Source organism: Argopecten irradians, chromosome 11 (assembly GCF_041381155.1).
Source record: "Argopecten irradians isolate NY chromosome 11, Ai_NY, whole genome shotgun sequence".
Taxonomy (NCBI): domain Eukaryota; kingdom Metazoa; phylum Mollusca; class Bivalvia; order Pectinida; family Pectinidae; genus Argopecten; species Argopecten irradians.
In genome coordinates, this window is record NC_091144.1 from 13,516,594 (window position 1) to 13,660,772 (window position 144,179).

Consider the following 144,179-nt stretch of genomic DNA (forward strand, 5'->3'; position numbering starts at 1 on the left):
TTACTTGAACTTAGATCAAGAGATTTTTATGCTTCTAGGAACTCTATGTGAACTGCGTTAGCAGTTTCGACTTACGTCAAGAAATGTTTGTCATATTTGTACCGCGGACGGACACATACCATTACGACCAATAAACGCACAATGCCACATGCTTCTTACATTAAACGGACAATATCTACAGCAAACATCACGACTCAACAACAACGAACCTATATACTGGGTATTTAAAGAGAGAATGTAACCGTGCACGTTTGAGGTCTAACGTCTTCTATTTGTAGGTGTAACAGGTTTTCTTTGCAAGAAATATGATCATTTACCTGAACATTATAACCAAGTATTGTTTCATGAAACAAGCGTGTTGTTGCACATTTGGTCTCAAACTTACAAGCTGTAACACATTTTGCGTCAACAATTGTATTACTGACATCTATCCATGATACATGTACATATTTTAAAGTCATTTATGCCATAACTTGACATTTTTTTTACATATTATTTGTTCTTCCGTAATCTATTGAAATTCTATTGAAAGCTGATGAATTAATCTGTGAAAATCTTTCGTATGCGCTGACAAACATGTATAATTTCTTATAACATTATTTACAACACAGACTGAAGTTTTGTACTGTAAAAGTTCTTGTTTTGTTTTATGTATGTTTAAATGAAAACATATCTACAGAAGTCACTTAACAATTACTAGTAACACTATAAAGGTATGAAATCGTAGACCAAACCTTGGTTTCTTAATCTGACCATGTGTTCTCATTTTACAGCACTTTAGACATAAGTAAATAATATCTTTTCTTCATGTTAAGCTTGTATTTGACTTTGTAAAATTAAAACCTATATATTGTAAAGCATTGATAAATTTTGATAATTTTGATAACATTTGGAGTTTAATAACACCAAAAGCTCTACTTGATTCGTGAGTTTGAACAAAGAAATTATATACCGTAATTTCCTGCGTAAAACCCGCACCGGGGTATAGACCGCGGGAACCAAAGCAGGCATTTTCTATGACTTGGTAAACTAAATTTCAGATAACCCTCACCGGCAGATTGCTAGCGGGTTAAACGTCGATATAATTTTTGAAAGTACGTTGCATATGTACATTGTAGTATGTACATGTACTTATAAATAATGCTACATATTATTACGTGATTCTATAATTTATGTTATAGACTTAAAGTGATTTCATTTCAAAGGTGGTATAGGTTCAAAAAAAGACCTGCAAATTTATCAATAGCACATTTTTGCTTTGGAAACAGGTTTTAAAGGTTTCTTTAACTATTTACTACGTGTTGAAATAACTCACAGCGTATAGCCCGCATATTTTTCAAATTTTGTAATAGTTACCACAGATAGTCTTCATCGGCAGATAGCCCGAACAAGGCATCCTCTGATGTAAAAAATCATATAAATTACGGTACAGGCGTTATGTGTGTGGTCACGGGATTTAACAGGTGCTAAGCGCTTAAAGATTTTTTTCGTCAAATTCCCTTTTCCACGTACTTGTTTTATTCCAATTGAACACTATAATCAAAAAAAAAATTTAAAAAAATAAATAAACAAAAAAATGTGAAAGGAAAATTTCATGATCCATAAAACATTTTCCCTTAACAGAGAAAAATACAAATGCCCGTGCTCGCTGTCACTCATTGGAATTAAAGCCACATGTCAAACATTTCAAAATGCATCACATATTCGTCTAAAACGGAATCCGTGGTTTTTTCTGAGAGATGCTTCAAAATTACAGCAGTTTATGTATGGAACATCTATTTATTTCCCTTGAAGTGGCGTTACAAGAATTGATTTGAACGACAGAAAGCAAGCAAAAACTGTATTCAGTTCTTATATATTCAAATTGGAGAATGCAACAGAGATCATAGGCAATGAAAAATTGGAAAATACGGTATTTAGAATACTATTGTGGTTGTAAAATATTGTTTTCTAAAACACATGATAAGACGAACGTTTTTTTTCAAAATTTCTTTTTAGGAGTAGATATTTAATAGTCAATATTCTGAAAGCTAACAAAGCAAACGAAATCATATAATCGATTTCATTTACTCTGTTAACTATGGAGTCTGTGTTAGTAGTGCAGTGTGTATTACAAATAGTTTATTACGGAGACGTTCAGACATGAATATTAAGCATTCCCCACTTTATACAATACGCATGCGTCAAGTCATATTTCATTGGCAATCTGGCCATAGGGAAAGGGTGAAAGACAATAAGTACAATATTTATTATCGAGCATGCGTGTTGAGTCCGTGTATACTGAATAAGTTCCCATTGGTGTGGTGTATTGCGTTCTTTCTCTCGAATATCATCAAAATTGTACCTTGATATTCCGGTTAGACATTTTGTTTAACGGCGCTCCGACAATTCGTACTTAGTGGCAACGGCTTGTAGATTTTTGCGGTACGTATATCAAAATGCATCTTTTAGTGTGCCTAATTATTTGTACACAAATATCATCTTCACTCTTGATAACTCCAACGTGCGTTCAAATGCAATATTCTTGTGCAAGTGACAACAACCTTTACTGCACATGCGACAAAATGTGTCCTTACTACGACAACTGTTGTTTTGATGCAGAAGATCGAATAGGCCATTGGGCAGGGAGAAGAATAGACAATGAAGAATATGTGTCACTTTTACAAAGTTCATCTTGTGAAAGAATCGAATTTAATGTACCCACACCAAAGCGAGCTTTCATGATTTCGTCTTGTCCGGAGTCCTGGACGGGAAGCACTGACGTCATACGCAAGTGCCAACAACAAAAGTCAGACGCCCTCCTGGATCTTTTGCCTGTTTCTGATATTAGAATAGATGCTATATTTAAAAATAGATATTGTGCAATGTGTCATGGTCGGACGAACTATAAACCTTTGCTTTTGGAAATTTCATGTTATCCCGACTACACATATGAACTGTCTACATCTCTTACGATCACTGAAGTCCTAATGCTCAAGGTCCAGAACGAACATTGTAGATATAGGTTCAAGTTACCCGATTATGTCAATGTAACGCTACGGTTCTGTTACGATTTGTTTAACTATAGGATCAAGACGGTTTTTGATGTCATAAACAAGTCATCCTGTGAAAATCGTGTTTTTTCCCCGTTGGTATTCATAAGTACAGAGCCTATTTCGTTGTACCACAATGTGCCATGCTTTCTTGATGTGTACGGCCTCAACATTACGACGCTACTGCCATATTTGGTATGTTTCTTCGTGGGAGATGGATACAGTTCTATGACTGGACATACATTATCTAGCCTTATAGATTTTACATCCTTATTCAACTACCAACAAGACGAAACTAGATGCAAGCAAGATGAAATCATGGTGTCTTACAAGGTAATGTGAAGCTTTTTCTTAATACGGTATTTCTAAAATTTGTATAGTATAAGTAATGTTAAAAATGTGTTAATGAAAATTTCTTCATCATAAGTGTAAACAAAGGAGAACTCTATCTTATATTTCATCTCTTATAAGATAAATAACATATTAATCATTGAAAGAAAACATATCGAAAAAAATATCATGCATAAACACATGTACGTGCAAATGTGTATTGTTATTGTGGATTAAGTAGGCTTTGTTTCTTTGCTATTCCTAAATTTATACAATTTTACAAAAAATAAACTGTTATGGTAGATATGAAATGCCAATGTCATATGCAAATGATTGATTGGTTTAACTTAACGTCCTATTAACAACTAACTCATTTAAGGATGGCCTTTCATATATGCAATCTGTTGCATGAGTAAAAGGCTGTAATATACCCTAAATTCTCGATAATAAGGCCGAACCAAAATGGGCGGCTTGAAAGTGAGCCTTGGATATTTTTACACTCAACAGTATCTTGAAAAAAATGCCTTTTTTGAAAACAGGTCAGACTTGAATACAAGCCTTGGATTCCTTGCAGGAAAATTATGTTGTTAATATGCCGACTGTGTAATCAGCATAACATTGACATACCGTTCTGTAGTTCTGTTGTTATTTTATTATTTACATACGTAAATAATTCTGATTACAAACAAAATCACAATGATATGGATATAACTAACCTGAGAAACAATGGGAAGTGCTTCTAAAATCACATTTGCAAGTTTTGAAGCACATATTTTTGTTTAACTTATATCATATGTACGTATCTGTTTATCAGCCTGTGCCTATTGGACCAATATCATTACGGAAATCTCCTATTAACAGAAAAAAAAAAGAAACGAAGAAAAGAAATATGCTTCATAACAAATAAAAATTAGCACAAAATCACTGAAACAAACCTTTATGAATATTTTCTCATGCAAAATAATTATATGAAAACTTATGTTTCACAGGTGGGTTGTCAGAGACTTCACTGTCCTGCTGGATCAGAACCATCCGGAGAGAAATGTATGGCTTTAGGACTTGAAACACAATACGTTGTTTTGGATCTTCTCTTTTATTTAAGAGATATAGAGACAAAAATCATGGCTAGAAGCAACGTAGCTGATCTATTACATTTGTTGATTCGTTCGATAAATCAAGTCTATCGAGTCAGTATAGATAATGTATATATTCGAAATGGGATAAATCTTATTGAAGGAATACAGAAAAGGACCGGAGATTCTTGTTTTATTGTCAAGGCGAATGTTCCGATACAAGTGGGCGACAGAATGGTTATTAAAGACATAGCGCTGTTCAGAACGTTAGTAAATAACACTATCAGGAACTTCACCGAGGGTTTATCGGAATATGTCTCTTTGGCACCTATAGATGACGTAGAAAACATGCCTTGCGACTGTAACATGACATTGGCGAAGCCTCTTTATGTGGTGGAAGCTTTAACAACTGACATGGGATTACCATGTCCTGCAGTGAGGATCAGATACGATAGCAATGAATCTGTAAGTGACAACTCGGTTAGAAATCAATCAAGTACAACTTCTGGCAACTTCTCATACTTTAATTTTGGCGAAATAATCATAGCACCTTTTGACATCATTAACGTTGACGGTGACAGTTTTGTATGCGTAGATACACTCTTATCTAAAATTCACCCCACTGATAACAAAATAAACAAATACAATACTTTTCACAGATACCGAAGTATTATTAACACGGGTTGTTCATCTGTTTCAATTACTTGCCTTGTCTACTGTTTGGTTCAGTATTGTGCCATTCCATTGCTGCGAGATGGGAAATCGGATTTGTTCATTGTTTTTATAGTATTTCTACTGCTTTCTCAAACTTGTTTTTTGATGTTGGTTAATGTTGACATTACAGCCGACGTGTGTGAATGGCTCGGTATCTACCATCACTTTACATGGCTTGGCAGTTTTGTCTTCATGTTCCTATATCTTTATCGCTTGAATTATGATATCAGGAGTTTACAGACCTACAGCAAGAGAGACAGGTCTTTTTCGACTCTAAAATACATTTTGATTGGGATTTTTATTCCAGTTTCAATAGTTATTTGTACAAAAATCGTAAATCTGATTGCATCGCCAATGAAACAGTGGTATGGTGGGAAACTTTGCTTTCTTTCAGAAGTGCATGCTTCATTTATTGCATTTGTCATCCCGGTTTTCTTAATACTGTGTGGAAATGTCATATTGTTTATCTGTATTCTTCGATACATATCATCTACTTCCGTTTCGAATAATTCAAATAAACCAAAGGTCATTCTCTTCATGAAGATTTCAACGATAATGGGTCTGAGTTGGATCATTGGGCTCGTGGCTGTCTTGTTAGGCTCTGCAGATCTCTCGTTCGCATTTGAAGTTCTATCAAACTTGCAGGGTATGTTCGTTACTTTCAGTTTTACATGTACATCGAGCGTCAGGAAACATTACACGGAATGTTTTAACGCAAAATCGAATAGAACAACAAATGAGTGTATAGATTTGGAAAGAAGATGCAACAATTCCTGAAGTAAAGTTATTTACTATTATTTATAAGAGATATTTTATTATCTAAAATTCAATATGAGTACGAAGTACTAATCCATATCGATACATTCGTATATGGTTAACTCTTTTCTGCAAAACAGAATAATACGTTTCGTCTGTGATGAATATTCACAACAGTGATTTTTGATATTAACTGTTTTATCATTTGAAAAACGTACTTATTACAAATATAATATCCTTTTTTTCATAAATAAAAAAATGAATAAAAAATCATTTTGAATTAAAGTAAAAGTCTGTTATTACGGAAGTGTTTCCTGTATACCACTTGTAGCGGTTGACATTACATAGGTCAACGTTGACATTACATAGGTCAACCTCGATCCCATTTTCTTGTCGGTACTTTGATTGTTGGTTTTAATTGTTTTATTTAATTAATATGATTGTATATGGAAGGACTGTATCAAAATAGTTGCAGGCATAGAATAACAAAAAATTGCAATGATGTAAGTTTTTTTTATTTTATTAGAAGCATTGTCAATTCTTGTTGACACACCGGAAGGTTTTCTATCACTTGAGCACTTTACGGCCGAGCGCGCCACATACGAACACTATGTTGGTCAAACACTCAAAAACAATACATTCTACGAAATTACACTCAAATTTTTTCTACCGATATACAATTGCATGGCAATATGGTCTATGTTACAATCAGTTGACATGTCTTGTACCTCCGGGATCCCCGACTCCTTGGAAACATAGCCCATTTACCGTAGCTAAGATACCTGACAGATTCAGTCAAAGGGCCGATTCTCACGATTATGGGACAGTGTAGATTTATGGGACATATAATAGGATAATATGTACTGTTCTTATCTAGGTATTTTTGTCCGATATTATCTTATATCGGTATGAACTGAATATATTATGATATATATTTTATGTTTATCTTGAACATGTATGATGCAATCTGTTCAGCTCATCATGCATTCAAGTAAACAAAAACGAAATAATTATTATTATAAGACATTTTCATTTCATGGTTGACCAACGTCGTCAGAAGTTGTACAAATTGTTATTTATTGTCACTTCTTTGACACTTTACAGACGGTGGTATTATTAGAGGTTATAAGATATTTGGCATCGCCAATATATCAAGGATTAGTACTATGGTATGGTATGCATTTGTAACCCTTGTCAATATTAGCTTTTAGATACCGGTCGGTTAGAGATAACTTCTCTTTAGATCGATAGGTCCAGTCTCAGACTAGTAATCCAGAGGTCCTGAGTTCGAATCCTGGCAGTGGCATTGATTGAATTAATAAATAAACCTTCACCGGGTTACATTATCGCCCATGTAGGAACTCGGGAATGAAAATCAACGATAAAATAGATAAATTTAAAATTACATCTCTGCTTGATTAATGTAATATTCGCTTTAATTTCACATGTAACATGATTTCATTCTATCTTTCAAACATTTTGTATCTTTGTTGTGATATTTGTTTTATTGTAGTGACAACATAGTATATTTATATATATTTTTGTATAATTATAAACTTCAACTAAATCAATTGATCTGATAAGAAGTATAAACTTTGAGAAACTTCTTGTGGGTAATGAAAAAAATTGAATATTTGAATTCTAGTAATCTATCTTTTCATACACTTTTCTTACTTAACTTGCTTTATTTTGTGGTTTAATAATTGTATTTAAGGAATAAATTTTGAGTTTGTTGAGGTGACGAGGGTATAATGGTAATGGAGCACGCGTAAATTATGTAACCCCGGCGAAGGATAAACAATTATTATTATTACAAGACATTGCCATTTCATGGTTGACCAACGTCGTCAGAAGTTGTACAAATTGTCACTAATTTTCATAACTTTGACACAGACGGTGGTTTTATTAGAAGTTAGAAGATAACATGATTAACATTGCTAACTAATCAAGGATTTTCATTGATATTACTAGGCATTGAACCACTAGGTGGAAAACCGGAAAGTGACTGATAAAATGTGTAACTTAACATGTTTGACTCTAGTTCTAGAATGTTGTCTTGTTATTGTGAATATAGTTTAATAAAAATATGTAAATAAATGTATAATCTGATATACTATAAATGGTGTTGCATTGATAATGGCCATGTTAATTTATTTTGATTTCTTAGTAGAAAATAATTTTTGAACCAATTGTCGATAGTTTGAATATGACATGTATATATAAGAAAACTGAATGTATTTGAAGTTGTTGTCCAGGAGATAGAGTTTGTGTCGAGATATATATGTACAGTATATTACTAATGTTAAGTGCAACTTATTTTATGCGGGGTGTATTTAGTAGATACTTTCCAGAAGAAATAAGAACACAATCTTAATTTTACAAGGGTTTTTTTTTTTTTTTTTTTTTTTTTTACATAATTAATTATTATCCAATTGGCACAAACTATGATATAAAAAAAAAGAAAATAAAAGATCTCAAACATCCAAATTCTCTGATGATTTACAGGAAAAGTAAAATCCCTGTCACTTATGTTTTACGGATAAAGCCGTAATGATAGAAAAAAAATAAAAAAATAAACCTCTCCTTGATGTAATATATTCCTTTTGGTTTTGATAAAATTCAATTCAAGTGTTCAAACATTTTTGTATCTTTGTTGTGATAAGTTTTGTACTGTTGTGAGTATATTGTGTTATACATTTTGTATATTATTGTTTATCATTTTAAACTTCAAAGAAATTAATTATCCGTTAAAAGGTATATACTTTGAAAAAAATATGTTGCAAATAATTGAATATCTGAATACCAATATTAATCTACCTATCCATCAATATGTTTATTCTTATAATATAGGTAACATAGGTTACCAAATTCCGCAATAGTTTTTCTTTCGCCTCTTTAGTTAACCCATGGAAATATATTCTGTACACATTGTAAGATTCATTGATATGGATATATAGACACAATATTTCATAGGAAATTGTGGAATGTAAAATATAGCTTAAGCATTGTATTGATTATTAAATTTTATATTGAATTATCCTTTGGTTGTGCCTTGCGTTTTTGCCATGTTGATCATAATAGAATTATATAATATGAGTCCAATGAAAGACATGGCGACTAACACTGACTTATTTACTCCCAATATAAGCAGTCATTGACGAAACTGTCCATTATTTACTACAAAACCGTTTATATAACTTTTGCAGATTTCATAATAGTTATATTACTATTATATATAGTGTATAAGATCATCTACGCCAGCTGTTGGGCTATTCTTATGTCCTTTCGTCCGTGATTCGTGGCCCGTCCGTCTGAACGTTTGTCAATAATTTAAGAGTTTATCTTGGACTTTAAAAAAAAGAAGTTTTTTGTATTTGAGGCATTAAGTACAACCCTGATTCAATTGTAATGGAGGTTTTCAGATTTTGAAGCTTTATTTGCCGTGATAACCATCTGAAATATGCATTCATTAAGCAAATTTGAAAATTTTGTAATGTATTGGCGATTTATTTGATAGTCTTTGTCTCAGAACCATAAGAGGTCATCACGAACAAGTTTTATGTACATGTATACAGTTGTACTAAGAATTTTATTTCTCTCATACCTACATGTATACATGTAATACTGGCTGGTCTAAGGCAATACACTCATGCCGCCTGAATCTGTATTGCATGGCTAAAAATGCAATAAAGCCTCGTGACGTCACAGCGTCAACAAAATCACTACTTTCACGGTACAATTTTTAACATTTTTTCCAGAAACTATATCTTATTTACTTTAAAAGAAACAAACAATAGAATTTGGGTTGAAAATATCACGCAATTATCATTAATGGAGAAAATATTTGCATTCATGTTTTTTTTTAATTCATTTCAAAATGGCGGAAAGTCGTAGTAGTAAAATTACGTCGAAGTATGAGAGAAAAATACTATTCCATTAAAGAGGATATGAAGGATAGGGATATTCTACCCTCGGGATCACAAAATGTTGTAACGCCCGAGGCTTATTCTGTGACCTTCGGGTAGAATATCCCTATCCTTCATATCCACAATGACAGAGTCTTATAGTGTTTAAGGGGAATATCTAGATATGTTCCCAAATTTTACATGTACCATCAACAGCTGTACATGGGATTCAGTTTGTCCTGTTTTATTATTGCGTAAATGCATACATCATCATCATTTCATTGACGTTTTATGTAATATATATATATATATGATACCGTAGCTTTGGCGACTTTTGAAGAAGGTTCGGCGAACTACATGAAATGGTATATATCATTGACTACTTGTCATTAATGTACTATATAAAAGCAATCGCCAAAACGCCTTCAAATATTGCCGAAGATACAGTATTATATCAATTCCATAAAGTGTCAATGAGGTCATGTCTTACTTCATAGTCGTAAAGGAATTTCCGTGCATTGATCTTATTAAAAGTCCCAATATCCAAAACCATATAAAGCTATTGTCTAAACATCCCTCATTTTACTGTCCAATCTCCAATCAATGTTCAATCTGATTAAAATACAGATTCTTATTATCACTACGTTTCCTCTATTTAACGATGTGGTTAAAAAGATCTTATTTTAATCAGATTGAATCTATGGTGTAAACACCAACAAAACAATGATATTGAAGTCGTCTACTCGTCCACACGGTGTATTAGGAAACGTCAACTTCATTTATCTGATTTTGGCGTTAGTAACAAAGAATGGGATTTGTTACATGGGCAACCAAATGAAATAGGCATCACCCAGCCATGACAGCTGATATTGAAAGAGCACATAGATTGGTGGTAAACTAGCCGTTCCATCTCCCTTATCGGCTTGGTTGTTTGGTCTAACGCCCTATTAAGGATGTACTCCTGTGAGAAGTCAAAGTTTTCTTTCATTTTTTTTCTCATATAGATTTTTGGAAGCAGTAGTCCATACCTTAAAAGAAATGGAAGAAAAAACAGATGTCCGTGTGCTCGTTTTTGAGCTATTGTCACTCAAAAATAACTAGTTGACAAAATATCGGGTTTTGTATGAATTTTGTCGTTTTGACCATATACACAAGTGATGAAAGCCATAATTTCCAAATGAGGTGTTTAATATGTATGGGTGTTTGTAGAATTTAATTCCCAGTGGTCTTCTTTAAAAATATACCAGTTTTGATTAATAAGACTAATATTTTTTCTCAGAATAGCAACATATGCTACCCATACCCCTTAATTTTGAGATACAAAATGCACCATTTTCAAACATTTTGGCAAATTTAACACTTTATAGAAAAAGTTATGGCATTAAACTTTTGTTAATATTTTGCAAATCAATAGGGAAAGGGTTGTTCTTTCAAAAGCACGCAGAAAAATGGGGGGGGGGGGGGGGGGGGTCCGTGTGCTTACTTTTTTGCCCCATTTGAATATTTGTTATTTTTCAATATTTTAGAGTAAGAAATAAAAGTGCTGAAATTACCATTAAATGTAAATATAAAGTGCCAAAAGTGTATCATTTCACACATTAATGCTCAATATTTTTATTAGCACAAACCTAGTAAAGATTTACAGCAAAAATTAGCTCGATGCAGCGAAAAATGCATGTGCAGTGATGATTTAAAGTAAAAACAATTTCAGTAAAAAATGGTAAATGTGTGGCTCTACTCAAAGCGAAACAAAGACACAATTTCGAAATGGCCGCCACATGGGATATTTTTTAAAATCCCCTTATGAAAAAATCTACTAAAAATAGAAATGTAATTTTTTGACAAAATTTGCAACTGGTAACTTGCTATAGTAATTGATAAATTGTATTGAAAATCTCATAACTTCTTTGATCTTTGCCGAAACGAGAGCCAGGTCATGTAAGGGCGTATCAGGTCTAGGGGAAAGTCGAATTACCATGAGAAAAATCACCAACCAGCGGCAACAATCCCAAATGGGTTTCAAACTCGCGACCGAGAGGTATAATGTTTTATAGGGCTCATGGTAATATGTACATCATCCTCGATACTCCAGGGGTTCCGATCACTTACGATCTCTACACCCCTGGACTATCTCATCGTAAAACTGGAGGCAACAGAACAGAACAGGTAATTTAGTCCTTTGATGTACATCAAAAGAACCGTATAACGGTACACTGTGGTTGACTATGTGGCTTTGAAGTTGGGCGTCGCTCTCTCTGTAGTCTTCAAAGGAAATCTTTGCTGGTCTGTGATTGGTCAAATATTTTCAGCTGAGCTGCCTTCAATTTCACTATGAGATAGTCCAGGGGTGTAGAGATCGTAAGTGATCGGAACCCCTGGAGTATCGAGGATGTATGTACATGTATGGACATCTTAAATACTTGGCCACCAAGGGAGAAATTACTCACTTCTGAATTCAGACGACTGGCGTCAGACTATTGAACATTCATAAAAATGATTAGACATGTGTATAATCTTACATTTTTGACAACACGTTGGAATTTAGAACCGGTCATGATGTTTACTGTAGATAATGTCCGTTTAATGTGAGACGCATATTGCGTGGAGTGTTAAATGGTCGTATTAATGGTATACATGTATCAGATGTCCATCTTCTTGACGTCAATCGAGACTGCTTACACGGTTCATATATTATAGAGTTCTCAGAAGAATTAAACGTATTAAGGAGTATTTTGATGTGGAAAGTATCGTACATGTATTATGAAGTGTCAATATAAGATCATACTAAATTAAAATGTAGTTTTTGCAGTGGAGCACCAGAAACATTATGCCGCCCATTCTCTTCATTTGATATCATTATGATATTGTCATAGAAAGGAAATCTGACTTTTTCTATTTCCGGCTTTCCTCCTCCAACAAAAATTTACGTCCTTATTATAATTAAATGACCTTGGCTGCGTTAAATTAATAAAAAAAAAACACCTATACATGTAGATAAGACTAAGCAATATATCATTAAAATTGGTCTGAAAGAATCTACTGGCCTATAATATTGATCACCTAATACGTTAGTTTATGTAGTGATATCAGCAGCTGTACAACATGGAATCCGTATGCATTGCCTATTTGTATCAGATCAGCAACACATGATTTAGATATTTTAAAAATCTTATTTCAGATTGGAATGATGCAAACTGTAGATGATCTATGTGATCTTTGATACTGTGCAATTACCTGGTAGGACTATCTGTGCCAATATTTTACCTCAATATCACCTTGTCAACTTTTTATAGATAATTTGACAAGTACATATGTAGGTATGTCCAGAAACAGATACCATATGTTTCTGGTATATCTAAAGTCTGAAGTGGAATATTATAAATAAATTGCTGTGATATTGTTTTTGTGAAATATAGGTTTAAACTATTTTTTTTTTACTTGTTATATATATAATCGGTTTTAAAAGCCTTAAAGTTACTAAATCATTTGATTTACATAGATTTCTTAGTGTTTTTGACTTCCTACAAACGTTCTTATACCTGAAATTAGAAAGTTTTCAAAATTATAACGTTTTATTTGAAATATTGGCTTTATCAACGTTAAAATATCGCCAAACACAACAAGAAACTGTATCTGTCGGCATTGGTTGTCTTTGAGTGCGAAGTCGGGGTCGCTGAAAATCTCATCCGGCTATACATATACATAGATGTAATAACACCACTAAGAGGCCACTTATATTTGGGAGATTAATTCTTTAATTCAACACACAACCATATATACCTTAAGTAGAATCCTTTGACAGTGGCGTCGCTAAAAGGAAATTTATGAATACGCAAATTGCCTGCGAACGCCGAAGGTGCGATATTTTGGTGTTTGGGGGTCCGAGAGTCTCCAACTAGAAAAAAAACAGTTACGATTTAGAATGGCTGGGATGAGTTCTACGATGTATTTTAATGATTTTAAGCGTTCTTAACATGATACTTTTACCTACATTTTGAACTGATAAGTGTGAATGACGTCATATCATTATATAACTCTGCTCGATCTGAACATACCGGCTTCACGCTATCGGCACATCATTGTGTAACACAAAATAATAATGGATTAATTGTCTTGCTAAGTCATATAAAAAAATGAATTTTTAAGAGATATTTTTAAATAGTACGTTTTTAGTCTAGTCCATGTGTAATGAATTTTTACTGTTAAACGTTTCAACATTATATGCATACATGAACGTTTAATTAAGGAAATGCGCCGCGCAGCGAAAAATTGTCTAAAATAAAGTACAAAAATGTGCAGGAGGACCATTTTTTCTTTCAAATGTGCAATTTTAGAACATCTCATACGGCGAAAATGAAAGGGGGGGGGGGGGGGGGCAAAAAGACATGTTTGCCCCCGTCCTGAGGAACGGGGAGGCAATTGCCGCCCCCCCAACCCCTTCCACCCCGACCCCCACCCCAGCTACCTACGCCCCTGTATATCTACATTGCCAATTAAAACAGCATACGTTCTATGAAGCTTTAGAGTAAAGGTATTTTCACACGTTAATTATGTATATACAATGTGCATTGTGTTATACATGAATACAGGTGTACATGTACATTATTTTAAGCAAACATATACATAAGTCTACAATGTAAGGTATATTTTTGCTTTGAATACATAAAAATACACATAAAATTTAGATATACATATATAGTTAAGCTGATTTTTTAAGTAAATCATATGGAAAAAGGTTATATAACTAGTGACATAGGAGAATGTCCATGAGACGGATAGAGACTATAACTAGGTATGTATAGGGAATGTCAAATATTGATATAATGATAAAAGAAATACACGTACTTACTTAGTCCGCTAAACATACCTATATTATTACCCCCCCCCCCCCATTTTTTCCTTATTATAAACTCTATATATGAGGCCAAAAAAAAAAAAAGAAGAAAAAAAAACCTCATAATATTGGCAGGTTGAGTGGACTTGTACCTAATATCATGACAAATGCTAATAAAATAATGGTAGAAGCAAGTATAAAACCATATGATATAATGAAAACTCTTCTTTATGGCTGCAAAAACCTGTACGGTATAGGATTATTTACACTTAGAAACTCTTCACAAAACTTCTGTATACCGTTCAACGTTTATTAGATTTAACACAGTAATCAGGAACCTGTAGAAGATAAATTTGTGTTTTCAGTCGATATCAGATATGTCCATTAGACAGATGAGATTTCCTTCGATCGGATGTTTTGAATGTTCACGCATCGCGCATGCACATAGGGATTGTTTACACTCGCCGAAAGATAATAATATGAAATAGTGACTAGTTCGTTTCTATTTATTTTCAGTTTTTCCTTTTTGAACAAAATGGTTATACAGACTTTTAAATTTTGTTATTAACACAAAGTACACAACTTTTACAACTATTTTCAGTTCTATAATTCTTTTTATCTTTTATTACATGATTTTTAACGATTTAGTGCCTTTTAAAGGCTTGTGTTGTAATATGTTGTTTACACAAGAAATGTACATGTACATGAAGTGGAGCGGCTAAGGTCAATTTTTCGGCAAAAGTTTGAAGAAAGCATGAAACTTTGCATACGGCTTCTTTAGAACATAAGGTATCAGAAAAAATATTGACCTAAAAAAATCACCACCCCCTGGCGGCCATCTTGAATTTTTAGATTGGCGTTCATTATTGAAATTCCTTTAAGAAACGAAATATTTTGTATCAACCTCTAACACAATATAAATACTGTATTTGCAGGTGATTTATTTGCTTTAATTCGAGAACGATTATAATTAGTATTTATATACACGATATATGAACATGGAAGTTAATTGTGGCGGCCAATCTTGAAAATACAAAATTGCGAGTCTTTCCACATGAAAGTTTACCACTGTCCCCAAAGAATGATCCCCAATATCAATAATCCGAAATATCAAATATGGGTGTAATATATACAAATAGTGAAGTCAAAAAATGATAATTTCCAGTTTATGCCAGGAAATGGGCTTTATTAGACTGTGTAGAAATTAAACCACGTCCGTGCCCCTCGCAAACCGAATAACCTGATAAACCGCCGAATATCGAGAGTCAAAATTTTCTGACCACCCGATAATGCATATAAGCCACGGACTATTATGACGTTACACGTTTTAGAGCTAGAAAATATGATTTTTTGTTCGATCACTTACAGAGTGAAACAACTTTAATATAAACGGCCATCTTGGATTTCAAAATGGCGGTCATTTTGAAATAAAAATAAGAATCAAATTATTTATGTATCAAACATTACAAAAGTATAAATAGTCTCATAGATTTGCAGGTGTTTATTTGCTTAAAGTCAGCTTGGCCAATTAGATGTACATGTATTATATACAGATATAGCTCGCAAATTTGGCGGCCATCTTGAAATTCAAAATGGCGGTCCTTCTACATGAAGTTTAACACTACCAGAATTTTTCGAGGTAACAATAATATGGATGTAGACGCTTAAAGTTTGGGTCTAGCTGGTATAGAACCATCCTCGATACCCCAGCGGTTCCGATCACTTACGATCTCTACACCCCTGGACTATCTCATAGTGAAATTGAAGGCAGCTCAGCTAAAAATGTTTGACCAATCACTGGCTAGCAATCATTTCCTTTCCAGAGAGAGCGCGCGAACGCCTAACATCAAAGCCACACAGTCAACCACAGTGTACCGTTATACGGCTCTTTTGATGTACATCAAAGGACTAAATTACCTGTTCTATTCTGTTGCCTCCAGTTTCACTATGAGATAGTCCAGGGGTGTAGAGATCGTAAGTGATCGAAACCCCTGGAAATATCGAGGATGGTTGTTATGTAATGACACTAAATACATGTAGTTATGAGATAAGGGAGATAACTCCTATAGCTTTTTTTATCAATACATCCTATGAAGGTCATATTATTGATTTAGGTTATAGAACTTTCTAGAATATAATCATGTATAAACAAATATGTTTGTAAACATGTTGAGTTTAAGTAGAGATCTAGAATGTTACTAATAATTTCCAGGAGGCCAATAGTATATGTGAGTCATACTTGTTTCACTGTTTTTAGTGTTCAGATTATTCTGTCTGAAAGTTAGGACTTAAGGTTCTCCAAAAATTCTTGTGAATAGGGCTGACTACAATTATATTTAGCGAGGGCTATAAAACTATCCCCAGCATGTCAAGCGCAAGTGCTAATCTATAACTGTTAAAACATTGAGACCCTGTAATAAGGGGACATATCAAGAGTTACTCGTAGCAATTACGCCATAGTAAGATAATCCATTGGCGGCAAGAGAAGCTATTAGTGGACTTTTTATCTGATGGATTAATACAACACTATTGTGGTTGAATTATTCATATTGTGCACTTTGTGGAACTTTACAAATCATCGCGTGGACATTCAGTTTCCTTGTGGATTGTTGATTATTGTTAATTTGAAACCTGGAAGGACCAAGGATTATACCAGGACATTCGCATACAGATAAGTAACACTTTAAATCATCGTACTACTCTTGTACCACCACCAATTACTTTAGACATTGTAAACCATCTCTGTATAATATTGTATATATAATTAAATTGTGTTTTGAATTTAGCTGCTGGTTTCTCCTTTCTGTTATTCGTTAATGTAACAGAATTGGGGGCTCGTGTCCGAGATCGATATTCAATTTGTGAAATCTAACTTTGAAAAATTAATTAAGAAATTTTCAAAATTTGTGTACAAACTTTGAGTTTACATTTGAAACCAACAGCTAGATAAATATGACTACTATGCAGGTAGAACAGTTTGTTAAAGCGCCATCCCTGGAAGTTCTTTTGCAAGTTAGTAAGAAGGATTTACTGTTATTGGGTAAACATTTAGGCCTTACTATCAAAACTAATTTGAGGAAAGCTGAAATTAGGAATGTAATTATAAGATATTTTGTTGACAATGGCAAATTTGACTCTAGTGCATTAGATAGTATAGAGGAAACAGTCACTTCAGAAATCCAAATTAGACAAATGGAACTTGAACATGAAATGAAAATGAAACAAATAGAGAAAGAAATGAGAGAAAGAGAAATAGAAAAGGAGTTAAGAGAAAAAGAAATAGACAAAGAAAGAGAGTTAAGAGAAAAAGAGAAATTGAGAAAGAATTAAAAGAAAAAGAGAGAGATCAGATGTTAGAGCTAGAGAAGCAAAAAATTCAAGCTGAAACAGAACTTAGAATTAAAGAATTAGAACTAGCTTCTCAAGACAGTTCAAGTAATCCAACTTTTAGGGGTTTACAAGGAAACAGAGGTTTTGATGTCAGTAGAAACATTAGGTTAGTTCCTCCTTTTCAAGAGAAAGAAGTTGACAAGTATTTTCTGCATTTTGAGAAAATAGCTGACAGTATGAAATGGCCTGAAGATAAGCTTACAATGCTTCTTCAGAGTGTCTTGATTGGTAAAGCTAGAGACATTTATTCTTCTTTATCTGTAGATGAGATTTCAAATTACCAAGTAGTCAAGAAAGCTATTTTGAAAGCTTATGAGTTAGTTCCTGAGGCTTACCGCCAGAAATTTCGAAACTCGAGAAAGAGAGATGAACAAACTCATGTAGAATTTGCCAGAGAAAGAGAACAATTGTTTAATAGGTTGTGTGATTCTAAAGAAATTGATGAGGATTTCGGTAAATTGAGGCAATTATTGTTGATAGAGGAGTTTAAACGTTGTGTCCACACAAACATAAAATCTCATTTAGATGAGAGAAAAGTTGAAACACTTAGTGAAGCAGCTACAATGGCTGATGATTACGCTCTCACCCACAAAGGCTCATTTGTTAAAAACAGTTCTCAAGACAAAAACAGTACCACAGGTACTAGTAAATTTGGTCAGCCTAGGAACCCAACCTTTAGTGGCCCTTCCAATGACAAACCTAAATTAGGTGATAAAACTAAGTCTGCTTCTAAAACAGATGATAGGATAGGTGTGGGGTCTCCTTCTGGTCCTGTTTGTAATTACTGCAAGAAAGTAGGGCATGTTATGTCTGAATGTTATTCTCTCCAGCGTAAGGAGCAAAGGCGTAAACAGTCAGTTCCTTCTGTGTTAGCTATGTCAAAGCCTAGTCAGAAACCTTGTAATATTGTGGAAGATTCTAAAGTGTCTGTTGAGATTAAGAGCTCAGAGTCTGATAGTGTCTTGGAGAAGTACTCTCCCTTCATTTCTGAAGGTTTTGTTTCACTTACTAGTGATATTACCAACTTGAAACCTGTGAAGATTTTGCGAGATACTGGGGCTTCTCATTCTTTGATATTAGATGGCGTAGTGCCTTTGTCTGAGGAGACCTCATGTGGTAGTAGTGTTTTGCTTCAAGGTGTAGAGTTAGGTTTTGTTAATGTGCCTCTCCATTCTGTTTATTTAAAGTCAGACTTGGTTACTGGGCCTGTCACCATTGGTGTTAGACCGGAACTTCCCATAGAGGGCGTGTCGCTCATTTTAGGCAATGACTTGGCTGGAGAGAAAGTTAGGGTAGATCCCTTAGTGTCCAGTATTCCAGATAAAACAGATGATGCTGAGACTATTCAACAGGAATTTCCTGGTATTTTCCCTTCTTGTGCTGTAACTCGTTCAATGAGTAAGAAGGTTTCTGATGTTGTAGTAGTTGAGGATCATTATAGTCCAGGGTTAGGTGACACTTTCTTGGCTCATGATATAGAGGATGTCGGGAGCAAGTGTGATCTTTGAGCAATCCTGTAGACTTTGATAGTGATAGAGTTGTTCCTAACAAGGGTACTTCTTTGTCTGACATGATTAGCAAATCATCTTTGTCTAGAGAGGAGCTTATAGTAGAACAGGAGAAAGATCCTGAAATCTCCTTATTGTGTAATCGGGCTTTGAGTGAGGAAGAGGCTGAGAAAGTCCCGGTTTGTTACTTCCGTCAGTCAGGTGTGTTGATGCGCAAGTGGCGCCCCCCCTGATGTGTCTCCCGAGGAAGACTGGAAGGTTGTCAATCAAATAGTTGTCCCACCGAGGTATAGGCAAGATATTCTAAGTTTGTCTCATGACGTACCTATGGCAGGGCATCTAGGTGTGACCAAGACTTATAACAGGATCTTAGATCACTTCTTTTGGCCCAAGTTGAAACGGGATGTGGCTGATTTTTGTAGGTCTTGTCATACTTGTCAGGTGGTAGGGAAACCTAATCAGAAAATCCCTGTTGCACCTTTGCACCCCATTCCAGCATTTGAGGAACCATTTAGTAGAGTCATTATAGACTGTGTAGGTCCTCTACCCAAAACTAAGTCTGGGAATGAGTATCTTTTAACTATTATGTGTGCTTCCACACGCTTTCCTGAAGCCATTCCACTCAGGAATATTAAAGCCCCTAACATAGTCAAGGCTTTGGTTAAATTCTTTACATTGGTTGGTCTTCCAAAAGCTGTCCAATCGGACCAAGGTTCGAATTTCATGTCTGGTATTTTTCAACAAGTCATGTACCAGCTCCAGATCAAGCAGTATAAGTCTAATGCTTATCATCCAGAGTCTCAGGGTGCTTTAGAACGTTTTCATCAGACATTGAAGAATATGATGAGATCTTATTGTTTTGAAAACAAAAGAGATTGGGACGAAGGTATACACATGTTGTTGTTTGGCGTTAGAGAATCTGTACAAGAATCTCTTGGCTTCAGTCCCTTTGAACTTGTGTTTGGACATACTGTACGTGGTCCTTTGAAAATTTTGAAATACAAAATTTTGGACGAAGATTCTAAAGTGAATCTCTTAGAGTGTGTGTCTAACTTTAAGCAAAGGTTGACAAGGGCATGTGAACTGGCAAAAGAAAATTTGGCCGTTACTCAAACCAAAATGAAAACATGGTATGATAAAGATGCCCGTGCAAGAAGTTTTGATCCAGGTGACAAAATTTTGGCTCTATTACCAATACCGGGTCAGCCTTTGCAAGCTAGATATTTTGGACCTTATGTTGTTGAGAAAAAGTTCGATGATGTTAACTACATTGTACAAACTCCAGGGAGGCGCAAGAAAACTCAATTATGTCATGTTAATATGCTTAAGAAATATGTAGATAGAGAAGAGAGCAAGACCTCTCAACCTATTGCTACTTTGGCCTCTGTACCATCACAAAGTGAAAGTACAGCTGATATTTGTAAATTAGACTTAGATGTGGTGTACAAGATGTAGGTTTAGACTGTGGTGTTAAGTTACGGAACTCAGATGTGCTCGCGAACTTGGACAAGAAACTATGTCATCTATCGGAAAAGGAACGCAATGAACTGAAAGATTTGATACTTGAGTTTAAACATTTGTTTCCGGATACACCAGGCAAAACAGATGCTACCTATCACGACGTGGATGTAGGCGATGCGCCACCTGTCAAGCAACATCCTTACCGTGTCAATCCTTTGAAAGAAGAACATTTAAAGAAAGAAATTCAATACATGTTGGACAATGATATTATTGAACCAAGCAAAAGTGAATGGAGCTCTCCATGTGTTCTGGTGCCAAAGCCAGACAAGACATACCGATTCTGTACTGACTTCAGAAAAGTAAACTCTGTCAGTAAAACAGACTCTTATCCAATTCCAAGGATTGACTCGTGTATTGACAAAGTTGGCAAAGCCAAGTATGTTAGCAAGTTTGACCTGTTGAAAGGATATTGGCAGGTGCCATTAACAGAAAGAGCTAAAGAAGTGTCGGCATTTGTAACCTCACAAGGTTTGTACCAGTATAAAGTTATGCCGTTTGGTATGAAGAATGCCCCGGCAACATTTCAACGTCTTCTTAACAGCGTGATATCAGACCTGGAAGGCTGTGATGGATACATCGATGACGTCATCAACTACCATGACACGTGGGAAGACCATCTACGCGGGATTCGTGAATTCTTCGAAAGACTCACTACCATGAAATTGACTGTAAACTTATTGAAATGCGAATTTTGTCATGCAACTGTTGAATTTTTAGGCCATGTTGTAGGACAGGGGCAGGTTAAACCTGTTCAGGCCAAAGTAGAATCAATTATAGATTTTCCAACTCCTGGAAGCAAGAGAGAGCTGATGAGATTTCTTGGTATGGCTGGATACTACAGAAATTTTTGTCAAAATTTCTCTGTTATAGCAGCTCCACTTACTGCTTTGTTAAAGAAAAATGTCAAATTTGTCTGGTCAGACGAATGTAAGTCTGCCTTTGAGAAATTGAAAGCCATACTATCAAACTCACCAGTTCTGACTGCTCCAGATTTTAATAAACAGTTTAAACTGTTTGTTGACGCCAGCGATGTAGGTGTTGGTGCTGTTTTGATGCAAGAAGGTACTGAAAAAATTGACCATCCAATTTGTTATTTCTCGAAAAAGTTTGACAAACACCAGAGAAATTATTCCACCATTGAGAAAGAATGTTTAGCGTTGATTTTGGCCTTGAACCAATTTGATGTATATCTCTGCACTACAGTTGTGCCTGTGTTGGTCTTCACCGACCACAACCCTTTGACATTCATTGGGAAAATGAAAAACAAAAATCAAAGAATTCTCAGGTGGAGTTTGACTTTGCAAGAGTACAATCTTGACATCAAACATATCAAAGGGAAAGACAATATTCTGGCTGATGCTTTATCAAGGATTTAAATATGACTTAATATTTGAAGAAAGTTTCCTTTTCAAGAAAACTTTCTTTTCTTTAAGGAGGGGTGTGTTATGTATGACACTAAATACATGTAGTTATGAGATAAGGGAGATAACTCCTATAGCTTTTTTTATCAATACATCCTATGAAGGTCATATCATTGATTTAGGTTATAGAACTTTCTAGAATATAATCATGTATAAACAAATATGTTTGTAAACATGTTGAGTTTAAGTAGAGATCTAGAATGATCTATTTCCAGAAAGTTATGTGTGTTTACTTGTTTACTGTTTTTAGTTAGATATTTCTAGAAGTAGAAGGTTCTCCAATATTCTTGAATTACGGTTTAGCTATATATACCCCAGCTGTCCAAGGCTAATCAGAACTGTAATGAGACCTGCAATAAGACATACAATGTATCAAGAATTGTACAGCGCCATATAAGATTCTATTGGGAGAGCTATTGTGACTTTATCTGTGGATTATTACAACACTTTGTGTGGATTTATTCATATTGCCTGGAACTTTACAAATCATCGGTGGACATTCAGTTTCCTTGTGGATTGGTGATTATTGTTAATTTGAAACCTGGAAGGACCAAGGATTATACCAGGACATTCGCATACAGATAAGTAACACTTTAAATCATCGTACTACTCTTGTACCACCACCAATTACTTTAGACATTGTAAACCATCTCTGTATAATATTGTATATATAATTAAATTGTGTTTTGAATTTAGCTGCTGGTTTCTCCTTTCTGTTATTCGTTAATGTAACATGGTATAGAACGTGAGATATGGGTCGCAGAAAGTGGTTTTTGACGGCCATTTTGAAAAACAAAATGGCGGCCGCCAGGGGTCGTGATTTTTTGGGGTCCATTTCTTTTCCTGAAACCTTATGTCCTAAAGAAGCCATATGCAAAGTCTCGTGCTTTCTTTTATGCTTAGCGGCTCCACTAATGTACATACTCTAAATGAGTTCGGGGTTTGTCGGTAATTTCCGGAAACACCCGAATCTTAATTAGCGATTATTTTGGACAGGCAGTGAGAGTTAGGTCCCTTGACTAATTTCGACTTCCTTTGTCGGCAACATGGCCAAGTTAAGTGGAAATGAGATGCGAACAGCTGTGAAAGGTTTGTCCTGACTGTATCTAAGACATATGAATTGTGTCATATGCATCATAACTTGAGTTATGGCGTATTTTTCGACTTGGCTACAACAAAAACGTTCTCACGGTTCTGTCTTTTGCAGATATGTTGAAGGGAGCAGACCTCAGTACATTGTCCGCGAAAAAGATTCGACTAAAACTGCAGGAAAAATTCGATACAGATTTGTCCGAAAGGTGATGATTTTGTTTTCAAGTAATTTACCATCCAAAGTTTGAGTATTGCTGGTAATGATAAATCAAATGTAAACTATATTGGTGTTCTTCACAATGTGACAAACCGTTGACAACAAAAACAATGAAAAATAAAAACCCAACAAAAATCATAAACTACAATTATTAGGCCTACCCTCGAAGGACCAATATTCGTCAGGGTAATTAAATCCTCTCGGAAATCAACAAACCAGCAAGAAATAAAATGTTCCAATTTTATCAACACAAATATACATACTATTTTGTCTTACTTGTATAACAAGTTGTCTATCTTTTCTTTATTTATCTATAATACGGAAGATTTCTAACAGCCGGTCGCTGGGTGATGGCCGACCCAAAAGGGACATATTTTCGTCAGGAGGTGGGGGGGGGGGGGGCTGTTTCGCTTGTTACGAAAATTGAGATCATTCCAAAAAAATGATGAGCAGCAGGCGCTTGTGAGATAGTGTTTTAGCTGAAAATTTAGTTACATCGATTTTAAATCTTTAAACCTATTGGTAATTGAAAGTGGAGAACACCTCTGTTTACATAGAATAGAAACTTGAATCGCCAAAATAATTTGTAATAACCCAAAATCTTGGCTATTAATCACATGATCAGACATGTGACTTCTGGTACTTTGTTGACATACTGCTGATCAGTGCACATGGACAGTCAAACGCTGACGGTAGGGTTTTAAAGTTTCATTTAAAATGGACTTAAGAAAACACCTTCGTTTTGGGGTATAATGCTACATCGTTTTTATAAAATCACTTGGGTAAAGCACTGCACACCCTTTTAAGCATAAATCCAAGATGGCTGCCTGGCGGCCATTTTGTTGACCGATTGTTCCCAAAATGCGATATGCACAGCTAGGGCCCTAGGGGAACCTACATAAGAAATTCGAGAAAGATCCCTTCAGTACTTTCTGAGAAATAGCGGTAACAAGAATTGTTAACGGATGAAAGGACGGACGACAGACCATGGACAAAAAGTGATTTGAATAGCCCACCATCATCAGATGGTGGGCTAAAAATGACTGTCGTTTTGATGAACCCACTTAGACTGGTTTTCTTTGACTGACTCAAAAATGTATCTTTGCATTTTAAATAATTTCTGCATATGGTTTTATCAGGAAAAAAGAAATAGATGCTTTAGTAATGGAACTACTAGATGAAGAAGAAGAAGAAGAAGAAGAAGATGACAAAAGTAATGGCAAAGAAGAAGAGAAAGCACAGGAAGAAAGTGAAGAGGAAGAGGAGGAGGAAGAGGTAAAATGTTATGTTTAATTTTGATGGCTCCACTTAAAAGTGTAAAATAAATATTTTATAATGTGATTTTGAATTTTAAAAAGTCATCAATTGCAATAAATTGGTAGAAACCTACAAATCAATACATGTTTATTAAATTCTATATCTATGTAGGCTTGGAGAGGGTTTATTAACAAGATGTTGAAATATGTTTAAGTCAAACCTACAATGTAAAAAAGATCAAAAGCATTCAATATTCATTTTTTGTGACTTCGAAGGAAAAATAGAAACAGATTTAAAGGCTAAGATTTGAAGAGAAGCGGATTCTTTTCAGTGCAATGCTAATTATATATAAGATCTGCAAAATATTAATAAATACATGTTTATGTAGAACCTAGCACATTATAGTTAATCTTAAAACATACAGTCAAACCTTGATGATTTGTCTGGTCTCGAATTTCTTCACTATATAACATTACTAACTAACCCATGTATGAATCGAAGTTCTCGATGTATCAAACTTTTTTCATGGACCATTTGTTATAGAATCATAGGTAATTGACACTCGATGATTCGAAAAAAAAAATTTGCCTGTACAGATCAGGTGTTCGCCGATACCCCGCGGCATGCTATCACACCTAGCTGTCTCGCGATGTCCCTTCGCCGGACAATAGGGATTATGACAGCTTGTGTTGCTAGCTTGATATCATCAAGATAATTAATATCACTAATCAGGCCGATACCCGGTGCTTTGTTTTTACAAGCTGCATTATTAAATCATTAGTACGGCAAAGATACAGTTAGTCGTTTTTGATGTTCGCCGCCGCCATTGGTAGCAGTTTGTAGAATTTACGGAACGGTAAATAGCGAGCCACATTATTAGTAACTCATACTCAAAACTGTTACATTGCACAACTTTGGCATAAATACTGGAGCAAATCGCTCATTCTAAATCGAAGTATTTTGTAGGTGTTGTAGCGCTTTCGGTTCCTCCTTTTTAGTTTCGTTTTTGCAACTTTATATTCATTCCGTAATATTAACCATAGCTTAAATAGTCACCAAACGAACACTTGTACATGGGTTAGGCCTAGTATACGTAAGTCTTGTTTATAATATATGTATGTATTGCTAACGATAGCAATACATGTGATTATTTGCATACTTCGTTTTTATTTTGTTTTGTTGTGGTAAATACAATGATTATAAAGTTTATGGAACGGAGACGACATGTACACGTTCAACTACCATATTTGGTAATGGTAAAAAAACATCGGTCCAATTTCAACCACGAATAATTCGAAGTCTCGATGTTTCAAAGTTTTTCTGATGGTCCCTTGAACTTCGAGACATCAAGGTTTGACTGTAGTTGTGATGTTATCTATTGTTGTTTCTGTACTTTTACTCCCGGATTATAGGACCTTTTCCTGTAACTGTCCTATATGTTACCTTTTACTGCCTTATATATGACTCAAATATATATAAGACAGTCCCTTAAAAGACAGTAAAAGGTAACTTATGGGAGAGTTACACAATGAGGGTGAGTATATGTCTCTGGGCATAATCCCATAATTATGTTAACACACAACCTACCGGAATATTCCATAATTTTTAAATCCAAATTATGAATAAAATCCCACACAATGAATATGAAGAGCATTTAATCCTCTATTGATGCAGAATTAAACACATCCACAGAATTTCTGTATATATCCCTTATCAAGTTTCCCTCCTTATTATGAATTCACCATTTAACACTTGTCTACAGCATTAACTCCAATTTCAGTTTTCTGAAAACCTTGTTTTTTTTTCACCACCTTTGATTTTAAATTTCCAAATCATCTACACTGTAGTTTTACACTTATTTTGATTTTGTTTCAACAATATTTCAGAATTTCACCTCAATCCCATTGGCTTGTTGAATGAAATTGCACATGGTATAAATAAATTCAAGATTGTCCCTAAAGAGGTCCAAATTTTAAATCCTCTGAATTCAATGTAAGTTCTGTGGGAACCAATACTTTTGAACTATAGCCTGGAAAATCACCATTATATGCAATCCTTTTAGCGAAAAAAATACATGAACAGTAAAATAATCATCAGACTTGTGAGTAATTGATCATATTACGATCTAACAAGGTACAATTTAATGTATAATGACATGGAATTAATTGTTTTACAGGAAGAAGAACCTCCGAGAAAAAGACCGAAATCTCAAAGACAGATTGAAAATGAAAGTTTGGGTGAAGTTACTGTAAGTATTATCCGAAAAGCTATATATAGAGATCCTAAGAAATTTTAAGCTAAACATGCAAATATTTTATTCACCTTTAAAGATGCTCCACCTCTGACAAATAGTATTTTTTTACTATAAAAAACAGGAGCAGACGATTAAGTATTTTTTCTTCAGTTATAAAAGTTACTTACTTTACACCATTACCACCATTAAAAAGTTTGAGCTTCTAATTTTACTTCAAGTTAAAAATATGAAAAATAATTTATTGCATCCCGAAAAAAATACGTGGCACTATATCTTATATGGAATGAAATGCTGATTGCACATGCACCAAAAACAAAATAAATCATTTTGAGGTCATCTGATCCAAAGGGTCAGGATGACCTAATCCGAAGGGTCAGGATGACCTAATCCGAAGGGTCAGGATGACCTATTGTCATCATGCACCGTCCGTCGCCGTGCGCCGTCCGCCGTGCGTAAACTTTTCATTCAAACTTCTTCTCAATAACCGAAAGGCCCAATGACCTTGACCTTTATTCAAGGTCACAGAGGTCAAAAAGGCTAAAATCTTTAAACGACTTCTTCTCAAGAACCAGATGGCCCAGGGTACTGATATTGGGCATGTAGCATGCTTGGATGAAGGGCTACCAGGTTTGTTCAAATGAATGACCTTGACCTACATTCAAGGTCACAGGGGTCAAAAAGGGTAAAATCTTCAAATGACTTCTTCTCAAGAACCAAATGGCCCAGGGTATTGATATTGGGCCTCTTGCATGCAGGGATGAAGGGCTTCCAAATTTGTTCAAATGAATGACCTTGACCTTCATTCAAGGTCTCAGGGGCCAAAAAGGCTAAAATCCTTTAAACAACTTCTTGTGAATAACTAAGAGGCTTTAAGACCTGATATTGGGCCCCTGACATGCTGGGATGAAGGGCTTTCAAGTTTGTTCAAATCAATGACCTTGATCTTCATTCAAGGTCACAGGGGTTAAAAATGCTCAAAGCTTTAAATGACTTCTTCTCAAGAACCAAAAGGCTCAGGATACTCATATTGGGCCTGCAGCATGCTGGGATAAAGGGCTACCAAGTTTGTTCAAATGATGACCTTGACCTTCATTTAAGGTCACAGGGGTCAAATTGGCTAAAATCTTTAAAAGAATTCTTAGGCCTAGAGACCGGATATTTGGCCTGTGACCTGCTTCAATGAAGAGCTACCAAGTTTCTTCAAATCAATGACCTTGACCTTCATCCAAGATTACAGGGGTCAAATAGGCTAAAATCTTGAAATAACTTTTTTGTGAATAACTAAGAGGCCTAGAGACCTGATATTGGGCCTGTGACATGCTGGGATGAAGGGCTACCATATTTGTTTTTAAAACAATTACCGTAAAAACTTGTATAATTTGCGCACCAGTGTAATTTGCGCAGGTACTTTTTAGGGCTGAAAATGCTGAAAAAAATCTACTATCAGTATATTTTGCGCATCAATTTTTTGGGGGAAAAACGATGTCCAGGGAGTCCCAAAATCGATGTATGAAGGTGACAATTTCAATGCTAAATATTCCCCAGAAATGCTTGAAAACTTGCACAAAGAAGTGTTGTATTAAGAAGAAATAACATATTAAAACCACATTGTGTTTGTTTTCTTTTATTGGCCACCGTAACCTGAAACTAAAATATCTTGCAGATGTCCAAAACATCGGCGGTCCGGTTCGCCGTACTCCATGCACATGTCAATGTTTTGAGATATTACACATGAATAGTAATCAGGAATATTCAAAAAGATTAGAATTTATTTGTTTAAAATTGTCACAATAAGTAATTAGTGTGTTTGAGATCATTAACAATCAACAGCAATCGGCTAGCGGATACGTTAGCTTGCAACAATCACATTGTGAGTAAACTCACTACCTGTACGGTACCAGATCCAAGCTGATGGCTAATTATATTTATCAATACGATTGAATATGTCACTAACCTTGTAGCTTGTTAATTCTGCAGTAATAAAATTGCAAACCACTTATTGAAAGTCCTAAATATAGGTCAGTTTAGGCATCTTCCCGTATTCTTATAAATCCCACGTGTGTTTTGACTTTTTGCACACGGCCTGCAGTCGGGCCCTACGGAGTTTCATGTGCAAAGCTAAAGGCTAATTATACACACCAAAACTGTTGAAAATGTCACTAATCTTGTAGCTTGTTAATTCTGCAGTAATGCAATTGCAAATCACTTATTGAAAGTCCTAAATATATAGGTCAGTTTAGGCATCTTATAAATCCCACGTGTGTTTTGACTTTTTGCACACGACCTGCAGCCGTGGTAAACATGTTTGTGTATACACACACACACTCTCTACAGACTCTCTCTATAGCCTCTCTACCCTAAAAAAATACAGGTAAACTACATTGACCCGGCCAAAGTCACTGATTGTGGCTGTCCCATTACACTACGAGGTGTACAGGGTATACATCTCTTGCTGTCAGTAGAAGCCATGCTTTCAGTCAGTCGCCATTGAAATTCTCGGGGCAAATGTAAACAAGACATCGTGGTCATAACTTAACACTTTAATTAGACATAGATAATCCACTATAATAGGTGAGGCATTGTTTTTACAATCATTAATACCTTTTATTATATAAAATGGCTACTATACACAGAGCGGTACCTCAACATTCATAGATCGCCAGCCCCTCAGAATGGACAGATTTTTTCCCCGTAATTTTTTTAAAACTACTCTATCAATGTAATTTGCGCACCCCCTACTTCAAATTTTATTTTTGTACAGAAAAAGTGCGCAAATTACACAAGTTTTTACGGTACCTTGATCTTCATTCAAGATCACAGGGGTCAAAATGGCTAAAATCTTTAAATGACTATGTTGTATTGTGCCAATAGTCAGATGACTGTTAAGGCCCATGGGCCTCTTGTTTATTACCTTTGAATCATACATATATATACATGATTAAACACCAAATATTGCTGAAATGATGAATATCATTTATGCTCTATCGGTGAAGCATCTTTAAAAATTGCCAACATTTGGAGATTTACAATGCATAGATTTTTATTTTACAAGTACAAATAAGAGCTAAAAATGATATTTACTGCCAATATAAATCATTATATTGACATCTACATTGCAGTGAAAATACATGTATAATTAGACCATGAATCCAATTTGTGGTCTACAATTTCATTTAATGTTTTACAGTGTTAATATTTGTGATGTGTTTTCTGCAAGGATGTTTCCATCTAAACTTACATGAGGCATAAAAGACAAGAATTTAAATTACAATGTTACCTTCTAGCTTTGTTGCATCTAATGTTTATAAGGCATCATACATGTTGTCTGTCATTTGAATGATGTTCACATCAAACCTTATGGTTTTCAAAAGATTACCGAAGAAAAAATAACATCACATGTCAAAATTTTCGCCCATGACGCATATAACTTTGAGAAGATGTCAACCAAAACTTCAGTAAGAAATATATGTTTTCCCTGTTGAAGTAAATATGAGAATTTAATCTTATTAGTTTCTGAAGTATTAAGCAATTTGTATTTGTTTTACAGGATGGTATGGACGATGAAGAGATAGCCCGCCAGCTACAGGAGGAAGAGACAGGTCCTCGTCGTAGTAGCCGCACACCAAAAAGACCACCTGTAGGTTCAACGTCATCTATTCTGTTCATAATCAGTCATGTTTCTTATTTTATTTGGTTTTTTGTGTGCTCTTGTTCGCTTTTTAGATTTCTTACAGTTTGGCCAAAACACCTGTAACTCGGTAATTTCTGTAGGATTTTTAAGGCAAGTCAACAACACTAATTTTCAAATTTTGTTGAGTCCCATTACAAAGAAATATAGATGTTCTCAGTATTTTGGTGAGACCCACATGATAAGTAACTATAAGTCCTACTCCCAAGACTCCTGTAGGCGAGTCCCCTAAATCAGTGGACTGTAATTTTTACCTTTTATGCCCGCCCTTGTAATGAAAAAGAGAATCATTTAAATCTATAAATCACGTCATTTTATCCACGATCTGTCTGCCCATGCTGCCCCTCCCCATGCACAACCAAGTCTTCCACTTCAACGACGAAGGCTTTGGATTTTGCTTTCAGTCAGAGATAAGGAAAATAAAATCAATTACTAATGATGTCTATTTAATGTATGTTTTCTAAGGTTATGTCATTAATATTTGACTTTTTAGAACAGATAATATAAGTAATTATAATCCCATGTTGACGTATTAGGTAGCAATCTTTTTGATGTGCTGTTTTACTCAGTAATGTAACTAGATAAAGTTCCTTACTTTGACTACATTTAATAGAAACCCAGTAAAAGAAGCAAAGAATCAAAAGGAGATGGTGAAAGAAAAGGTGAGTTAATGACTTTGTATATGAAGCAGTAAAAGAAAAGTCCAATACATGTTTGTTCAATACCAGAAGTACATGTAATATTCAAATAAAAATAGCCATGATTACCAACACTTTTTACCACAAATACGCCAGCTAACCTCAATCCATGCTCATATGGTATCAGATTTATAAGATAAGCTAGAGGGAATACTTTCATGTGTGATTAACTTTTGAGAATTTCGCGATCCAAGTGATTTTGTGAAATTTTATCTCAGCAAATTAATATCTAATGCATTTATGTAGATAGAATTTTCCATTCAATTTTAAATCCGGAAATGCTAATATCGTGAAAATTAGTAGCTGCCAAAGAAAGTTGGTTTACAGTAATCTGATCTGGGCTTAATGTATATTCTGTATTTTTAACTACCTATCTTTAATTTTAGGAAAGGGCTATGGGAAGCCATGCTTATTGTCCCCAGCACTAGCTAACATCATGGGGACGGACCAGGTGAGTTAGCGCCTCTTCCCCTATCAGCATACCTCCCCTTTTCTGGCAAATACGATAAGTTTTGTACCTGTTAGAAACATAACAGCATAATCGTTTTGCTGAATGTATTCTGTCTATGGATATTAAAGAGTTATCTTCCTTTGAGTAGGTATCAATTGTGATGTCATTACTTTGTTTTTCTCAGAAATGTACGATCTTAAACTCATGAAAACATGATGTACATCTGTAACAATCACTACAAACCCGAAAGGTAGTACGATATGCAAATCATATTAATAGGATTTATAATAGTATTGTTACCAAACATGATAAAGAATTGAAGAAAATTAATGTAACTAATCCAATAAATAAAAATATTGCAAATACTTTAAAACAAGTCTTTCATACTCGATTATTTAAAAAAAAAAAGATATTTAACATTAATCTTTTATTTAATCTAGCTTTGATTTACAAGAAGACATATGTTTGATATTGGCGATATGATTATTTTTTATCAATGATAGATGCCAAGGTGCGATGTTGTCAAGAAAATGTATGATATTGCGAAGGAAGGTAATCTTCTGGTAAGTAAAAAACAATATTTTGTTATTTGAAAATTTGAAAAAATGTTGGAAAACAATTCTTATCACTAAGAGATGCATTTTTTTAAAATGTGATTTCAAATAATCCTCTTTTAAAATATTTTAAAAATTAATTGGTAATGCACCATTTAAAGTAAAAAGTCGGGCAAAGAGAACTAGTCTTCAAAACTAATTGGTAATGCACCAGTAAAAGTGAATACATTGTAGTCGGGCAAAGAAAACCAGTCTAAATGTGTTCATTACCTTCCAAAAGTCCTTTCATATCAAAAGGCCAAAGCAAAGAAAACCAGTCTAAATGTGTCCATTGACCTTCCAAAAGTCCTGACATATCAAAACGACAGTCAAGTTATGCTTGTATTATCCAGTTTTGACCATTGAAATCATCAAAAAGCCCTGTGTAGTTATAGCATAGTTCTAAAAATAAATTCGGCCAACTCTTTGAAAGCGAGACTTGTTGGAAATGTCAACACTGATGTAGCCAGTCGGGAGGACATTTTAGGATTCCTATAATATAAATTAATTTATTCGCATGCAGAGCGATATTGAATTTTTTTCTTTCTGATTTATAAGAAATGATACTGTCGGAACACCATTTTTACCAAATTAAACCTTCCTTTGTCCGACTATTCAGTTTATAATCATGGTTTAGCAACAATTTAATACTATTTTTATCATTTTGCAGGACCCAAAGAACAAACAGTACATGATCTGTAATGACGATTTATTCAAAGTTTTTGGTAAGAAAATATTCTTTTTGAGCAAGCTAGTGGCTTGTTCGACCGACATGTATGTAAAAGTTATTTCCCTTTATACTGAGAATAAATAAGAAAGAATTTAGGTATTTAAAACTTTATGTTCAATGTATATTTAATTGGATCAAGGTAAATCTGTCCACAAATTAGTATTGCTGAAATATATCAACTTCAAGGTTCTTTGAAAATTTTATACACATAATCATTGGAAAAGATATTGAATAGGACATAATATGTTATCATCTAATATTTACATTTACTTGTCACTTCTACTATATAAACTAACCAAGACAATGTGAAATATATGACGGTATAACTGACACCTATAACGTGACCATTATGACGTCACTAATGTTGACGTGGTGAAGCCAACTGATCACCGTCAAAATGGCTGTTCCATCTTGTGGATTAAATCGTCGTTGATAAACGGTTTTCCTGGTCTAGCTTAAACAATGTTAATGCAGATACCCAAAATGAGTTGATAATGTAAATTTAAGCATTAAACTATCTTCCTTTGACATCTATGGTCTATATAGATACCAGAGCTTTGCAGACAATCATCTTATAATGTGCTACTCACTCAATCACTCTGCATGCATGTCTGAAAAGCTCTGGCATCTATAGAGACCATAGAAGCCATAGGAAGATAGTTTAATGCTCAAGTACAATCTGTACAATGGCTTTAAAGTAAAGAATTGATTGGTTCATGATCTGTTTAAATGGCTCGGTTATAACCAGAACAAAGAATGCCATCAATCACGTTCATGATCTGTTTCAATGGCTTGGTTATAACCAGAAGAAAGAGTGCCATCAATCACGTTCATGATCTGTTTAAATGGCTCGGTTATAACCAGAACGAAGAGTGCCATCAATCACGTTCATGATCTGTTTCAATGGCGCGGTTATAACCAGAATAAAGAGTGCCATCAATCACGTTCATGATCTGTTTAAATGGCTCCATTATAACCAGAACAAAGAGTGCCATCAATCACGTTCATGATCTGTTTCAATGGTTCGGTTATAACCAGAACAAAGAGTGCCATCAATCACGTTCATGATCTGTTTCAATGGCTCGGTTATAACCAGAATAAAGAGTGCCATCAATCACGTTCATGATCTGTTTCAATGGCTCGGTTATAACCAGAACAAAGAGTGCCATCAATCACGTTCATGATCTGTTTCAATGGCTCGGTTATAACCAGAACAAAGAGTGCCATCAATCACGTTCATGATCTGTTTCAATGGCTCGGTTATAACCAGAACAAAGAGTGCCATCAATCGCGTTCATGACCTGTTTCAATGGCTCGGTTATAACCAGAACAAAGACTGCCATCAATCACGTTCATGATCTGTTTCAATGGCGCGGTTATAACCAGAACAAAGATTGCCATCAATCACGTTCATGATCTGTTTCAATGGCGCGGTTATAACCAGAACAAAGAGTGCCATCAATCACATTCATGATCTGTTTCAATGGCGCGGTTATAACCAGAACAAAGAGTGCCATCAATCACGTTCATGATCTGTTTCAATGGCTCGGTTATAACCAGAACAAAGATTGCCATCAATTACGTTCATGATCTGTTTCAATGGCTCGGTTATAACCAGAACAAAGAGTGCCATCAATCAGGTTCTTGATCTGTTTCAATGGTTCGGTTATAACCAGAACAAAGAGTGCCATCAATCAGGTTCTTGATCTGTTTCAATGGCTCGGTTATAACCAGAACAAAGAGTGCCATCAATCACGTTCATGATCTGTTTCAGTGGCTCGGTTATAACCAGAACAAAGAGTGCCATCAATCAGGTTCTTGATCTGTTTCAATGGCTCGGTTATAACCAGAACAAAGAGTGCCATCAATCAGGTTCTTGATCTGTTTCAATGGCTCGGTTAAGTGCCATCAATCACGTTCATGATCTGTTTGAATGGTTCGGTTATAACCAGAACAAAGAGTGCCATCAATCACGTTCATGATCTGTTTCAATGGCTCGGTTATAACCAGAACAAAGAGTGCCATCAATCAGGTTCTTGATCTTTGAAGAACTTTTCCTAGCTGAAAACATGGGTGAAAATGTGTCACTTGTAAGTTGAAGCTGTCCAAAATATCCAAACAGATGAAAAGCCTCAGAGTCATTTATTTCCATTGTAGGTAAGAGGCGTGTGCGAATGTTTGGTATGATGAAGCATCTTGGAGATCACATCACAGATCCACACAAGGTCGACAAGAGCTGATGAAGCCTATTACTGTGTGCTAGATGATATGGTAAGTAGGCAACAAGGCACATGAAATAATGATAATATTGGAGTTATCTCTCTTGATTTGGATTTAAGAGATGAGTGCCACTGTTAAAGGTAAATACCTAAACTGAAATGGTTTTTAATTTTTAGGTCACCTGAGACGAAGTCTCAAGTGACCTATTCTAATCACCTTTTGTCCGTCGTCGTCCGCCGTATGTCCGTAAACAATTTACATTTTTGACTTCTTCTCCAAAACTGCTGAGGCAATTTCAATGAAATTATGCACAAACCTTCTAAGGCATAAGGCCAATCAAAAATTGTGATTTATGTGGTCCCCACCCCCCAGGGACCTATGGGAGGGGCCAAAAGGGGTAAAATTGACTAAAATTTCAAAAATCTTCTTCTCCACTCACAGATGTGATGGAATTAAATACTCTTCATAGATAGAAAGATCCAAAGGTCCTTTACAAAAATTGTGATTTATGTGGTCCCCACCCCCCAGGGACCTATGGGAGGGGCCAAAAGGGGTAAAATTGACTAAAATTTCAAAAATCTTCTTCTCCACTCACAGATGTGATGGAATTAAATACTCTTCATAGATAGAAAGATCCAAAGGTCCTTTACAAAAATTGTGAATTATATGACCCTGGGGTCTCAGGTTTCCCCCTGGGGAGGGGGTTAAGTTTTCTATAGTTTATATAGGGAAAACACATTTTTGAGTATTATTTGTAATAGGAAATGAGTCAAACTTGTTTAGAATTATAAGCCTGAGATAACATTTTGATATCATATCTATATTGGTCCTGGTCAACCCCCTCGGGGCAGAGGGGCGGGGCCAAAAGGGGCAAATAGGCTAATACTTTAAAAATCTTCTTCTTAAATACTGGAAATGGTAGAATCAAATACTCTTCATAGATGGACAGGTCTTAAGGTGTTTTATGAAAATTGTGAATTATATGACCCTTGGGTCTCGCGTTTCCCCTTGGGGAGGGGGTCAAGTTTACTACAGTTTATTTAGGGAAAACACATTTATGAGCATTTTTTGCTCAATTTTCATAGAAAATGAGTCAAACTTGTTAAGAGTTATTAGCCTGAGATAACATTTTGATGTTATATCTATATTGGTCCTGGTCAACACCCTCGGGGCAGAGGGGTGGGGCCAAAAGGGGCAAATAGGCTAAAACTTTAAAAATCTTCTTCTGAAATACTGGAAATGGTAGAATCAAATACTCGTCATAGATGGACAGGTCTTAAGGTGTTTTATGGAAATTGTGAATTATATGACCCTTGGGTCTCAGGTTTCCCCCTGGGGAGGGGGTTAAGTTTACTGTAGATTATATAGGGAAACACATTTTTGAGCATTATTTAGTCATTATATTAGGAAATTAGTCAATTGTAGTCAGAATTATCCCTATGTGATGGCCATTGAATCTTATTACCAAATTTTCCATGACTGATCCCCAGGGGCCTTAGGGGCGGGGCCAAAACGGGTCAAATAGGCTAAAACTTCAAAAATCTTCTTCTGAAATTCTGGAACTGGTAGAATCAAATACTCTGCATAAATGGAAAGGTCTTAAAGTCCTTTACAAAAATTGTGAATAATATGACCCTGGGGTCTCATGTTTCCATCTGGGGAGGGAGTCAAGTTTACTTTAGTTTATATAGGAAAAACACATTTATGAACATTATTTGCCTATTTTTCATAGGAAATTAGACAAACTGGGTTAGAATTATTAGTCTGAATTATCATTTTAACATCATATCCATATTGGTCATGGCGGACCCCCAGGGGCCAGAGGGGCTGAGCCAAAAGGGGTCAAAATGGTAATTTCAAAAATCTTCTTTTTGAATTCACAGATTTGATGGAACCAGATACTCTTGATAGATTGGAAGGTCTTATGGCCCTTTACAAAAATTTGTGAATTTCATGGCCATGGGATCTCAGATTTTCCCCTGGGGAGGGGGTCAAATTTACTAGAGTTTATATAGGAAAAGCATATTTAGGAACATAATTTGCTTAGTTTTCATAGGAAATTAGTCAATCTGGGTTAGAATTATTAGCCTAAGATAGCATTTTAAAATCATATCCATATTGGTCCTGGCCAGAGGGGTGGGGCCAAAAGGAGTCAAAATGGATAAGATTTCAAAAATCTTTCTTCTGAATTCACAGATTTGATGGAACCAAATAATCTTCATAGATTAAAAAGTCAAATGTATAAAATCACTGACTGACTTCAAGGGCCTGATGGGCAAATATATAGTGTTTATATGCATGTCTTTGTTTCATTCTTTATCTGAACTCAGGTGACCATTAAGGTCCATGGGCCTCTTGTTTAAATAGTAGTGTAAAGCAAGTTTGATCATTTCCTGCAGTCATAAAATTCATTGGCTTAATTTTTAGCCCACCATCATCAGATGGTGGGCTATTCAAATCGCTTTTTGTCCGTGGTCCGTCGTCCGTCCGTTAACAATTCTTGTTATCGCTATATCTCAGAAAGTACAGAAGAGATCTGTCTCAAAATTCATATGAAGGTTCCCCTAGGGCCCTAGTTGTGCATATTGCATTTTGGGACGGATCAGTCGACAAATTGGCCGCCAGGCAGCCATCTTGGATTTTGATATTTAAAGTTTGTTATCGCTATTTCTCAGAAAGTACTGAAGGAATCTGTCTCAAATTTCATATGTAGGTTCCCCTAGGGCCCTAGTTGTGCATATTGCATTTTGGGACCGATCGGTGAACAAGATGGCCGCCAGGCAGCCATCTTGGATTTTGATAGTTAAAGTTTGTTATCCCTATTTCTCAGAAAATGCTGAAGGGATCTTTCTCAAATCTCATATGTATGTTCCACTAGGGCCCTTGTTATGCATATTGCATTTTCGGACCGATCGTTGAACAAGATGGCCACCAGGCAGCCATCTTGGATTTTGATATCTAAAGTTGGTTATGGCTATTTCTCAGAAAGTCCCCAAGGGATCTGTCTCAAATTTCATATGTAGGTTCCCCCACGGACCTAGTTGTGCATATGGCATTTTGGAACTGATCGGTGAACGAGATGGCCGCCAGGCAGCCATCTTGGATTTTGATATTTAAAGATTGTTATCGCTATTTCTCAGAAAATACTGAAATGATCTGTCTCAAATTTCATATGTAGGTTCCCCTAGAGACCTAGTTGTGCATATTGCCTTTTAGGGCTGACCGGTCAACAAGATGGCCGCCAGGCAGCCATCTTGGATTTTTATATTTAAAGTTTGTTATAGCTATTTTTCAGAAAGTATTGAATGGATCATTCTCAAATTTCACATGTAGGTTCCCCTAGGGCTCTAGATGTGCATATTGCGATTTGGGACCGATCATCAACAAGATGACCGCCAAGGAACCATCTTGGATTTTGATAGGTGAAGTTTGTTACTGCTATTTCTCAGAAAGTACTGAAGCGATCTGTCTCAAATTTTATGTGTAGTATATGTTTGAAAAAGTTTAAAAAGTACAGAAAAGATCCATCTTTCCATTGTCAGACATAGATCATTCTTTGGTGGGCGCCAAGATCCCTCTGGGATCTCTTGATATACTATACTTATCATCTGAACAAATCAATGTAAATTTTCATACATTTGTAACCTGGGTCATAACTTGACTATTATTGTGCCAGATGGTAAAACAGCAGAATGATGTTCATTTATAACACAGTCTAGATTACCTAAGGACTCATGCATTTATTGTAACCTAATGCTTAATAGGTCATCATTAAAGATTTTCTGATATTATTAGTTTTTAAGAAATTTTAATCCCCGGCTTTCTCCGAAATGGGGGATATTAATTTGTTTTTGTCCATCTGTTTGTCTGTGACACTTCGATTTTCGTGAGTAACTGTAACAAATGGAAACCAATTTTCTCTAACTTGGTGGCAAGGTTAAATGCCTTAAGAGCTCGGCCATGTTCGTTCGCAACTGTTGATGGACCTTATTTAGCAGAGTTAAGGCCCTTTGAATTACTAAAATGTCATTTTCTGCCTTTTTCGTGCAATAAATGTACCAAATGTAAACCGATTTTCTTCAAACTTAGTAACAAGGTTAAATGCCTTAAGGAATTGGCTAAGTTCAATCGCGACTTCTAACAGACCTTATTTAGCAGAGTTATGGCCCTTTGCTTAAATTAAAAAAAAAAGTTATTTTCTGCCACTTCTGTACAAAAACTGTAATAAATATTAACCGATTTTCTTCAAACTTGGTAACAAGGTTGAATGCCTGAAGTGCCTGGCCAGGTTTGATTGCCACTTTTGGCGGACATTATGTAGTGGAGTTAAGACCCTTTGATGTACTAAAAACGTCTTTTTCTGCCATTCCCTATGAAATAGGCCTAATTGTAACAAATGTAAACCGATTATCTTAAAAGTTAGTATCAAAGTTAAATGCCATAAGAGCTCAGCCAAGTTTAATAGTCACTTTCAGCGGACATTACACATTTTACTTCCGTAAAAGACTTTAGTTTATTTTTTCATATTTCAACCATGGTTAAACCTAATCTCAATAATGTTTATCTACAGTATGTCCTGAAAGCAGGGGATGGAAATTCCACGAATTGGCTTGTCATTTTTTGTTTCTGTGACATAGTGAGCTTTTTTAAGAATGTTTGTAATTATGTAGGCAATACCTTATGTCACTTTCCTTTTTCATTGACAATAAAATTGATATGACATGAACATTTTATAATTTGCCTGATGTTGAGATCAGCATCGACTTTGTTTTTCTTCTTTATCGTAATGTTCCTTTCTTACATTATCAATTATCTTCATTTAGTGGTATTTCAGAATTTTCAGGATTGCTGAATTCTGTCTACCTAGTCAAATCCATTCTCTTGCCCGACCTGATTCATTGAAATAATGGATTATGATTTTTTCTGAACTATTGGCAACAGATGTATCACAGCTTTACTGTATTTCAATTTCAAAAAAATTATTTAAAAAATATATATGAAAAAGGATTGAACAACAGGCATAGCCCATATAAGTTATCTCCCTTTGGTAACACTAGTGCATGCATATTTGACATAACTGTATTTCATCTTTACATACCTTCCTGTTGTTATTACTGATCTGCCATTCCTTGTCTGTTTCTAGGAAGAAGGTAAAAGCTGTCAGGAAAGAGAATGAAAGGTGTGGAAACTGGACAGAGAAGGAGTCTACACATACTTAGAGGTTATAGCCTACTCTTAACAGCCCACAAAGCTGTACTCTTATTTTTATAGACAGTTCGCTTCTCACTTGTTTTTCATATCCTTTATATGTAATGGTATGTACATTCATCACAAGTTCTTGTGGAATATAGTGTCATAATTATTATCATAAAGTCTTCTTGTTAAACTTTATATACCACCTTATATTTGATCAGATCTGGATTTTTCTGAACAATTACTGGTTTTACAATTTTAACAGATTTCCAGTTTGATATTAACCTGATCCCAGGACTTCATAATAAATCTTTTCTATTCAAGCTTTGACTTTAAAAACATTCAATAGAGGACATTCCTGACAGAACCTGATGTCCAGGGACACTAAAGCATTTCAGTCAAATTGAAAATTACTAAGATAATTATACTGAATGTATAAAAAGTGTATACCAGTTACTTCAGGTTCTTTTTATAGAAGTGATTGACAATTTTATAACCTACATAGCTTGAAATACTTTTCTATACTGCATTATCGGAGCGTGTAAATTTATTAATTGTGAAAACATTTTATTGAGGCTACCCGGTAGAACTAGTCGAGGAATATCTACAAGGAAGGGTGGCAGGTACAGTGTGTGTATATGGTAGACAGGTAGGGCTCACAAATAATAAATTCAGTAATTTCCATTTTAATGATTATTGTGTTGAGATAATATGTGTCGAAATTATAGTAATGATATGAGTTCATATCTTGTCTTGGTTACTCTTTCTAGTTGAACTGGTTACTTATTTTTTAAAGAACAAATTTTGCACAATTTCTTGTAACTACCTTACATATCTTATTTTTAGTTACATTACATTGTTAGAACAAAAAGAAATCAACAAACAATCTACATTGTTTTGTACATTCAAAGTAAAAGCTTCCTTTAAAATGTTTTACAAAATTTTGGAGCTCGAAAGGCTTTTGTATTTGTACGAAAAACAATTGTGTTAGCAGGCAGGTTCCTTGTCATCAATCATGTTTTTTTGTATATTTTAGTCATTTGTTGTATTTTTTGTGCCATTCTGTCGTGTAGTTATGCATTTCTTTACCATAATGTAGACTTGTTGTGCGTTTAAGCTACAACTGAAAAATAGCCAATCAGACTCATAATTACCAAATGTTAAAATTTATGTCATGTTAACCAAGAAATGCAGAAAAGAATTACGCTTTATTTGAATGCCTGAATTGTAAATTTTTTGGCTTCATTACATTTCATAAGAATTTTTAAAGTATTTTGATATAAGAATATGTTGTAGGGGGCTGTATTGTTTGTAAACCTTGAGTGTTACTCTCAGCCAATAAAACATGGTCGTTCCTACTCAATCACACTTTGTTTGAATTGTTTTAACAACTGGATATTCCGTATTTGCAGATTACAGATTACATATTGCGGTTAGGTATCAATAATTACGTTATCATTTTGTGAGCACAATTCACATCGTTTTCTCCGAAAAAGTATGATGTCACAATCAATACCTACCCGCAAGAGCAGATAACTCTGTGATATGCAAATACATAATAAAGGGGAGTTGGACTGAAGCAAAATCGTAGTGTTTTGATAATGTGCCAATGAACAAAATGTTTTCCTCTTAAACTATCGATCTCATTTAAAACAATATTGATGATTAGTTTGTTGGTCAGGAAAATAATTCCATTTTTAGCTCGCCTCTTGAAGAGAGGGGTTTATGGAATCACTACGGCGTTTGCGTAGCCGTTGGATATCCCAGGTTAAGGTTTTTAACTGATGAAAAACTTATCTGTCACAACTGACATTGATTTCTTCAATCATTTAGGATTATAATTGGGTATTGACAATCACTGAAAATGGAAAACTGCTTCATTTTGAGAATTTCAATATGCCTAATGGGCTGAAAGGTTTAGTTATGTAATGACAGTGCTTTATTTTATAATAGTGGTAAATTACAAGGAACCTGATTTGAATCAACAAAATTCCAGAGGCGAGCTTTGCTGTTCTCAAACAGCTCTTGTTGCTGTATCCAGCTGATGTACAGAACACATGATTATCCTTGATATCCCAAGGGTTACAATCACTTTCGTTATATTCATTCCTGGGCTATAGTATGGCAAAAAGGCTCTGTGTGCAAGAAGATAGTTTGATCCTTTGATACATAATAAGAATCAAATAACGTTACATTGTATGGCTTGAGCGTTGCTCTCCTACTCTTCCCAAAAATCTTTACAGGCCTGTGATTGGTTAGGTTTGTTTTTCTCCTGAACTGCCTTAAGTTTGGATGAATATAATGTTTGTAATGGTAGCCCCTGGGGTATTGATGATGACTTTTATGATAGTTACCATACAACTTTTGAGTACATATATTTATACGATGTGATCATAAAATAGAAAGTGAACATCTCCCACTCCAAAACATGTAAAATACGATAATCGCCAAACCTTTGACATGTAACCTCTCTCGTTTAATTTGATTAATTATTATGAATATTCATTTAGTAATTGAAAGTACATGTCATCCTTCAAATCTGTCGATATTAATTTGTACAAAGATCTTGGTTACTTTCAAATACTGATATAAATATCAGATTGGTCATGATTTCAAATCTTAAAGTCATTTTGAACGTGGAGCTAGTTCGCAGATATTGGATGATGTCTTATGACTACGCTAACGATCGATCAAACGTGAATAATCCAAGTTCTGAATTTTCGTTGGCCCGTATCCTCTCGAGTTGAGTCTTCATCTCGGCCACCTCTTTAATCTTCAGGTACTTCTGATCCAAAAACCCGTCCTCTATAAAATGCTTCAGCTGAAAATACCAATGAAATTAGTTTAGAATTTCATTTCCAAATGTTTTATTTCAATTATCTAATTTTTCTTTGTTTTCATACTAAATCTGCTTTCTGATCGGCCGATTTTTTCCACACCACTACCATACGAGGATACAAACAGTTTGCAAATTTCTTTCATATCCTGATGAAATTAAAAATCGTAGCATCAATGCTTAATAAACATAAATATATTCATATATATACAATAAGGTGGATTATATACATACATTGGATTATAGGCCTATATTACTTTAAACAGTATTTTATTCATAAATTGATACATATACATACAATGCATTAGCATATTTCGGAATCATAAACAAGCTTTGAGCTAATATAAATTCCTTTCCCTGCCTATATTAATCATTCCACATATCAACTCGAATGTTGGGGTTTAAAAGATACCCAAATACATAGTCTATATCAATAAATCTTATTATCTATATGTAGCTCAGCGATAAACGTGCCTAATGTGTTATGCCCAGATAGCATGCATCAAAGATTATTATTTAGAACATATGATTACTAGAATGGAAGGCTGGCAACTAAAACATTTGAATTGAGAGATACATATTTCTCCCATATTTCACAGGTATATCCCGTGGTTGCAAGGGAAAAGATATCTCTGCCTTACACAGGGAGGTGTAAGACAGCTCACACGCGCTTGACAGTAACGCGACGTCATTACGTAATATATGCGGCGTAACTGCGGCGCGCATTGTAGATGACGTTATCAATTTTGACGCATAACGACGTTCCTGCGATAATGGCGCGATGAAAAAGCTGGAAACCAGTGGAATTTCATCATTTTTTCTACTAAGTATGGGAGAAAAAGAATCTTACATGGGTCTGTGAAGCGGACAGGGATATCTCAACCCTCGTGAAAGATTTTGGTCGTCAACCCTCGGCAAGACTCGGGTTGACCGGCCAAAATCTTTCACTCGGGTCGAGATATCCCTGTTCACTTCACAGACACATGTCAGATTCTATTACTGTATGCAATGTGAGGGAAATTCCTTTTTGTAATGAGCAAATACACCCTTCAAAGAGGAACCTAATTGAAATTTGTCGATTAATATAATAAACAAACGTAAAATAAACAACGAACGCAATAAATAATCATAATCGTATTTTTTGGGATTAAGGCTATACTTATTACGATTAATAGCTAGCAAATAGTTCAATCTTGTAAAGATATGTACTGAAACGTGTACTTAAAAAAAAAAGTCCAGAGTAATTTTGCGTCCAGCTGACAACCATCTTATTTGACTATTGCACTAGAAATGAGAGGATGAGGACATTACCTCTGTCATTAAGATGGCGTATTCAGCCGTCATTAACTGAACTACATCAATGTACATGTAAGCTGTCAATATGACGTAACCCCTTAACGCCAACCAACAAACCAATCAATAAGATATTAATTTGAAGTTATGTAATTGAATATTTGTCCTTTTAGCAAATTAGAACATATATGTGTTTACAATTTTTAAAGAAAAGTTACAAAATGATATAAGCATGTTCTAATATTAAAAAAAACAACTAGCGAATGAATAGTAAATATTCACAGAAGTTTCGAATAAAACGAATTATTTTTCCATTTACACATTGTGCTGTTTATCACAAATTCGTGTTAGCACTGAAGCCATTAACAACCCAGACATTGATGTCAATGAACTTACTAATGATTCTTAATTTTCTTACCAACGGGAAGATGTCGGTAGCTTTGTTCATTCATAGCTAATATTGATGGATGCCTCAACCAAATAAGTATTAGCTTTGCATGGGAATATGTGTAATATATTACAAATAAACCCATAATTCATTCAATTTCACAATAAATCACAATCTAGATACATGACACTTACAGCTAATATGCCAGGCATTGTATTAGAGAGAATACCGAAAAATGTACCAGTTCACGCAGTGCGTTGGTCATGGAAACCACCATTGCAATTAAGCATAGAATCAAAGTATTAAATAGATACAAAAGCAGGAAAATCAGTTATACTTAAAAGATTATGTATTAAATTGTTGACTTCAATTGATTGTAATAATCTTACATGTGGGAAATTATTCAATACAGCGGCGGTGTGAGTTTTCTTGAATTTATCCAATCGGTCTTTCTGGTCAGCAAGAAGGAAATCAACAACTTTCATTACATAGCTCCAAGCAGTTACGTCGGAATCGTCTCGTTCATAGCACTGAAAATTTATAAAAAACAAATGTTTGATTATTGATAAGCAAATGGATACACAATGAAGTCCCTCGTATTCTAATATTCTATATACAGTGGTGTATGTATCGACTGTGCATTACACAATCGTTAATGTTTAAATCTACCGCATCTGTTTCTTTAATTCGATGATGATCGAAGCACGTTCTCATCTATGGTCTAATGGCATAGGGTGGAGAGCATGCCTAATTGCTATGATATTCCACATAGATTCTCCTGGAATATTTTAGTAATCATAATCATACACAATTCAAATATTTTTAGAAACATTCCAGTTAGTTACACTTTATATCTCGTGAAAGTCGGCGAATGTTAATGTTTTGATAATAACTTACTGTTATTTTCAAAAGCGACCACGTTTATCATCTACCGTGCTTGGTTTTAAGATAGTTACCTGTATGAATTTATCGTTGACGCTGATAGAAGCAAAGTCGTACGTCATCCCTCTCTTCATCAAGTATGCCACCAGCTTGTCTGCATTTTGTCGCTCCATCTCGGATACAGATCGGAAGTATCCCTCAAAGCCTGGGAGGGCCACATAGTGACGCGAGAAACAGTAGGACTAAACAAATCAAATTAATATCTATCAATAATGTATATATAAACTATTTCCCGAAACGTTATAAGCTTGATATGTTGTCTAAGATCACTGGTTTGCTTACAATTATAAACACGACCGTGGCATTACGAACTGTTTATATTGTAGAATTATGCAAGTGAGTTTTGTGAGTAAAGAATACATTACAATTGCTAGGTACTGGTAGTAAGACTGCAGTGACGTCTTGATGTTTCTGTGAAAGAACTGACGTGGTCTCGCTTCATCGAAGCCATACAGCTCATTTGCCGGCTTGGGATCTAGGAAAGAATGGTAAGACAAATTTATAAATTAATTGCTACCATTGATAATAAATATTATGCATTTATGGTCCCTGTAACAGGATGATTATTTACCAGAAAGTGTAATATTTCCCGAAGGTGTAATATATATTCTCGCTCAATTGCATATAGGAACATGAAAATAGATTCGTCTGTTTTACCTTCTACGCAACAATGTCCAGATTAAGCCATGTGGAATATTGTATTACATGTATGTTATTCTATATATGTAATCTTCAAATTGGAGGAAATAAAGATAATAATAGTACGCTGTATTATTCAATGGAAGCGTTGGTGAGTGTAAGGCAAGGGTTCAACTATCACAAAAAAACTCAGCATTCTGTCTCCCAAAATAAACATTCAACACATTGAATGCAGAGAAGGTCATCCCTGAATAACACTGGCAGTTAGGACGTTAATTTCATCAACTAACCAACCAAATTCAACATTTTCACTTATGTTAATATAATCCATTCTTGGAACAATGAATACGTGAAAAGAAGTTTCGTGTTAAAATGGATTCTGCACAATCTTATGATACTATGAGTGAAATCTGAAAACTACAACATGGTAGATACAATATCGTGTTTCTGATTTTGTAAATAATCGATACATTTTTACATTTTTTGTTATGTATATACATGTATGCAAGGGATATTACGGGTATGTTTGATATTAATTAACATGAGTTTAAGTTTATTTGCTTAAAATTTATGTTTCAATGAATGCGTTATTAAGTGAAAAAATGACTGAGAGATTACAATATAATAATGTTTATTTCAATCAAAATGTATTACATGTTTATTCTTGTATACGTCGTATAGTGTGAGGCTCATATGTAGGATCAGTACTGTACTAAATATGTAACCCTCGTGAAATAAAGTTTTTATTATCATACTAATACTAAAAACACGATGACTTTCGTCTGATTCACTATTTCCAATCATTAATTAGTTTTATTTTTCATAACGATTACTACCTGCATATCAATTAAATTTTGAATAATGAATACACCATTTCCATAGCAGTTTCGGTATATGAATTGGAACTGAGTGGCTTTGACCTATATTTAGAATGGTATAGTCTGTAATGGATGTCGCAGAAGACACCTTGTATTCCTGAACACCGCAGTTCTCTTGAAGATAACCTTCAAACAAATCTAGCATTTTCTACTGATAACGTTATCCCTTTATGTCGCCATTTGAATTATGCATCAGGTCTTGTACTTTAAATTTATTAATAAATGGTCTTCAATACAATTAATACAATTCTTCAAACTGCGTTTTCACATTGTAGTTAATGGCTAATGTGTAGAGCTTAACTGTCTGATGCAATCAAGACTATACCTCTCGTATAATCCGTTAAATTACAGAGCGGTGTAGACGGGTGCTATTCTGGTATAATGTAGTTATATTATTGTTGTTAGAATATGATGGAACATAAGAAGATTAGTTATTAGTATTCTGCGCAATCAGATGTATTATTCAAACTGTGCATTTTTATGAAGATGTGCAGCTTTCAATTTTGCGTCATGTGGTGCATGTATAGAATAATGTTTTGACTAATTATTTGAAGTCAAGCATACGTGTTATAAAACATAGGAATATTTGAACAAGCAAAATCTCATCTCTATAATGTTCTTCCATTTTAATGTTGTCGAGGTATTTGACCTCGAGTGAGAATCAATTGTGATGCTTAAGTCTTTGAGTTAAACTTTCGTGTTCGTTTCACTGCGAAATAATTATGACGTGTCGCTCACAAACGCATGACATAACAAACAGTACCTACCCATGAGCTTATATAATTCTGTAATATGCAAATAGAGAATATGGTTATGGCAGCAAGCTAAGTACGTATATTTGACCTATATAATGTATTGTTTTATAGTTTATTCATTTTTCGTTATTTTTATTGCAGACACTGAGATTATCGATACATACCAAAGCTCTGTTCGGCTAGTACAGATTGGCTGTAACACGGCACCACACAGGTTAGCCGCACAAAGGTCGCCACAAACACAGTCACTATCCACATCCGCATCTCTTGTCTGTGGAATCGTAATTGTTGTTCTAATTAACACAAATCAAACGCTAGGCCACCTATCCCTGATATATGACAATACGGTGGCACGGAGTAAACACATGATAAAGACTTTATCAGTGTGAAGGTGCGGGCAAATTTAGTATCAATGTTCTCATACCCTACTTCATCTACCGTAGTATACCTAAACTGTGCCAACAGCTACATAGATTTGTGGAAGTTTTGATTCATCTTCCCTCCATCGTCCGTCATACTTTCCGTAATGTCACTTCATTTAATAACCGGAAGAAAACAACCCTAGGAATGATAACTGTAAGTTAGGGTCTTAGTTTCAGAAGAAACATGAAATGTAAAAATAGCTTAATTGTACATATTTATGCGTTTATACAAAGTAGATTTTAAGCATTTGACACTGTCAACGTTGTTTTGTTCCTATGAAATAAATATTTAAATATCGCCTCATATCACTGTTCGTTATGTCGAAGGTTTCGATGTATTCGATGTTAATAATTATAAAACCAACGAAATTTATTTTAGATACTTTGTTATAACTATTCCAAAACAGATACCCACGGAATAACTAATATAAACTTCAAAAGTACACACGTGTATTTCATTATTACATATGTATTATAATATTTACAAAACGCGTTGCATAAAGTAAAACATACATGTATATGAAAAGGGCAACTTGTGTCCCTGTTACCAATAGAATTTGACCGGGTGGCATTTTCTGTTAAGTTTCTTTGGAAGTAAGCTTCAAAATAATCAGTCTATAAGACGGACAAGAATTTCACTATTCCATAGCATGGTAGATATGTTTACCATAACCTTGTAAAAATGGCCACGACACACAATGATTTACAACATACAGAGAAACCCGTCTTTTATTGACAAAATCTTTGCTATTGAACGCTAACCTAAATAAATCATCAATAATATGGGATAAGGATGATGCAGCACGATTGGATGGAAATGCTATATGGAATATTACAAACCCTCTCTATATCATGTCGGAGACATAAATATCAAGAGTGGATATATTTTGTACAGTTTAAATAGTTTATAGAGCATTAGGGTGATGAAATACACCATTAGGTATTGCATGCTACAAATGCTAAGTTTCTGCAGGCTATCTACTATAGTGTTTTCATTAAAGGTTCATTTTTTCAGAACATCTGTATTTGTAACCTTTTGATAGGGACAACTATGTATAGAGTGGTATATACATGTTATCTTTTATCAATACTGGACAGTTACATAGTATCTTACATCGCTGGTACAGTTACCTTGGTCATTACACTCATAGGGTTCAAATAAATACGTCATTATCAGCGATTGATAACAATACCTTGCCATCTTGTCACGTGATTGACAATCTGTATCCATCGGAGTCCAGGGTTTTTATTATATCATTCGACGCCATTAGACAGCTTATTAACACGGCGAAGTTATGAAGACTCTTGTTGTTCTCATCAGCCTCTGGGCTTGTTGCCTAGCAAGTAAGTTCGCTTAGTACGTTGTTCTGGTTTACTTTTCAACTTGAAATTAAAATTAATGTACATTTAGCTTACATTTGAACTTTTTATATTATACTGATTACTTATTCTTATAATACTTTATATTGGTGTTGTATATGCTAATTTGATAACAAACCTCTGATAACAATTTTTCATAATTTTCATATAATAGTAATATCGTTTCAATGTTTAAAAATGACGCAAAACCCTTACTGTAAAAAATTGTCTAAATCTATACATACGTGGGATTAATCGTTAAAATACATCTACTATACATGACACAACACATACTTCAACAATCTTTTTAATCCACTCTGGTAACTCAAGTTGATAATAAAAACATTGTATATCCGATATTTAACAAGTTATATAATTAAGGGCACATCTTATTAATAACATATTCATATTGATGATACACGATTGGGATAAGACATAATCGCAAATATCGGAGAGCTAGGGCTGCTGTACTCTCCAATCCGTTAACAGTCAAGGTTATCTCTGATATCATATGCTTAAAGTGCACTAGTGTCATATAATATGGGAATATTCATTTATAAATTTTATTTTATAGATTAAAATGTATCGCAGGTGTATATTTATCCAAATGTATTGCAAAGGTATATTTATTATTCTATTTATTAATTATCATTGCTGTATAATGTATGTGTATTTCCTATCAAACTGAGATTGTGAACGTGTACTGAGTTACTCCGTTTGTACTGTAGCTGAGTAACAAATTTGCAACATGGAGACGAATGTGATATACAGCGATATCGCTTATTATCAGAGACATTTAAATATACTATGTAACTATCTGTTATTATTTAGCAAAACTTGTAACGGTAGATAGTTTGGATCTCTTTGATCCCCCACACAGCTCGGCGACGATCAGTTTGCAAAACCGCCCAATCAGGGATTAGTATCGGCGTGAGTTTAACACTTTGATTGACTAATTATAGTTTTGCTTGTAGACTGTGCCAACGTTTGACGGTAAAAGTCTTCTTTTTTTTTGCTTTGCAACTGTTCGGATAATATGCAAATGTTCACATTCGCTAACGCAGCTTGTAGTTTGTAACCGAGTTATTTTTTTATTTGTTACATTAAAGCATTAAAGCAATAATATTTTATTACCATATACATGCATCAATTATTGAAAGTTTGCCTTAGAAGTTAAAAGCCAATACACCAATCGAAAATAATTTATGAAAGAAAATAACTTTTTATAACAGTTTATCAAAAATAGTTCAACGAATCATTTTTGCTATTGTATATCATCTGCGAATTTTCAAATGTGAAACTCTCGGAATATTCAAAATATTATGGAACTAACAGATTTAAACGTATTAAACATTTAAATTACCAATATTTCGACAGTAATGTTGCATGTATGCCAAGGATATTTAATGCAGAGCTTCAGAACTTCCTACTTTCAGATTGTTAGCATACAAGGATGTAAATGTATAATGTTCCTGTTTGATTACAGGTTTCAGTTTGCAAAACGCATTTGAAACTGTATTTAAATCTAGGAAGAAGGAAGAGAAAAAAAAACAATAAAAAAACTCATTCATTTTGCTGATATCGTGCAATTATGTGTTTATTTGGTACAAACAAGGACGTAGATCACTTTTAAAGTCTTGGTACAAACTTTTAAATTGACAAAAATAGCGGAAAAGTGGTCCCGCCTTCTTCCCAAACTATTAGTCAATCAAAATGTTACACTCACACCGATATATAAATGTACTGTTCCCTGATTAGTCGGCCAATCAGAAACGGTTTGCTAACTGATCGTCGCCGAGCTGTGTTGGAGATCAAATTACTTAAAAATAAGTGAAATCGCTGTAAAATGGAAATGTTTATTAGAAATTTTATTTTATAGATTAAAATGTATCGCAGGTGCATATTTATACAAATGTAGGTGTATATTCATATGTTGGTCATAACCACAGGGACCTGACACGCATTTTTAACCAACATTAGTTATATATATATTATAGTATCAAGGGTATAAACTCTTCGGGAGAAAAACCGACCTACATGTATTTAGTCAATGACGTTTTTTTTTTTAAATCTAGCTATTATGGTAAAAAAATACAGAAATAGAAATATTAGTGGTATAGTGATAGGGGGGAACCATTAACTCTCGCAGTTCGCAGACGATACATCATTCATTTAAGATGAATCATTTGATGAAGCTCTGTGTACACCAGACCGTTTTGGACAGAAATCAGGCTTAAAGATAAACCATGAAAAAACAAATGTAATTTGGACTGGAAGTAAAAAGTTCAGTAAAGATGTCTATCATCACAGATGGAAGCTCATTTGGGGCTTGAATTCTCAATAAATATGGATGAAAGGGTTGATATAAATTACAATAAATAAAAATATGGCTCAGTGGTCTAAAAGGATTCTTACACCATTAGAAAGAATATTTGTACTAAAATCCATATTGATTCCAAAATTAAACCATTTTTGTTATATCTTCCAAATCCTAATGACGAAAAAATTGATATGTTGAATAAAACTTTTTTTAACTTATAAAATAAAACGTGATACACTTGTCAAAAACTATGATGAAGGGGGTTTAAAAATGACTGACCTCAGTACATTTATGAAAAAAATCTACCATTAACCTGGATGCGAAGATTGATATTGGCTGAGGAAAAAGAATGGATCTCCATATTTGAAACAAATCGTTTTAGCCCTTCAAATCTTATTGATATTGGAACAGATTATACAAAAATTATAAAACAAACAACAGATGTTGGAAAAATGTATTTGCGGCCTGGTCTGATATGAATTTGAACTAAATAACAAATTATGAAAAGTTATAGAAATCTCCTATTTGGCACAACCCAGTTCTAAAGATAGGCCATGTATCCTTCTTCCAGAAAGAATTGTATCTGAAGGGAGTGAAATATGTTTTATAAATTTAAAGCAAAAATTCAATGTAAAATCGTCAAATTTCTTGTTTTACTGAGGGATATGTGAATCAATTAAAAGTGCCTTGAGATTAAATAAAATTGAAAAAGAATCAAGTTGCATTATCAATAGACCTATTATTCCACATCATATACACATTCTTATAAAAAACAAGAAGGGATGTAAGGATATATATAGCAATCTGACAAAATCAATACAAAATATAAACACTGCAGAATTGAAATGGCTTTTAAATCCCAACATTCAAATAGAAAACTGGAAACAAATATACACAATATCTTCAAAATAACACAAGACACTACAATACAATGGTTCCAATACAGGCTGCAACACAGAATTCTTCCCCTAAATATGTACTTAAAAAACATTGGAGTAAAGAATTGCAACAAATGTAATTTATGTAATATAGAAACTGAAAGCATCGTACATTTATTTTGGGAATGTGATGAAACTAAAATTCTTTGGCAACACCTAATAGATGGATAAAAATAAAATCGATACAAATGTAGAACTAGTTCTTATGTCAATCCTATTCGGGAAAAACAACAGTTATCAAACTTACTTTCCCTTAAATTTTTTAATACTTCATACAAAATACTTTATCTATGTTTCTTCCAGAAAAGGTAATAAGCTTACTTTCAATGATATTAAAAAGTACGTGTTTATCTAATTGTTATTAAACAGCTTGAATACTGATATCTAATTAAATTTTGCATTTGACTGCTGTATCATTATGGGAAGTGAATGTTATTGTATGATTTCAGATTGAGATGATACATATATTTTTCCATTCATAGCTATCCCAGTGAACAACGTAAAAACTGTCCTGGATCAATTTGGCGACACCAAAATAGAAAAGGTGGTAGCACAAATCAACAAGGAGCAGATGGCGAGCTACTTCTACCAGGCATACGTAAGAACACATTAGTATCACTTCTATCAGTTAAATGTAATGAAACATTAGTATTACCTCTACCAGTCATAGGTAAGGACACATTAGTATTACCCCTACCAGGCATAAGTAAGGACACATTAGTATTACCTCTACCGGACAAACGTAAGGACACATTAGTGTTACCCCTACCAGACATACGTAAGGACACATTAGTGTTACCCATACCAGACATACGTAAGGGGAAATTTGTATTACCCCTACCACGCATACGTAAGGACACATTAGTATTACCCCTACCAGGCATGCGTAAGGACACATTAGTATTACCTCTACCAGACATACGTACGGACACATTAGTATTACCTTTACCAGTCATACGTAAGGATACATTAGTATTACCTTTACCAGTCATACGTAAGGACACATTTTTATTACCTTTACCAGTCATACGTAAGGACACATTAGTAATACCCCTACCAGTAATACGTAAGGACACATTAGTATTACCTTTACCAGTCATACGTAAGGACACATTAGTGTTACCCCTACCAGACATACGTAAGGACACATTAGTATTACCTTTACCAGTCATACGTAAGGACACATTAGTATTACCTCTACCAGACATACGTACGGACACATTAGTATTACCTTTACCAGTCATACGTAAGGACACATTAGTATTACCTTTACCAGTCATACGTAAGGACACATTAGTATTACCTTTACCAGTCATACGTAAGGACACATTAGTATTACCTCTACCGGACATACGTAAGGACACATTAGTATTACCTCTACCAGACATACGTAAGGACACATTAGTATTACCTCTACCGGACATACGTACGGACACATTAGTATTACCTTTACCAGTCATACGTAAGGACACATTAGTATTACCTTTACCAGTCATACGTAAGGACACATTAGTATTACCTTTACCAGTCATACGTAAGGACACATTAGTAATACCCCTACCAGTAATACGTAAGGACACATTAGTATTACCTCTACCGGACATACGTAAGGACACATTAGTGTTACCCCTACCAGACATACGTAAGGACACATTAGTATTACCTTTACCAGTCATACGTAAGGACACATTAGTATTACCTCTACCAGACATACGTACGGACACATTAGCATTACCTTTACCAGTCATACGTAAGGACACATTAGTATTACCTCTACCAGACATACGTACGGACACATTAGTATTACCTTTACCAGTCATACGTAAGGACACATTAGTATTACCTTTACCAGTCATACGTAAGGACACATTAGTATTACCTTTACCAGTCATACGTAAGGACACATTAGTATTACCTTTACCAGTCATACGTAAGGACACATTAGTATTACCTTTACCAGTCATACGTAAGGACACATTAGTAATACCCCTACCAGTAATACGTAAGGACACATTAGTGTTACCTCTACCAGACATACGTAAGGACACATTAGTATTACCTCTACCAGACATACGTAAGGACACATTAGTATTACCTCTACCAGACATACGTAAGGACACATTAGTATAACCTCTACCAGACATACGTAAGGACACATTAGTGTTACCTCTACCAGACATACGTAAGGACACATTAGTATTACCTCTACCAGACATACGTAAGGACACATTAGTATTACCTCTACCAGACATACGTAAGGACACATTAGTATTACCTCTACCAGACATACGTAAGGACACATTAGTGTTACCTCTATCAGACATACGTAAGTACACATTAGTGTTACCTCTACCAGTCATACGTAAGGACACATTAGTGTTACCCCTACCAGTCATACGTAAGGACACATTAGTGTTACCCCTACCAGTCATACGTAAGGACACATTAGTATTACCTCTACTAGACATACGTAAGGACACATTAGTATTTCCTCTACCAGGCATACGTAAGGACACATTAGTATTATCTCTACCAGACATACGTACGGACACATTAGTATTACCCCTACCAGTCATACGTAAGGACACATTAGTGTTACCTCTACCAGACATACGTACGGACACATTAGTATTACCCCTACCAGGCATACGTAAGGACACATTAGTATTACCTCTACCAGACATACGTACGGACACATTAGTATTACCCCTACCAGTCATACGTAAGGACACATTAGTGTTACCTCTACCAGACATACGTACGGACACATTAGTATTACCTCTACCAGACATACGTAAGGACACATTAGTATTACCTCTACCAGACATACGCAAGGACGCATTAGTATTACCTCTACCAGACATACGTAAGGACACATTAGTATTACCTCTACCAGACATACGTAAGGACACATTAGTGTTACCTCTACCAGACATACGTAAGGACACATTAGTATTATCTCTACCAGACATACGTAAGGACACATTAGTATTACCTCTACCAGACATACGTAAGGACACATTAGTGTTACCTCTACCAGTCATAGGTAAGGACTCCTTAGTATTACCTTTACCAGGCATACGTAAGGACACATTAGTATTACCCCTACCAGACATACGTAAGGACATTTTAGTGTTATCCCTACCAGTCATACGTAAGGACACATTAGTGTTACCCCTACCAGTCATACGTAAGGACACATTAGTATTACCTCTACCAGTCATACGTAAGGACACATTAGTATTACCTTTACCAGTCATATGTAAGGACACATTAGTAATACCCCTACCAGTCATAGGTAAGGACACATTAGTATTACCTCTACCAGACATACCTAAGGACACATTAGTATTACCTCTACCAGACATACGTAAGGACACATAAGTATTACCCCTACCAGACATACCTAAGGACACATTAGTATTACCTCTACCAGACATACCTAAGGACACATTAGTATTACCTCTACCAGACATACGTAAGGACACAATAGTATTACCTCTACCAGACATACCTAAGGACACATTAGTATTACCTCTACCAGACATACCTAAGGACACATTAGTATAACCTCTACCAGACATACGTAAGGACACATTAGTATTACCTCTACCAGACATACGTAAGGACACATTAGTATTACCTCTACCACGCATACGTAAGGACACATTAGTGTTACCCCTACCAGACATACGTAAGGACACATTAGAATTACCTCTACCAGACATACGTAAGGACACATTAGTATTACCTCTCAGGTATTAAGTACTTTGTCTTTACGCTAAGGAGAGGTTATAAGACTCTTTTATAAGTGGATATGGAGGATAGGGTAATTTTACCCGAGGGTTACAAACTGTTGTAAAACCCGAGGCTTGCAAAGGATTTTACAATATTTTGTGATCCTGGGGATAGAATATATCTATCCTTAATATCCACATATGGAAGAGTACTTTTTAATCATATTTCGACGTTTTATTACAATTTGACAATTATAATGCCCCGCCATTTTGTTGGAAAATTAATTCGAAGAAAACTGCGACTGCGCATGAAAATTGCTTGATACTTTTAACTCAAATCCCATTGCTTTCATCTTATATAGTAATTATAGTTTTGTTTCCGTAAAAACATGTTTAATGTTGGCTTTTTTCGAGAAAATAGTATTTTTGTTGACGCCACGAGGTTGGTTTAGAAATCATACATTTTTTTCTATTTATAAAAAATACATGACTATCATAGCTTTTACATGATTTTTGTACCAAAATAACATTTGCTAACCTTTTCCCACAGAGTAAATTCTTTAAACGTGGAGATGTTGCATTAGACGGATTTTCCAAGTGGTTTGCCGCAGCAGCAAAAGAGGAAAATGACCATGCTGAGAAATTAATGGACTACCTGAACATGAGGGGAGCACAGATTGACTTGAATACAGTCACAGTAAGTAGGAAATATATTGCTAAACGTTAGTATACTGTATTTCCATATATGTCACAGGATACATACAAAATATGATAAATTACTTCATGTGACATTTGGGATAAACCACATCATAAATGTCTGTAGCAGCCTTTTGTGAAAACAAAAAGCAAATAGATTTCATTTGTTGGCCAGTTCAGATAGGAATGCTTCAATATTTCTAAAACAAAGTTTTTTGAAATGAAGAGTAACGTGTTGAAATTTGACTAGTGGTGCTACAAAAAACAAAATAAGTATATATCAAGATAGTTTTAATTGGGCATTAATGTAACAAATCGAAAAATGATACTTTATGCTTAAAGTAAACCAGAAACATTTACAATAAATTTGTTTCTATCTAAACAGCTTCAAGATGTGTGCAACAAAGTATCAGAAAAACTCGCCAATTTCCCTCAGTTCGGCAGAAATGAAGCTTGTGTAAGTTTTTAAATTATTACTTTTAATGCTATAACAAGAGTTATGCATACAATTTACATTACTGATTGTTAATAAAAATGAAAAAAAAATTGTCTGATTATGTATCGAATAATCAAATTGTATGTTTTCTTTAACGATATTCCAATTGCTGAAGTATTACTTTTAACACGACCTAGAGCAAGCAATCAGTCATGAGACACCGACATTAACTAAATGTGAGGTAGATGCTGAGATGTTGTATCAAATATTAAAATTTTCTAGCATGATATGCTTTAACGTTAAGAAATATTAGTGTCTAGTTTGAATGACTAAGAACAATGGAGCCATCCGATGAAGTAATGTGCATGCATAATGTAATGTTTGTGTTGTGAAAGGACAATTGAAATATGTGTACATTAATCGGATAACGATCATATCTTCTTTTCATTTTTTAGATCTGTAACTTTATGTCCCGAGACCAGGTTCACTCAGATACTGAATGTTTGGTAAGTACATTTTAGTGTATTTTATGTATATGATATTTAAAAATACGTTTTCTTTTTGTTATGGTTGCAATGGAATAATGATAACTGGCCACGTGTAAATTATGTAATCCTGGCTTATTGACCTTGGGTATCGAATTTAATGCTAAATATGTATGCCTCATTGTCAGTGAGATGAGAGCATGGCAAACATTTTACATATTACAAATTTTAGCATCCGAAGTACAAATCAAATGTTATGGTGAGAAGTAACTTTTTTTTTATAAATGTTATGGTGAGAAGTAACACACATCAACAAAATTTCATTTTAATACTTTGCATACAAACTTTTACAGAAAGGCCCAAGTAAATGGTTCTCCGGCCTCCAGGCTATGGAAGACTCGCTTGTCCTTGAGAGATACGTGAATGACGAACTCCTCACGCTTCACAGTGAAACATCTAGCGACCCACACGTAAGTAAATATGACGCAACTAACTAGTAATAGAAACAATAACAGAATAATGACCCACAACTAAGTAAATATGACGCAACTAACTAGTAATAGTAATGATGAAAGAACAATGACACACATGTAAGTAAATATGACGCAACTAACTAGTAATAGTAATGATAAAAGAACAATGACACACAAGTAGGTAAATATGACGCAACTAACTAGTAATAGTAATAATAAAAGAACAATGACACACAAGTAAGTAAATATGACGCAACTAACTAGTAATAGTAATGATAAAAGAACAATGACACACAAGTAAGTAAATATGACGCAACTAACTAGTAATAGTAATGATAAAAGAACAATGACACACAAGTTAGTAAATATGACGCAACTAACTAGTAATAGTAATGATAAAAGAACAATGACACACAAGTAGGTAAATATGACGCAACTAACTAGTAATAGTAATAATAAAAGAACAATGACACACAAGTAAGTAAATATGACGCAACTAACTAGTAATAGTAATGATAAAAGAACAATGATACACAAGTAAGTAAATATGACGCAACTAACTAGTAATAGTAATGATAAAAGAACAATGACACACAAGTAAGTAAATATGACGCAACTAACTAGTAATAGTAATGATAAAAGAACAATGACACACAAGTAAGTAAATATGACGCAACTCGCAACTAACTAGTAATAGTAATGATAAAAGAACAATGACACACAAGTAAGTAAATATGACGCAACTAACTAGTAATAGTAATGATAAAAGAACAATGATACACAAGTAAGTAAATATGACGCAACTAACTAGTAATAGTAATGATAAAAGAACAATGACACACAAGTAAGTAAATATGACGCAACTAACTAGTAATAGTAATGATAAAAGAACAATGATACACAAGTAAGTAAATATGACGCAACTAACTAGTAATAGTAATGATAAAAGAACAATGACACACAAGTAAGTAAATATGACGCAACTAACTAGTAATAGTAATGATAAAAGAACAATGACACACAAGTAAGTAAATATGACGCAACTAACTAGTAATAGTAATAATAAAAGAACAATGACACACAAGTAAGTAAATATGACGCAACTAACTAGTAATAGTAATGATAAAAGAACAATGACACACAAGTAGGTAAATATGATGCAACTAACTAGTAATAGTAATAATAAAAGAACAATGACACACAAGTAGGTAAATATGACGCAACTAACTAGTAATAGTAATGATAAAAGAACAATGACACACAAGTAAGTAAATATGACGCAACTAACTAGTAATAGTAATGATAAAAGAACAATGACACACAAGTAAGTAAATATGACGCAACTAACTAGTAATAGTAACATTAACAGTACTATGATCCACATGTAAGTTGAGATTGATTAAAATTCCAGGAAAGTATAGAACAATGAAGATTTATATAAATTATTAATACATTAGACATTATGTATACCACATTTAATGTTGAATTTCTTGTTTCCATCATTATATCTTTCATCAGTCGGTACGTCTGTGTTATGTTTACTGATAAAGGAAATCTATAAAGTATTAGTCTAGTAACAGACAGAGTAATGTAGACAATACACCAATAACTAACCAAATTGTAACTATAAAGCATTTTTTTATTAGGATCACAATTCATAATCATGTCATAGAGACTATTTTCACTAATGAAGCATCATTTGTTGACAGCTTGGCCACATGTTGGAACACGAGTTCCTGGGTGAACAGATAGACTCTATCAAACAGTATGGAGACTATATCACTACGCTTAACCGTGTTGGTGCTGGACTTGGAGAGTACGAGTTCGACAAGACGCTCCAGTAATATGGTCTTCAGCGGTAGCGCCTACAAATAATCAGAGCGCTACAATAATCTATACTCTTTCGATGTGATGTTGTTTTAAACTGATAATAGAAACTACTTCACAGTCCACAAAAACTTTTGTGAACATGATCGTTGTGAATAAAAAGATATGTGTCAATGATTAAAAAATGTGATAGCTGAGATTTTGTTCCGTTTTGGTAAGTTCGAAAGTCATTTTCTTGTGAATGAGATTATAAGACTAATGAGAGAAAAACATATTATTGAATGATAGACATTATATGGCCGTTTATTTTCTCGGAATGATATGTTCGCATTTACGCGAAAAATGGCTGGGATTGCGAAAATTGTGTCTGCGAAATATTTAGTTCAAAAGCCATATGGCCAAATTTTGAGATAGCTAAAATTTTCGGTTCTAATTTTCAGTTTAAATCACGAAAAGATTGACCAGGTAAATAACCGGCTATACTTCACAATGATGGGGAGACAACTGAAAAACATAACATAAAACCTAATAACAGATGAACATAACATAAAACCTAATAACAGATGAACATAACATAAAACCTAATAACAGATGAACATAACATAAAACCTAATAACAGATGAACATAACATAAAACCTAATAACAGATGAACATAACATAAAACCTAATAACAGATGAACATAACATGGATATAGGATCTTACATGAGTGATCATTTCATATGAGATTTTATGAAACGAGTCTAAGAAGTTTTTATTTTTGCGAGCCTTGGGGAGCAAAAATTAAAACTTCGAAACGATAGAAGATACTTTTTTCACATAGCTACAAATACTTGCATAACAAAGAATTTACGTCAATATTTATTCCAAAAATCCAGCAGATGCCGCCATTTCGTCCCGCCGTCCTCGTAATCCTGACGTCACATCATTTTTTCTGACGTTATTTTATGTTTCTGTAAACTTCACAATGGATTTCTAGCCAATGAAAATCGCCCCAGGTCATATTACACTAGTGACATACGAAAAAATATTACACGGGCGAAATCACTAGATATCAGACAGATTATGTGATAAAACCTAATAACAGATGAAAATAACATATAATCTAATAACAGATGAACATAACATACAACCTTATAACGGATGAACATAACATATTACCTTATTATTATATTGCTGTGTGTTTTGCTCGCTCCTGATTGGCTGAAACTACACTTTTCCGCCACGATATTATACAATTATCGACCTATTTTCAGGTGGATACGTGAGTTAACTATCCGAGTAAATGATATATCCCGAGGCCGGAGGCCAAGGGTTATATCATTTTCGAGGGTTGATAACTCACCGTATCTATCTTAAAATAGGTTGATAACTGTTTTATTATATGACACTTACGTGATATTAACCTGGCTCTTCAAAAAGACTTAACTACAAAAAACAGGATGATATTTGCAAACTTTCTGAAAAGTAGTTACATGTAGTATTTGGAAAATATTCAAAAGCTTCTTGCTAACGGTGTAGACGGGTAGAACCGGAATATTGTATTAACTGCGGCCCGTCCAGCATTCTTGAACGTTTTCCATAAATTGAAGTTTGCAGTTGCCTTCCGCCATATATGTTGCCGACAATAATAATGACGTCACAATAGATTATCCCGACGTCATTGAATGAGGCAAACTACCGTTACGCTATATTTGGGTACGACTCGACCTCTATTTGTGACACAGGTTGCTGGACTCAAAATACTTTTGAGAAACGTATGGTTCCAATCAAAATACAGCAAAAGCACGTGTCATATAATAAATCACGATATCCGCCAGAAAATTCCACACTATGCATCATGACGTCATCCCAGGTTGATATAAGATTCCAAAACCCACAGGCCGTACCCAAATATCGAAATCTTGCATTGTGATGTTATGTAAAATGACGTCACTGGTATTTTTTCTGATTGTTTCCCTTCAAGTACAACTGTTTGGATGCGGTGTGATAAGAAGTCTGTAATCCATGTAAGTGTTTGTCCTGTAATACCGTAATATTTGAGTTTGTATCTATAATCGCTTACAAAAGTACAACCGTGCTCCATGTTTATTTAAGGAATAATCTCGAAATTATAACCATCAAAAAAGTAAAAAATACAGTCATTACAACCCTAGTTGGCGATTATCATAAAGTGCTGAAGGACAATTCCCCGTGAAAATGTGCATATGCCTGGTTGCAAATGGTCGTTAAAAAGCCATAAAACATCTTATTACGATGCTCTGCTTCAAAGTATGGATCTAAATGATATCTTCTGTGTTTACATGTCTTACATCGATGCTCTGTTTCTTCGCGTTTACCTTAAATGTGCCAACCGTAGTCATTTTAAATTTCGCGGGTGGCCATGTTGTTTACATTGCCTACGACGGAAGCGGAAAGTCGGGATACCCACTCAATGCCATTTCTGCGCATGTCTGCATAAATTAGTGAAGAGGTCTATAAGTTTCCAATGGGTCCAGGTCGTACCCAAATATAGCGTAAAGGAAATTTCCTTGACGTCAAACATCTATTGTGACGTCATCATTCAGCGAGATGTGTCGGGGAGCCGCAGGTTTACTGGAATCAATGTGACTCTGCCAATATTTGTGTGTACATTTTTGTCATATTTTTCAAATAATATACAAAAAGTATTACGTGGTGTTGTCTCTATTTTATTGATATCATCAGCCTTCGTTTTTCTCTTCAAAATTATTCAACATGACTATTGTGTATTGGGGAGAGGGGTTGCTCAATATAATGAAGAGGAAATATATGTACATGAGTAACCATGACAAAAATAATTCGATAGTACAAACATGTATATTTAATGAGAATACATTGAACACATTTCGAACGCCATTGCATAAGCAATTTCTGAAGGAATCGAGGTGTCTACTTCATCTATGTAAACATAGGTAACATAATACTAGTCATTCTTGCACAAAACATGCCTCCTTTAATTATATAATTATGGCTTAATCCTGAGGACACACTAATGGATTACATTATAAACCTACATGACTAAATACGTCAGTCAGAAGGCTGTATACACACTCCAAATACTCGATGTCTTGAATAGCCATGCAGTATTTGTTTTGTAAGTGTACCCGTATCAAAATATGGAATATAACAACACCACTTTGTCAGGACCACAATGGAGAACCAGCTGAAGAGGCACTGTTCATCGTGATTGCCAAAACACGTTACAAAGAGGCCACAGACAATTATAAGTTAAAATCGTGAAAGTTCTTCGAATTTCGAATGAAATTTCACATATACGACCATGTATCAAGCAATGTTCAGCTACGTTGTATCAAGGTACTAAGAAAGAATTTTAACATATCTGTTTGAAGTAAGAGGTCATTACAGAGATCTTTGAATTCGAATAGATTGTGAAAAAATGGGTTGAAGCGCAAACAACTATTGCTTCGGGTAAATGTTGGCTTATTGCACTTGGTCGACGAAGATTTAATTCAAATAATGGACGACACACGGTCAACAAGTGTTGCTGAAGTCAGATGATTCTAATTGCATCACAAAACAAACGATGCAAAAATGAAAGCATTCAAATTAGTAAGATTGATGAGGAGATATACGTATTATACAGGGTGTGTTTTAACGACAAATACAATGTATAATATATAAAACGCAGGCGACAGTACAAGTAAGTGCATTTACCAGCGTTTTTTGTCATCACTGATAATGTTTTTCGAGTTCCTTTTTATCCTTGAATGGTAATACATTATACAAACTGACTAAAATGACGGCGGCTTATGTTACCGTCTGTTAAGCTGATCACGGGACCTCCTTTGTTGTCCTAGTCACGACTTCGTGGTCGGGATTTGATACCCTCTCGTGATCGTGTCAGAAAAATGATATAAACTATTTATAGCTTTACATTTGGACCAACCAGCAGACGATATTTTGTTTCACCTGAATGAATAACGGTTTTAAAAAGTAGCTTATGTTTATAAATGGCGGTGACCTACATATATACTTATACCTACTGATGCTAACACATTTCCATTCCAATAACCAACCTCTCTACTGAAATAAGGTAAGCAAACGAACTTTATTGCGATAGTAAAGAATTGTAATTTTATGTATAATGCATTTTAACGAATCATTCAATAGTCTAATAGTAATCTTATCCATACTCAAAGTTACAGTAAAAGAGCTTCTCTATTGTGTTTATACAAAATGTATAATGTACATGTACGTAGTATATTGATTTACGTACTTACATTGTACTTCACTACAATAATAAATTGTAAGAATTTTCCATTCCCCTACTGTACTGTCAATATTGTTAAAATTGCCAAATACATAATATCTTTAATAAAAAATACGTTATTGTAACATACTAATTTATGCTGACAGCTCGTATCGTACTCTTCATACTTGTACCTGTTACCTTACCGTTGCCTGTCTTTGCCAAGTTGTTGAGAATTTCAAGAAGCTCTCAATCTAGCAGTTTCGAATAAAGAAATATTATAACAACATGTGATAGTGTAATTCAGTTTCTATCTTTTGTGATTTTGAGTTATTTGTGGTCAATCTACAGCCTGTCCATAAAGGCAATGCTAAGTATTATTGAAAGAAATCACCTCAAATTGTTGTGGTATAAAATCGGAATAATGTCATGATTTATGAAATATACAATCTGAAAATGATATATAGATACCATTATACCAAAAATTCTCTATTTACAGAAGTTACACAGTGTATGGAAATGGATATTCATATCACACTATTGGTTTTGTCAACAGCAATCGTATGTTTATATGCTAGCGGTAAGTTGATACATTATGTAACCGACATACGTGTACAAAGTTGTTTCCCTATCACTCAGAATGGCTAACAGACGATACTTCCAACGTATCATCCTCAATACTCCAGGGGTTCCGAACACTTACGATCTCTACACCCCTGGAATATATCATAATACATTTGAAGGCAACAGAATGGTACACTGTGGTTAGCAGGAAATATTTGCAGGCCTGTGATTACTTCAGATGTTTCCCGCTGAGCTGCCCCCAATATTACTACATGTATGGCATAGTGCAGGGGCGTAGAGATAGTAAGTAATGGAACCCCAGGAGCATCGAGGATGCCGATTTATATTACCACATATTGCTCAAGTAACATAACAATGTTTAGAAAAATAAGGCCAAACAGCATATACAATTATATATGATGACAAATGCATATACAATTTGACTGTTATGTGGTTATAATTAAAGATATATCGTATTTGTTTAACAGGTCTGACTAATGAGGAGCTGACTTACTTCAGAGTCAGCGGTTCATATGATGCTACTGTTAATGTAGCTTCACAGACAGACAGGTATTGATAAATACTTAATTATACTATATATATAATCACATAGACTGATATTCAGTGACTCCACCAACGTAATATAATCCGTACGATTCGAGCACGTCGTGAACAAATAGCAAACTTCTTGACACAGTTTAACATAGGGACTTTTTGCAAAGTAGGTTAAGTACAAAACTGACTTAAGTCTAAAGTTTTCATATAAGCTACATCAGAAGAAAAGCTTAAGTTTTGACTTAAGTCTGCACTTTTGTTTCGAGAAATCGGAGCCTTGTCCTTTTTGTTCATTTTATATGAGATTTTATAAAAAAAAAATCGTCTCGACGATTAAAGTGAATAGTCGGGCAAAGAAAATCAGTCTAAATGCGTTCATTGGCCTTCCAAAAGTTCTCACATATTGATACGACGGCCAAGTTCTGCTTACGTTTCCCAGTTCTGACCATTAAAATAAAGGAAAGTTGAAAGCATTGAAAGCGAGGCTGCGTGGAAATGTAACCACGGACATAGTCAGCCGGGAGGACATTTTAGGATCCCTATACTTTAAATTAATTTCTTTGTACGCATACAGATTTTGGCAAGAGATTTCATTTTTCTATTTCATAAGAAATTATACTGGATACATTCACACCAGTTTACCGACTTTAGCCATCCTGCCCGACTGTTCACTTTAAACTTTTGATCTCCAAGGCTCGGGAAATATCACGCCTTCGGGTAAATAAACCTCCATATAACAATGCAACCGTGGACATCACTGCATAGAACAATAATAATAATAAAGATTATATGTGACCACCTCATGTAGGCGAGCTAAATAAAACAATACTGACAGTGAACTTAAGCTATGATTTTAAACAGGTACATGATCATGGCGTCAGGTCAACCGGATCATGATTGGGAAGTTGTCAACCCTAACACACCAGTCGACCAAAACTACAATATCCCGATACCGAAAACCCCAACAAACGAGAGCACTCCGGGATGTTTGGCTCTAGGCATCATCGGCATTACCAGAACTGGTGTTGCCCTTTACAATCCTCTGGATGCCCAAAGTGAAAATGCTGTAGAAGGTCCTGGGGCGGAGGTACTAGACAGCTGTGATGGACACGCGGATCCGCGCGGAGTTTACCACTATCATGACCTACCTTTCAACTGTTTATATAGAGGTGATGTGGACGAATTTATGGGAGTAGCAATGGACGGCTATCCTATCTATGGACCTAAAGTAAACGACAGTGGGGTCATCAAAACTCTAACGTCGGCTGATCTGGATAAATGTCATGGTAGATTTACTGCGGATGGGAGATATCGGTACCACATGACATTCACATTTCCTTACATATTAGGCTGCTTCTGGGGAAGTATACTATACGACAGGACACAAACGCAGGCCATATGTTCTTCAGATACCTCAGTTATATATCATTAGCATCCGAAATATAATAGGAAAATTATTTGAAAAAGAACTGTCATTTACCATCAACTGTTATAATTGATAAGACATAAAGTTTCATTTTTATCAAACGGAAGTATAAAACTGTTTATGATGTTCCTTGCTTTATAATATGAGTACCTTATTGTGCAGAAGGTACAACGTATTCCACACACTTTTATGTAATTATTTTGTTACACAACCAGTGATCATTTTGTGAGAATAGCACATTTTATGATATGGATACACTGTCACCTTCGTCAGCCATTGTGTATGTGTATATTCATAACGTTTCAATTTCAGTGTGGAACGCCTTATTCGGTCACTACCTCTGTAACTGTTCCACAATGACTGGCGGTGGCGATGGTGCCCCTGATCCTGCTTGTCACCATACTAATGCGAACAAACCATCCTATTGCTGTGACCTCAGACCAACACCTAGATACTGTACGGACCCCAATACAGGTACGACTGCCCGCCCTTCAAGTTCAACTTCTCGCCCTTCAATTACGACAACTCGCCCTCCCAGTACGACTGCTCGCCCTTCAAGTACAACTGCCCACCCTCCAAGTACGACTTCACGTCCTTCAAGTACAACGGCCCACCCTCCAAGTACATCTGCTAACCCCACAAGCACGACTACTCGCCCAACAAGTACAACTACCCGCACCACAAGTACGACTGCTCGCCCTTCAAGTACATCTGCTCACTCCACAGGTACATTGAACGACTGCCCGTCCTTTAAGTACAACTGTCCGTCCCACAGACGTACTTTTTCCTTCTCATCTAAAGCAAATTTAGTATTTATTATTCTTATTTATCCAAATAATATTTCAATAAACACTAACTAGGAAAACTTCAATTTCCCCTATCATCCTAAGTTTGGAATTTGATAATTATTATTAAATCAAAATAGTGTCATTTCAAAGACTTTGACGAGCGACTATTCCCTAATGGTTTTCCGCATTCAAAATATTTGCAAAATCTGCTTGATAAAAGTATTACTGACCTGACCAAATGAATCTTAAATTAATAGTTATGCCACATCCTTCTGGCCAATATAAACTACACCAAAATAGCACGTATATAGTCACATGTTCCACTGACGAGAAATTTTCTCGCTGTCTTCCTCAAATGGTGATTAACTACATGTAGTTCATTAATTTAAATGTCAATGTTTGTAAGGCCTAAAAAATATTCCTTTCTTTCTTTTTCTCATTTTTGGAACCTTCCCTCCTTTTAAGCAACTCATCTCGCTTCCCAAAGAAAATATCATTGAAGTGATCAGTTAATATTTTGCAAATATTTTGCAATATTTCGTGTTTAATTCACAAGTTGTTGTAGCTGAATTAAGACAGTGGACTCTGACGTATATAACAAGTGGTGATTTCATTTTAACAAGAAAAAATCTGAGTCAGTTCAACAGTACATATAATCGAGTAACAAAAGTTTTTCGAAATATAAATCCAACAGTAAGGGCGCTGCAATAATTCGTGCATCTTAATATTTGTCGTAATGAATCAATATGGCTTTATTTTCTTGTTTCAGATCCAACACAAACTTGCTTCCCCGATTGTGATCCCAATGGAGCTAATACACTAAACCAGAGTTACGCCTACGTGTATCTTCTCTTGCTAGCGTGCTGTTACGGAATATTACAGCGTCTCGTATAAAACTTTATTCATATTACTCCATTATTAGTTACCATGTCATCACAAAGTTTGGTTAATTCATTTACGCAAACTAAAACAAATGTGTTAATAACAAGCTTGGCAATTTATAATTAAACATCGTTGTTATATATAACTAATTATTTCAAATCAAATAATAATGTAACTTATATCTGTAATAGCCATTAAGACTGAATTTGGTTTATGTTTTCGAAAGGATATTGAAATTTGTGTTTACTGGAAAACAATACATTAAGTAAGATGTATAGTTTGCTTATACATCTGTTGTAAACGTTTTATTTTTCGATTTTACTAATACATGTATCCAGGCAACAGTTTTGTCAATGTATTCTAACAAACTATTCTGTTAAAATTCTGAACAGGAAATCATTACAGAATTGTTAGTAATGGACTTGCCTTTATCTCATGATTTTTTCCATTAATGAATATTGATAAAATTACTAGTAGACAGCAGTATTTTTACCTTAAATTATGTATAACTCACACATGTAACAGGCCATTTTATACTTCGCTCATTTCCCAAAATATCATATCATATCTTTACATTGTTTTTATTTGTACATGTATGAATATATGTTATATAAATTTTTCATATTATATGGATTTTGCAGGACAAAATCATTACTACATATTTGTGAATATTTTTAATAACATTGTATTCATTTCTCTCAATGAGATGTATGGTATATTACCTATATCATAATTATATGTTTAATGAATTTATCAGTTTCGCTTAGTAAAATCCTCGATTAAAACCGTATCTTCAATACTTACGCTATCAAGCAAAGTAGGGTAAGCATAATGAAGATCTGGATTTAATTGATTAATCTGATTAAAATTGAATATCGAATTCATAGTGTTCCATAAGCGTTGATGAGAAATAGACAACGGCAATTGTATTTCAAAATTATACGTCTATACATTAAATGTAATGCAAATAGTATGGAAATTTATTTCATATGAAAAAAAGGCATATACATTGAATGAAATATTGAACAGGTTTCATTTTGTACATACTATTTAAATAGTTGGGATTCCTATTACTGTATTAATTAAAGAGAATTTCACTTATCGACATATTCTTGTCTGTACTTATGAGTTAGTGGTTCGGGCACCTCTAGATTTTACAGTATAATAATTATATATATAAACATACAGATTAAGTGTAAAAAGAATATACTTAATAGAATCTAAATTATCAAGAATTGGTAAACATTCTTATATCTTCAGCGGTATGTGTATTATAAAAGCACACCTAAGAAACGTTTCTTTGTTTTGTGTGTTAAATAGTATTATGTATAGCACAACATGTAAATTAAAAGTTAAAGCTATGAATTTCAGTGTTACAATACAGTAGATATGTTGAAATGTTGAAAGTAGATCACATTGATTATGTACATAGTTTTATTTGTATAATTGCTGTATTTTCTTCTCCAGCTTCCCTTTTGCTACTAAAACCTATAAAACAGTATTCTATAGTTGATAATTTGGGTATACACAAAATTGAAAATTCACCATAAACATAATATGGATACGCATTAACATTTTTAATTTGAAGTGATGCATTTATCATTTTGTTCATGTAAAAGAAGGCTTCGTGGACTTTTATGTCCCACAGAGTAAAATTAAAACATTATGTTTTTTTTATTAGATTTAATCAAGAAAACTTAACTGAAACAAAATATTGTTGTGTATCCATGATCTATATTGAAAACAAATTTGTATTCACGTGAATAAAATTTTATCTTAAAACATTAGTCTTCAATACTCTCTGCTCAAAAAGTGTCATATCTTCCATAAGTTCTATTTCATCAGAGTATTTTGCTTAATCATATATAATAGTACTTGACCTCAAGTCCTCCAAATTATGTACTACTTACTTCAAATCTTCTTGAAAATATAATGTTCATACATGTGTAAGTATAGGTAAATTCGTTAAAGCACTTCATCACATACTTCAAATCTGTTCTTTGCATTAGGGGAAAAACATGTATCATATGGTTACAGCACTGATGGAGAGATATGAACTTGTAAATCTAAAAGCTATAGATACACAGATACACTTTCAACAGATGGAAAATCTAAAATATTTTATATTAAGGACTTACTAGAAGGTGACTTGATTTGTTCTTAGATTAAACTACTTTTAGAATACACAAGTATAGCTTTTCTGTCATTAGATTTGTAGCTCCTTTGTTTCTGGAACCTTGTCTGTCTAGGAGCAGATCTTTAGAGAAAAAGATTGTGAAGTGCACAAATCATTGGTCTCTGAAGACATCTGAAACTGCATATTATCAATCTGATCAATCCGAGTTACTTCCCCTTGTTTTTCTAACACGACACTTTGCGTTGTCTTGTATTAACTTGTATTTAAGCATTGTGGTCAAAAGAGTTTCAGGTTTTGATGTGTTCATGAATTTAGCAGAGATATCAATTTGCCTTCTATGACATAGATTTCCAGAAAACTGTTCATTTGCTTATAATTACATTGTAGCTTATACTTTTGAATGTGACACTCGGGATCCCATTCCTGTATATACATGTATCTAGCTTATACTTTTGAATGTGACATTCCCATTCCTGTATATATTTGGTACAAAAATCACTACAGTCAGCTCCAAGATTGCCTACCAAATAAATTTTTAAGTCATATGAAGAACTGGTTTATTTAATGTAGAATTATAATTTTTAGGAGAAAATTTCATCCAATATCGATAAATCTGGTTGCTTTCTGTTCGTAATTTCAGTAAATTGTTTATCCACACTTTCTGACCTTCCCTCATTTACTGAATCACTGTCAATGGAATGTTCAACAATGTGAGCACTTTCTGAACTTTGTCCTTTTGAAGGTGAACCTGGTATATGGTTTGATCTCTTATACGCTTTCTTTCTATGTATCTTTTGTCTGAGTAAATCAGTCCTTTTGTGAACATGAGCAGATCCAGTTTCTGACATTTCCTTAGTAGACGTGTCTCTGAATTTCCTAAAATAAAAAGAAGATAACTTGATTTATGTCAAACAAATTTCCAATGAATGGCTATCATTATGCAATTGACAAGTTCTTTTTTATAGACAAATTCACTTCAATTCACAATACAAACAAATCTCAGGGTATTTTATCACCTTCACACATCAAAACAATAATAAAAAAGTGTGAATTTGTTGTAAGTGTGTATTTTTTTCAATTGTTAGCTACATAACACAATCAATGGATTAAATATTTCCTTGTCACCACTAATTTTAACAACAGCTACCTTGGGGATTTTTGTGGACTTTTTTTCCTGATGTTGTCACTGATAAGTAAGGTGTCGATGAGCGATGGTACCCTACCAGACACGGTCTCTCCCATGACAACACACGTTGAAGGTTCTGTCACAATAATGTCTTCTGGGGTTATGTCACATTGTGTGTTCTGTTCATTCATAGAGGACATCATCTCTTCATCCTCGTCAACATCTCCAGAAAGAGATTCTGTAACAGCTTGTGTTGTCCTTTCTTGTTTCTGTTCTATGAGTGTTTGATCTGTATGTTTTCTCACTGTATTCTCTCTCATCTTCTGTAACTTAATGCTTCTTATAAGATCTTCTCTGCCAGCCTGTTAAGAGGAGAAAATATATGAAATAGTTGGTTCAAATGGGTTCTTTTTTATATAGAGGTTTATGATAATTATTGTATTGCCAGTCACAAAACTCACATCAAAAGATAAAATCACAATCGCTGGAAGGCGGGATTAATCAACAGTAAATTGTACTTTACCCAGGTTGTTTTGGGATCTCAAAACCAGCATATTCAACCAATTCTTACTATTTCATGGATCAAAATTTTGCGATAATGGTATTTTTTCTCTATCAAAAACAAGAGCAGACAAATTACAATTTTTCTTATAACGAAAGTTACTTACTTTACACCATTACCACCACTGAAAAGTTTGAGCTTCTGATTTTAATTCAAGATGAAAATATCAAAAATAATTAATTGCATTCCGAAAAAATTCTTTGGCACCCTTTCTTAAAGATGCTCCACCGCCGACAGAGCATAAATGATGTTAATCATTTGAACAATAATTGGTGTTTAATCGTGTATATATATATGCCTAATTAACAGAAAAAATAATATAAAATAATTTATTTCGCCTTTGGTGCATGCGCAATCAGTACTTCATTCCATATTGGATATAGTGTCACAGAATTTTTTCGGGATGCAATTAATTATTTTTCATATTTTTAACTTGAAGTAAAATTAGAAGCTCAAACTTTTCAATGGTGGTAATGGTGTAAAGTAAGTAGCTTTTGTAACTAGAGAAAAATACTAAATCGTCTGCTCCGGTTTTTTATAGCGAAAAAAATACCATTTGACAGCGGTAGAGCATCTTTAAGGTAGGTCCATACTTTTGAAAACCGCACCAATTTATATGACGCTAAACCGGAAGCTGCCAAGGTTGTTTTAAATTCCAGAATGGTTTCCGATACGCTACGACATTCCACTTGGATATTTTTTCAATAAGTGAAAATTGTCTACATATAATATTGAATGTTTAAAATCATTAAATAAATCAAATAAAAGCAATGAATATGACATGCTATCTCTGAGGTTTTTGCGGTCCCTGTCGTAAATGGGAATGGACTTTCAAACACCGGAAGTAACGTTCGTCGCAATTAATGATAAGAGGGGACCCGTCCGCACTGAAATTCCGGAATTCAATAAAATCGCCTACGGATATCCTTAAAACACAAAATTTGGCGAAAATCATAAAAATAAACAGACACAAACCAGATAGAATATGACAAAAACATATGAATTGATGTAGAATGTTTTTTTGTGGCATGATTTTTTAAAAATAGTGAAATATGACCAATCTTAGCCCTGGATGAAATTGGGTTAGGGTTGTGAGTTACAAACTTTAAGCTTACAAAATTGTGAAAATTTGATCGAGGACCCCAAGTTTTTATATGATATTTAAAGATATATTATCTTGGGCATATCATATACAAATATTGTGAAATTAACATGGGTTTTCATTTCTTTTTTTGCCTATTTATTGTTTTTTTAGGGGCGTAAACATGGCAAAACATGATAATTACGTATAGAAACGGTCCTCAGAAATAAAGAAAATTAGTTACCATTTGTAAAAATACAATAATTTTGTATATTGTTTTATCATTAGAAATTAAGGACAAAAAATCAACAGGATTGAGACTACATTCACCCTAATATTATGAAAAACATATTTTCATGAATTTTTCTTTTTGCGGCCAGCAAATTTGTACGGATGGTATATTTCAAGCTCAAATATCTCAAAAAGTAGTTCGAGAACACCCATTTTTCTATACAGATTTGAAATCTACATGAAAAATGTAAGAAAATAAGACCTATAAGAAAACAAGAGGCCCAGAGGGCCTGTATCGCTCACCTGGTTTTTTGTTAGTAATATTATCACAAGACTCAGACAATTAGAAAAATAAACAAAATTGACTCCCAAAGTTTAATTTTGAATCACAACCATACAATGATGCTATTGATACCATACAAATATGCTATCCAATACATAGGTTCAGAGACAAAGCAATTTATATGAAAATAGTAGCCTAATTGACCTTTTGACCTCGCATCTATTGCCGTCTAAGGCCCTGGGGGTCAGCCCTATCATTTGTACAATTTCAAATCCCAACCCTATAAGGATGCTACCATTGCATTATAAGTGCTCTTCCATTCTTAGTTGCAGAGAAGAAGTCGTTTATATGGAAATAGCTAAATTGACCCCTTTTGACCCCACCCTTCAGGCCCCCGGGGGGTCAGCCCCATCATTTGCAAAATTTTGAATTCAAACCCTAGAAGGATGTAACCATTGCATTATGAGCTTAATCCCATGTTAAGTTGCAGAGAAAAAGTTATTTATATGGAAATTGACCACTTTTGACCCCGCCCCTCAGGCCCCCGGGGGGTCAGCCCTATCATTTGCACAATTTTGAATTCCCACACTATAAGGATACTACCATTGTATTATGGGTGCTATAACGTGCTTAGTTTCAGAGAAGAAGTCATTATATATGGAAATAGCCAAATTGGCCCCTTTTGACCCCGCCCCTCAGGCCCCCTGGGGGTCAGCCCCATCATTTGTACAATTTTGAATCCCCATCCTATAAGGATGCTACCATTGCATTATGGGTGCTATCCCATGCTTGGTTTCAGAGAAGAAGTCGTTTATATGGAAATAGCCAAATTGAACCCTTTTGACCCCGCCCCTCAGGCCCCCCGGGGGTCAGCCACATCATTTGTACAATTTTGAATCCCCAACCTATAAAGATACTACCATTGCATTATGAGTGCTATCTCATGCTTAGTTTCAGAGAAGAAGTCGTTTATATGGAAATAGCCAAATTGACCCCATTTGACCCCGCCCCTCAGGCCCCCGGGGGTCTGCCCCATCATTTGTACAATTTTGAATCCCCACCCTATAAGGATGCTACCATTGCATTATGGGTGCTATCCCATGCTTGGTTTCAGAGAAGAAGTCGTTTATATGGAAATAGCCAAATTGACCCCTTTTGACCCCGCCCCTCAGGCCCCCGGGGGGTCAGCCACATCATTTGTACAATTTTTAATCCCTACCCTATAACGATACTACCATTGCATTATGAGTGCTATCTCATGCTTAGTTTCAGAGAAGAAGTCGTTTATATGGAAATAGCCAAATTGACCCCATTTGACCCCGCCCCTCAGGCCCCGGGGGGTCAGCCCCATCATTTGTACAATTTTGAATCCCCACCCTATAAGGATGCTACCATTGCATTATGGGTGCTATCCCATGCTTGGTTTCAGAGAAGAAGTCGTTTATATGGAAATAGCCAAATGGACCCCATTTGACCCCGCCCCTCAGGCCCCCGTGGGGTCAGCCCCATCATTTGTACAATTTTGAATCCCCACCCTATAAGGATGCTACCATTGCATTATGGGTGCTATCCCATGCTTGGTTTCAGAGAAGAAGTCGTTTATATGGAAATAGCCAAATGGACCCCATTTGACCCCGCCCCTCAGGCCCCCGGGGGGTCAGCCCCATCATTTGTACAATTTTGAATCCCCACCCTATAAGGATGCTACCATTGCATTATGGGTGCTATCCCATGCTTGGTTTCAGAGAAGAAGTCGTTTATATGGAAATAGCCAAATTGACCCCTTTTGGCCCCGCCCCTCAGGCCCCTGGGGGGTCAGCCCCATCATTTGTACAATTTTCAGTTAGTAGCCCATAAGGATGCTACCAGCCAAATTTTGTTGAAATCCGACCAGCGGTTATGGAGAAGAAGTCGATTGTTGACGGACGGACGGACGGACGGACGACGGACGACGGACGACGGACGACGGACGCCGGACGCCACGGTATGGCATAAGCTCACCTTGGTCCTTCGGACCAGGTGAGCTAAAAATGACATTGGTTTTACCATAAGTATGGAGCTACCTTAATATGAAATGAAGTGCTAATTGTGCATACATCAAAGGCAAAATGAATCATCTTATATTATTTTTGTGTTAATTAGACATGTATATACATAATTAAACACCAACAAGGACATAGTCATTCAGATCCCCCGCCAATGGAGATATCAAAGCTGAAGTAAGTTTGATTGTAGAGACTTATGTGTATGAAAAAAAAACAGGAAAAAGGAAGTTGAGCTAAAGAAAGATGGAGTATAATTCAAGTAGAGTGGGGCTGCAATTGTTGAATCAGGTATACAGCCTTGACATTAATTTATATTAGAATATATACACAAAGATGGGTGGAGTTTTGCAAAGTAACATTTACCATTTACCATGATATTTTCAGCAATGTTTCCATGGTAACGGAAAAAGTGCAAAAAATGAAAATAGCAAAAGGTACTACTAGACCATAAAAAGAAAGTGTCTATGAAGTTTCGTGGAAATATCTCTGCTGGTTTTAGAGTTATGCTCCGGAAATGAACCTACTACAAAAATATGATATTTTCAGCAATGTTTCTATGGTTACAGAAAAAAGCACAAAAAGTGAAAACCTAAAAATAGCAAAAGGCACTACTAGACCATAAGAACAATGTGTCTATGAAGTTTCATGGAAATATCTCTGCTGGTTTTAGAGTTGTGCTCCGGAAACGATTCTTACACAAAAATCTGCCATTTTCAGCAATGTTTCCATGGTTACAGAAAAAAGTACAAAAAGTGAAAACTTTAAAATAGCAAAAGGCACAACTAGACCATAAGACAAATGTGTCTATGAAGTTTCGTGGAAATATCTCTTCTGGTTTTAGAGTTATGCTCCGGAAACGAACCTGGTACAAAAATCTGCTATTTTCAGCAATGTTTCTATGGTTACAGAAAAAAGTACAAAACGTGAAAACCTTAAAATAGCAAAAGGCACTACTAGACCATAAGACCAATGTGTGTATGAAGTTTCGTGGAAATATCTCTACTGGTTTTAGAGTTATGCTCCGGAAACCATTCGTACGGATGGACGGACAGACGGACGGACGGACGGACGGACGGAACCCATTTGTATATCCCCCGCCAACTTCGTTGGGCGGGGGATAACAAGGACATAGTCATTCAGATCCCCCGCCAATGGAGATATCAAAGCTGAAGTAAGTTTGATTGTGGAGACTTATGTGATGAAAAAAAACAGCAAAAAGGAAGTTGAGCTAAAGAAAGATGGAGTATAATTCAAGTAGAGTGGAGCTGCAATTGTTGAATCAGGTATACAGCCTTGACATTTATATAAGACTATATACACAAAGATGGGTGGAGTTTTGCAAAGTAACATTTACCATTTACCATGATATTTTCAGCAATGTTTTTTCATGGTAACGGAAAAAGTGCAAAAAATAGAAACCTAAAAATAGCAAAAGGTACTACTAGACCATAAAAAGAATGTGTCTATGAAGTTTCGTGGAAATATCTCTGCTGGTTCTAGAGTTATGCTCCGGAAATGAACCTGCTACAAAAATATGATATTTTCAGCAATGTTTCTATGGTTACAGAAAAAGCACAAAAAGTGAAAACCTAAAAATAGCAAAAGGCACTACTAGACCATAAGAACAATGTGTCTATTAAGTTTCATGGAAATATCTCTGCTGGTTTTAGAATTGTGCTCCGGAAACGATTCTTAAACAAAAATCTGCCATTTTCAGCAATGTTTCCATGGTTACAGAAACAAGAGATCCCAGAGGGATCTTGGCGCCCACCAAAGAATGATCTATGTCAGACAACAGAAAGAGGGATCTTTTCCCTGCTTTTCAAACTTTTACTACATACTATATATGAGCCTTGAGAAAGATCCTTTCAGTACTTTCTGAGATATGTAGCAGTAACAAACTTCAATTATCAAAATTCAAGATGGCTACCTGTCGATCATCTTGCTGACCAATCTGTCCCAAAATGCAATATGCACAACTAGGGTCGTAGGGGAACCTACATATGAAATTTGAGAAAGATTCCTTCAGTACTTTCTGGGAAATAGTGTTAACAAACTTTAACTATCAAAATCCAAGATGGCCGCCGGTCGGCTATCTTGTTGACCGATCACTCCCAAAATGCAATATGCACAACTAGGGTTCAAGGGGAACATGCATATGAAATTTGAGAGAGATCCCTTCAGTACTTTCTGAGAAATAGCGGTAACAAACTTTAACTATCAAAATCCAAGATGGCCGTCAGTCGGTCGGCCATCTTGTTGACTGATTGGTCCCAAAATGCAATATGCACAACTAGGGCCCTAGGAGAACCAACATATGAAATTTGAGAAAGATCCCTTCAAAACTTTCTGAGAAATAGCGGTAACAAACTTTAACTATCAAAATCCAAGATGGCCGCCTGTCGGCCATCTTGTTGACCGATTGGTCCCAAAATGCAATATGCACAACTAGGGCCCTTGGAGAACCAACATATGAAATTTGAGAAAGATCCCTTCAAAACTTTCTGAGAAATAGCGGTAACAAACTTTAACTATCAAAATCCAAGATGGCCGCCAGTCGGCCATCTTGTTGACCGATTGGTCCCAAAATGCAATAAGCACAACTAGGGCCCTAGGGGAACCTACATGTGAAATTTGACAAAGATCCCTTCAAAACTTTCTGAGAAATAGCGGTAACAAACTTTAACTATCAAAATCCAAGATGGCCGCCAGTCGGCCATCTTGTTGACCGATTGGTCCCAAAATGCAATATGCATAACTAGGGCCCTAAGGGAACCTACATGTGAAATTTGAGAAAGATCCCTTCTGTACTTTCTGAGAAATAGCGGTAACAAGAATTGTTAACGGACGGACGGAAGGACGGACGGACGGAAGGACGGACGGACGGACGACGGACCACGGACGAAAGGCGATTTGAATAGCCCACCATCTGATGATGGTGGGCTAAAAAGTACAAAAAGTGAAAACCTTAAAATAGCAAAAAGCACTACTAGACCATAAGACTAATGTGCCTATGGAGTTCCGTGCATATATCTCAACCGGTTTTCCAGTTATGCTGCGGAAACGAACCTGGTACAAAAATATATTTTCAGCAATGTTTCCATGGTTACAGAAAAAGTGCAAAAAATGAAAACCTAAAAATAGCAAAAGGCACTACTAGACCATAAGAACAATGTGTCTATGAAGTTTCATGGAAATATCTCTGCTGGTTTTAGAGTTGTGCTCCCGAAACGATTCTTACACAAAAATCTGCCATTTTCAGCAATGTTTCCATGGTTACAGAAAAAAGTACAAAAAGCGGAAACCTTAAAATAGCAAAAGGCACTATAAGACCATAAGACCAATGTGTCTATGAAGTTTCGTGGAAATATCTCTTCTGGTTTTAGAGTCATGCTCCGGAAACAAACCTGGTACAAAAATATGATATTTTCAGCAATGTTTCCATTGTTACGGAAAAAATGCAAAAAATGAAAACCTAAAAACAGCAAAAGGCACTACTAGACCATAAGACCAATGTGTGTATGAAGTTTCGTGGAAATATCTCTACTGGTTTTAGAGTTATGCTCCGGAAACTATTCGTACGGACGGACAGACGGACGGAAGGAACCCATTTGTATATCCCCCGCCAACTTCGTTGGGCGGGGGATAATTATTGTTCAATGGTGAGTGTCAATTATGCTGTATCGGCGGTGGAGCATCTTTAATGCAAAGACATAACGCACAATGTTCGGTCACTTTTACGTCACGCCGGAATTTCATTGGAAAAAGCGTTGAACAGTAAAATAATATAAGCGCAATACTATTTTTTTAAATTGAAAAACAGAAAGGATATATTTATTCAATTACGGGAGGACTTTTATCAAAATATTTGTAATATTTATGTTTCTATTGATGTGTTTTTGTTGAGAAAATGACGTTTTTTGGCGCGACAGATGTAACACGCACCTGTATGCGGTTTCAGTTAAAGTGTCACTGTGGTCATACTGAACACCACATGGCGGTAAAATTTGACAAAGAGATTCCCCAAAAACGAACTATCATGATATCATTTCGTTATAATGAATTGTGACGTCATACTTCAAAATGGTTGACTTTGTTTGTAGACTTGCCGATCGACAGATCCGAGGAGAAAAGACAAAAAAGTGAAAAAACACAAATAGACACAGTACAAAACGGTACTAATACATAAGAAAGAGACATGAATTGTTAATATAAAAATACGTTTTTCTTCTATTTTAATAACATGTCAGAAAATATAGACTGCGACGTCGTTCTACTTTTTTATCGAACAAAACCTTTGTCTTGCAGAAATGACACAAAATGAAATTTTTAAATTGACTGTTCTGTCACGCAAGTTCACGACGTTGAAAAATGACTTTATATTAGGAAGTATGTTTTCTATTCATAATAAAAAAATACGTTTTTGCTCAAATATACATGTGCGAAATCTCTACTGAAAATTCAAAAAAGTATTCGAAAAATTGCGTTTTTTCTTTGTCTTGCAGGTTTGCCGAATGTCGGAAATGACGTCAATTGCGCTCGTCATGTTATATAAGATAATGACGTCTTTTACATTAAATAACGTTACATAAAAGTGACCGAACATTGTGCGCGACGTCAAATGATTTCAAAATAGAATAATAGAAGAGAGATAACTCTTGTTCACGTATACCTGATTCAGTATATCTTCTGCTATTTCAGCAAGCTCTGATTCGGTCATCACATATTCTGTCCTTCTGTAAATCAAGGAAAGATCAATCTTAAGCAGCATAATGATTTTAAACACTTACAACTAAAGTAAATTGTACTTAATTTGAATGGTTTATAATAGAAATGTCTCCACTTCATGATGTTTGTTTGGTCACACAGACTGTAGTTTGTGTGTAAATGTATATAAGACAGTACTAGTGTTACAGACAAAATATAAACCATATAATATCTATGGTAGGCGACTCTTTAAATAATGAAATCTATCAAACATTTCATGATTACATGTCATTATGCATGTAACTATACATGTATGTTAAACACTTTTCATGTGCTAACAGATATTCTCTTCAGGTTTAACTTAAACAATATTTCCTATTAAATAGAAAATAAAAAGCAAACAGATTTTTTTATAATAGTTTGAGCACGTAGAATTAAAACAAGAATTGTTGCCTGTACTGCATCACAAAAAATAGTTGCATGACACAAAAATTAACTGACAGTATGTTTCTTGGATTTTACATACACTGTACACCTATCTGACATACTTATATTTCCCACTGGTTGACTCGGTGCTTTATCTATATAGCTATCTGACATACTTATATTTCCCACTGGTCGACTCAGTGCTTTACCTATCTGACATACTTATATTTCCCACTGGTCGACTCGGTGCTTTACCTATATAGCTATCTGACATACTTATATTTCCCATTGGTCGACTCGGTGCTTTACCTATCTTACATACTTATATTTCCCACTGGTCGACTCGGTGCTTTATCTATATAGCTATCTGACATACTTATATTTCCCACTGGTCGACTCGGTGCTTTACCTATATAGCTATCTGACATACTTATATTTCCCACAAGTCGACTCGGTGCTTTACCTATCTGACATACTTATATTTCCCACTGGTCGACTCGGTGCTTTATCTATATAGCTATCTGACATACTTATTTTTCCCACTGGTCGACTCAGTGCTTTACCTATCTGACATACTTATATTTCCCACTGGTCGACTCGGTGCTTTACCTATATAGCTATCTGACATACTTATATTTCCCACAAGTCGACTCGGTGCTTTACCTATCTGACATACTTATATTTCCCACTGGTCGACTCGGTGCTTTATCTATATAGCTATCTGACATACTTATTTTTCCCACTGGTCGACTCAGTGCTTTACCTATCTGACATACTTATATTTCCCACTGGTCGACTCAGTGCTTTACCTATCTGACATACTTATTTTTCCCACTGGTCGACTCAGTGCTTTACCTATCTGACATACTTATTTTTCCCACTGGTCGACTCAGTGCTTTACCTATCTGACATACTTATTTTTCCCACTGGTCGACTCAGTGCTTTACCTATCTGACATACTTATATTTCCCACTGGTCGACTCAGTGCTTTACCTATCTGACATACTTATATTTCCCACTGGTCGACTCGGTGCTTTACCTATATAGCTATCTGACATACTTATATTTCCCACAAGTCGACTCGGTGCTTTTATCTGCATACTTATTCGACAGCTACTTATTATTTTCCCACTGGTCGACTATATTCGGTGACTCGGTGCTTTATCTATATAGCTATCTGACATACTTATATTTCCCACTGGTCGACTCGGTGCTTTACCTATCTGACATACTTATATTTCCCACTGGTCGACTCGGTGCTTTATCTATTTACCTATCTGACATACTTATATTTCCCACTGGTCGACTCGGTGCTTTATCTATATAGCTATCTTACATACTTATATTTGCCACTTGTCGACTCAGTGCTTTCTGATCTACTGGTGGAAGGTTTTGGTGACTTTGACTGTGACGTCCTTCTAGTTTTACTCCCTGACACCATCCAGTGGGGTAGTTCACGATCTGATGATAAGGACCTAGACAGACATGGTTTCTTGGCTGAGGATGTTTCACCATCGACTAAATCCTCTGGCTCCTCCAATGAACTGGACTTGGAGAACTTACTTAGAGTGGCAGAGGATAGGGAAGCCATCTCTGAATATGTCTTATTGAACCTGTATACAGAACAAAAGGTTATCGTCAGTGTGAAAAGATAATGATCGATGCTACCTATCTCCAGACTAATGACACATCAATATATTACTGGATTTTTCAAAATGTCATATTATATTTTTCCTTTCCAAAAAAGATAAAGTCAAACCTGTCTATAAAGACCACCCAAGGGACAATGGAAACATGGTCTTTATAGCCAGGTGTTCTTTATACACAGGTTGAATCGGTTTAAAATTGGTCATTTTGGACCCTCGAAGGGTGGACTTTTTAAGCAGTTGATCTTTATACAGCGGTAGTTTCGAAGACAGGTTTTACTGTTTAGTCATTATCCTTTTATATCATTTCATATGTCTGTTTCAATTAAAAAAACAAACAAAAAACAAGAATTTCTTAAACTATCTCTCATTGATTAAGTCTAAATAGTACTCTTTTGTCATGATTTTAAAATCTGTGTTTTTCAGTAGCTCATTATTATAGAAATTTGTATAATTACATTGTACATATAATTACTTTATGATAGCATTTACATCTTCTGCAAACAAGTATTCTCTTCGGCCAAAGCCTAAATGCATGCTGACTTCATTGTCTTTAAATGCAGAAATTTGAGAAAATCCAGGAATCTCTGCTGGTTTATGTTCAGAAATTTCTACTGGTACTATATCCATATCCTTTAGAAAGTGTGGTATATTTGGGATGCTGTAAACATGGTTTGAAGCTACCTGTAGACAACATAAAAAGTGTATATTACGACTAGATATATGTTTATGCATTACTTGCCCCTGATTTCTCGCAACAAATTAACCATGAGTTAAAAAAACGACTTTAGTCAATTATTTTCACATAATTTACATATTAAGGAGAAAAACTTCAGAATCAGTTTTCACTAAAGTATGGTCTTTTGTGTAGAGAAATCAGGAACTCTACTGTATTTATTTCATAGTAATTACACAGTTTTATTCATTGAACATTTTAATTCTGTCAGTAAATCAACATTTAAGTCAAGTTGAATGTCATAATTTTGGCATTGAATTAATCATCAACTACCAAAAGAAATAATGAACTCATTACAAACTAAACAAGGTGAACAGTACCGATTAAACTTCTTGAAAATTTCAGAACTTTTCTTAATTACCACAACATGATTACCTTGTAATATAGTGCAAAGATATTTCCATGCACCTCATTTAGAAATGAATTGATTTCAACAATCTGTGATGCAGGGATTAGAAAATTACAGATGGCACAGCTAAGAATTTGTATGGTTATTACATGATGTATAGAGATCAAATTAAACATTATTCTAACATACTTCTTGCATGTAGACAAAAAAGTAACCCAATGGGACTAATTAATGTACCAAATGATACCCGATTATGTTTGTGCAGAACTACATGTACATAGTATATCTCCAGCAGTGTTGGAATGTAACTCTTTGTAATCTTCCTGCAGAAATAAATTTAGCACAGATTATCATCTTTTAGTGTCATTCCACCAATAAAAACAATAGCCATGCACAACATTATCAGGTATCATGTGGTAGGTAAATTAGTCCCATTTTAATTCTATGTTAATTCTTAAGCAATGTATTGTACAACATCTCTGTAAAACATCAATAACCCGACCTCCATATACCGTATGGGGTAAGGGATAGGACACAATAAGATATAAGATACAATAGGACACAGTGGAAGTAACAGAGTATGATATAAACATGGTATATTATGTACAGTTGTATATCATGATAGCTTACTTACCAAATTAGGCTGATTCACTACCCGTGACATCTGAAATAATATAAAATAGTAAAGGTGCGGGCATATGTAAAATTAGTTACTGACTCAGTGAATGATGAAGTTGTAGGTTTTTCATATCTTGCAGCATATTGGGTGTGTTCAGAGTGTATTCATTTCTATGTCTGATGCAGATCAGATTCAGTTTTTATAATACAGATCTAAAAAGAAAACTTTTAAGGCAAATGTTGAAAACAACATTAAATGATTCAGAATTAAAAGGTATTATAATTTAATAATTAATAATAATTATTGTAGTCTTACCCTTGCAAAATACACAACTGTACATAATCATGTCGTAATATTGTATTTATTGAGATCTTTTACACTGGCAGTACATCCTATTTTCCTGTTTATAGTGATATTAATGCTTACCTTGAGATGAGGCATACCTGCAGCCTCTGCCATTGCTTTGTGTACAGGGGACTGATACAGGTAGATACTGTCCTGTTAAGGTAACATTTGAAGTAATTTGGAAACACACACATCCACAATAATTGGAATGCAAATAAAAATGACCATCAATATGGCAGTTTCAAGAAGATCAAATGACCAGCTTGTACGATTAGTCCCACCTTCAAATATTTGTGGCATCATACAGTCTCACCAAATTATGATGCTACAATCACTGGAAGAGTATTTTTAAAATGGACTAATTGTACTCATGTCACTTTACTATCTTGAAACCATTGTACACTTCAATAAGCTCTATTACATTTTATCATTTTACACTGTTTTACCAGTCCAAGTCATTTACCAATTTATAGTCTGAGCTTGCCCCTGGAGGAAAGCTTGAATATCTTTGAAACAAATTATTATGGTCATGCAGTGTTTGCAATTGACTACCCCACAAGAGTTTTGAACTAGCTATCCTGAGGCAAAGAATTGTGTATTATGGTTAAAATGCCAGGTATGTCTACTGGATATAGCAAAACCTTATATTTGTAAGTATATATGTAGAATATATGTAAATATTTATAAGTATATATGTAGAATATATATAATCTAGTTTACATGTAACATATGCATATTTAAATGTACATAAGAAACACTATACAGTATCAATTATTATATTTCCTATAGAATCTTCAATCAAGAATAAGAAACAAAAACCTTAGAGTGTATGTTGAGGTGATGACGTCGCTGAAGGAAGGCCAATAATCCTGGGTTAGGAGGTTTGGTGAACACCCCGGAGTCAGCAGGGCTCTCTATACAAAACATGTATACTGGACTGCTACTGAACTAGAACATAAAATATTGCAACAATCTTTGGTTAGGAGGCATGGAAACCACATCTGAATTTCCAAGGTTCCTTATATAAAACATACATACCTGCAGAAGGTCAAGGTAACATAATTAAATAAACTTTATAGCCCTTCAGCCAAGCCTACAGACCTTTGACAGTGTACCTTGTCTTAACTGGATGTACCGGCCCATATATTTATTTTGCCGGTACAGCCAGGTTTCGGAATTATATTGGTTTAAACTACCAAAGGTTAAAGATGCTCCACCGCTGACAAATGGTATTTTTTTCACTATCAAAAACAGGAGCAGACGATTTAGTATTTATCTTCAGTTACAAAAGTTACTTACTTTACACCATTACCACCATTGAACAGTTTGGACTTCTAATTTCACTTATAGTTAAAAATATGAAAAATAATTAATTGCATCCCGAAAAAAATCTGTGTCACTATATCCTATATGGAAGGAAGTACTGATTGCGCATGCACCAAAGGCGAAATTAATTATTTTATATTATTTTTTGTGTTAATTAGACATATATATATACATGATCAAACACCAATTATTGTTCAACTGATGAATATCATTTATGCTTTGTCGGCAGTGGAGCATCTTTAATGAAGGACAATTATAATGCCTTACAATTACATCTGAACAGACATGGATCTAGATTAGAAATGGACTATTTTTTTGTTAGCTGTATCCCTTTCAAATGAAAGTTTATTTGACTGTCCCAAGCAAGCTTTGCACTTTATATACAATAAAGAAACAAATCTTGAAAACTTTGACAGTTTAACAACGATGAAACCAACTTTGAAATACAGCGTATCAAGATTTTACTGTACATAATAACTATTGATAACAAACCTGTTTGACCAAACTCTGCATTATTGTTTGGTATTTAGTCTTTTCCTGCTGTCCAGGGCTACCTGAATCATAAGATCCAACAATTATATATACATAACTGGGAATTCTAGTAGGAATTTCAAGATGTTCCTTATCAAATGTAGTTAATGATGAGTCTTCTACTCACAGTTTTCTTTCACAGATTATATAAATTTAAAAAATCTAATATCTTAATGTTAAAATCTTAGCTAAAAGTATAGGACTAGCAATACTAATAATGTGTAATAAGAATACTGAAAGGTCAGGAAGTTCTCTGCTCATCTCACCGGGATATCAGACTGATATCACATGAATTTTAAAATCATATTTTGTTAACTTTTTTTTTAAAAATCCAAGGTGGATGCTAAATAGCCATTTTTAATAATTTTATATATTTACATTTCCATTTTCTCTTTGCAATATAACCTTACCAACTGGGAAATTGTTTACACTTGCGTAAACGCAGTGGTTGCCGCGCAAGAATACACATATCAAACACTGCAGACTTTCGCAAGTAGTGTGAATGCGCATCCAATTAGGCTTATTATCTGTTTTGACAAATCTTCTATATAATAATGCATATATGCATGAATGTTATGTAAATCTTAAATTATATATCTGAAAATAAAATATTTTACAAATATAGTATAAATGGGATGAAAAAAGGTAAGATTATTGTGAAACTATATTTTGTCAATTTGACAACATTTCCTGCCAAATTGAAATCAGCTGTTCTGGGATTCCATCAATTGACCTGGTGTTCCAACAATGGTAAAACATTGGAAAACAGAATTTTATTTTATTTGAACACTTAGTTTAAATTATATGGTCGGTCGAAATGTAAATACATTGTATAAGAAATAATTTTTATTTTTTGTTATTTACTGGTGTGTAAACTGCATTTTTTGTACAGATATTTCAACATGACACACTAACGGGCTTCATTTAAAATATCTGTACAAAAAATGCTGTTTACACACCAGTAAACGACGAAAAATAAAAATCATTCCTTAAGTAACATCCAACAAAATTTGAGAACATTACTCCACTTACTTCCATACAAAACTTCCATTTTTATGTCATTGCTGAAAACCAAGATGGCCATTGAACAGCCATTTTGAATTTAGATAGCACAAATAGCTTCATAGCAGATTAAGATGACACAAGGAATCATCCAAACAAATTTCATAACATTTCTTTTCATACAGATTTTTCATTTTTTTGTCATTGTAAAATTCTAACATGGCCTCTGAGAAACCGTTTGAATCTGGTTAGCCCTACATGTTACAGAGCAGATTAAGATAGCATGGGGAGATCAATTTAGCAAGTGTTATAAAATATCATTTCCTTCTTATTAGTATACAAAGATAGACAAGTGCACTGAGCAGTCATTTTAATCTGGTTAGCCCAAAAGATACACAGCATATCTAGATGGCATAAACTATCATTCTATCATGTTTTAGAACATTAAATCATATCCTTCAATACAAAACTTTCATTTTTTTTAAAATCCAAAATGACAATTGAAAAGCCATTTTGAATCCGGTTAGCCCAAAAAGTTACATTATCTTGGTGATACACAGGGCATCTTCCTACCAAATTTGAGAGCAATAATCCACTTTCACATAATATTATTGTACAAAAAGAAAAAAAAAACGGACAGATGGACAGACTGATTAGTATAGGGCACCTACATCCCGATGTGCCATGTATACGTAGTTTAGTAATAGTTCATTAGACAAAGTTGTGTCTACAGACAGATGGTCAACCCGATTCCAGTACACCTTGATTGATCTCTTAACTTTGTTGCTGGGGGTATAACTTCATTGCAGGGGGTATAACTTCATTGCAGGGGGTATAACTAAACCTGTAGTAAGACATTTCAAAAACTAAATTAAACACCCCTGCTAGTCTTCCTTTAGGACCATGCCAATCAGATTCCATGTACTTTTTAAAAATTGTACCTGTCAATAGGTTAGAAAAACTACTTGCCAGAAGTTCACCTAACGTCATAAAACTGTAACTATTTGACAACTTCCATGCATATGACCATAATGTTTCCACATATGGTACAAAAAAGGCAACCTTGTTTACAGCAATAAACAGAACATTCAGAATGGTACAGACCTGGTAAACTACAAGTGTTATCACAGATAACAAGTATCCGGCCACCTGGGTTGACCTCTGACCACTGACGACAGATAGACACCACCCCAGGGAGGAGGCGTGGCTCATCTGTACCACCACAAAGCAGTCCTTCCCACTGCATACACATGGCTGGCACCTCAAACTGTAAAATATTCATCTCTTCATGTACAGCATCATAAACACATGTAAAGCAATTAAAAGACGTAATATCAACACTAACTCATGGGCATGGATCAGCCATATCATACGCACATGCATTTAAACACTTGCAAAGAAATTAAAATATGTATCGGTGATATCAGCTGTCAAACCTGCCTTAGCAATTACCTCTGGTTCATATAAACACAAACTCATGTGCAGGAATTAGTCATATGGTATTAAAAAATAATAATTAATAAAAAGCTTATCCAGGATCTCTCATCATAGACAATATCACAACACTTGTTTAAAAAATCAAAAATTTGTATTAGTGATAATGCATCATAAAAAACATTATAAACACTCAAAAAGTCATAAAATTCCTTATCAGAAATGCACAGCTAAACCATATACATATCATATGAAGTTTACTATCGACATAAGGTAGCTACGATGACATCAATGTAAAATAATTTTCATTACTAGTAAATCAACTGGCTTAAGATTGTTTGCTAATGTACATGTGTAATTACTCCTGGTATACCATATAGACTCGGTATACAGTGCTTTAAAGTGCACACATGTAAACAAATTACAGTTGGTTTAAAATTTCATAATTTTGAAACAGCAAGGCGAAAATGAAGAACTGATTCTGCCTAAAATCTTTCTGGTAAACCTTCAGCTTTATATTAGAAAGTTCTAAATTTAGATTTTTATACCATTATATTCTTCATTTGCCTACTATTGTTTATAATCATCATTAACCTCAATCGTTGCTGCAAAAGTCAAAGGGAGGAATAAGTCTTAATTACAAGCATCTACAGTCAAACTTGTGTTAGCCATTCCCTTTGTTAGACTGTATAAATACCACATGCTTAATAAGACTTTTCTGAGGGTACTAAATGTTCATTTTAGCACCATTTGACCTGTGTATGATCATTTTTTCTTTGTACCTTGGGTGGTCTTTAATGAATAAAAAGGTTTCACTGTACATTTATTTTATCTGAAGAGCCCTATGGATATTGGAATCCATGCGCCCGAGAATGGCCAAGAGGTCGAAAATTAGCCAAATTAGATTGATTTAGTTATTTAATGAAATAATATCATGTAATAAATAAATTTTTGCAATCTATGAGAGCATATCATGATCAGTTATACTGTCTATGATATGACAACAGTGCAGGATAAGGACTTCTGAACTCAGCATTGAGAGATGCACCAGACTGTCACATGGCCTTTGTCAAACATTTAACTGGATTCCATGCCTGTAGATTATTGATCTGAACATTTTATTAAAAAAATGATATATGTTGCAGCTCCTGGTCTTTATTTTGCCAATAATAAAAGGCCAAAAAATGCATGCATGTATTTGTAATTTATTTATTTTCCCATTGGCATACCATTTACTTATAATGTTTTTATATACTTGGTAATCTGTAATAATTATTGTAAAAAATACCAAACTATGTTAAAATTCCTGCTACTAGCTAGCTGCTGAGTACATGTACTCTGTGACTCATGTTAATTTATCAAGAAATTATTTCTGCTGCATTGAAAGTTTGTTTTTGATTTACATGTATGATGTATGTCCTTTTAACCGCAAAGATAATTTGCAGATGCAGCCAGGATTAGAAAGTGGACAAAAGTCAGAGTACTTGCAGAAACACCAACAACTTACAGTCAGTCACCTTGGACAAGGACAACAATTAATTTATAATGATATATTTCAATCCTGGTATCTAAGATGTTTGGGTGGTGTGGTGATTAAAATATTTGTTTTTCACCTTGCCACAGGCAGGAGTTTGATCCCAGGAACAGAGGTCAGTGGTCATTTGCCCATAGGCAAACCATGTAGGCATTTCATCCTGTTTCCTCCTTCTGCAAGACCCGTACACCCTGGCCTAAGGATTAAACCCCTGCCAGCTTAACCACTACCACACAAACTGATTACCCATCCTTTACAATAGCTCAGTGTAACTTCTCAATAGTATTATAGCACTTTGTCTATAGAATATCAGTTTGTCGAAAACACTACCTGAATTTAGGACGTTTGATTAAAAAGTTTTTAATGATGATAGGTCCTTTCTTTACCTAATGTAGTAAGTTTGGAACTGCAGGGTTCAACTGAAGACAACAGGATCACTTTAATGTCTTGCTTCAGGAGACTGAACTACATGGTAAAATCTGATCACCTAATAACTATATTTGAATAGTTATGCTAATAAGAACACACTGACAGATATACAGATAAAGGTAAATATATACACACCGAGATAAGCATACAATTTAAACAATTTAATACAGAGTCATCCAGATTCAATGATTTTCAGACAGAAAGTGTTTATCATTAACTTGGGAAGACTTATAAACAAGTACATACCTTAAATTGTGACTGCACTGTCAATGGTACTTTATGATCAAACACCGGAATACTTTCATCCTCACACGGATCACACACTGGAAACAAACTATTTCTATTTACTATGTACCCTGAGCTTCATTAAATTAGGAAGTTTGAAAAAACAAGAGGCCCATGGGCCTTAAAGGTCATCTGACTATTGGCACAATACAACATATATATACATATATAGTCATTTAAAGATTTTACCCTATTTGAACCCTGTGACCTTGAATGAAGGTCAAGGTCATTCATTTGAACAAACTTGGTAGCCCTTCATTCCAGCATGTCACTGGCACAATATCAGGTCTCTAGGTCTCTTAGTCATTCACAAGAAGTCGTTGAAAGATTGTAGCCTATTTTACCCCCTTGACCTTGAATGAAAGTCAAGGTCATTTATTTGAACAAACTTGGTAGCCCTTCATCCCAGCATGCTGCAGGTACAATATGAGTATCCTGGGCCTTTTGGTTCTTTAGAAGAAGTCATTTAAAGATGTTAGCATATTTGACCCCTGTGACCTTGAATAAAGGTCAAGGTCCTTCATTTGAACAAACTTGGTAGCCCTTCATCCCAGCATGCTGCAGTCATAATATCAGTACCCTGAGCCTTCTGGTTCTAGAGAAGAGGTCATTTAAAGATTTTAGCCTTTTTGACCCCCCATGACCTTGAATGAAGATCAAGGTCATTCATTTCAACAAACTTGGTAGCCCTTCATCCCAGCATGCTGCAGGCCCAATATGAGTAGAGCATATTGAGGTATTATCGACCCCTTAACAATGTTAATTTGTAGGGGAAAATGCAATCGCATATTGCTAGTGTCGTACAAAAGCACTTAATTGGACTTGGTACTAGTGTTTTAGCATTATTTTGGCTATGCAATAAGGTCTTATTTTTGAGAAACAGGTACTTATATAGACCTTTTATCACACTGTATTATTGACCCCTTTAATCTATTATCGACCCCCCCAAAATAAATATTCAAAAGAAACATGTTTAATCAAACGTAGAGAGAACATTGTGAAGCAAATCCCATTTGAAAATTTGTACAGAATATTGCAATAACTGAATCCTGTATTATCCAGATCAAAAACATAATTATACATGTATGTAATATGTTCCAAGTCTTGATCTACAAATATGAAACTTGGCATGCAGGGACTATATATATATATGTACGATCGTTATTGGGAGACACATGGAATACAAACCTCGATAAAAAGATGACTTTGGAAACTGAACATATCCACCAACCAAACACTTACTTAGACTAAATTTATATTGAAGAAAATGTATATATGGTATAATTGTTCAAAACATGTATTTGATTAGACGTATACAATGTACATATTCATACGGTTTATTTATAAATTGCTATTACTAGCGAATATTTACATGCAAAATACACAATTAAACTTCTACGTTTTAAATATGTCTGGCATAAGAGTCGGGTCACTTATGATATTTTCTTGTCTGCGTGCAAAGCCATGCATACAAACATTACCAAAAACTGCATACATATTGATATATTTTGGAAACGATCTATCGCTCAACCGACATCCCTAACAAAACCATGCATCCTATATATCAAATTTGAGATCCTGTCATTCTGTTTTAGACGTTTTGGTGTCACTGCTTAATTCTCTTTCATACATTGCTTAATTTTTTACTCTTCCTCTCAGTTTCGGTTTGTTTCTAATTCTCTTTTAATCTCTTTCTTTTTTCTTTTTGCCAATTCCTAATTCTATAATAATGTCTCAGATCTCCCTCATCCTTTTGTTTGTTTTCTATATAACTCTGGTCTCTTTATCTTCTTCTTATCATAAATTATTTGATCAAGTCGTCAACATCTAGAATAAGTCTACAGTGCCTCATTTTCTCAAAAGTATGAGCAATCATTACAGATGTAATTGCAATGTAATAGTTAGATTAATATGAACAAGAAAGCCATAGCAAAAAATTAATATTCTTTTTACTAGGAGCAAAAGTAACTGCACTGTTGCATTAAAATCTGTACAGTGCGATTAGACAAAATTTTGTTAAACTAATCATGAGAATTGTTTATCATATTACATGCTTTCGTTGACAGTGACTAACTTCACGATCTAAGAAAGATAACTCTTATAATAGGTATTCCGCACTCGTTTTCCCGATTATAAAGACATCCTTGCATCCGGGATATAGGGGGCAGTCGATAATGCATTAGGTTATCAGATTTATCAATCTATTATAGACCCCCTACCAACAAATTAAAATAAAGATATTTGCATATCTATCTTCCTTTAATCTGGTTAATGATGTTCACACCTCTTTGTTTACGTCCTAAAACAAGGGGAAAAGGCAAGAGAGTGTCAATACTGAGCGTACGGACTTTGCGCATTCTACTAACTTGTTGCATAACAACATCTATTCTGAACTCTGCTGTAAAAGTAACTTGCATCTAGGTCAGTTTTCGGAAGTTTCCATTAATGCTTGAGCCTATATCATAGTCAAAAGATGATTCGAAAGCCTCAATCTTTGTTAATTTGGAGATTGATTGGCAAATACATCAGCATAAGATGGGTTATTTATGCTATTAACTGTTGGGGGTCGGGGTCGATAATACCTTAAGTTGCTCTATCCTGGGCCTTTTGGTTCTTGAGAAGGAGTTGTTTAAATTAAGATTTTAGCCTATTTGACATCTGTGACCTTAAATGAAGGTCAAGGTCCTTCATTTGAACAAACTTGGTAGTCTTTCATCCCAGCATAATACAGGCCCAATATCAGAACCCTGGGCCTTCTGGGTCTTGAAGAAGTTGTTTAAAGGTCAAGGTCCTTCATTTGAACAAACTTGGTAACCCTTCATCCCAGCATGCTACAGGCCAAATATCAGTACCCTGGGCCTTTCGGTTATTGAGAAGAAGTCGTTTGAATGAAAAGTTTATGCACGGCCCGGCACGGCGCACGACGACAGACGGTGCATGATGACAACAGGTCATCCTGACCTTTCGGGTCAGATGACCTAAAAAGTGTTATAATCCCTTACTTGACATACATTGTTAATCCACATCATAATTGGCATTATATCAATACTGAATCAATTAGCTTATATAATATAACTTTAATTCATCTTTTAAGTACAACGTATATTGTTTTGATTATAAATCACGGTGTTATTGTTGGTTACCATTCAGTCTTATGCTTTAATTGTAAATGTGGTGATGTCAACAGCATATATATAGTACAATTCATCATCTTCTATCTTAACTAACACTATCACAACTGATAATTCAATATCTTAATATATCATTCAAATTGAATAAATACAAAGGACACTTCTAGATCCATAAACCTGTGCAACCTTACAAAATCTTCAAAACTAACAAGACTGAAAGCATTCTTACCTTCATTGTTGTGATAAGACACTTGATCTTCGCTCCCCTCTGGAAACCACTTGTTTATGTCCCGGTCTTGCAATATTTCTTGTGATGTAGTTTCATGTGAATTTTCTGCCAGACTGTATTCACGAGACCAAAGCAATTGTAGTCGTCCCTTTTCAGGCAGTACTTTAACTGAGGCAATAGTTTTAGAAGCAATCTGTGAATGTTCAACAAAATTAAAGTAAATGTAGATGAAAGGAACAACTTAAATAGCAAGAACCCTAATTGCCATATGACTATTAGCACAATATATATATATATATATATACAATATATATATATATATTGAATAATATTAAATTCTCAGTGTCCGGTAAACATAAAGAAATAAAAAAGTAGACAGACGTTGTTATATATAAATATATATATATATTTATAATAAATAAATGTTGAATATCCTTGTGATGGTAAATATACCTTTAATTAAGCTTCTAGGTTGGTTACCATCGTTAGCGACAGTAATGTACTAAACAGAGGATTGAATTAACTTTTTGAATTTTAAAATCATGTAATTATCCTGAAGAAATCATAATGAATGGTTTAAGGAAGGTTTGAAATAGAGGGCCCTTAAATGGTCAATTACATACTTATAGTGTGGAGCGTAAAGTTTGTTTCCATATTTGTTTTATATTTTTGGTATATGTTTCCAATTATCAAAACATGAAAACTATATGAGAACAGCTGATAAGATGAAACAGACATTTGAAAAAAACACAATCATTAATAGCAAACGACAACCTAAAAACCTCAAAAGACTATTATGCTCTTCAAAATTTCAAAGGAAAGAACAAAACCTGTGTGTGTCTAAATGTAATAAGCCGAGATGTGGCACTTGTAAAATTAGTTTAGAAGGTGAAAGTATTATTTTTAAGAATAATTTCATTTTCAGGATTAAATCAAACATGAATTATCGATTAAAAAATGTTATATATGCACTTGTATGTGGTAAATGTTATGAGTTCTACATTGGGCAAACTGGTAATAAGTTGCGACAAAGGATTACTGTACACAGACAACAAATTAAGACAGACAGTTTAAGATTTCTGCATGTCAGTAAACATATTCATACATGTGCAAGTGATGTTTTTTATGTTATCCCTATTTACCAATCTACGGAGAATGTAGTTGAGAGAGAAGGAAAAGAATCAAAGTTAATAGCTTTATTGAAATGAGGTTTAAATAGTTTAGTTTAATTTGTAAGTGTGACTTCTAATATGTGTATCATATGACATAAAACAATGTATTTAATTATGTTAACTTATATGAAAGTCGAGGTCATACAATTAAACAAACTTGGTAGCTCTTAATTCCAGCATGCTAGAGGCCAAATATCAGGAATAATTACCTGGCCTCTCTGTTACTGATATGAAGCTGATCGATTGAAAGATATTATCCCGTATTTTGTGACCTTGAATGAACGTCAATTTCACCAAAATCCATCCCAGCATGCTACATTCCAAATACTGGTACCTTGTATATTTTGGTTTTTGGGGTGAAATTGTTTGAATAAAAATGTTTCACACAGCAAATGGGAGCCGATGTGCACAACAATATAATATAAAGGTCATCCTATTATGTCTGCTTGTGTACAATATATCAATGCTTTACAGCTATGTGATCACACAACCATATCTAAAAGGCATAAAGTTAGTTAATTGTTTCATTGTGTGCATTTTTTTCGCATTTAAAAGAATAAGTCCACTAACTAGGCTACTCTACATCAAATTTTGATTCAGTATAATTATATTGATACTGAAACAAACCTTTCTTTCCACCATTCTGACATAAGAGTCTCTCGTTGCTGCCGCAGCATTCTCATCATCAACCACAACTTTTTTGTTCTGAAACAAAACCCCAGAGATATCAAGGAATAACATTTACAAAGGCCAAAATATGATTGTCTGTATTGCAGGAAATGCAAATTAACGTTTTTGACCCAATAAGCGCCCAGGGCATTTAGAAAATTGAAAAAATGAAAAGATGCTTACTAAGATGAAATTATTGCAAAAACAAAGTGCAAACCTATACAGCTTTGATAGCAAAAGTCTTTATTTAAACCCGAGCAATTGAAATTGAGGAATCAAAATGGGGAGGGGCGCTAATAGGGATATGGGCACTTATTGGATCAAATACGGTAAGGCTATTGTTCACATGTACTTTTTTATCTTATTCAGATGCAATTTTTTAGTGCCACATATATAAATAAATGTCTGGTTGGTGTAACAATTGATCAAGAACAAAAATACTGATGCAGGTCAGTTAGACTTTGAAAAGTTTTTACATGTAAAGGTAGGTCACATTTACAGTGACAGTTTATTTTTAAACATTGATACATACACCATATATGTTTTCTAGAGATCTGTAGTTCTAACTGAAACATCAATGAAAGTTTGTTCATATGATATTTTACATATAGACCAACATGTGTACAGATTACTTTGAATTTAACAACATATACCATTTCACGTTAACCATCTTCAACAGTTTCATTTTAAAGATGGTCCCCATAATTTTTTTTTCATTTTTAAGACGGTTTCCATAAAAATGAACACTTTGGTTTTTTAATTAATTTTTCTAACATACATGCATGAACATGCAATGTTAATGGACATGCATCTATATATATATGTTATATAGGTATTGGCATCTGCAGTCATGGTAAGATGTCAATGTATAATTTCTTCCCTACATGTATAACATACCTTTTTTAACAAGCTTACAACTTGAAGAATGATATCACGTAGACCAACTGAATTATCTTTGAAGAAATCATTAGGGCAAACTCTCTCATGAATTGGTGATGAGAATTTCTGACAAAGAATGGTTCTACCCTGAAAATATAGGATACTGAAAATATTAGAAGAGACCCATTGCAGAAACATGCAGTCATTATTTTTTCATGCGAAAAACCGAGGTAATTAGAATACTAATAGTGCATGCACAAAAATACAGCGACTCACTGTCCTAAAACAGTTGAAAGCTTATCATAAGGTAATATGAAAATTTCATTTGTATATAATTATACATGTACAACTTTTTTTGATAAAAATATAACTTATTTATCTATTATTAGTGTAGCAGGTTTTAATTATACATAGTAATACTGTTGCCTTCTTGCTTTGCGTTAGGTGGAATTTCCCTTTAGCTTAGTCGCTAGAGCAGCGGACCAGTAAATCCAGGGGTCACGGGTTCGAGGCCAGGTGGTGAAATACTACTCTCACCCTGTCACATTTGGTGCCATAGACCACTTCAAGCAAAAGCAATACGATATTCAGAGGTTTTGTTGGAGACAGAACCTGGGTTGGTCTGTGTTAATTCTTTTTGAGATTCCTCTTCGAGATTCTCTTTTATTCCGACATGTGATAGATGTCTCTCGTTCGACGGTCCAGGGTCGCGGGTTCGAGCCTTGGTGGCACACATTATTACTACTATCGCCCCATTACCTGGTTACATATAAAAATGTACTTCATGCGTTTTCATTTCAGATTCCTGTATTTGAGTTAATATGTGTACATCAAGGATTTATAAGGGCGCACTCGGGCATGAAGTTCGAAGCACTTCTAAGGTAATTATACATGAAAATATAAGAAAAAACACTATCTTAAAAATTAAATCCTCTTCAAAGGTAATGCATACATGAAAATATAATAAAAAAACACAATCTTCAAAATTCAATCCTACACATAAGTACACTGACAGCTTCAGTTTGCGGCCGCCATTTTTTTAATCCACTGTAAAAAAAAAACATCAGCGTGAATGCAATGCTTTGAAGTCAGCTCAATATATAATCAAGCGGTTCAAACCCTTGTATGATCCAACAAAGGTAATCTTCGTCCGGTAGAAGCTCAGTGCAATTGCTCTTTATTTGCAAACGTTCAAGTGATAGATCTAGAGTAGACCACGTACCTTCCAATATAAGCAGCTGATCGACCCAAAACGGAATATCTGTTATGGAAATAAAAATTTCTTCTTTCTCTTATTTGGATTTCCTTCTCAAATGGGGGTTTGCGGACAAGGATAGAGTGAGATATATGAATAAAAGATAAACAGAAAATTTGGCTCAGTTATTTACAAAAATTTAATTTTTTAACATTGGATAATTTAATGGTCACTGAAACATCTGGCTGCGCCCTTTAAGGCCTTGCCTTCAGTCATATTGTATAATTACATGTAAGTGAGAAGGATTCGTAGGTCTCGATCTTTACATTATATATTTACTAAACACAACGCAAGGCGCATATATATATGATATGAACCGGGAATAAAAAAAACTATTTTTCTCGACAAAAACTTGTCATATCGGGTCAAATGAAACACCAATGTAAATTTAATCAAATTTCAGGATTATTGCTTGGTTTAAGGATGGAAGATTTAGAAGAAATGTCTGAAATTTTCGTTAAAGAATATGACAGATCATGAATTTCAGAAATGTCTTATGATCACACGCTTCAGAAAGTAAGACGGTTACCCTCTCACCTGCAAGCTACACATCAAAGGCTGCGCCAGTGGATATCAAAAGAAAATCAGTCGTCGTCCGACGTCATGGCGTCGTACTTGCCGAAAAAAACTCAGTGTGACTTATATATCCTTCTCATATTTGTATACTTCCCTGGTGTACATGTAAATGACTACTCAAATATAGGTAGGTAATAACGGGATGAACATGTACTGTTATAATCAACTGCAGTACTCGACTATCTAACATGTACAGTACATGTAGCTAGTTACGTATACTTAGGATTGATTTCTTGGGTCTGTCACAATCAAATAATATTAGCTCTCGAGAAACTTCTGATGGGCAATACACGACGTAATGATAAATATGTCTCGTCGTGCTATATACCTCTAACATTTTTGGAGTAGGGTCTGTTGGTGCCACTCTTAACTGCGATGACGTAGCTCTGAACGACGGACGGAAGATTTCTGGTAGATGGAACGGAGTGGAAGCAGGGTAGGATTAAGTTTTGTAAATTTTGATATTTCGTTGTCAGGAACATGTAACTAACCCTAATGTATACTTTGATAAATGGTGTTATGTTCATCTAATATTGAAATATATAAGGATAGCTTCTATATACATATTTACATGCAGATAAAAAGAAATTACACAATATTTTGGTCCATGAAGCAAAACTAAATCGTAATTTGCCGCCATCTTTGGTCGCTTAGAGCATACAAAATTATTAGATAAAGTTTAAAAAATAACATCAAATGAACAAATTCCCAAAATATTTAAATAATTGATATAATTAAATGTAACATTATTCATATATAAGAAATAACAATAGTTCATCTAAGATATTTTTTCTTTTCCTTTTTAATGATATAAAATACTAATGAATAAAACGGTTTCCGAAATGAGCGAAATCCCGGAATGTAGTACCTTTGCATGGTTACTATTTCGTGACCAATCACGGCTCAACGTACCGTATTTAAATTATCTAAAATTAGAAGCTATTATAAGACATTATAAGACACTTTGTTACAAACTGAAACTGTACCAGAGTTGTTTTTTTAGAGAGAGAAACATTTTAACCTATCGTACATGTAAGTAGTACATTGGTAGATTATTTTATGATGCTCATCTGCTTCAGACCATATTAATAACCAAAAAAAAAATTAAGATTTCGAATAAGAATATGAAAATCTATCAGTTGAACTCGCAAAAGGCAGTGCGTATGTCCTCTGAATTAGCAGAAATACTGAATTAGCAGAAATACATTTACTTGACGCACACGAACTCACAAGTTAAAATGACAAAGAATTCGAAGCACGTTTTTATAGTACATGTAAAATGAACTTGAACGACAAATCTCAATGTAAGTTCAGTACTTATACTGTAATTAATTTGCATGCATTATAGACCTACATGTCTGTGCTCTCAAACTTTTATTTTCAGGAACTATGGGTCGTTCCGTAGATTGCTTAGCACATGGGATTGCCAAATCCGTTTCTAACCCTGCCAGTTGAGTTGTCCCCCTTTGACATCTTTCCTCCCAGGTATAGTCACTATATATCCATTGTATGATTGAAACTTGTTTTTTTGTTCAACGCATTAATTTTATCTGTTATCTTTAGCTAAACTTTTTACACATCTCTTTGATTTATATTACTTTTAATATACACTATGTTAGTGTTTATTCTGTCAATTTTTTACTTTTTGCCATATTAATTGGCATATACATATGTATGTAGTATACCCTTGCAGTGTCTTAATACTCTATAGTAACGCCAGTGTGATATACTAGTGTTCAATATTAACTTACTTTTTTACTCCATGTGACTATGCTTACTTCAAATGTTATAATATTTTCTGTGTCATTGCCATTGTAAAGTATATCAGTGTATAATGTCTGTGATATTTTGCCAGCCATTTCATTGTTAAATTACAATATACTTATGTTTGTCGCGAGAATAGCACTACAGTGCTAATGTTGTATTTGTTTCTGATATGCGACGTAAAATAAAATTTCTTTAATCTTAAATTTTGAATCTTGAGGAACAAAGAATGGTGAGGTGGGGAATTAATAAGAGCCTTTAGCTTGTTTTCTCATCTTAAATGTATCGGTGAATGTATGTGTATAAATCTTCATTGTTTATTTGAATAAAATATTGTGTAAACTAAACTAAAAAATGTTGATGATGGTGCACGTGGTGGTACTAGTTGTAGATGACACAGGGGACTTTTTTTCGGGTTTGTTAGAAATGAAGCATAAAAATATTTCTTTCAGGCTGTATGCATGGCTTTCATGCAATAAAGCCTCGTGACGTCACGGCGTCAACAAAATATCTATTTCCTCGGTAAAATTTTAACATTTTTTTCCACAAATATGACTGGTTTTACTACAAAAGATGCAAACAACGGAATTAGTGTTGAAAGTATCACGTAATTGTTCTTTTATGGAAAATTGTAAAACTGCAATAAAACGTCGAGGTATGAAAGAAAAATACTCTTTCATAAGTGGATATGAAGAATATGGATATTCTACCCTCGGGATCACAAAATGTTGTAAAACCCTCGGCAAGCCTTGGGTTTTACTACATTTTGTGACTCTCGGGTAGAATATCCATATCCTTCATATCCACATATGAAATAGTCTTATATTCTTTAATAAAGAAATGTTATTTTGCCAGTTCATCAAATTGTATAATATCAATACCCATGCGTTCATTTTTTTACCATAAGATTGCATTTAAAATATTCTGAATGAGCTTTGGTTACTTTAATAGTGATTTATTTTGGGAAAAAATCATGGCGGTGTTATTTCTGTAACAGGAGAGGAGAAAATGTAGCGGCCAGACCGAGATTCGAAACCGGGACCCTAGGCCTCCTAACACTAGCCTATACCTTGTGCTATACCGACTGAGCTACAAGTCCAATCCCGCTATATTCCAGTGATGTTTCAAAGGATTATTTTCCTAATTCAATACGCAAAATCAATATTTTTACTATATGACTTTACATTAAGGTCGAATTTTGCACTATTCTGGGGTATTTTTCTAACTGGTATATAAAAAATGGGCCAATCAGTCATATAAATTATAAAAACAAAGACAAAATGATTATACCAGATGTATACTCTGCAAGTTAATACATGGACATAATATAGCTTATAACATTTAAATTTGTCACGATTTGTATCAAAGGTGCGTGTAGTTCTGTAACATCACATTATTATATTTCTCCATTAAATATACATCCCGACGAATGTAAATGCCAACATCCACATATCATCTGGTATTCTCTAACTAGCTGACTTGCATATACAATGTATTTTCAATTACAGACGCACATTATATGGCTTTAATTTATCCTCAATGAAGCCGCGGGTTGACGTCCATCGATGTGCGGCCAACTTATATACATGTAATTAGCCTATTCCTCCGCGGACAGATTAGGGTATCGCAGATCTAGATCAGACAGGCAAAGTAGTGAGAGCAGCCAATCAAGTGATCCAAAGTAATGGTGAAACTGGCGATAAAGATCTTAAGGTAAATCTCCACGGCCGAAACAAGTGTTCTTTAGGTAAAGTAACGACTTTTTTCTGATCGTAATTCCGTTTAATGCACCTTTTTATCTCTATTGTCCTTCAGGAGCTTCTTTATCAGCAAATATATATGTATTATAGGTGCAACAAAAGTACACCTAACTGTACCGTCACAGTGTCGAAGTCAGTAGGGAGATGGTATCAATATGTACTTTTATCAGTTTAAATAACATTGCTTGTAACAAATGTTTTAATTAGCTTAAAACTTTTCATAATGTAAACAGAAAATGAAGCATAGGTATTAGGTTGCTTTTGATTGGCTAATAGGCATAATGAAATCTTGGAAACCCTTTAGAAATTAAGATTTGGTATGAAAGTGTGTGCTAGGTGGACAGAATCATAAGCGATATGTTGAAAATTTATATCTTATAGAGCAGTTACTGTTTAAATAATTAGTACTATCTTGATGAGAGTACATTCTGAATGTTTGTATTATACATATATCTTCTTAACATAAATAAAGATTTTTATTTTAACCTTCATAAGCAATACGTTTTTCTCTCAACTTCTTTGGTATGAAAACTAACTGGAGAAGACGAACTATATGTTTACAACTTGCGTCTAATCCCATTTGTATTTAATGTGCAAATAAAATATGTCTGAATAAAAAACTATAAAGCTTATTTGTATCAAGATAATCACTGGGCATAACAGATAGATCGAAAATGTCCATACAGTGATAATTTTACAATTCATTTCATTTTCTGTTACAGATCTTCTTTGTTCCTATGTCCATATGATAACTTTTTATTTTGTTCAAATTATATATTTTTGTGCTCATACCTAAGTTGGAAATAGGTTAAAAATCATATGGTTAGTGTGCTTGATTTTGAACTACTCTGAATCATCTTACCGGTATACACTGTATGGCTTTGACACTACAATGTGTGTGTGATTTTACACACGAAAAGCTATTAAAGCAATGCCTTCAAAATCGATTGTCTGATAAGAATGAATTTTTGCATAAAGAGGTAATTGACAAAAGCAATGTTTTCGTTAAAAACAATTGTAACACACATGCGTTCAACCCATTTTATTTGCTCAGAATAAAAGCATATGCTACCTTACCTTCTAAATGCAGCCCCCCCCACACACACACAAAAAAAAAAAAAAAAAAAAAAAAAAAAAACATATGGTTCCAAACCGACATAAAAGAATATCATAAATACGCATTCAATATGGTCATTGATTTATGATAGAGTGTTAATTTACATTGTTATATGGTCGCCAATTTAAGATATAGTGTCAAATTGTTATATCATATGGTCACCAATTTATGTTAAAGTGTCAATTTACACTGTTATATGGTCGCCAATTAATGTTATAGTATCAATTAACAATGTTATATGGTCATCAATTTATGATATAGTGTCAAATTGTTATATCATATGGTCACCAATTTATGACATATTGTCAATTTACACTGTTATATGGTCGCCAATTAATGTTATAGTATCAATTAACAATGTTATATGGTCATCAATTTATGATATAGTGTCAAATTGTTATATCATATGGTCACTATTTTATATTATAGTATCAATTTACAATGCTATATAGTCACCATTTTATATCATATTGTCAATTTACAATGTTATATGGTCGCCAATATATATTGTAGTGCCAGATTTCATTGTCATATGATTACCAGTTCAAGGTATACTCCAATTTTTATATTACACTATCGTGTTTCTATTTGTGATCTCAAATATATGCCATTGGAATTTACACTACAGTTACAATGTAGTTGTATTAATAAAACAGTGCTTAGTTGCAAGGTGGTCTGCACTCGCTATGTTCAAGTCACTCAAAAACTGTTTTCTCGGATATTAATTTTAAAACTAAATTTACACACAGTCAGAAAATGTTCTGAGAGTATTTTTAGTGCAGAGTAAAATTGTAAACATACCGGTACAATTTAACAGGACGAAATGAGATGACAAAGATGAATGTTTCATTCCCCTCCCCCACCCTCAAAAAGGAGTTATTTTTGTAAAATTATGATTATTTAAAAAAAAGAAAAGAAGTGTTCGCTAAACATCTAAAAGAGATAGGTAAGATATAAGTGAACGATCTACTCAAATGACTTATGAATAACATATGAAATATGTAGCAAAGGATGTCCCATTTTTGGTATGTTTGTGCTAATGGTTTTAAAGAAAATGAACACGAAGATTTTAGGCACTTTGGGCCTCTTTATAACAAAAAAGAGTATTATTTTAGAGGGACAACTAACAGTATTTTCGATAACCAAAGTTTTAAATGGCAGCTCGAACACCGCCTTTCGAATCTCTATAAGCGTACATGTATTTTATGAAGCACATATGTATTGATTGACAAAATAAAAATTTACGGATAAAATCAATCTATAAACAAAAAATAGCTAATTTTGGCCGCATTTTAGTATGACAACTTGCTACAAATATGTACAAATATGATAATTTTCAAAGATCAGAAACATTTTTTATCGAGGTTGAAATGAGAATCGACGAGGCTGAAAACTCGCCAGAGAAGATCAGGAAAAAGATAACAATAAAACAAGGATGTTTAGATAAAAGTATAAGTGAGCGGCTCCGTCCTGTCATGCCTAGCATTCCATACAAATATAAGTACAACTTCTCTGGTGGTATTCAGCCTTATGAACAGGCACGCATGGATACTATCAAAGCAATGATTCTATCCTGCATAGGCTAAAGTTTTTGAAAATTAAATTATTTAATTATCTGCATTCAGTTCACTTCAAAGATAACAGTTTTTATATTTTATATAGTAATAAGTATTATAATAAGTTGTAGATGTTGTAAATGTAAAGACTGATGTGATATGTACCTTGCTAAAAACAATTCCCAAAACTGATAGTCTTTTGGGAAGTCGAGCGAATGTACAGTTCTTCGCGATAAGTAGGATTTGCTGCTCTCCGACATGATATATATCGAGACTATGATTTCCGCTACATAACACGACTTTAAACGTTAGATACAATTGAATATTATTTGTATAAACTCATCATACGTAACACAAAAAGGCAAAAAGGGGAAAGAGAAAAAAAGTTGGCACAAGCTATTGCCATTTCCATATAGCAATTAATCAGACAATATATGATATAGAGCCAATGGTCACTTTTACATCAAACTGAAGCCAGATTACTTTTTATCATCCACAAAACATATTTTATTTAGCAATTAAATGATATCAATATAAGTAAATATTGATATTTAAACTTCCGCTGAATCTAATGCAAATATACAATTTTTCAATGCAGCGTAATTCAATTTCAAAATTCTACTGTCGTTACCATACAATAACAATTCTAGAGATATAGGTATTACTACATGTATCATTATTACTACATCACACAGTAATATGTATTGTTAGAATGGTAACCATAACTAAAATGTACTCATACAGCTTGAATCCTCGACCAGGTTATAAGTATGATAAAGATCAGGTTGAATAGATCAATAGTCTTATCTTGATCTGATAACACCAAGTGAGGAGTAGGTTTAGAGCGTAATGTAAGGGGGCGTTTATGAATAGAGATGACGTTTGTTTGTTTGTTTGTGTAGTTTTACGTCCAATCAACAGCCAGGGTCATACAAGGACGTGCCAGGTTTAATTGTGAAAGGAAAACCGGAGTACCCGGAAAAAGACCACTGACCAACGGTCAGTACATGGCAACTGCCCTACATGGGATTCAAACTCGCGACTCAGTGGCGGAGAGGTTGCGGTAATCATCGTGGCCACGGAAAGATAATATAAAGATAGAGAAGAATGGATTTAGTAGACAGTCAAAGATTTTCAAATTACTGGGGAGAAAAACAGAAAAGATTAATAGAATCTTACATGGGTCTGTGAAGTGGACAGTGATATCTTAACCCGAGTGAAAGTTTTTTGCTGTCAACCCGAGGCTTGCCGAGGGTTGGCGGTCAATATCTTTCACGAGGGTTGAGATATCCCCGTCCATTTCACAGACCCATGTTGGATTCGTTTTCTCCCATACTTAGTAGAAAAAAATGACGAAATTCCACTTGTTTTTCAGCTTTTTCATCGCGCCATTATCGCAGAAACGTCGTTATGCGTCAAAATTGATGACGTCATCTACAATGCGCGCCGCAGTTACGCCGTCACATTATTGTCAAGCGCGTGTGAGCTGTCTTACACCCCATGTGTAAGATAGAGATATCGTTTCCCTAGCAACCATTGGATATCCCTGTGAAGTATGTGAGAAAGAATGATTTCCACTACTACTGATACAGATTGAATCATAGGCCAGAATAGAATGATAGAAATCGTTCTTAGATATATACATTCATATCTTGTATGGCTTATAATCTGATATGAAAATATTTCTATCATAAAATAAATCTAAAAAGTCAATTGTTCCCGTATTAAACCCATTTTTCACTCATATAGGTGTTTGAAAACAGGGGTTTCATACCATAGAAATTAATGGAAGAAAATGTATACATATATCCGTGTGCTCATTTTGAACTGTTGCCACTCAAAAGATACCAATTGACAACTCATTTGATTTCATGGGAATTTTGTCGCTTTGACCATATTCGCGTTTTTATGTTAAATCATAATGTTCTAATTGGTTGATATGTATGAATATATTGTTAAGTTGTCATGTTTAACAAATAAAACAGTTATATTTCATAAGACTAGTATTTATTCTCAAAAAAAAAAAAAAGTTAAACTTACTTCCTATAAATTTGAACAAAAATGCAATATTTTAGTCGTTTTTTGCCCTCTTCATAGAAATAAAACTTTGGTGTTAAAGGTTGAAAATATTTTCAATTGGAAAAAGACGGCACTTTTTAAGCAAGAAACAAAAAATTGCCCAATTGCAACATTTTTATATATATATATATATTTCAATATTTTAGAGTTAACAAAATGAAAGTACTCAATTGCGCCTAAAATGCAAACAAACAAACAACTAACTAACTAAATAAATAAATAAATAAATAAAGTTACAAAGGTGTATCATTTGCCAGAGTGATGCATATTTTTTCAATAACAATGAATCTAGTAAAATTTTACGTGATGTAGAATGTGAAAATAATTGAAGTAATAAAGAGTGAAAATGTTGATTTACTCAAACAAAAGACAGAAACATTTTCAAAATGTCGACAAAATGTGTCATGTCTAAAAATGTCTGTAAAATAACCATTCCTCAAACCATAGAAATATAATTTTTGAAAATTGCATAAGGCATCTTGCTACAGATATTGATAACTTATATTAATAAAATCGCAAATCTTCTTTGACCTATGTCAAACATTTGGTTTGGTTTGGTTTGATTAGTTTAACGTCCTTTTAACAGTCAGGGTCATTTAAGGACGTGCCAGGTTTGTTGATGGAGGAAATCCGAAGTATCCGGAGAAAAACCACCGGCCAGCGGTCAGTACCTGGCAACTGCCCCACATGGGATTCGAACTCGCGACCCAGAGGTGGAGGACATATGGTAATATGTCGGTACATCTTAACCACTCGGTCACCGCGGACCCTCTATTTCAAACAGAAATGTCAAATGTATTAAAATTGTCAAGATTCGAATCACGATAGCGGAAGTCAGAAAGGACAGCTTGGTAAATGAAGGTATGGCATTAGGAATTCTATAGTTATAATCATTTCTAAGGCTGTTTCAGTTTTCCCCAAACGAAGCAGGAAGAAGTAAATTGTCGATATTTAAAGAAAAGAAGTTTGGTGTCTAACATCAATTATCTATGATTTTCTCTGCTGTGAATAAAAGTAATTTAAGACCAATTTTAGTATAATGACATACTAGCTGGTTAACTTTCATATAGTCTTACTTTTAGTCTCTATTACAACGCGGTGGTTTCTCGCCATTCTAAGAATTTTTCTTCATTTAGGCAAGAAGTAAAAGAAACGGCCAATTAGAAAATTGGATTTAGCATGAAACCAAAGAAAAATATTATTAAACCGTGTCAATCGAATGCAATTATGTTTGTTTCGTGCCTTTTATTTGAATATTGCCTTTGTTTCTATCCTATCTTGATAAAATGTTGTTATAATATAAAACTTAGTGACATTTAAGTGACATTATATAAATCTGTCCCACATTTTTTAATATCGGGGTCACACATTATCATATAGTGCACTTATATTAGCCCGAACCACGGATATATTGTTCGACATTTGCTTGCAATGATCTCAACATGATATCGCTGGGATTTATATCAATTATCACCAAATTGAGGCCCAAATCGACAATTTCTCGCAATAGGGGTGTTTGGTTCTTAATTTCGACGTATAATTGATATAAATTGATGTTCTTTTACAGTTGTTGTCTCCCTCTACTCCCCGCTGATTTATGTACCGGCGGAGCGGAGGTCAAGGTCGTTTACAGACAAGATCGATATTAGCTGTTTCCCGCTAAGGTACTTCCTTCTGGAATCCCCAGACGGGAAAGAGAGCTAGGACTGTTGTGAATGTCAACCATTGCTGCATTTGGTGCATTGTAGTCTCCGTATTGATCGTGACGCTGGCGGTGGCAGACGAAGAACATTTATTTCGATATAAATAGTGTAAATTGTGTACGGAGGATTCTACCTTCAATTACCGTATTGCATGTTTTAACATGTTTCTAAATATGATTTAACCAATTTTACAATTTGAAACAAAATTGATAAATATACATGTACATGTCCCCGACGTTATTGTTGACTGTTTACTTTAATTATTTACACATTAATCAATGCATGTGTAGTATCTTATATCTACCTACTTTTTAAGAACAAATTTGTTAATTATCAAACAGAGTGTTTATACAAAGACCATTAGATGATAATGTATTTAGATGATAAAGCAAATGTCATTTAACTTTTTTTGCAAGTAAAGAGCGCGGTTAACGTTTACTTTCCCGTTGTACGATAGTTTTGCTATTAAATGTTTAAGTCTGCATTTTCAATATGTCACTTCATTTCTAAACGGAATTTTACATTATGAGATAATTAACACATGTACATATGTATATTGGTTAATTGTCAGTCATACCTAATTGGTTAACGTCTACTGAAATTGCAATTTAATTTGAAAACAGTTTAATGATGTAGCTGTAAAACATCATTTCGACAAATAGTACATCTCATAAATGTTTAAGGCATTTTTTATAGTAGTATCTCTTAACTTTACCACAGTATGGTCACTTCGTCTATGCTATATTCCACAAATAATGGGGAGCAGACAAAGAAAAACAACCTTAAAAACGGTGAAACATTAGTAAGAAAATAAATAATTGTAACTATTTGATTTATTTGGTAATTGTTATCCTTACAGTAATATATTCTCCGTAAAAATGTCCCCTTCCATCGATTAATCCAATTATCTCTATGAAGATTAATGCCTTTGGTTGGATTCTTAACCAAAGCAAAATTTCCTGCAAAACATGAAGATCTACAAAATTGAAAATAAAAACTTGTAAGAATTTCCCCACAAGTTGGTAATAATCTGGGTTTAAGTGCAAAAGTGCTGGGCCCTTTCTACCTCAATTACCACCAGGGTTAATGATTGTGTTGTGAGCGTCATTATTTATGGGCACGAGGTGGCTAGGTCGTCACCTTCAAGTGTACTTGTGCGGCGCGCGCTCAGCCTTCACACTGCACGGTCGGCGGCCATAGCCCCGAGCACATGTACTTCTGTCATCATTGAGGCCGATCTCGTGACGTGTCAGTTTAAACATTGAAATGACTACTGAAAAATAAGAGAAAAAACTATTATCTCATCTCGAATCCGCTCGTTTTCAAATCAACCCGATTTATAGCGCGAGGACGATAGGCCGCGTGTAGTTCAATTGTCAGATGTTCGCGGAATTAGGCGATTTATTTCCCCCGATCAACAGTGATATGCCGAGTGTTAAAGAGGGTCTGGAAGGAGGGACATATTTGATTATTTTTTGGAAACCAGAATGTGTTTTTATAAGATATACACACAGAGAATTCGTTTTACTACAGAGCAATAACCATCGCTTCAAAGCAACGCTTCAATTTCATTTACTCTTCCTCGTGAAGTCTGTAGTACAGTTGATATAGCCCCCCTCGCGTCCCCTTTACTTCCCGGGAGTGGATTGAGACAAGATTTTAACGGTTTTCAATTAACAATACCCATCTAAATTGTGACAGGCGCAAGTCCATTTTTCATAACCTAGGTTCCGGATGATGCGCAATTCCTTGAAAAATTAAAAGTACATACCGCATTGCTCTTTTGTAGTTGTGTAATTAACTGGTTTGGGTCACAAGGTCGTGTATGGGGACAGACGACCGTTTTATTTGGTACCAGCCAAGCAATGGTGGGAGTTTGACAATGATAGAGATGTAAAACGCGACCACTCCGCGGGGACGGACGACAGACGTTTGTGTGGTTTGTCGCTGTCAAGACGACAGTGTTAAGCGGTCAGGCACGTGCATTACCAACGGATTGCATTACAACTTGGCGTTAACGTATTGGTATTTATAGCAAGTAACTAATGAATACTCATTTGTGGCGATTGACTAAAACATACCATACCGTTGCTGGAATAAATATGGTAAATGTTTCATAAGGTATAATCTATTGCCAGACAAATAGTTAGTGAACTGTCACGTATAATAATCAGTTCATGGTATTTCTATACCCTTTTAATGATGAAAATAATGCAGTAAAAGTTGTCATTCTCCCATTAGGACTTTAATCTCATTTGTAAATTGTAAATACGATTTAAAATCTGCTAAAAATAGCCTTTTTGAACAATGAGTTAATTTTCTTACTCACGATTTGATTGAAATTTGTTGATAACCAAAATCGAATGGATCACAATACAAATCAAATGATAACGATTCTATAAGACATATTTTGTGGCAATCATATATTTCTTTGTTATTGATGTTAGTGTTCTGTTACTTCCATTATCATGCTTTAATTTCATTTACTGTATTTGAAAAAGATGTCAACGTTCCATTGTAAAGTTACATGGCTACAATATAATCCCTGATGATAGATACCAACCAAAAACATTCTTATATCCACTGACATTTGAATTCAGGTGATGGCACATTTGATATCCATCTAGAAAATAGTCAACATGTAAGTCAATAAAACAAATGTTACGCCGAATTATGCTTCTGGTGGCGATTTTAGTTTTGAACAGAATAGCATATGTGTTATTTCCTTCACGAACACACATTCTGTAGACTTGAGAAAATATGTGTGGAGCAATTTCAACGGGAAAAGTCATAAAAGAAAATTGATGCCCTTGAGTTATGTCTACGAGAATGTCTTTTTACTGGGTTTACTTTTTTGTCTTAAGTTACTGTATCTAGCATTTCCACGCCAAAAGCTCACCAATGGTAAGACAAAATCACATCGGCAATAGAGCAACATAATTCTTTTACTGAAATATATAAGCCATATCTCGATTGATGTAAATAACCTTGAGATATATTTTTCTTTACCCTAAGAATTTATTTGATATTATTATATTTTTTTTCATAATTTTCCTCATCTAATAATAAAATGATATACATGTATGTTGATATGAACCTATCGTTTTTACATCTGAACCTTAAAATAAACGTTTCAATCTGAGCACGATTCAAAAACAATGGTATGATCTTTCTTATATTTTGTGAAAAAAAAGTTCTTATTTTAATGTAATGTAAATACTTAAATACAATAACTTAAAACAAATTATCAACATAAATCTTAAAAGTAATTACAATCCTATGACATTGATTGTTAACATAAGATGCAATTTAGTACCATGGAATAAAAATGACATATTCGTTTTATACTCCAACATGAACTCTTCAACATTTCGATTAATTCTTCTTGGATTTAACAAATAATCACCACACAAATGCACATTAAAATATTTTAGCGTTTTCTTATTTCATGTCTAGAGATTCATCCGCCTATCAAATTAGCTTAGAACTGAAATTTCGTGCGTTAATAAAAAAAAAATCTTAAGTCAAATTATTTTAACAGAATGCTGTCATCAGGAACAGAAATATACAAGCGTTTAAATGCAAATTTAAAGAAACTTAACAGGGTACATTCTACTCGTGTATAAAATGTATGCATTCCGAATCTATTACTTGGCCAGAAAACATTGGTAACTCTATCAAGATGAAAAAGATTATAGTATTTTGTTTTAATAAACGTTTTTCCTTGTACTTATGTTTTAAGCTTGATTCTTATATTCTCTGTTTGAAGAGATATATGTTTGTTTTAATAGTAAAAAACTTTTGACAAATGTTCTGTCTGTGATTCAAAGCAAAATATATTTTTTTTCAGGTACAAAACATGACGTGTACCAAGTATGACCAGACCACATTTACGTCGATTGTTATGTCGAAATATCATGTCAAAATATGTCGTCGCAATTACCGAAATTAGGAGATGCATCTAATCGACGGTAATCGTACGTACCAATTCAACGCAACATACCTTTGGTAGCTCGAAACTAACATGACCATACATATTTAGCAACGAAATGTCTATTGTCTTGAATCTATTTCGTGTATAGATGTATGGTGAATAAAAAGATAAAAAAGAAATAAATTATTTCGTAATGGACATAAAGACACTTTACGTTGTCAGTCAGGTTAGGCATGAAACTAATATCACTGCCAAGGTAATTCAATAAGCTTTATGTTATATTCTAATGCATTTCGACTGGCTGTGATAAACGAAACATTGAAGAACAATTAGATAAAGTTTTGTATATCTGTTCGTGGTGTCGAGCCAGGCGCCGGTATAGCCTTCATTGCACTGTTGTGAAGGTCTTGTTAATGCTTGTGTCACCCCTATAAGATCATTAGTGCTACAATGATGAAGAGCATTTGTCAGACCATGACCTTACGGGATGCACGGTTAAAGCACTAGATGTCTTTTGCAACACCAGTAACATTTATATTACTGTGTCTAGTATACGCCATCAAATCCTAGCGCAAAATCCTGAACAGTTGAGCGGAATGAATGCGCGAAGTCATTATCATGATTTTATAACCCAAATATAGGAAATCGTTTAAGCGCACACACAATTTTAGTGCAAAACTACTGATGAGAAAAACATGAAATTAAGTTTATTGGTAAAACGTGTAAGATTACAGAATACACTCACTAAAATAACATGCAGATCATGTAGGTATATTGAGTTCAAGATAATGTTTTGCGTATATGTTTTTGTATCAAATTCAAAAAAAGTACTGATATAAATGTTGAAATACTCTAAGACGGTATAACGGATTAAATCATGCTAAATTTAAAATTGAATTCTACACAGTGCGTGTGACATGGCATTGATTGAAAATCCCCCACACTTAGTACGCCAATATACATTGTATAATGGATAACGGCCACTTAAGAATAGAAATATCATATCATGTAATCAATTGAATGATGTTTGTATGCAGATTGTATTTCAGAATCAAGTTTGAGTTTTTGTTATATTATTATTAAATGTTATAATTTCTTAAGTTAAGATTTATTTTTGAAAAATTCATATTTAAATTTTGTGACTTTCAGCAAAATGTTTCGCGAATGGTTGTTTAGAAATAATTGTTGATCTTATCTTGAATAAGAACCATTTATTGCAAATTTTCGAATATTTACATATTATGTTATTACGAGGAATCATGGATTATTTGTCAAGAAGTTTCTAGCAGAATTTCTATGGAATTGAAAACGTAAATGATTACATATAGAACATGTGTGCTTATCTTTTTTTAATAGGCCTTGTGAATAATGAGCCCAACGTAGTGATTTGGCCCACCCATTATTGCAAAACATACCATTATATATTTAGGGGGCCGTTGCCTCGTTTGTCTATCCTCTGCTGGTTGCATTGACCGTGACTGTCGTGTCGGTGCCTATCAGGATTGGCGTGTCTCGCCTGCAAGTGGCAAAATTCTGTCGTTCCGCCCCAAAGTTCGATTCGTTCCCACATCATATGGAAACTATCGGCAAATTGTGCCCACCTCACAAAAGGCTCGGATTTCTATCCCTGTTGGAGTTAATTACATTAACAAGGTAAGTCATCAAGTATGAAACCTATTTTTGAAGTTAGTTTTAATATGCAACAAGGTCTTACATGTGTGTCGTTAATTCCAAAGGAATAACTAGAGAAAGTTAATATTTATACAACATTAAACGATATCTACATCTATGGCATAGATGTGAACGAAACATTTTTATGATTATTTACTCGAAAAACGATGAAAAATATATGTTTTATAATCAATCGATTTAATAAACGATAGATTGAAATAAATGGTATGACTTATAGGGTAATTAGCATTATAATGGTAATAAATATACTCTTTGTTTTAAAGAAATTATTATTATTTTTAACATCTCAGCATCACAGTGACTACGTATACTTCGTCATTTCAAATTAATAATAGCTCGCACATGCATCTTTGCAAATAAAAACCTAAAGCAGCATTTTAAAAGAGACAAATGAAACAAATTTAATATCACATAAATACCTACATGTACGTGTAATTCAACAGCGCATTAATATTGCTTATCAAATATAAAAGAATGTAAAGTTCAAGCATGAACTAATTTTAGTCTTTTTCTGCTATGAAAAACTTTGACAATATTATTGCGGTTTTACACGTTGTAAGTAAAACGTATAATACATACTTATTATTAATCGTATGAGATTTGTAAAAACACAAATTTCACTGATAACTTTTAAGTATTTCCTATTCCTATATCAATGAAATAGACGGATATTAGTCCAGTACTTGTAAGGTAAATATTAAAAATGCCATAATGGTTGTGCATCATATTGAAATGTAATTAATATTAAATTAATTTCGTCTCATTCATATTGTATTTATTTTTTGTTAAGCTTCGACTGGTACAGACTGGATCACCACACGGTAGCGTATTTACATAGAACAGCTTCTTTAATTAAATTGTGCGGTAAATTTACTTTTGACACTGCAATATTTGGACAGGGAGGTATTATTGTTGAACTACTCATTCAGCTGTTTTTAAATAAAGAACCTGTTTTAAAGATTTTTTCTTCACTAATTGAAAAATTATTAAATGCATATACATTCATTCTATACCTTTAATGGATTAAAATGCATATCAAAATTAAAGTAAACTAAATATAGGATTATATATGCAAATATTAGAAATGTTTCTTTCTGATGTCGAACAAAATTCGATATAATATGGATTAATTTACAATAGATATAACAAAAATATGAAAGAACAAAATTAACCTATTGCAAAGTTGCTCTAGCTAATTGTTCTGTAATAGCAAATATTCCCTTTCTATTCTTTAATTTGTAGTGAAGTTTTGTTAATGAAAATACTAAGGCTAAGCTTAGAAACATGCAAAATTGGCATCTTAAAAAGAAAATAGGAAACGATTCATTTGCTGATTAAGTTCGATACCATCATACTGCAATAAGATATTTGGTGGATTAGGGATACAGTAAACTCCTAAAGGGTCTGTTACTAAAATAATCTCTTTCAGCTTATAGTTAGAACGGTCCAATAAATATAATTGGTAGTATTATATCTTAAAACAATATTTACAAAACATATCAGTTCCATACTTTTTCGAAGAGATGAACGCAACGTGTTACATACCCAATATTATCTCGAGGTAGGTTGTTTGGTTGCAAACTAATATATAACGATTGACGAACACAGAATCGATGCTTTATTTACAGTTCAAGGTATCTGTAGTTTCTACGATCAGAAATAATATATATTTTTCATACATACTGAACAGTGTATCAATACAAATGATGATAATGATGTTATTTTGTATAGAATTTATGTACAAGGAATGAATCGATCTTGTTTCAAACGCTTTAAAGATAGGAGAATTCAAATAAAATAGGATGTTTTATCAAAAGAAGTATATATCAATTTATAGTGAAATTATCTTTGTATCTTTGTCATTACTGCACTAAAAAAACACCCAACCAAAAAGATATTAAAAAAATATAAAGAAAAAAATCAATTTGTTGCTTCTATTTACAAATCATGGACTGTTATTCAAAATAAAACCTAAACTAGATCTACATATTTTTCTTGATAACAGCTGTACAAATTCTAAAACATTCCAGTGATTATTATTATTTATTCAAGTTGTTTTAAACTCACAATTAAATATTAGTAGATAACTGTCACCTGATTTTCACTCTTACTGTATCTCAACTACACATACTAAATATGGACAAGAGGAAATAAATTGTTCTTTCAATATTGAATGCAAGCATTTGTGATATATTGAATAGTAACTACATTTTGTATGTCGTTCTGTGGCAAACATACTCAATCAAAAATGTAACCCCCCCCTAAATAAATAACACTTTTTTACGCAGCGCGAAGACATTTTGTATTGAGAAATTGGAGAGAAGGATGATTTACTTGTTAAATTAAAATAAACATGAACAAACAAATATCCGGTATTTGATGTTTAAGAAAACCTCATATTTCTATTTTATCATTTTGCGTATGAATATAACCTTCCGTTAGTATTGCTCTAACTATGTACTCTTTAGCTATTGAGGAGTTTGGTTTTCATATCATTTTCATTGATATGATTAATACAGCAAGCTAAATTCTAATACAATATATATCTAAAGAATATCCAACGTATGAAAGAAAAACAACGCACCATAATATTCTACAATAGTTTACACAGGGTAAATCACTAACTTAAAATAACTTTAGAATTTATGTTGGAAATTCAATTTGTGAATGTATGGACAAGTTGGAATATCTAGATAAACTACACGTTATCATTTTATATCACTTGCAAATGAACTTGCATGTGTAATTATTATAATAGAAAAATAAAAAAAAAATAGGGTGTTTACACAATCTGATATTAATCTTTTTTTCCTTTTGGGATACGTGAATGCACATTTACATATTTTACCCAACAAGGTTTCAAATAACTATTAATACAAACATATATCTTTGATGTACATTGAGCTATGTCATTCACAATATTACTCGAAGTGGAAAAAGTCCCTCAGCTGAAAATCGAATTAACACCGACCTCCTTTTACGCTCACCTGAAATCGTAAATACTCTCAGCGGAAAGTCACATTCACTCACAAAAAATATTTTGAAGAACCAGGTATTTGTTGGCGTGCCATGTTTCAATATTATCAATATGTTTAGAAATTTATTAACTCTACACAATGATAAATCCGCACTGAGTATTGAGAAATACATTACGCAAAGTGCAATGTTGGTTTAGATTTGTAACTAAGAAGACATGAAGTACTGTAAGGCACCGAGATAGAATATCGGATAATATTTATAAAGTATGGAAATGATAATTTCCATGAAACATATACTATACAAATGTATATAAAGTTAATATCAACAGACATAACTTATTCGTCTCAATTTAGGACCACTGAGGTTTCTAGCCAAGATCATCTCATCCCAATCATTTGCTTGTAACCCCATTCCAAATATTTGTAAAATCCTTTGTCTCCTCTATCCCCGCGGTCTTCGCGATAAGTTCCAGTCATTGATGTACAGACACATGAAATGATAAAAGTACTATTAAGTTTTGCAATTTTGAGTAACAGTAAGTGATATATTTGTTTCGATTTTGTTACAAATCACGCCAAAATAGGCTTAAGGTGATGTGAATCTAACGTGACTATCAAAGAGTATTGAATTTTAATATTTCTTTATACATAACACAGTCAAGCGACTGAATAAATTCTAAACATGTATTCTTATCCAAGTTTAATATCATCTTAGATGAGTTTGTAAAGTAAATAGAGATATTTCAACCTGTGCGTAGTCACCACGATTCTTGTCGATACCAATGTTTGATGACGCGTCTCTCACACGTTAACAAAAGCTATGAATTTTCAGTTGGTTAAAAGAAATTTCTTAGCCCCAGTAAAAGACAATTGCGGTTTAACCCTGTCAGGTATAGAAGAATTCATTAAAAACATTAAAATGCTAACGTACTAAAACTATAGCATTGGAAATAAGGGAAATAATCAAAAGGGTAAATGATTGAGTATGAGTAATTTACATCTTTTAGTGGGATTAACACTTTCAAATGCGATATTACTTAAGAGATAATTAGTTAGTCTGTTCCGTTAAAACACATTTTCAAAATAGTGTCTGTCAGGGGATATGCTCTTGGGTATCTAGAAAGTAAATTAACAATGCAGATTTGTCTAAACAAAATGCAAATAAAAAGGAAGGTGTTTAATGTCCGTAAAAGTTTCTTAGTGATAGACTGAAAAAAAGATATTTTAACAAAACATCGTGGAATATGGAAGTGTTCAGCCATTGCCGCGAATGCATTCACTTAATTTTTCGAATATCAGTTACGCATTTAGCATAATCGATACTGTACATTAATTACAGGCTGATGTAGCTGGGCGAAAATACGACCTGTTTAGCAGATAGGAGTGAATGTGAAATACGAAAGCTTTGTCTTGGCGTGTAATTACTACAAAAGTTATCCTATTTGTATATACTGCTAGAAATCGGATAATATTCAAATATAATGGTGGTCTTGTGTATTTAAGCAATATATAAGATATCTTAAGTAACATATTGTATCGATATTGTCGTTTTATATTGATACTTTTTGCTTTTCCAAAAGATTTCATTTGGCTATTTGAGTAACAATAACATCATTTAACGCAATATAAAACGTCTTTGTATTCTATGAACATTTGAATTCAGGTGAACAATGATGCTTATCACAGCACAATAAATAAGTCAACAGGACACTGTACATTTCCTCATATTCATTTGACTAAATTTGCATATTCACACATATAGGCGATATTTGAGACATCTGAAATTTTTTGAAACTCATCGTTTTACTAATCATACCATATGCATGTTGTGTGCGTGACGCTTTCGAGAAAATGATTCTTTCCAGGAAGAAAATTCTAGATGTATCATTATTTTACACAGAGGTCATACTTGTATAATGTACATCAAACGACAGGGAAATAAAGCGTCTAAAATCCCTCTTTCATATGTAGATATGAAGAATAGAGAATTCTACCTGAGGGTAGGCCTATATTGCCGTATTTTCTCTCATACCTCGATGTTTTATTGCAATTTTACTACAATGATTATCCACCAATTTGAAATAAATTCGAAAAAAACTGCAAGTTAGTTCTCCATACATGAAAATTACGTGATATTTTCAGCGCAAATCCCGTTGTTTGCATCTTTTAAAGTAACTCAAGCCTCGTTTCTGAAAAAAAAATCAAATTTTACCGAGAAGTATACGTTATTTAACGTATGTGATACCCCAGACAGAAGACAACCATCAACTGACACTTGAATGCTGTAATTTACTTAGTCCCCTAACCTCCCAAAGGATAATGTAGTTCAATACTTGTGTGACATACTCAGAGCTTAATAGATTCATCTAGGCAACATAGAGAACCGAAATATAGTAAATTATATATAAATTGTAAAATGATATGCACAATCTCCAAAAGGTGTGCCGAAAATATCCAAAAAGTATTGTTTGCATAACTTACATAAGATAACTTCCTGCAGAATGCGTGAGCTAAAGAATTCTTCAAATCAAAATTAGGTCATGACATTTTCTGTTTATGTAATGGAAAGATTGTGGATCATATAACATCTAGTTTTCTCTAGAATATTCACACAATTTCTAGATGAAGTCTTTCTTTATATTTGAGAAGCAAAACCTTTGAAAATATTTCTTCATTTTTTTCGTTTGCTTTAAACATTTATTTATATCGCTGGCAAATATAAAAAGAAAAGAAAAGAAAAAAGCCCCCAAAAACATTTGATTTGATACGAATGAATTTGAATCGAAGAAGTTGATAATCAAAATACCACAATGATTTGAAAGTTTTTTTTTTCACGAATTATCCCTAGAAATGAATGCACATCATTTTGATAACATTGGTAATTGTGTAAATTTAAAGAAAAAATGTTTTATGTTGTTATTTATTTTGAACAGTACCAATCAGTAAAACATCTGATGAGTACTATCATGATTACAAATAAGTAACATATCACGTGAATATTTCTAAAATGCATTAAGATACTTTATCGATTTGTGTAGCTTGTACAGTGTATCAACCTTATAATTGCATTCTGCTTATACCATGTACCTGGTATATCGTAACACTGTATTCGGCACAATGAGGAACATAACTCAGTTGTAGTTACCTCCCTTGGTCCGTTTTCTTTTCTTTTTCTAGGTCATAGTATGATATAAATCAAAACAATACAACTGCAATTGTCCATCTGTTATCAAAATCTGTAACACAATGTACGCATATCTGAATAGATTTAAATGTAAATAATACAATACAAATTCGTGTACATTGTGTTACAAATTTTGATTAAAGAAGACATATCTATGTTGTGTATGCCTATTGTAATTGGGTTATAAAACAGACTACCAGATGATGACAATGAAAAAAAAAATCTCAGTTGAAATAAAAATCGAAATGTCAAATTCTGTCCTTATAAAAGCAAAATTTGAAAAGTCAACAAAATATTATAAATAATATCGCGAAGCTTTCTAAAATCCTGATTAATCATAGCGAGACCTCAGTCGAGTACGTCTCAACTAGGGAAAATGGTAGAATATTTTTTGTTAATTAAACAGTCGTCGGTAGTAACTCGAAAATATTTCATGTGGATGTTACAACTAATTACAACTATAAGCCAAATAAGATTTTGTTTAGCAGTTTGATCAATGATTTAATTATAACATTGTAGAGAGGTGATAATCTTACTCTCGATGTCACTGCTCTGTCTTAACTCACATAGACTAAACACAACCATTCTCTTGTTAAAATAAATTACCGTTATACATATTTCTTCTACCTTCGCAAAAGGTTATTGTATCTCTTCTTCGCGTGTTTCCTAACCTCTACTCTCAGTTGAGCTTGGGTCGATCGCTCGGCTCTGTGATGCAGGATCTTTGTTCTTTCCGCTGGACACAGTGTTATCTGTCGAAGCTTAGTACTCAGCATTCAGGGAGTGTGGGACGACTAATATAGAAAGATTTATAAACTTTCTTTATTTAACATCGATTGGAAAACAAGTTATACAACTTTTAGAAATCACTTTCGATAGCCCGGATGTACGGTGGCTGATTTGTGCCATTTCGTCTTTTCGTCTTTTCGTCTTTTCGCCCCGAAAAGACGAGAATTAAGAAACCTTAATTTTCGTCTTTTCTTTTTTTCGCCCGAAAAGACGAAATTTAACAACTTTAAATTTCGTCTTTTCGCCGCGAAAAGACGAAATTTTTTTTTTTTCGGGGCGAAAAGACGAAAAGACGAGAATTAAGATATTTAATTTTCGTCTTTTCGGGGCGAAAAGACGAAAAGACGAAATGGCATAAATCAGCCACCGTACGGATGTAAGGGTGGTCTTAGAATAAGAGGAAACCGGTGTGCCCGGAGAAAACCCACGTCGTAGTCGGGTAGGTGACCCCTGACCTTTCCATGCGGGACGACTGGGTTGCCTATTCTCAGTATATATACACTATGTATATACTGCAACCATCTCAAATCATGCTATAATTTACATACGCAGCACACTGATTACAGGGGTAATAGGATGCTATGCCGAATCAACCAGCCAATAACCTGCATACGATAGCATTACGTACACAGATTCTTTTTCGCTATGTTCGTAGATAGAAGCATCTCACCAACTTAATTTTTTTTTCGAGATAACCATTTATTAATTAAATGACAATCACTAATATATGCACAGTTATACCAGACATTTTAAATGATCAAATTGGTATTATTTCATCTTTATTAGCGAAGGATTTGTGACGGCAACGGTGTATTGTCAAAAAGCTCAGTAATCGGAACATAGTTGCTTTTGTCCCCTTGGGGTTGAATATTGCCATATTCCGGTCAAATGATCATGAATTTCTTCGACCTTACATAACCACGAATAATATGAATGCCGTATAGTTGATTAGTTTTAGATTGCCATGGAAATTCAGAGCATATATAATATATATGTACAATCATAAAGACAATATATACAGAGTTATTGTCCCTAGCCTATCTGTTTTAAATGTAGTTTTTATTTGTGTTTACGTAGACATTTGTGACCATCCTTAAGCAGTACTATTTCGAAAGGAGTAGGTGCAATAAGGGGCAATTGCTTACTCGTTGCCAGGCCTGTTGCAACAACGTAACAGAATGTATCGGCACTGTTTTTTTTGTTGTTTTTTTGTTTTTTGTTTTTTTTATAAATTCCCATACATTGATGTAAATATAGTATGAAAATAAAGGAAATTTCTGTAGGGACCAAATTGACCATTATTGCACCTACTCTTTTGACAGTATATTTTGCCCAAACGGTTGTCATTACATCCTCGTACATCTACAATCAGATAAATAAACATTATGGTGGGCTTAATATTGTTCATATATCAATATACGTGTCCTGCAGTGTAATACCGTATTGCTCCCTTTATTAGAATAACTTATCACCCCTAGATCTATATCCGGTCAGTTATACAAAATGTAGCTAGGAATTTGATACTGGAAGAGAAGATTTTAAAACTTGTTATTTTTAGCTGCAAAATCTATGGAAATACTAACTTAATGCGAGAAGGTTTATGAACCTATCTATACGATTGGTATCATGCTGTGACTACTGTGATAACTTGACAAAGATGCTGTGTTATAGCGAAATATTTCTATATTTATTCGGGATTAATCTTCTGAACTGTTTAAACACCAATGGAATATGAGATCTCCGTGTTTCCAATGAAGTCAATATTTTATGAAACAGATACGGGTTTATCATATCAAGCGGAGCATCCTAAACCTCTAACCTAATTATATAATCACTACGACAATCTGCTGTAACACAGAACTACAAAAATTGAAATTGAAGCATTAAATATAACCAAGTATAGCCTAAAGCAGAAAATCATAAAGCTGAATCATTTCTGTGTTTGAATAAGATGCAGCTGTCTTTTGGTGCTGTGCTCGTGCTAACTACTAGTAAAGTTAGATCTTAATCACGCTAAGTCTCATATTATGTAGTTCACAATATGTAAGTATGTTAGTTAAACATAGTTATTATCATCACATTTTTGTAAGTGAACGCGCGTTACCATTTAATAGCACGCCTTCTTAATCAGCCATGACAAACAGTTGTCTATATAGGAAGGAAATAGACCATTGGTGTAACATAACATTTAATGTTTAATTCGTGAAATCTGGAATAATCGACAGACCTTTATCCGTGATAGGTGTCTATGCAGTCGAATTTGTAAAGGACGATTTTTTACATTTCATCTGCTAATGCTATTTTAATTTGAAAATTAGGATACAATGGCCATCTGACGAAGGAGACATCGATAAAAATGTTATTCTTTGCATTGACTAGCTCAAATTATGCTATACAGTATACAATACACAGTTGGTTTGGCAAACTTCACTATAGTTATATATTATTTATTTACATGTTTCGTCACTATACGAATCAACCAAATGATGAAAACAAACAATTGCCTATGAAAACACTATGAATACACTATGAATACAACGATTCTCGTGCATCCATCAGCTGATTTCAAACATCAAGCCATTTTCATATCAATAAAAATAGTCCCCCACCATATTTTAATGTATAATTTTAATGTGTTATTTCCTGATGTAAAATAAACTAAGGTTTTCTGTTATACGTCAAATCAAATCTTATTTTAACTATATTTCTTGTTCATCGCTTGTATTTGCAAAAATAAAGGTCGGCCGGAAGGCAGAAGCTTGAAAACGCGACGTTGTTGATTGAATTTGAGACAGACAGACAGACAGACAGACATTCTTTATTTCCTCTGAATCGAGATTGCGTACATGTCATTTTAACATTTCAATTTAACTGCAAAACGGACGTATTTACATTATAATTACAAGAACTCAGTCATTGAGGAGTACATTCATCTCCGTAAGCATCCCTTCCACTGCATTGCTTAGAGCAACCATCATATTCTGCCATTCGATATCCTCTAATTTTATAAGTGTCCTTCCGCCAAGAATGAATGAACACTTTTCATCTGGCTCTAATGTGTCAAAACTAACGTATTTCTCTACGCTAATACAGTTTACAGTTTGTTCATATAAGTTGTCCCTGCTTTTGTACAGTGATTGACACTCAACTAAGAAATGCTTTACGTCATTGTCCACTCGTTTGTTGCACAGTTTGCAAATTGCATCGTTAAGTTCAACCCGGTACGAACGTTTGACCAATTCACAAATTTTCCACGTATTTTTTGGAAATTTCAGTGTTAAATCCCATAAGGGATTTGGTCCGAGAAAATGGTGAACTGCCTTATAATATGATAAATTAGGACGATTTTTTTACATTTTTCCGACCATATATCAAAGTAAAAATTTGTCACTGCGTTTTTAATGAACGATTTCCACTGAAATTCTCTATAAAATTCACCGGAGATAACAAAGTCAAAGAAGAAGGCTTCAATGCTAAATTTCACCATTGTGTCGAGGATGTCCACGATAAAGCTGACGTTTCTAAGTTTTTGTGGCGTAAACATAAATGTACATAAACGAATAATAAAGAGAGTTTTTCAAACAAAAGACGACTTAGCACGACACAGCTTGTTCCATAGATACAGTTTCCTAACTTCCACATCCGACCATATATCGTCAGGTAGATTTATAGCCCTGGCAGTTATAGCTGAGGGTGATGTTTTCTCAAAGCCTTGGCATCTTCGCGCAGCGTACCGTATTGTTGTATTCAATATATCATTCGATTTCTGCGTAGTATTCGCCCAAAGTTCACATCCATAGAGAATACCTGGTATGATAATTCCTTTAATGAGTTTTGCACTTTTTAGAGGGTTTAACCCGTCAGGATAAATACCTACACTTATTAAACTGTTGAGGTTCCGTCTACCTTTGTTACACGCGTTTACTATGCCAACACTATGCCAACGTCAGCTTTAAGGTCAAAACAAAAGGTAATTCCCGCGTAAACTTTTGAGTTAGTCCATTCTATTCTTGCGCCTCCAAGTGAGCACACTGCTGTAGGGTAACTGGCATTTCGTTTCTTGTGAGAAAATTGCATCAGCGAAGATTTGCAAGAGTTATAGTATAGCCTCCAGGTTTTAGCATAGGCACTAACGATATTAAGTTGAGCGTGTAGATTTGCAACACTACCTGCCAATACGAGAGTGTCGTCGGCTAACAGAACACAAGGAACGTGTAATGTCTGAATATGTAGGCCAAATTTTGCGTCATCAAGGTCACGCGCAAGATCATTTATCATAACGAGAAACATCCAGGCTGACAATGTTCTCCCTTGACCGACCCCTTGCTTGACCGGATAGGGTTCGCTCAGTTTATCTTCAAATAATACGCGTGATGTTACGCTTTGAAATGAGTTGTTTAATATTCTCCAGAATTTTCCATTGAAACCTAAGTTGTACACTTTGTGTAGAAGCCCGTCTATCCATACACTATTAAATGCTTTGGCATTGTCCAGGAAAGCTGCGAATACCTTGGACCCATTTTCGATGTAATGACAGATTGATTCCTTTACCGTGAATGCGGCCATAATACTGCCACATTCCTGTATGAACCCTTGTTATAATTTATGTGGAAACTGAATTCGGCACAACGAGCTGATATGCGTTGGTAAAGAATTTTTTCAAATAACTTCTGTAGAACCGATGTTAATGTAATGTCTCTGTAGTTGTTTTTGTTCAGTTTATCTTTATTTCCACCTTTGAATAGTGTTATAACTATGCCTTTTTTTAAAATGATCGGGATATTCCTCTTTGATTAGTATTTGGTTAAACAACATAACAATCGCTTCTAGTAGGCTTTTGCCGCCGTAACGGATATGTTCGATTACTATGCCGTCGTGGCCTCCGGCTTTACCATTTTGCATACTTCTGACTGCTGCTTCAGCTTCTCTTAAAGTTATTGAGCAATCACAAATGCCATCTTCATTCTCATAGCTATTTACAACCATGTTCTGAATATCCATTTGTACCCTGATCTTAGGAATATCATCCAAATCGTTTTCCTCAGATGGTAGAGCTAGTTGCCTGTAATGCTCACACCACACATTCCTCAGTTCATCGGAGTCACGAATAATTTTATCTTCAATTTTTAGTCCTGAACCTTTTTTATCTGAACATCTGCGTGCACGCACGACCTTTTTGAATGTGCCGACATCGATTTCGACCGCTTCCTGTAGCTTATCGAGCTGCTGTTGTTCGTAAAGTTCTCTTGCTTCTTTTAATGCGTTACGAAAATATTTTTTAGAATTCTTGTAGTCTTTGTACACTGTATGTTCCATACCGCGCGGACGACCATTCTCTATCCAAGCTTTACGGAATTGTCTCATGTTCCTGTGATATTGTCTGACACTTCCAAAATTTCAGTAGGGTTTTAAGTATTTACGATATCGCTTAACTGGCAGCGTTTTCGATGCATCATTGATAACACAGACAATGTCCTGTACGAAACTGACAAGCTCATTACAGTTTTTCTCGTAATTATTGATAACCTTTTTGATCGACTGCGAGACTTTCTCAGTGTAAACGATTTTCTGTTCTGAGGATATTTTCCTCCAATGTATTGCCGTAGTCGAAGTGCTTCGAGGCTTGTTTCGTATTGCGCATCGGAGTTCAAAGGACACAGGAAGATGATCTGACGCGTTTAGAAAATGATCGTCGTGTATAACACATTGTGTTACATTGTCGATGTATTGTGCTTCTATTAAGATATGGTCAATCAGTGAACTATTTAATCCATCCCATGAAACGTACGTTACATTGCCGCCTTTCGACCATTCTTGTGAGTTGATCGATACGAGATAATTCTCAGTGATGAAAGTTTCAATGAGTGCTCCTCTGTCGTTGGTTTCGCTCATATTCTTTTTACCGAAGCGTTCAGATATGTGTCCATTAAAGTCTCCAAGAATTATAACTTGCCCTTGTTCACTATATAACTGGTATAAATCATTTAAAGTCTGAAGAGTTTCTTGATATAAAACCATCGATAAGTTAGTTGACGGCATCAAAACACCAAACACATATACAAACGATTTGTCATCGAGTTGTATCGACGCGCCTATAATGCGATCGTTTCCTTCATTAAGAAGAGGAGATACCTTCAAACATTTGTTCCACAGTATCGCAATTCCACCTTTCAATAATCTTTCTTTTCATAAATTATTTTAATGCAAATATATGGATGTAAATATATAGATTGAATGCATTTTTCTAACGCACTCCACGGGATATGTAAATAGCTTCTGTTATTGATAGCCGCTATGAAAATTAGAAAAATACATTCAATCCCTTGTATGAATCTCTATTTTTCAAATAGAATCATTTGAAACGCGAGCTCTGTTTCATTTGCAGCACGGTCCATTGTCGGTTATGACATTTAAATTATTCTAAAAGATCTTGTGATTGTATAGATTTTTTTTAATACAGTTGTATGGTTTCGACTTTTTACAAGATATATATATACACTGTACCATAAAGCGTCCCATGATGAATACTATATTAAATCAAATCTGCGCGGAGATTTATTAAACTTATAACTATACACGCAAAATTACTAAATAACAAACAGATATAGTGATACACTTAGATATTTACGTTTTGATGGTTTTTTTTTATATATATGATCATGGATTTCATATGACCTTATAATTATGTACAGTTGGTTTCACTGATAAATGCTTCATTATCTGTGAATATGCCTAATGAAATTAATTGGCAGAGGCATGTTATCACTATACTATATGCGATATATTTAGATATATACATGTACAAAACCTAACTAAAATGAAGAAAAATGTTCGGTGTAATAATGAATTCTGTAAACCAACATCTTTTCGAGTGCGATTGGATTTTGCGTATTTCACCACAGGGATCTGAGAATCAGTTACAATTATATGGACCCACCAGTGTTCCCATTCACCATTTTTAGATGTTTTAGGGATCTAGATCAAAAATCGGTAAACATCATACTCTGCATTATACAATGTACTATACACGTAAGGGATGGAAAGCTCCCCGACACAAAACTTCTAATCCACCTAGCTTTAGCGGCTAAAAATCACATTTCTAGCACATCTTCACAAAAACGGTTACTAACCGCTGGAAAAAGAGCGATAATTTTCATTTCGAAATCATCCTACAGAACTCCACAAAGTACCGTCATTAAGACGATAGCACTCTGGTGGGTCCATGATTATGTAAGCTGTATCTAATTTTCAGATTCCTGTGTATTTCACCTGCGGTTGGCGAACAACAAATCGCTTCTAAAATGGTTTTGAGTATAAATTACAATATTTAATTGTCATTAAATTGCTGTTTAAATGCAAATTCAAATTTTTGTCGTCGCAAAAATAAGTTGTTTTAGAGTATTTGTTTCCATACATCGGGCGGTATTGTTGTTGAAAATGAAATCAGACGCTCGACTAGTCGCTACTTTCTACTAGCTGCATACGAAAACGTGTTAAAACATTATTTGGTCCTGCTTTGTTAATACGTGTATCGTTTGTTGACACCTAAAGTTACGACGGTTTCAGTTTGTTTTCCTAACAAACAATTACTGTTTCTATATTTATTGTGACAAATTTTATTTTGTTCAAAGCGGACAGTTCATCCTTCGCCACCTTCGCCTACCAAGCGATACCGACATACGTCGATGCTCCCTAGGCCTTGGCCTCTTGACCCGCTTTTCCGATGGTGCCTGGGAAACCCGCGCGCTGATTGGCTGCAGTGAGAATCGACAGCACAATCAGAGCGCCCGTTACAAATCAACAGCGTGGCTGGCTGAAAGAGAAAGTATCGATGAAATAAGCGACTTTCAAGAAAGAAACGAGAGCTCTGATTGGTCAGAATTTACGTTATCGACCAGCAACGGGACTGTTGTGAAAATGTTTGCCACCAGATGGCAGCAGTAGTAAAGCACCGTAAAAGCGGCAGATTTGTCAAGGTTAGCAAGGAGTGTAATGGATTATCTTGCCTTGACATGTGAAGATGACTCTTCCCTTATGTACCCTTTTAGATAGTATAATGCCTATAACCCATACGCATATTTGGCTTTCGAACTGTTGTGATTTCCTGTTGATTTAACGAAAGCCACTGGTTATAGTAAATAATCACAAACCCATCAAGGTACTGGCGATTGTTGTCATACTTTCACTAATATCGACCACATTACATTGTCTGTATAAGTGTACAATTATGTACTGCATAGCGCGCTTAAACTCTCTGTTTTATTTGGGACCTTTTAGGAGTTGAAAGGTGGGGTTGTAAAATCTGCCCACGCTCCGATTTTTTGCTCCAAATATTGCAATGTATAGGTCAAGGTATGTTACTACTTAATATGTGCTTTTTATTTATCTTGCTTTTTTTAAAAGGCATAAGGGGCATAAATGATGTTTTCTAACAATACTCTGGATATGTGTCTAGTTTTTATTTTTTTATTATTATTTTTGTTAATGTAAGATACATGTACTTCATTCTTTATTGTTTACCCATTTATAATGATATTTACTGATTATTTTGATAATTGAATTTTCAACCAATTATGTCACAATTTTGACAGAATAACAAATTAAGGGTATTTGGTTTGAACCAAATATTTGGTATGTTATCGATTGTGTCCACACTTTAAAATCATTTTAAAAGCATGCCATATGTATAATCTTAAAGCAGATACTTTTAAAAAATGAAATCCGAGAAAATAGCATTTCAAAGGCTGAAATGTAGCCAGAGAGGATCTTCTAAAAAAAAAACTTTCTTAGTGACCGTAATTCAAAATTGATCATAGTTACAGCAATAAAACAATTAGTGATAGAATTAGAAACTAGCATATATTCTATAAAAATAATGCATTTTTATTCTTGTATTTTTCCTACTGTACAAAAAAGTCAAACAACTAGATATGCTCTTGGGTGAAACAAATGGTGTCTTTTTTAATATCAAAAGTCAAAAAAATAATTAGAAAGAAATGTATTTTCGTTAGTAACTCAAACTCAAAGTTTACAAATTAAAATTATCCTTCACTCTAAGGTATATAAACACTGTTTAAAATTGAATTTATGTAGATTAAAGAGCGCAACAGTAACACAATCTGGGAAGTAACTGTACCTCGCAAACATTAGTGGATACTTTAAAATTATTGCCTAATAGCAAGTGCTAGTCTTATTTGCGTTTAATAATAAGTATAGTATTGATTTTTTGTTTCTACTTTTTAAAAGGTCACAGTTAAAACTGTTAAACTGTTAAAGCTGAAACAAAAATATGGAATTCCAGAATTTTCTTTATAAAAACGAATTTGTTCTACAATTGGCAAAACAAAAACAAGGGAGAATAAACGATAAGTAATTCAGTTTACGTAGGCTGAAATCAAAGCAAGATGAAGCCATGAGCTTCAAACGATCAGGTGTTTTTTCTTACTAATCTAAGCTAGTCACTATGTGTGATGAATATTTGTAAATATAAATAATATATGTATAGATAAAGAATCGGCAAATATACTACAACTGCTTGAACAGACTCGTTTCATACAAGGAAATACCGAGTGCCAGGAGACAATACTGGATTTTACAGTTGAATTAATGACAAAGAGAACACAATGAAATTGATAAATTATCGAATACCGTAAACGCAATCACTAGGCGTTTCATAACTGCTATTATCCATATCAACGATGAAGTTCCTGATAATAAACGTGTGTCGACCATAACATATCGAGGGTATACTTTTAAGATTACTATTTGTCATTATATTGGCAATACATTACCTAAGCCCATTTATTAATGAATGGACTTAAGGTGTGTGTATGATGTTTTACGCTGAATACGTATGTATGATACGATTTATAAACACGTGCAAAAGCAAGCTAGTACTTTTCAAAAGTATGGTGCATTTTCATATTCTAGGACATAGCTATTGTTTTGTTTACATTTCATTAAATACAGAACTGACTAAACATAACCATATAGTCAAATGACCGACTTCACATGAATTTTATAACATCCGGACCACGTGGATTTTAATTGTTTAAAATTATTTGCACCTATTTACAACTGAATCATAAATTTAAAAAAAAATATGTTATCTGAGTCACGGAGAAGGAGCTAGCTTCTATCCATCCATCAGCGTCCCGAATTGTGAGCACCTGTCCGCACATTTCGGTCTGTTTTGTCCTAATATTTAATCATTGTTATATGTTTACATCCTATTAGGTAATAATAGTCGCATTGTTCAACAGTCACTACTGCAGCCCAGTTCTGGCACGCTCGATAAATTTAATAGGCATTGACCGGTGAGACTGTTGACGAGTGAAAGATTTGAAGACGCTTGCTAATTAGGGATGTATTATGGTATTAATTCATTGATTTTTTCAACGCGTTTTCTCGCAGCTTTGCTCCTTGCATGGGATGGTTGTAACGTATCAATGCATCAAAAACTATAGAAAATATTTGCCGGAAATAACGACTCTATATCGTCAGCTGTATTATTCTGATGGTTTCAAGGACCTGTATTATTTTGAATTTTTAATTGTGCAATTTTGAATCGTAGCGACTACTTAAGTCCTATATAATTTAAGTGGTAATATCATTTCAATGGTTTTCGTCCTAGAAATGCTGAGGTATAGTACTACTGTATTGCTATCATTAATATAGTTATTATGTGGAATGCACAAATTCATCATTGCGTTCTACCTGTTCAGAATGGTGTTATGTCAACATAAGTACTATTACAGTATTCGAAACACCATCATATAGTATTTCAGATGAGTGAATATTTCTACATTATGAGAGTCATTTCTAATTTCATGTACACCAGTGTTTTTCCACTTGTCTGATTTTTGTATACTGTCGTACTGCAGGTGTTTCATATATCTAGTCCAAAGTTCTGTACTACGTGTTAGACCTACCATATATATGTGCTAAGGAAATCGGTATTTCTCTGGATCTGTGGTTTTGTGGTTTTGTTTTGACACCGTTTGACGTTAGTTGTCAAAATAACTCTACTGCTACGTAACCGTTGGTACATACTTTGTATTATTCAAATGGACACGTGTCTGATAAATTTTGCATCGTTCTTTTCCGCTGATGCGGTAAATTTTCAAATTGTTTCAAAAGTCCATTTCCACCATTTATCCATCTTACTAAATTATCATATTTTGAACGGCAAATATATCTTTTTTTATAATTGTAAATATATATTGCATAAGTGGAGATATGTAGGTGTATAATGAGAAAATGTTTAGCGGTTTTACATCAGGGTATTACTCAGAGTCATTTTTCCACTACCACTTAGGATTACATTAATATTTCACTAAGAGAAGAGAATGCTTATGAAATACATTTTTTCCTGTTCTGTATCACGATTATTAGTTTATTTATACTCTATATATCATTCATGGAGTACTATTTTGACAGGCCATTCAAATATATACCATCGGATCTATATTGTATATGATACACTAATATACTAGTATTTATATGATATTTTGGAAGTACAACTTACGATGGATATATATACTTACGCAGGTCAAAATTTTCGGGAAAATGAGAAAATTTGTTATTGCCGGTTTACAACTTTCGCCATCTGGGTAATTGGTATTCATGATTCAAACGATTCTTAATATTGTGCGGATCATATTCCACGATCAAATCACAGTTAATAGATGTGTAAATGATATTTTTTTAAATCGTCAACGAATGTAGCCTGCCACACTGTGTATGGAGAAACTACTCTGTTCGGAACTCTGTTAATGATAGACGTTAGGTTAAAACAACAAATGATAAAACATGGATAAGCCAACAATGCAGAAATCTATTTAGGGAATTTAAAAACACTCAGTTTATTAGAGAAGTCAAATCAGAATCATCGGGTGATAATTAAAGTCAGCATTGAAAAGGTAATTTAAACAACATGAAGGGAATATGTTGAATTTCCCTCGGAAGCTAATGAAGACAAAGACTCCGAACACAGTTAAATATTCCTTTGGTAGTGATGAGTTTTATTCACACTTTAGAGAGATAATGGATGATAATAATGAAGGAGATACAGATATGCCAGATGTTGATTTCAATCCAGCGTACTAGGAACATGACAATACATACTAAATATGAGATAGGTAAAGCTATAATAAATTTGAAATTCAATTAAACTTGAAGTTAGGATTTTATGATAATTATCTGCTGTCATGTTATGTAATGCTATTTAAGATATGTTGTTTTCCAGGAAAGTTGGTCTCAATTTTCCATAGTGCCTAATTCAAAAAGTGTGTGTCAATGTAGAAATATTTATCGAGGAATGCCGTAAATCAGTTGTTTTTGGTTAACTGTTTACTAGTGTTTTGAATAACATAGCCACTGACGCCATATTTGTTGTACAGACCCCAATTAACATAAAATTAAAAAATATAGGTAGACTTTATTATTGTTTCGTAGATTTTAGAAAAAAAGCGTTTGATTACATTGACAAAAGCAAATTGATAAGATGTGGATTTTTTAAAGACTTTTGTTCTGTATGTATACAAACATAAAGTCATGCAAAAAATTCAAGGATCAAATGAGTAGTCATTTTCAGAATAAAATCGGGCTTTTCCGAGGCGAAAGTATATCTCCTGTTTTATTTTCCCTACAGACCTACAAATATAGTATTAAGTTACAAATGTTCAATCTTTTCTTATTGTTATTGAATAACCGGCTAAACTGAATGTTTCTGCCCAATTACTTATCTTTTATAATAATATTATGTACTTGCATCATTATAAATTGTAGTTCAATAACCAAACTGGTCAAATATGCATCTTTCACTCAATCAAATTAAATTCGTAGTCATGATATAGTTCATGTCAGCTGAGATTTAAGGTACACTCACTCTGCAGAGATTCAATTCCAAGCTACCTTATCACTAAATAAACGAATAAATGTCAATCAAGGATGTGAGTACAGCTACCTTAATTCTGATTTGCAACACAAACGACTTTTAATAGAACACTATAAGTCGTATCATAGCAAACTCAAATAATGAGTTCCGAACGAAATATAAAGTCACAAACACCTATATTTGATTTTTGTTATGAGATTTTCTCATTTTTACAATCTATTAAAAAAGTCATTGGAAGAAGTGAATAACCAAGGTTGTGTTACACAGAAGCAGCATATTTCCGTTATATACGCCTTCACAAGTAATAGAATTTTAATGAACATGTTATATGTACAGAAATATATTTCTGTAATATATTTCTGTCCTGATAAATGGACAATCAATAGCCACTGCCTAGGTTAGGATTAAGGTCTATGTTACCTGGTACATTTTCTACTCAATAGTTTATTTTTAGAATTGTTGTTACAGATATGAAGAGTCTTGTTGTTATTGCCATATAATAGTTATAATTAACACAACCAATCCGGCGTATAGATTTCATATCTATATTTGTACCATTAACACTGTAGTGTTTACAAGTCCATTATGGTACTGACTATACGTTGTCATTGTTTACGGATGCATGTAATGATTTCCTTTTGTGAATACGACGGCTGATTAATAAGGAATGAACATCGTGATCATTTACGTAAGGGATGCTACAATGATATCACAATGTAACGTGGCCTCTCACATTGGCAAAACCTCCTATTTGGAGTGTTTAACTAGAATTAATTGAAATAAATACAAACCCTGAATGTGCTTTAGGTACCGATTAGGGTATATTCATGTCGCCTGGGGATGTATTGCCCATGCAACACAACCTCATGACGTCAATTCTGCTTTCTAAGAAAAATGAACGCCAATTTCAGTACTAATGTAAAGAACGCAATGAAATGTTATTTAGGTTGAATATAACACGCATTTTTCATATGCAGACATATGCAGATAAATTGGTTTTGAAGTCACGGTTTTTGTTAGATAAGTTGCCAAATACAAATGTAATAACGTCGCTTTAACAGAAAAAAACTTCTTATGTAGATAGAGATGATAGTCTACCACCACTCAGTGTTTTAACATACCAGCTCTTGTCTTTTTCAGGAACATGTATAAGCTTTTGTTTTTCTTAATAGTCTATACATTTGATTTATGAATCTCCAGTTTCACTTTGTCATTATATTTAAAATTCCATTTTAGCAATCTTACTTATAATGTTTGTCTCTTCATGCCCTTTTATGGTACCGTGGATGATTCAATATTATTTATACACCTTGATAATGAGTTGTCGAAATCACAGATTGATGTATAAGGATGTCCAACAATAAGTTCAAGCAGTGTACGTAGCTAGCTTACAATCCGTATTGCAAGAAGCAGAGATCAATGGAAATCTTAATAATATATTCAAAGGATATAAAATGAAATGACGCATAAAACTTCAATACATATACATGTACATGTATGATAAAACATAGATGATGTAAAGAAAAACAAAAAGCACGAACATGGATTCTGATCGTACTATATTAGAAATGAGTTCTAGAATGTGCCTTCGCCATTGTTCTCCGAATGACGTCATATCCGATCGCATTTGATGACATACAACTGTTTATAACATATATTGAGGACAATGTTACGCCTCCTGTGTAGCTACAGTCCTGAATACGTGATCGTTATTTATAGCCGACGGCAGGGAAAATATTTCCTCTAGCTGAGTATCCCAATGATGTCAACTATGGAAGGTGTGGTACGTATATAGACGGGACGTCAATGGATAACTGAAGGAACAATAACGGAATTGAAAATATTATCAGAGCCTAGCGTAAAAACAGATAATTGAAATATATCTGACGACGTATCGGACGCACACAAAACAACACTATTTGTAAAATGCTGATGCCCAATCGGCACTAAGTTACTGTGAAAGTGTCGGGTGATTAATTGTTGAAACGCCTACTTAGAAGTGGATTCTTTACAATACTTACACCAGAGAACAATTCCCGGCGGTCAACAATCGATTTTAACATACATACTCCTCTATCATTGCATCCCATAATACATAACTCTTGTGTAAAACAGTAGTGTTTTTAAGAAAAAATCATATAATAAAAGGATGAAGCTTTGTAAAAGAAAAAGTCCAAAATAAAGAGTTAGATGCTGAAATATTTAATATTGCATTATTTTACAGTTATTATATTTACCTCAAGTTTTATATACTGCAGATTATCCTACTACTAACCCATGAGTTTTATTCTATGTGAATAAATCAGGTTTATTAAATGAACAATCATTCACGTTTTATCCTCCATTAAGTTCTGTGGCGCGTTGTTATGAGTTCCAATAAATGCTACCTACTAATGCTCAATGTCTGGCTCTGAATTGCTGACTCAACATTTTAAAACACATAGTTGTTATATCTCTTCGATGATATAAAGTTATGAAAAAGGTCTGCTGGGGGTCATTGGGAGGGGACAACATGGACTTCAATTACGAAACCCAACTGGTACAAAGGAGTATAGGTTACACTTTCTATGTTCAGAATCCTTATACCGTAATCGTTTGTGTGTATGCTAACAGACTTTGTGTACACCATGAATAGCAGTGTAGTCCTAGTTTCAGCTTGTTGAGTTTGATAATAGCGTGTAGTTTTAAACACATTCATACAGTTTCAGAAACCCCTTAGTTCCCAAAACACCTTGTAGCAATGCTGAGGGTTAAAGCTTAATCAAAACAGAAGAAATCGAATTGCATTTGCCTTTGTATTTACGCGGTACGTGGGATGTATGTATTAAGACACGAAAGGTAAATCCCGTTAAGAACGCCCACTAGAATCTAAAGCGTGTCTGCAAGACAAATGATGTTTATGAATAACACTATTTTATCATATACAAATGTATATAATGATCATTGTTTGTTATTATTTTCATTTTGTAAACAGTAACAGAAATTCGCCTACGCAATCAGTTTTCCATTCAGATTTAAATCCTCTGCTCTGCTCGTGTGAGGGCAATCGTGATATTTCTTGGACTTATTTCGGCTCAATTAATCGACCGACATTCTCAATTCAAAATCGACCTGTAAATATCTCTTTTACTCTTAATTGATATTGTTATATTCATGGAAAGGTTTAAATATGTGACTACAATCGTTAACATGGTCATTGCCTTAGTTTTGCTGTACGGATATCATGGAAATAAGATACGTTATTAGTGTCTGTTCAAACACCAATGATAAACTAGCTATAAAGGGCATAACATGGTTATTGTGATACTTATTATAAATATGCAAAAGTAAAATGTTAAATATTCAGTACAAACCATGACAGGTTACAAGAAATGGAATAAAAAAAGAACATTTAAAACAAACATTTCTAGAAAGTAATCCTATTAATAGTATTGACTTGATTCCGTGGAATCATGTTCACTGCATTTAAGGATGATTATATTTCTCGCTATATTTGTATTTTGCAGTAATAAAGTGGTCCATCGATATACAAAATATCTACCATCATCGTGAAATATAGAATATTTTGAATGTGACACTATTTTTATCATTTTAAACTAGAATTATATTTCAGACATAAATGTTTCGCCTACAAATAATGTTCAATGTTTTCATTTAATTTCATTGGATTTTTCAGGAAGAGCAATTAATTCTTTGAAAACATCAGAATGTTCCTTAATATAGCCTAAAAATCTATTTTACAACAAAACCAACCTTTCCATCAGGACACTCTGAAATAAAGACACATATCGTATTTCATAAATAAGTATGCAATGATACATAGTGGTATCCAATATAAAACATAGAGGCGTAACCTTGCACACCTAAATTGAATTTCCTGATTGAATGTTCAGGCCAAGTTTTATTTGGTTTAACCTACTCCATAATTTGGCGAAAGTTAAATATCCAATTACATTTAAACTTAGTCATAAACCATTAAAATACCTATGTTTATTTATGTTACCGGATTGTGTAGGTAACATTAGTTCCGGTAAATTGTAAGCATATTTTGTTAACAAAAACGTATTTTTTATAAATAAACTACCTGACGAAGATACTTGCTTGATCAGAATAGCGTTATGATATACGCAAGTGCATATAGGGATTTTCACTTTTTTTTGGAAAATACGAAAAGCACCTTGGATGTGCTGCAATTGTATCACGATACTGGGATATTTGGAAAACGAGATATTGCATATTGTTCTTAAATAAAAGCAGTCCATTCTGATATGGGCTAAGATAAAGATGCACAACATATTGACTGTGTTGATAATTAGAATCCGCCTTTTAAAACGTTATCATAGGGAAATCTGTCATGTCAATCCTGGGCTGCACTTGATGATTTCCGTGATGAAAATGCATTGAGATGGTCTAAAATGAGATAATTGCTATCCATCAGTATTGCAAATAGAAATTATCTCTAAACTAGTGACGCTTTTTGCTAGTTTATGTTAATTTACATCGTATCATTTCGTGTTTTCCGCGAGTATGTTTTCGTAGATATTTCAGTAATCAAATAGCTAGGAATACATGTATATACCGAAGGTGTGATATTGAATATAATATTTCAAAAACCAGATACTCATGTTTATATTGACAAAACGAAAAACCAAAACCTCAATTTAGACTTAAACATCAATACAGAAAAATAAACAAAAAATGTAGTGTAAAGTTATTGAATGAGATCTACAGTGTACGCACTGATTACAACCACTGCGAGATGGTATTCATGACATAATGAATATTCATGAATGATTCATGAACATTCAAGAATATTAGCAGATTGTGGTTCATGAAAAAGTTCATGAATATTCATCAAATGACTATCATAAACTCTTCATGAAGTTTTATGAATCCATGAAACATTCATGATTGTTCATGATCAAGGTGTCAAGAATTATCTATAAAGTTTGATGCATGACTGATATCAATTAAAATTCTTCAAAATGAATGGAAATGTTTCATTCATTTTAAGAATTTTATGAATATCAGTTATGTATAAAACACATGAGTCACATGACTTGTCACATGACCACATGCGTCACATGACTTCTATATATATTTCCCGCCAAAGCAGTCACAATTCAAAATGGCTGCTGCATCTACTGCCATGTGAAAGGGGAAACATAATTCATCTTAACATTGAAATTTTTGCACATTAGTGAACGGATTATTCCATTCCTAGATTTCTTTAAGCACAGGTGAACACTTGGAGTAAGTTTTGATTTATATTCAGTTCTTTTTCAACATGAAATTATTGCACATCGATATTGCTATAGTGATTATGCATAGATATTGGTTTTTGACATTTTGCTAAATGATACTGAATTAAATTGTCCATATAAACTATCATGCTTTACAACTATAGGTTTATTTTGGTCATATACTAATTTGCTTGGAATATATTATGAAACTGACTGCTGCGTATCACGTAAAACAGATTTTGTTAGCACTTTTCTGTGGCAGTATGGAAATATAATGAAGATAGTAAACTGTTGTTGATTTCGTGTTAAATTCCTCTAATGTTATATATAGATATATAGATTTTGCCTATTGTCATAACAATTTGTTTCATCAAATATCGAATTGATTCCAAAAAAATTGTCATTGGTTCGATAAAAAATACAAATCTGGACCCCCAGTAGAGTTCATGAAATTCAGATGCCACTGACTTTCACTTGCATCCATTAAACTTCATGAACACGACTCCATTGCATGAATATTCATGAATTGTTCCAGTTCATAGAATATTAATTAATTATTTGTGCATATTGCTGCGAGTTGTAATTCATGAATAACCCATGAACTATCATGAATAAACATTCATGATCATTTATGATGGTTTTAAAGTTCATGAATATTTTTAAAGTATTTATGAACCTTGTATGAATTTTAATGAATGGAATGTTCACGATTTCATGAATAAAAGAAGTTTTAAGTTCATGAATTGCATGAAAATATTCATGAATAATTGAAGAATTGATGAATGTTCATAAATTATTCATCAACGTCTCGCGGAGAAAGTGAATATATCTATCCGTCTATTTTTGGATACGTTTGGAATTTCCCGCTTTGCAACCAAGATAGTGTAAATGCAGATTAGAGTCATGGCCGTCTTAACAGGTTTGGAATGAGAAATGACCAGGCTGTCAAAATACATGGCCCTGATGTTTTCCCCATGTTTTGTTTATACGGCTAGGAGTATCCCTAGTGCATAGCTTGATTTGGCTTTTAAATTGAATCAACATACTGTAAATTAAAAAAAAAATCATCAAAGTGCTCTCCATGGACAAAAAAATTGTGAATGGGATTTTTTAGAAGATGATTAAACGATAAATTGCATTATGCACATACATCCTGATGAAATGTATACTTGTTTCTTAACACTATAAGGATGTTAATTTAATTGCTGATAATGATCATACAACGAACTATTTGACAGTCATACACCTGTAGACTTTTAAATCGGTTTACCGATATGATCAAAACAGACTTACATGAAACACAATGCCCTAGACAGTGTCCAAGGTCAGGTCATATACACAGATACATACGCCTTTGTTTAGTTTCATCGCCTGTACTATAAGCTGGACCCCCACGAGGTAGACTTCTGTTGTTTTGTTGTCTTATGCAAATCCCAGGTCTGATCTTCATTTTGTCTAAACAAAGTGTAAACAATAATTAAATATCTTGAGACCCCCTGTGTGGCAGATAACCATCACTAAATGCATGTTTGGAACACAATTAGTATTTACATATACTAGTTAACATTATTAAAACAATTGTCTGACAATTCATCTGGGCATTTGTCAAACGACATTTACTGCTTCCAATTCGATTTGGTCTCATACCATCCTTTCCCTGTACATTTTATGATTTACTTGGATTTCGAATCAACGTTGCTAGCTTATCCTATTCCATAGGTGCCCTACGGTGATCATTGTTCATGCAGTTAACAACTAATTTAACATTAACGTAAGGTGTCTATGCGTGGTGTATCTATCAATGCACATTTAAGTCGACTATATGACCAACGATCGTGGCATATGTTATTTTCACATTGTGGTTTTCTTTATTTAGAACTAATTACGTAAATTGCCTCCGTAGTATCTAAAAAAACCTCTTAGTTATCTTGCTGAATGTGGAACAAACCTTTTTACTCCTGTTATTGGGTTTCATTTCAAAACGTATGGATTTCCTATTCGTTTTCACCCGCCAAGTGAACGTTCCAGGAAAATCGTTCTGAAGTGACTTGGTTGTCATGATCGGATACTTAAGCAGCATTAATGGGTTCTGATTTTCTATATTTAACACAACTTGTGGTGTAGGCGGCAGACATGTTCAGGAAGGGTATTCAAGGTCACGACTATTGCTTCGTTCAATAAATGAATATGCACCAGTTGATCGATTAGGACACAAAATATACAATGATTAAATCTGTCTCATTGTTGTTTTGGTTTGGTTTTATTATATAATCGTCCTATTAAAAGCCATGATAATGAAAGGACGTGCCATGTTTGTTGGTGGAGGAAAGCCGGAGTACCCGGAGAAAAACCACCGCCCTGCTGTCAGTACCTGGCAACTACCCCACATGGGATTCGAACCCGCATCCCGGAGGTGGAGGGCTTGTGGTAATATGTCGGGACATCTTAACCATTCGGCCACCGCGGCCTCGATATGATAGCACGACATAAGAAATTACCATAAAAAGAACATGTACATGTAGACAATAACGAATGTAATCAGCATTTTTTGTTAACTCGTCGATGGTGAAGTTAGTGTACTGACGTTGGTTGGTTGGATCGTTGGTTGGTTCGTTGATATAGTTTTGCGCTACGGTCACATATGGACGGCTTCTCCTGTATACATGTTGCTCGGGGTTTGGATGCCTGTATGTTAGGAGACTGCGATATATATACAAGAAGTCTTTCTTAGTTTTACTGAGTAGATACTGAACTCAAGCATTTACAATTTCTGGCAGACAGACATCTAATTGTAGTTCATTTTGCGTATACGATGTAATCACGCTCGCCCATCTACTGAAAATTAGACAGCAATATTGCATTACCGTCTTACATTTTGAATGAAAACAAAAATAGTAAAACATGGGAGTTGAGAGATATAGATAGCGTGTAGAGGACATCCTTTATAAATTCCAGCTTTTAACCAGAAATGTCAAACAAGAAATGGACACG

The 144,179-nt window shown here is 34.2% G+C and overlaps 5 protein-coding genes across 9 annotated transcripts; 3 read left to right on the forward strand and 2 right to left on the reverse strand.

The window, feature by feature from the left end:
- Positions 1-23,445: 23,445 nt before the first annotated feature.
- LOC138334789 (uncharacterized) lies at positions 23,446-42,240 on the forward strand. The gene is made up of 11 exons (XM_069283516.1): positions 23,446-23,573; positions 23,692-23,782; positions 24,933-25,068; positions 27,227-27,298; positions 30,852-30,941; positions 31,606-31,654; positions 32,077-32,141; positions 32,645-32,704; positions 33,405-33,459; positions 35,622-35,735; positions 40,828-42,240. Exons 1-10 carry the CDS (start codon positions 23,531-23,533, stop codon positions 35,702-35,704), a joined length of 744 nt encoding a protein of 247 aa, XP_069139617.1. The 5' UTR covers positions 23,446-23,530; the 3' UTR covers positions 35,705-35,735; positions 40,828-42,240.
- A 1,094-nt stretch (positions 42,241-43,334) lies between these two features.
- On the reverse strand, positions 43,335-48,957 carry LOC138334791 (ferritin, heavy subunit-like). Its single transcript, XM_069283518.1, has 5 exons — positions 48,773-48,957; positions 46,702-46,811; positions 46,351-46,518; positions 45,784-45,924; positions 43,335-43,698 (listed from the first exon to the last, which is right to left on the reverse strand). Exons 1-5 carry the CDS (start codon positions 48,870-48,872, stop codon positions 43,552-43,554), a joined length of 666 nt encoding a protein of 221 aa, XP_069139619.1. The 5' UTR covers positions 48,873-48,957; the 3' UTR covers positions 43,335-43,551.
- A 1,258-nt stretch (positions 48,958-50,215) lies between these two features.
- LOC138334792 (soma ferritin-like) lies at positions 50,216-61,498 on the forward strand. The gene is made up of 7 exons (XM_069283519.1): positions 50,216-50,374; positions 54,130-54,245; positions 57,935-58,081; positions 58,466-58,537; positions 58,972-59,022; positions 59,355-59,471; positions 61,184-61,498. The coding sequence occupies exons 1-7, from the start codon at positions 50,326-50,328 to the stop codon at positions 61,316-61,318; spliced, it is 687 nt and encodes a 228-aa protein (XP_069139620.1). The 5' UTR covers positions 50,216-50,325; the 3' UTR covers positions 61,319-61,498.
- A 3,742-nt stretch (positions 61,499-65,240) lies between these two features.
- Positions 65,241-70,322, forward strand: LOC138334794 (uncharacterized). Of its 3 annotated transcripts, none has more exons than XM_069283524.1 (6): positions 65,242-65,375; positions 66,031-66,111; positions 66,584-66,665; positions 67,512-68,064; positions 68,385-68,802; positions 69,634-70,320. In XM_069283524.1, the coding sequence occupies exons 2-6, from the start codon at positions 66,045-66,047 to the stop codon at positions 69,756-69,758; spliced, it is 1,245 nt and encodes a 414-aa protein (XP_069139625.1). In that variant the 5' UTR covers positions 65,242-65,375; positions 66,031-66,044; the 3' UTR covers positions 69,759-70,320. The 3 variants fall into 3 exon arrangements, with proteins under 3 accessions (XP_069139626.1, XP_069139625.1, XP_069139627.1); XM_069283526.1 differs by having other exon boundaries at positions 68,385-68,550; positions 69,634-70,314; XM_069283525.1 differs by lacking the exon at positions 66,584-66,665 and having other exon boundaries at positions 65,241-65,375; positions 69,634-70,322.
- A 380-nt stretch (positions 70,323-70,702) lies between these two features.
- LOC138334793 (uncharacterized) lies at positions 70,703-101,158 on the reverse strand. Of its 3 annotated transcripts, none has more exons than XM_069283523.1 (15): positions 100,820-100,931; positions 98,679-98,807; positions 97,740-97,817; positions 95,941-96,133; positions 92,542-92,618; positions 90,003-90,165; positions 87,858-87,919; positions 86,859-86,987; positions 86,121-86,192; positions 85,710-85,739; positions 84,466-84,674; positions 83,685-83,957; positions 81,884-81,947; positions 73,031-73,371; positions 70,703-72,759 (listed from the first exon to the last, which is right to left on the reverse strand). In XM_069283523.1, the coding sequence occupies exons 1-15, from the start codon at positions 100,826-100,828 to the stop codon at positions 72,465-72,467; spliced, it is 2,124 nt and encodes a 707-aa protein (XP_069139624.1). In that variant the 5' UTR covers positions 100,829-100,931; the 3' UTR covers positions 70,703-72,464. The 3 variants fall into 3 exon arrangements, with proteins under 3 accessions (XP_069139624.1, XP_069139621.1, XP_069139622.1); XM_069283520.1 differs by lacking the exon at positions 100,820-100,931 and adding an exon at positions 101,084-101,158 and having other exon boundaries at positions 71,437-72,759; XM_069283521.1 differs by lacking the exon at positions 100,820-100,931 and adding an exon at positions 100,453-100,788 and having other exon boundaries at positions 71,439-72,759.
- Between the last annotated feature and the right edge of the window lie 43,021 nt (positions 101,159-144,179).

Bases quoted from the DNA above. Each gene is read 5' to 3' on its own strand.
- LOC138334792 (XM_069283519.1), top strand. From the start codon at position 50,326: ATGAAGACTCTTGTTGTTCTCATCAGCCTCTGGGCTTGTTGCCTAGCA. The intron at 54,246-57,934 runs GTAAGAACACAT...CTTTTCCCACAG, and splicing joins GCTACTTCTACCAGGCATAC to AGTAAATTCTTTAAACGTGG. The intron at 59,023-59,354 runs GTAAGTACATTT...AAACTTTTACAG, and splicing joins ACTCAGATACTGAATGTTTG to AAAGGCCCAAGTAAATGGTT.
- LOC138334791 (XM_069283518.1), bottom strand. From the start codon at position 48,872: ATGCGGATGTGGATAGTGACTGTGTTTGTGGCGACCTTTGTGCGGCTA. The intron at 46,519-46,701 runs GTAATGTATTCT...TGATTTGTTTAG, and splicing joins ACTACCAGTACCTAGCAATT to TCCTACTGTTTCTCGCGTCA. The intron at 43,699-45,783 runs GTAAGATTATTA...TGGTATTTTCAG, and splicing joins TATTGAATAATTTCCCACAT to CTGAAGCATTTTATAGAGGA.
- LOC138334789 (XM_069283516.1), top strand. From the start codon at position 23,531: ATGGCCAAGTTAAGTGGAAATGAGATGCGAACAGCTGTGAAAG. The intron at 23,783-24,932 runs GTGATGATTTTG...TGGTTTTATCAG, and splicing joins GATACAGATTTGTCCGAAAG to GAAAAAAGAAATAGATGCTT. The intron at 32,142-32,644 runs GTGAGTTAGCGC...TATCAATGATAG, and splicing joins ACATCATGGGGACGGACCAG to ATGCCAAGGTGCGATGTTGT.
- LOC138334794 (XM_069283524.1), top strand. From the start codon at position 66,045: ATGGAAATGGATATTCATATCACACTATTGGTTTTGTCAACAGCAATC. The intron at 66,112-66,583 runs GTAAGTTGATAC...TTTGTTTAACAG, and splicing joins CGTATGTTTATATGCTAGCG to GTCTGACTAATGAGGAGCTG. The intron at 68,065-68,384 runs TCAGTTATATAT...AACGTTTCAATT, and splicing joins CCATATGTTCTTCAGATACC to TCAGTGTGGAACGCCTTATT.
- LOC138334793 (XM_069283520.1), bottom strand. From the start codon at position 101,131: ATGGCGGCAAATTACGATTTAGTTTTGCTTCATGGACCAAAATATTGT. The intron at 81,948-83,684 runs GTATGTAAGATA...CTTGATTTACAG, and splicing joins TCGACAAGTGGCAAATATAA to AAGGACAGAATATGTGATGA. The intron at 73,372-81,883 runs GTATACGTGAAC...TCCTCTTAACAG, and splicing joins CAGAAGATATACTGAATCAG to GCTGGCAGAGAAGATCTTAT.